The sequence below is a fragment of the Anser brachyrhynchus genome (assembly GCF_964034855.1).
Source record: "Anser brachyrhynchus genome assembly, chromosome: 2".
In the NCBI taxonomy this organism is placed as follows: Eukaryota; Metazoa; Chordata; class Aves; order Anseriformes; family Anatidae; genus Anser; species Anser brachyrhynchus.
Genome location: NC_137695.1, coordinates 100,133,917 through 100,278,095, shown reverse-complemented (window position 1 = coordinate 100,278,095; position 144,179 = coordinate 100,133,917). Strand labels below are relative to the sequence as shown.

Genomic DNA, 144,179 nt, shown 5'->3' with positions numbered 1-144,179 from the left:
TACTAGACACAGATGACACCATCATAGACAGGATTTATTTTTTTTTTTTCCATCCAAATCAGACTTTCTAAAATCAATTCATCTTACCAAGGCAGTTTCTAACAGCTGAACAGTTCAAAAGTCTGAATGAAGTTGAACTATTTCAAAGCATTTTTCTATTCTGGCCACCCACATTCTAGGGATCTACACATATGCTACACATCTGCAAAATGCCAAAAAGCTCCTGCTTGACAACACCTTTCTGTTTTGGATGGGTGGGGAAGCAATTATTATTATTATTATTTATAACAAAGCTACCCATTTGAAAGATTTAAGGTAACTCAGTGTTTTATGTGAGGTCACCAGAACGTCTTGAAGGCATTGGCATCAGAAGCAATGGAAGGCAGGAAGCATGCACCTACAACAGTGTTGCCACCTGATAGGGTGATCGTAGCTAAGCATTACAGGTGCTTTCCATAACTATGCATGACTATTAGTTTACATTAGATCAGCTTTTATAAAATGATGTCCAGTCATCTCCTGTTTCATCACTCCAGCTGCTTTAATACTTGTACATGTATAACAGAGAACGTTTGAAGCAGATTATGCCGCATAAACACATGATTAAAAGCACCTCCATTAAGTGTAGTAGACAGCAAACTACTTGGGGTCAATCTACTGACTGCAAACATCCATTTGCCATGCTATTGGGCCTCAGCACAAGCTGAATTATCCTTGTCCATCGGGTACTAGAAATATTGTACAGTTGCATCACATTACGGTTGTGACATTTAATCTCAGTGCACACAGACTGGCTCTCACCTACCTTTGGATGCTGCCCATTAGCCCATACTTGTAATTACCTTTTTTAAATCAGGAGGAGGATTGTCCCTTGTAGAACCCTTACAGGTTTACAGCCTTAGGGCTGCATTTTTTTCTTTCTTTTTTTTTCCAAATTTTTTTTTCACAATTTTTGCTGTGCACTGTGCAGAAGCACTCAGAAAAATACCCAAGCTAACAGTGTGCTTCCAGCTGCAGAATCGTATCAGCACAGTCCTACATGCACACATAACCGCATGTTGCTATAGCTATACTGTTCTTTGAAACTGCAGAAGGATCTCTGAATGACTTTGCTCAGTGCAGTCTCACTGCCTATCGGTCATCTATTGCATCCTGAAAGCAGTAGTGCATCACACGACGCTAACATACCTTAAGTCAGTCATCTTTCTCCACTACACAGTTACAGCACAGAAACCATGAATAAAGGATATACCTGTGGTGAAAGATGTAGAAGGGAGATATTTATCTGAATCCTCTCAATATAATTTTCCCAGTGCTTTTATGTAGTCAGTTCTCACAGACAGGAAACAGAACATCTGCAAAAATAGAAATTCTTAACTTGGACTCCAGTATTCCTTGGGATACTGCTCTATCTTGCAAAAGACCTGTCTGGGGTATTTTGTTTTCTTTTACTGGTTAAATAAATGCAGACAAGGCAAGAATATATTGTATTGTGGTTTTGGCGTTTGTTTGTTTCAGTTTCTAAGGCTTTGCACTCCAGTAGCTTTTACCCATTACTTCATCGTAAGCATTAAGAAATGGTGGTAAGTTTTTCTAAGATGCTGTCATTTGTAGCAGCAGCCTTCTGACTCTCAATAGGTAACAGAAATTCCAGGTCAACATTTAGGTATAAGGCAAACAAGATCATCACCTCCAAAATTAAGCAGACAAAAATGACTTTTCAACATTGCTAGCGTAGCATTTCAATAAGGCACAACAGGGTTTGGAAATGAACTGGGAAAAAAAATCACAGAACAAAAATGCAATAGCCACTTTTACCTGGGATCATACATCTGTTTTAGCAGCACTGCTGGTAGTAAGATTTATGACTTTGTTTTGTTGTTACTGGTTTGGGTATATAGATACAATAAAGCAAAAGCCACACTGAATAGCACCCTGCATAAGGTAAAGCAGAGCACAGATCTAACCTTCTTTAACACATTCTGCCTTTGTACTTAGGCTTGATTACCTCCTCCAGATTTTCTCATTACAACTGTGATAAGCCCATTCTCCTGATACTGGAAAGGCTGCTGCCGTTTTTGAAACAGCAATTCTTCACACTTAACAACAGATAACCAGTCCAAAATCTTCTCAAATACACACCATCACTTCGTCCTTCCTCAGGAGATCTCAGGACATGGCGTGCATGTAGACAGGGATGTTGGTTATTTGGAGGGCGCGAGCTGGAAACCCATTCCCTTTGACTGTACGGTCACACTTCAGTAAGGGAAATGACAGCTAGCTTCAAATACAATTTTACCACCCAGGACTGGGCAATTCAGCTTAAAACACCAGCTCAGAGTAACAGTTCCTAAATAATGTATTTCAGACACTTTAATTTTCCAGATTCATAAGTCTTCAAGACTCATTCAAGTCTTACTCTCAGGACCGCTTTCACCAGCAGGCAGCCAGGCATGGCGGGGGTGAGGAAGGGAAGAGCAGAATGGAGCACACAAATCTGTGACACTGGATGCTTTAAGATACCAAAACCACAGCATAGTCAGATGTTACACTGCCAAAGGCATAATACAAACCATCTGATCTTCCAAACCCTGGAATAAAAATATTACTTAGACTTACTCCCCAAGAACTTTGACTACTGAGTTGCTGGTGTTTTTTTTTTATTATTTTGTGGTGTGCATTTTTTTGTGTGTTTTTTTTTTTTTTGGTAAAACAAAACATTTCCTTAATCTATCCAACTTTGTGCTGTGCTAACAACTGAGCAGTTCTAAGGGAGCACCAGACAGAAGTGGAAATGACTGTAAATAGTTATGATATCAAAGTCAAATATACAGTAGTTTGCAGAGCAGGGGCAGTGATGTTTTAAAATCTGTACAAGCTGTTGAGTCTCAGTTCTTTGATCCAAGATCTGCTGGCATAAGAAACACTTCAAAGCAATCTGTTGCTTCAGTTTACATGAATAAGAATGTTTCAAGCATATGGATTAACTAAGAGGAAGTGAAATACAATCCATTTTTAATGCATACCTTAGCAGCAAAGACCAACTCTGATCCCCCTTGGCATTTTACAGTGGAACCTTCCTGGCTTTGCCACCCAAAGAAAGTGACTTTATTATAGAAATTAATGCTGCCAAATACAGAAATGTCAAGATAGACCTAGGCATAATGAAATCAAGGAGCCTGGAACAAAATTCACCAAACACTGGAACTGCTAGATGGCAGCTATAATGCTACTGAAAAGCATTATTTAAAAAAAAAAAAGAGTGCAGAAGCCCAAAGGTCACCAATGAGTACGAACTGGAACTGCATACTCAGTAGCTAACTCTTCAATGCATGACTCTAGGGCAGTGATAAACAAGTGCATATCATCAAATAAATCCTGATCTACAAAGTAAAGATTGACAATCTGTGTAACCACATGGGGAGAGCAGTTACCAGGAAAGGATATTGAAAGAACAAAAGGACATGAACCTCATTATCTGGTGGGTAGGGAGTGCAGAAGGACTCTTTACTTGGGTAGATAATGATAGAACAAGGGTGAATGGTCTTAAACTAAAAGAGGGTAGATTTAGACTAGACATTAGGAGGAAATTCTTCACTCAGAGGGCGGTGAGGCACTGGCACAGGCTGCCCAGAGAAGCTGTGGGTGCCCCATCCCTGGAGGTGTTCAAGGCCAGGCTGGATGGGGCTTTGGCCAGCCTGATGTAGTGGGACGCACCCCTGCCTATGGCAGAGGGGTTGGAGTTAGATGATCTTTAAGGTCCCTTCCAACCCAAGCTGTTCTATGATTCTATGATTTGTTCTGCTCAGAAAGCCTAGCAGCACAGCCACTCTTAATATCCTTTCAACACCCGTAGTGGTTTGCCAACTTTTCCTTCTCAGATTTATTATTTTTTTTCAGAGAGACCTCATAAAAGCACTGTTTTCACAGTAACGTGATTGTGAACTATTTACATTGATTTATATTTTACCATCATATTACATGAGTGCAGGTGCTTCAACACAAGATGCTGGAAAGACATTTTCCAATGAGCATACTAGACAAGAATAAGGCTTCCCATTAAACAGTGAGAAAAACCTGAATATAAAATTCAAATTATGTAGTGACAGAACTGTGGACTTTTCAAATGGATACTCACATGTTTAACCACTGTTAAGTCCACAAGTCCTGCTGGGATCAAACCCTTTCCTACAGATATGTTTCTGCAACAGTCTCACCGCAAATAAACTGGGACTATTAGAGAAATAGGTGGTGATTTCATTTCCAAAAAGATGAAGTAGATGTATGCATTGATGCTTTCAGTGAGATTTTCTATTAGAAGGTAGATTTCAAGTCACCAGTTAAAATCCATTCAAAGAAATTAAACATAGCCTTCTTCCCTTTACAGAAGAGAAATGCTACCTTACAGCTATTTCAAGGCAGCAGGGTATCACCAGCCACATAACTGAAGAGCAGGTAACACAAACATAAACTGCTTGCATGTCAAAGCCTATTTCTCCCCACAGTTATCTGAAGATTGAGACCAAATGGCAGGTTTATGTTACTGCAGGACAGCTTCTGAATGATGATGATGCTAACTTGCTGCATCACCTTTAGTATCTCTAGAGGCAGCAAAGCTGAAAAGACATGACTGCTGAACTACTTGCATATGTCCTGAGGCGACTTTCCCAGGATGAAGTTGCTGACAAATTCTTAATGCCATCCATGCTGCACCATTCTTGATCTACTTAGAACACTTCTCCCTTAAGGAAGCACTTTCCACAGCCTTAAATTCACTTAAAATGCAAACTAGGAAAAACATTGCCTGTAATATCAACAGGAGGTTTTTTTAAATCCAATGAATAAGATTAAACAATTTCAGTGCAAATTACTAAATTATTTTCAGTTTGAACTAACCCATTAAAACCCTCTACATGCTAATACTCTCCATGCTCTGTGATTAGCATGCAATTTCTTCTATTAGATCAGTAAACCATAAGAAAAGTTGAGCTAAATATTTCCACAAAAGCACCCTCTTTTTCCCCCACTCCCTGTTTTACACCCTGAAAATTCTATTGACTGAGACAAATCTCACATTTCTGTGTGACTTCTCTTGCTACATATCACAAAGCTATAAGAGCGTGATGTGAAAGTGCCAGGGAAAAGTGCTGGTTTATGATTTACGTCCTCTACAGAATAGCTAGCTAGAAAGTTCACTAAGTCCCTGTTTCCAGATAACAGCTAACATACATATTAAATTCAAGCTTCAGTTCAAATTTTCCTTACAAATGGCTGAAACCTGCTCTATAATCTGTCCCGGTCTGCCAGTAGAAAGCAGATGCTACCAAAGAAAGATATTCTGTATAAACTTTGCTGTTTTACAAGTTTATATTACAGCTGGATTCTTCTGTCTCTCGGTTGCTTTAGCCGCTGGAGTACAAGACAGTTACTGCTGTGTTCATCAAGGACATCACAAACTGCGCCGCGCTGTTACAAGAGATTCAGTTCCATACCTGTGGAAAGAGATCATACAAGATTTACTGTAATCACTGTGTGGCCAGACCCCTTCCTGACAGTGAGGAAGTCAAGAAAGGTCCTCCCAGCAGCCAGCCTGCCAAATATTCAGCACACAAATAAAAAAGAGGCAGCCCCCTGATCCCCTCAGTGGATACCACTTGTGGTAAGAGAAGACAGAGGCAGTATCTGATGTAAAAAGTGTGGGAATAAACAGGTAAATAATAAAAAGCAATAGGAAAAAAGAAAAAAAAAATAAAAAGCAGAGCTTGAAGCCTGAAGTACAGAAGTACAAACCTTTTTTTTTTTTTCCCCTTGTTCATGTCATCACATACAATGACCTTTTTCTTGCAGTCTCCTGCTGCAGTTTCCAAGGAGGAGCTGCAAAGATTACCCTTTTTTGGCTACATTTGTTGTACCACCTCTACATTGCATTTCCTGAATTCTCAACATCAGTCCAATGCACAGGAGACTGGTATCATCAGTAACAAATCACAGAAGGACTAGTCCAAAACTCCATGAAATTACCAGTCAGTCAGTTCCCCAGCTCATGGGCAAACTTTGCATTCTGAGAGATTTCCTGATTGTGTATGAAATTCACCTCTGCGTAACGTTTACAACAAGCCAAGGAGTTCCACAGGTCACCCAAATCCACTTTCTGCTTCCGCTCACACTCTTACCTCCTTTTTGGCATGGGTCTCATGGCCAGCTCTTTGACAAAGACCCATGTTCCTTGTTGGAGCAAGGAAGTTCATGGACTCAAAGGCCTTGGAGAGGGAGGTAGATGGGGGAAGCAGGGCGAAGTGTTCATTTTCCTCTACGACAGCAGAACTAGCCTGTTCTGAATGAATGTTTAACAGCAGGTGACCGTCCTGCCCACCTAAAGAATAAGAGTGACTTATCATGGGCCATCATTCACTATGGACAAGATTTTGTGCAGAAGTTAGTGCATGATGCTTTGTATATCACACTGAAATGAGAAAAGGAAATTAAAGGAATGAGACTGCTCTACGGATGAGCTGTCTGGAATGCCAAAAGCACAACAAGGTGAGAAGGGGAAAAAAAAAAAAAAAGAGAAGGTGCCCTGGCTGAAATTTGTTGCAATGATGCGACATAGGCCTTTGAAACTAGGCATTCATTGCCCTTAAATCCTCTTCCAAAAACTCAGTCCTTGGTAAAAGATTCAAATTGCGGATTTAATGGAGGCAGCACATTGTGCGTGGCTAGAAAATGTATTATGATTAGATGGAGCTATAACTAAGTTCATACATACAGATAGACACATATTCTCCACCTGGGTAAGTGTGTCTACATTATATTCTCATGAATGTAATGAACCCCCTGCAAAAATCATTAATGAAGGACAAAAGGAGTAAATTGATTGCTGGTATTATCTCTAAAAGAGAAGAAATTGCTGAATTTCAGAGGAACAAGTAGCTGTTAGAGCAGCCAAATCGTACACATTATTTTCAGTCAGATTAAGCAGTCAAATTTGAGACAGTCTGCTAATGTCTAAAAATTTATATGGAAAATAATTCTGGGGAGAAAAAAAAAGAATCAAGACTGCTATTATGCTAATACCCAAGTATTACTTGGAAACTAAGGTTACGTGCTTAAACCAGTTTTTTAAGTCAAGGCAAAGTTATCAACACAAATCAGAAAAATGAAATTATATTCCTCTTACTGAATATAATCCTGCCCAGTTTCACTGCTACATGATTTATTTCAGCAGAGATAGAAGATTATAAGGGACATCTACACTGGAAATTCATAGTGCTGCTTTAGCAGGAATAAACAAAGATCTAAGCTACAGCAGCGACTCCAATTTTAATAAACCCTTGAACTGATGTCCTACGTAACATAAACATGGATGCACAGCCTGACTTGCAGATGGATCTCGTTTGGCTTTGTATTTGTAGATAATTTCCTCTTTGCACTGAAATATTACAATTTGCACCAAAATTACTGTAGGTACAAAATGAGGGACCAAAGCACAGTAGAAGAGTATCAGAGTGTGCTCTGTGACAGTAAATTAAAATTCCACGATTTTATCTATGATATTAGTAACTTGAATGCAAGATACCTAGTACGTTAGAGATTAAGTTGCATGTTTGTGAGCGGTCATTGTGGGGAGATGTGAAGAAAAATAATAAAAAAAAAAAACTCGGTCTCTCCAGAGCAATCAATTTTGTGGCACTGTTTTGTGGTTTGGCTTGGGGTTTTTTTGTTTGTTTGTTTGTTTTGGTGTTTGGTTTTGTTGTTGTTGTTGTTCTTCCCAGTTTTGTTTGCTTGCTTATGGTAATGGGGCAAAAACAAATGTACTCATCAGCAATTAATACATTTTTGCATTCATGTTTTTGAGAATGAACCCACTGTTTGCAGGATGGCTTTTAATGGCGAAGGGCTGAATAAACAAGGCAATTTTTTTCACATACAGTTTAACAAGAAAAGATAAACACTTCTCCACAATTCCAATAGAATTTTAAGCCAACTTGCATGCAGAATTCTCCAGCTGCATAAAACTGAAGTTCAATACGTGAGCTTTGGTCCTCAGGAATGCCAATTAAACTGGGCTGGAGTCCCTCCACAAATTCCTACAGAGATACAAAAATTAGTGAAAACTGAAGTCCAAAATAACTGTCTTTAGCTCATGCTTTATACATATGAAAGTCTGTTTACTTAAATTTACCTGTGGGAAACTAACTACTATTATGTCACTTCCCCCCCTTTCCCGTGCCTTATTACATTTTCTTATACCATCTTAATCTCAAGCCTCACTTCCAGAAGTCCCAGACTGGTAACGTGTTATTTCCAATTAGCCGAACCAATCATTTCACATCAGACGAATCCTTATTTCACAAAGTGTTCCAAATCTTTAATCAGACTTCAAAAGTATGTCTATAATCAGTTTCTTCAAGATAACATGAAGGGAGAGGTGAAACAGAAAATGGATTGTTAACATAGATTTTCACCTGCTTAAGATGCAACAGGAGGTAAAATTCAGACATAAATCTGTTGGTCCTAAAGCAAAACATAGATCATGTTCAGTAACTTAACAGCATGTCCATGTAAGCACTTTTTTTAATGCATATATGATTGCAAACGGAAATGCTGAGATTAGAAAAAGGAGCAGGATGACATTTACTTCTACTACTTACTAAAGATAGTGTGTTTCTAATTCAGTCTTCCCCATATCTCCAACAGCACATGAAAGCTGATGCAAACTTTAAAATAAAAAATTACTAATGCAATTATTCCATTTCTTGTTCATTAAATCTTTTTTTTTTTTTTCAGGATACAACAACATTAGTGTTACATACTAGAAAGCTTTGTCTTTGCTCACACAAAGGTACTCCAGTCTTATAAAACTACTCTACAGTAGAACTCAAACAGAAATTTTAAGATCCTTATACACTTGCAGGAAACTAGACCAAAATAAGGTGGATATACGGTATAATTGCCATGATTATTCTTTTTCATTCTTTTACTTACCACATCATACCAATAGCAAATTTAGAACAGAATAACTTGGTTTCAGAGTACCTTACCTATCTTTTAAGTTTTTTATTAAACGTTTATACTATGTACATGCAAACACTATTTGCACATTTTTAAAGAAGGTAAAGTAAGAAAAAGCAGTAATTCAAGGTGTTATAAAATAAATGAGGTAACAATGAACAAAGAACCACTGATAATCATGAAACACCATACTGACTTCACTCACTATTTCCAGATTTTTCTGAGCATCAAGGTGTTTGGAAACACATTTCTGAAAAGATCTTTTTTTTTTTTTTTTTAATCTTGGTAGGGAAGAAATATTGATGATACCAAACTCTGTAAGTTAAGCATTTGCCTTAGAGCTTGAGGGGTTTGGCAGCAGTGGGGTTTGTAATTAATAGTTAAATACTTTCCAGTCCCTGAGGACTTAGCTGATTTATAGTATTTCAGTGAATAAACAGAACATTACCTAGCTATAGCACATTCTTCCCTACCTTGCATTTTTTTTTTCTATAAGATTTCATCAAAACAGCTGAATCTAACTTTGTGCCTGACTGATTCAGGATAGGAAAAATTATTAACCTGCATTATAAGTGGTCTGTATGCAGAACAAAAGTAATCCCACGCACTAATATGTGATCAATATCTGACTCATCAGTGCATCTCCCTTCAAAAGGTTCAGAGGTCTGGCTCATGCTCTTAGGAGATAAACAACTTAAGCCTACAAAGAATAGCTTTCCCATTTCAGTTTTCTTTCGTTTGTTTAAAAGCCTTACAGTTTTCTACTTTATAATAAACACTTCTACAACCTAAGTAGTGTTAATAGAGTGACATTGCTCCTTTTTTTGCGGACACTTCAAAAGAAGCACAGCATGCAAAAGACTCCTGAGTGGTTTAAACAAAGTTTGAAAGTAAGAACAGAATGAGCGATGTCTTGTCATTCAGTACAATAAATCCGTCCTCACCACATAAATCACTAGTTATCCTTGTTGCCACCATTTTGATTTATGGTTGATGAAAAAGATGGGAAACTGTGGAATTTAACTTTTCACAGTAATGTGTTTCCAATCCACTACATACAAGAGCTTAAAACCCACTGTTTGTTTTCACTATAATCTGTAGAAACACTTTAATCTGTGCAGTTTCTAACACAGGTATATTTAAGCTCAGATTCAGTTGCCATATCTCTGAGATTCACTACATGTCAACTGAGCTGTACTAATATGCCAGGCAGCCAGAGGATCAAATGTTTTCACCTAAATCTAATTGTCTGAATGTGTTGGAATATCTGTATATGCAATGTGAACTACTGCATGGCTTGCTGGATGGTAACTCAATAAGATATAGTAGCTTGATTACGTGTCTAAATCCCTAATTTAAAACAATATTAATCCAGTTCAACTCATCCTCATTACACTATTCTATGTTGTTATTTTGTTGTTGTTTTTTTTGCTAAGTATTCGATTACTAGCATCAGACAGCCATGTAACTGCATACAAAGAAAACAGCCCTTGTCTCAAAAAGCAAGCATATGACAACAGGAACAGTCTCAATGAAATCAAGACCATACCTAAATATCTAATGGATAAATTCTCGAGACCCCACCTGCAGTACTGCGTTCAGCTCTGGGGCCCCCAACACAAGAAGGACATGGAGTTATTAGAATGAGTCCAGAGGAGGTCCACAGGGATGATCAAAGGGCTGGAGCACCTCTGCTATGAAGACAGGCTGAGGGAGTTGGGGTTGTTCAGCCTGGAGAAGAGAAGGCTCCAGGGAGACCTTATGGCAGCCTTCCAGTACCTGAAGGGGACTACAGGAAAGCTGGGGAGGGACTCCTTGTCAGGGAGTGTAGGGATAGGACAAGTAACTGCTTTAAACCAAAAGAGGGTAGGTTTATACTAAAAGTGAGGAAGACATTCTTCACTCAGAGTGGTGAGGCCCTGGCACAGGCTGCCCAGAGAAGCTGTGGATGCCCCATCCCTGGAGGTGTTCAAGGCCAGGCTGGATGGGGCTTTGGGCAGCCTGGTCTGGTGGGAGGTGTCCCTGCCCATGGCAGGGGGGCTGGAACTGGGTGGTCTTTATGGTCCCTTCCAAGCCAAACCATTCTGTGATTCTGTGAACGCAAATCAAAATCTGTCCGCTAAACAAGAAGAGAGAGAAAAAGAAATCTGGAGGCTATCCAACATACAATTGCTCCACGTATTAAACCACACTTACCAAAAGCACATGTGTAACAGGAATGTACTACGAAAGCAGAGCTGGTTCTCTAAAAGCAATTGCAAAAAGATAGGAAGAAAAAGCAAAACAACTGCAAGGCCAGTTTGAAGAAAAATACTGTGATTACGACCCTACATTACAAAAACTTCAGAAATATATAGCTCCTATTAGTTCCCAACTAAAAGAAAATGACTGCAGTAAAGAGCGACAACTCCACAGTGACAGTGTTACAGTTCAGAACAATTCTTCAGATTATATTAACCAACACAGCTCCAGCTTATATCAGTGGAAGATCATACAAAGTGCCCAAGAATATTAATGAATTGTTCACTGAAAACATACTCTATTACAAGTAACTCCTTCAATTATTAGTTGTTGCTTTTTTTAAAGAACACGGAACACAGAAGCATTTAGGTACACAGCAGACATATGACAAAACAATGATGAATGGCAGGAATAACATTTTGATGTAGTTCTATTAAAAAGACAACTCCTCCACTCTTGGAATAATCTCATAAAAACCCTTTCATTAAATCACTCTTTCATACTAACCAATTCCTTTTCAATGCAATTTAAGCTCATTAACTTAAACGAGCACTATTACGTGTGCAATAAAATAAACATAAGTACTGCTTTTATGCTTCCCTACCAGGTAAATCACCCCTTTAAAGATATTATAGTTCTATCTGTTGCAGAGTAGTTAAACAGACACATTTAAAAGTTGATGCTGGTTACTTTCTTTTTACTTGGATGAGTTGGTCTCTGAAGCACAAAAAAAAAAGTAGTCTTCAACTCTTTTTTTTTTTCCCCACTTACAAGGGCTTATACTTTCTCTCACAGAAATTGTCACAGAAATTGGATAAATGACACAAAAACAACAAAGATGTCCTGTTTTCAGCATGGGACACTAATGAAATCATTAAAAGCAGCTGCAAGAAATCCTGAAGCATTAGACCAAACTGTGACCTAGGGCATAGCATCACAATCAGATGTGTATTTTCATGATCAGATTTCAACTGGTGCCTATTATTTCTCCTGGTTGTCCAAACAATTATCTTTTATAAGCAAGAATGTTTTATCAGAGTGCGATATGCAATCTATTCTGCCTTCTCTTGCACCATATATAAAAAGGGACTCAGACAGCTGAAGATTAGCTAGTAAAGACATTTGATCAAAACATGGATTTTTTTTGGAATTGATATTTTCTTTTATGAAAAGAGCCAGCGCAGTTACCTAATATCATCCCTTTCTTTGTGGAAAGTAATATAAAAAGAAAGGTAGATAGGAGTTGAAGAAATGGAAGTTTGAGTGAAGCCACATGCAATAGTCCATGTTTCTGGTTACACGGATAATAACTACTGAATTTGTTTCTGTTATGAAATTTATAAGCAACCATCAGATGAAATTAAAACATAGCTTAATGCTACAGCAGGTTTAGTTATATCTCTGGTCTATCTGAAGAGGTGAAAATGTATTTTTAATCTTAATATGTTCAGAAGCGGTCAGATCATGATCCCACTACCTCAGTGAAGATGCATAGCAACAGCTCTGCAACATTTAATGTCAGTTTCTGAAGATCTCAGAACCACCATTTCCTTCGGTCTGCTGTATATGCACATTCTTGTTTATACACAGTGGAAATGAGAAATTAGGAATATCCTGAGGATACTCTGCTATGCCTTGTATCACATCTTAGGTTGACAATGCTGCTAAAGACTTACACTCTTCCTCATCGAGACATCAACTCTCAGGCTACCAGGTTTGAGCGTTGGGAGAAGTGACAGCACACTGTCCTAGTTCATTTCTAATAGTGACAAGAGAATTTTCTATGATACAGTTAAATGTACAAAATGGTCAAATGCTTTAAAAAGTGAAAGTGTTTTGTTGGTGGTGGTGCTTTGTTTGTTTTTTAAAGAAAATGAGGTACTTTGCTTTAAGAAAAATTTTGAAATATAACCAAAATTCAGCTAGAATGAGCAGTAGCAGAAAACTTACCATCTTATGGATGTTGAATGCCCGTCAACTTCGGTGGTTTTACAGCAGGTCAGAGAACATAACTGCACATTTGAAAAAGTCATTGCAACTGGAGTAATTCTGCATCTTGGTAGGGAAGCCAAAGACTGAGAGTACTTCAGGACTGAGCTACTGTTTCCTTGCTAAAGATGGCGTCTCAAAGTTTCACTCCAGTCAAAAGAAAATCTTGACTGGTCGTTTTTCTGTGCAGCAAGAATTTCGGTTCTGGCACTCATTACACCCAGTACACTTGTTAAAACATTTACATTATTTCAAGAAATGCCAGTCACTGTCAGCAGTCAATAAGAAATGAGATGGAATGCAGCTAGTAATGCTTTTTACATCAGCTAAACCACCGAACACAAATGTTTCCCTTTTTCATTAGGCAAGGTGACAGAAGTCAGACTAGAACTGAATCAGCTTTAACTTCATTATCTTTGAAAGTTATATTAAGAAACAACACTATCACTGTAGTACAGATCTCCTATAGTCTCTGTGGTACAGATTACAAGGGCTTACACATAAACATTGCTTGCATGAACTGATTAATCTGCTTAAATCACAGAAAAAAAGGAGGAATTATTTTGAAGGAAATCACTATTATGATAAAGTCACAGAAACCAACAATATAGTAGTGTTTTTTTTCCTTAACAGAGCACTTCTAAACTACACAAATATGTTGTAGTTTGTAACACGCTATGTAATTGCATCGGAGTCCCAATATTGTGTCTTTTTTTTCCTTTTTTTTTTTTTAAATAAATACAGGGAGTAGAAGATTTTGTCCTAAACTTACTTCAAGGAACCCAAAAGATCATGCACAGAACTCCAATTTTCCATGAATAGTTCCTGTTAGATAGACTACATCAGATATGCATTGATTCTGAAGCAACCGAATGCCACCTATGCTCAGTAAGAGCGGCTGTCAGCTCAGCTGTTCTGATGATTGGGACTCTAATTCATAGGCCAATAAGAGAGGCAAGTGGCTAGGTTCAAATCAGACAGAAGGTCAGAACACACAAAAAGAAACAGAACAAATGGGAATTTGAAGAGATCTCCTAATATATTAGATAGGTGATTTTATTGACAAATGCATTACTGTCGCATTGTTCATGACTTCCTGTCTACCTTTTAAATCCTCTACTAGAACATATTTAAGTAATTTTTTTTCTGGAAAAAAAAAAAATTAACAAAACCTGTCAGAACATGTTATTTACCAATAACACTAATGAATCGGAAGGGAACAGTATACATGCTGTTTTACTAGTAGGTTGTATTGGGTTTATGTGGCAGGGTTTTGGTAGCAGAGGAGCTGCAGTGATGACCCCTGTGAAGAACCCAGCGACTGCCCTCCATGTCAGCTCAGTGCCAGCTTCAGCCAGCTCCAAAAGGGATCTGGTGCTGGCCAGAGCCAAGCTACTGAGCAACACTGTTTGGGCCTCTGGGAGAGCGTGTTTAAGAAAAGGGAAAAAAAATGCTGTGCAATAGCAGCTGGGAGAGAGAGGAGTGAGAAGCAGCCCTGCAGACCCCAAGGTCAGCACAGAAGGAGGACAGGAGGTGCACCAAGCACAGAGCTGAAGTTCCCCTGCAGCCTGTGGAGAGGCCCCCGGTGGAGCAGGCTGTCCCCCTGCAGCCCATGGGTCCCACACGGAGCAGATCTCCACGCTGCAGCCCATGGAGGAGCCCCCGGTGGAGCAGGTGGATGTAGCCTGGAGGAGGCTGCGGCCCATGGAGAGCCCCCGCAGGAGCAGGCCCCGGGCCGGAGCTGCAGCCCGTGGAGAGGAGCCCACGCAGGAGCAGGAGAGCTGGGGGGAGCTGCCGCCCGTGGGGGACCCGTGCTGGAGCAGTTTGCTCCTGGGGGATGGACCCCGTGGTACGGAGCCGTGTGGGAGCAGTTCTTGAAGAGCTGCTGCCTGTGGGGAGCCCCTGCAGGCTCAGTTCCCGTGGGAGGGACCCCACGTGGAGCAGGGGCAGAGTGTGACCATGAAGGATCTGCAGAGACAAAGTGTTAGGGACTGACCACAGCTGCCATTCCCCCCTCCCCTACACCGCTCAGGGGGAGGAGGTGGAAGAGGGTGGATGGGGGGAAGGTGTTTGTAGTTTGCTTTTAGTTACTCCCTGCTCTAGTCTGCTAGTGATAGGGAATAAATTATATTAATCTCCCTATGTTGAGTCTGTTTTGCCCATGAGGGTAACTTATGAGTGATCTCCCTGACTTTATCTCAGCCCATGAGCTTTTTTTCATCATATTTTCTCACCCTGTTCTGATAAGGAAGGGGAGTGAGAGAGTGGTTGTGCAGAGCTTAGGTAGCCATAAGTGTGAAACCACCGCACAGACATAAACGTGAATGCTCTCACAAAAGCTTCTTCACAGTATGGCTCTCACAAGAAGAAATTTATTACCATATTAAAATGTGCCAATAAAATAATTATTCCTAAAAATAATTTCCATATGCCCAGTACCAGGAACAGACTAACCATGGGATGTTCAACAGAGAAAAAAAAAACAACATTAATTTATATCAACATCTCTCTTCAATCTCATCTATGCCAATTAAAAAAATGCAATTGCACTTGTTACTGAAAAACTGAAAGATACAAAACTTGCAGGAACACAATTTACTTCACTCGCATTAAATCTTAAAACATGAAAAAAATATTTTTTTTTTCCTTTATTAATGCAAGGAAATTAACACCCCAATTACATCAGTAGTTTGTTCCATACCAGTTATTAACCTTTTCAGTGCTCACGTAAAGCACCAGACTGACTATGAAATACTCTTTGGTTTCTTCCAGCCATACCAACTCAACACAGACTTTACCCTCTGAATCTGCATAGTCTGTGGTATAGACGCAACCCATGTAGTCATAAAGGCTGGACGCCTTGGAAGACAGTTCCATGCAGACTGGGGCACTGAAACACCAGAAGGGCTTTCGAGTTTCATCCAAGAGAGTAACATCCATCACGTAACAGTCCTACAAACACAAACAGAGGAGATTACTTTCCTATGCCATGGCACAGTAAATTCTGTCCCTGAGTTTAGGGAGAAATACTAAAAGTTCGATAGACAGCAAATTTTGGTATGAAGGCTAAAAATGCAAAATATAATTGATAGTGTTCTGACTATTGCAAGTCAACAGATACTTAGAGGTTTCTTACAGAAATCAAAAGTGCATCCTATCGGCATTAAAAACTGTCCTGCCAAACAGAAAGTTGCACTGTCAGCCTAAATCAGACATTTTTTCTTGCAGATTTTTTAAGCCTTTAAAATCTGTGGTTCAAAATAATTACTTACCTTCCCATTCAAATAATGATAGTCCTTTCAATCTGAGAAACTTAGGTTTAAACTAAGGTACTAACTTCTGTGAATGCAGCAATGTTTGCAAAAACATTCAAAGAGACAAGCCCTAAGGCAGCCAAAAAAACACAATTACTCCTATACGCCAGCTATAAATGAAAGGCCACTCTCTGAATGGCTGCAAGCGTCAACTCCCAAAAAGGTATTATTAATACATTGTCTTCTCCTCCAAATAATTCTTCCTGTTAAAAAATGTTGCAAATAAACATTCTCAACACTACACAACTACATCGCTTTCTAAGGCTAAAATCAAGGTGGCAATTCTTGGCCACTTACAAAGTGAAGTTTTCACATATGTGCCTTAAAAGCATACAGGCTGTATATCACTGTTAATAGCAGTTATTATCTATTCTCACCTGTTCTGAATCAACAGTCAATCAGATGATATAATTACATTATATATATATATATGTATTATTCCTCAGAGCATAATTTGTTCCAAAAGCATAAACAAAGCAACATCACAAATTCCATGCCAAGAAAGAAATTTGGAATGCTTTATTTCACAGTATTATATAGCTGTGTTTATGTAGCTTTAACAATTATTTCACTACAACTGAAGTTTAATCAAACAATACCAAGCAGATGGCAAAACCTTACAAAGTAGTGTGACCTATAAAGTTTTCCTAAGTTTGTTATTATAGCCTATGCTGCAAATATACAATTCAAACCAAATCTGATGATCATTTAATAATTTATATGACCTATAAATATACTTGAAACAAAGTAGTCTTCAGTGAATTCTGTGGAAGAATATGTACTGTAAAGGATCCATCGCCCTACTGAGATGGTGTTACCTGTGTTCTAGTCACTGCCAGCAGGCAGAGTCCTTGTTCCTCACTGTGTAAAATTTGGTGGGTATCTTACACAGTGGGTCCGTGTTTACAAGTGTTACTGAGTTCAAGAGGCTCAGAAGATACAGTGTCTTCTGGGAATATCCTTTAGCAATGGGACTGGGTAGGTCAGGTTGGTGGTTGGACCTCATTATCTTGAAGATCTTTTCCCACTTAGAAGGTTCTATAATTCTGTGGTTCTAAGAGCTACTATTTTTTGGTCTGATATCTTGCATTTCAAAGGCCAATTGTGAACAGTAAAGCAGGGTGGCCTTAAGCATTTGGTGAATCTTTTTTTTCTCTACATATTCCAAACTCTCAGTACTTCAATTTCCATAAAATACCCAGAAGTGCCAGAAAAAAAGGCTTCTTTTCCTGGAAGTACCAGAGAAAATTCAAATAAATTCAAAATAGTGTCATATTCTGTTCCTGTCACTGATTTTATTTGGCCTTCACATGTTTTAAGAGCTTTAGAGATTTATGTCAAAAGCTAAATTGAATTCTACCCACAGCTGTGCGTTGACATGGGCAAGCGCTCACCATAAAATGAGGGGTTTAACAAAGATTGATATGATTTATTTTTTTTCCTAAAAGCAAATATTCAGTAGAACTTATGCTGCAAACACACAGGACAGAGCTAAACTAGACTGCAGGCTTAGCTCTCTGTTTCCTCTGACAGTTAATTTCCCAGACTTTTATGTGATACTTACGATTATTTTTGTGGAAGAAAAAAAATCCTGCCTAGCAGCTGTAAATTACCTAATTTCCAGATATCTGCCCAGCAGAGCAACAAGAATTCCTATATCTCATCATACACTTTTCAGGCAAATGAAGCACATTATATGCCAAGATCCCACTAAATTTAAGCATGTGTATAGGTCAAATAAACTTAATGGGATATAAAATAAAAACAGTTCAAGCGAAACTTTTTCAGAAGCCTAAGAAAGAAAAGCATGTATTCTGCATTATGGTTCTCACTGAACATTCATAGCCATTAAAGAAAGATGTCAAACAATTATTTTTAAAAGCATTTTCTTGTTAGCTTGAATTCCTTCTACTTGCCAATATACAATAGTCTTATTAACATACACAGGGAAAGGATTTGTTGTTCTTTGAAAACAAACACCTACCACGAAACAGCCTGGTACAAACTGAGACGGAAAAAATGCAAGTGAACTAGCTTGTCAACAAGGAATGTGAGGAAAAAAGTGCTACAACTAATTAAAGAGGGAAAACCGAATGGAAACTGATTCAAACTCAACAGCAAGCAGTTGATGCTCCCAACAGATACACGTAGGTTACTAAGTTTTAATGATAAATTTTATATTCCTTGTTGCACAGGACAGCTGGTTGACGCTGTAAACTATAAAACAAGTATGTTAATGCCTATGAGCAAAATATTATCAGACAGTATTTCATTTCACCCTAATGCAGCATTAGAAGAAGGGTAACTTTCTTAATTGTTTTACTCTTTTCAAGTAGATGCCAGAATCAACAAAATATTGAACAAAAGTTGAACAAAATCTTTTTTTTTTTCAGTAGCACTTAAATTACTTTTATTAGTATTTTTGGTACTTCTGAAATATCCATGCAGCTGAAGTACATTTAAAAATATGTGCCTTCACTATTGCAAAATCTACAGAACTACTCTTAATCTTTCTTAAAAATCATTCTTTTAGGAATTTTATAAAGGAGGACAAGTAAAAAACTCCTCTATAATACCAACTTTTAACCCAGGCGACCCCATTTGTATGAGTCAAGAGCTAGGTTCTGACTGTGGGAATGTGGGCTGCAATCTCTGCCTGTGTCCACTGCCATTTTAATATTCTTCAACAGTTTCTAACTTTCCTTGCACATACACACAACAACAGAACTGCACAGTATTTCCCTGGGGGTCACGATGTATTGCCTGCAAGGAAAAAAGAAAAGGCACATCTGCAGCACATTTTTTGTCCAGTGCCTCCAGGCAATGCTGGTCAAACACAACATTTTCAGCAAGTCAAAAGCACTGCAGTCATCATCACACACGCACACTGGATCTATCATGCAACAGATCCTCCAGAACAGAAATAATTGAACTATTTTTCTCAACATTCACATGATTTTTACAATACTTAAATTACTTTTTATTTTTTTCTAGGAGACATAACCTTCCACAAATAAAACATTTTAAAAAACAGCATATTCAGGATGCATAAACATCACTCTATTTTGAGATGAACATTTCCAGAAACAACAAGTATTTCTGACTGACCTTTACATTGCCTTTAAAGGCATCTGTTTCCCAGGATAAGCCAACTGTCCCAATAAGAGGCACATGCTTCGCATTATCCTTTAAGCTTACAACTGTGAGCCTTAAATATCCATTTTCAATGTCACCTGAAAATATTAACAATATATAATATTATACATCTGCAAATCAAACCCAGTCAAATACACTTTAAATATTCTCTCTCTTTACTTTACTTGCCACCTGCTCACCTGTGAGGAACTCTGACGTACACCAACAGCTAGCTATCCAGTACATTATGGAGAACTTAAGTCAAAATTCAGGGCTTTGATTTTGTGATCCACAGTAGAAGCAGCAGCTAAAATAATTTTGATTTGCGTATAAAAATCTGAAGGCCACCAAAGGGCTTACACACGGATGTAAGGACTACATTCCGTATTTAATACTTCAGTCATATGCCACCAGCGCCTCCATCGCTACCTGCCCCCAAAAAGTTAAACTCAACATATAAAACATGAAGTAAATGCTGAAATACCTTCCTCCTGCCTCCCCCCCCCTTTATTTTTTAATTTCTCTGCTCTGTCTGGTTCTTCAAATAACCCTACAAAATAGGAAACAAGGACAACAATCGGTCCTTCCTGGAAAGCATATTGGGTTATTTAAACTGACAAGCAGTAAACCCTGATTTGAATATCGTTTTTAAATAATGATTTTTTTTAAGCTTCCTTTCTCTTCTTTCACAGAATTATTAAAATCACTTTATTATTATTATTATTAAACATAACTATTTCTTTGCTATGTCCTCCTCTCCTCCCAGAGAGAGACTGACTTTTTTTTTATTCTTTTTTTTTCTCCTGCTATTGGAAGAAAAATAAACAGGCAATCCAAAGGTGTAGCACTTATAGTTTCGGGTATATCTAAACAAGCAAGATCTCTGATTACAAAAAATGCACCCCATCATGACAGAAGCAAGTTTCTTAGCAGAACTTCCCTTCAACAAACTTATTTGAACAACAGATACTAACTCTATTTAAATAAAGATGGAAGGCACTAGGGACATGAAAGTGGAAAAAATGGGGGGGGGGGGGGGTCAGGGAACAGAACCAAAAAATAACTAATACTCGCATGAGGCAGGTAGAAAGGAAACAAGGAATTCCCACAAAAAAAAAAAAAAAAAAAAAAAAAAAAAAAAAAACACAGCTTGTTACAATCTAGTAGCAGAATCCAGATGATAACTGAAGGAACTGGTTTAAGATACAAGTGGCAAAAAAGCATAAAAGAGAGAAGTTGTTTGCCCATGGTTCTCCATCAATAAAGCCTAGTAGCAGCAAGAGGCTGAAGACAGAAGCAACATCATAAAGGCAAAAAGCCTTTGCCTGGTGGCTGCTGAAGGCAGACTGCTAGAGGCAAAGTGACAGAAAAAGGCTGAGCCCATAGTTTACCACAAAAGCCAGAAATTTCTCTGAATTGGTACTGTGGGACCAAGCAACACCCATGAGATGCCTGACCACAGATCAATGCTGGAAAAGACATCACGCAAGTAGGGAGACCAAAGAATACTTACTGTGTGGGGAAAGCAGCTCAACACATGACAGAAGCAGCAGATAGCTCAGTACCGACACTGTCTAGAACAGGAGTGTGAATACAGTCGAACCATCTTGACTATGACCAGAATATATGTGGTGTGGTTGAAGGAAAATCACGGAATTGTTGAGGTTAGAGGGGACCCCTGAAGTCATCTTGTACGACCCCCCTGCTCAAGCAGCGCCACCTACAGCAGGTTGCCCAGAATCTTGTCCAGCCAGCTTTTGCATGTCTGCAGGTAGGGAGACTCCAAAACCTCTCTGGGCAACCTGTGCCAGTGCTCAGTCACTGCAAAGCAGTGCTTTCTGATGTTAAAATGGAGCCTCCTGTAACACAGTTTGTGCCCATCACAGGGCACCGTGGAAAAGAGCCTGGCCACATCCTCTTTGCACCCCTTCGGGTATTTATAAAGATCGATAGCATTCCCCTGGAGCCTTTTCTCCCACTGGCTGAACAGTCCCATCTCTCTCAGCCTTTCCCCATACTGGAGATGCTCCAGTCCCACCATTATCTTTGTCAGACACTCTCTAGTAGCTCCATGACTCTCTTGTACTGAGGAGCGCAGAACTGGCCACAGCACTCCAGGTGTGGCCTCACCAGCAGAAGGGGAGGAAAGAACAAGCAGAATTCACTTCCAGGATCCAGCTCAATGTGCAAAAAAGAGGCGTTAAGTATGGGTGATACCTACCCATATGGTTCAGCTCCAAACTTCAGTAAATCAAATCCAATGACAAGATTTCATTCAAGATGAATATTCAAGCTTTACAAAGAGAACATTAAGAGCCTGAACTTAAAGATGAGCTTTTACACAAGAGATTTTAAATGACATCAGGCAACAAGCATTTTTTTCCAAAGAGCTATTCAGTTATCTGCAATTCAGATTTGAATGGATGCAGCTAATCTTCTCACTTACTCAAAACAAATGAAAGTTTTAATGGAATAAGGACAGATTGAAAAAAAAAACAACAACTCATACTACTAATAAATTAATGAAGCTAAGCACAACACTGTTATTGCACAATATTAGTAACATGAACTACCGCATTGCTAGAGGGACCACCTGGCTACAATGTACGTTGGAAATTGCCTGTTGCAAATATTTCTCAACTCCAAACCAGAATGGAAAGAGGCAATGCGGAACAGCAATCTGACAGCTAATTACACATGGGTTAGTTAACCCCATCTTTGTAACTTTTTCTGTTTTAATATAAAAGCTAGTCCTCGTATCCATAAGAAAGAAAATGTACTACTAGAAGTTAGCAAGAATCAAAGTGCTAATTACGTACATGTCCCCTTCCTCATCCCAGTCAGATAAGAAAGAAAATGAAATTAAAGGGCAAATCAAGCTATATTAAACATGGAGGAGGCAAATCGGACAGGGTTCTCTTCAACCTGATCTGTAATTTGTTTCATTGGTACCCTTATAATATTTACAGTTCAGAGTTTATGTGAGACAGGTAGAGCAGCAAATCAACAGCAAATCAACTTCAGTCAACACAGCTTAAAGGGAACAGGTACTTCCAAATAAAGGGAATACCAATATAGAGAACGTACAACATGTACTCAAACTTCAGGGAAAGAAATAACCCAATAGTTCACAGGGACTTATTTTTGCTAAAAGCCAAGCAAGGTTGATTTGCTAACCAAGCCTTGTTGTAAGTTATAGTTTGATTGTTATTGTCACAGATAAGGCTGTGTTTAATGCTAATTCTGGTGGCAACAACAAGACTTACCATGCTGAAATGGTCATTTAACTTTCCAAATCAATCTTCAAGGTCAAGCAAAAACATTCCAAATACGTAATGGGATATTTTGCAAACTAATCTTACAAGTGCTCTAAACACACAAAAATCACTCCATTATGTTTTGCAGGCACAGCACAACTGACATCAAACAGGAATAACACTGAGAAGCCGAAGCTTAAAGTACCATATAGTACCAACAAAGCTATACTTAAACAGATGAAGAACTAGGTAAATACATTGCAGAGTGTTTAGTGATAGTATTCATGATTTCTGGATGAGTCATATGAAAAGCTTGTCACAGCTTCCTGAAAACAAGAGAAGTTTTCTAATACATTCAATTTGAAAGCTTTTAGCATATTCACCCTACAGTATCTGTCAACAAGACCATATTAGCAATTCAGTTTAAATGGAAGGAAGCATAAAATGCTAAAAAACAGCCAAAACAGGGTTCCAAAACAGCTAGCTACTGCAGTGCAAGTATTAAGAACAAAAAAAGATCTGAAGTCATACACAGTCCATCTACTTGGTTCAATGAAGTGTGATATAACTTTTTTAATTTAATGCTCTGAATCTTGCAGAAAGAATTGAAAACAGAGCAGCGAGAATGAACACAGCAGTAATGGGCACTAACGAAAAGCAAACAAAAATAAAACTGAACTTGCACAAATAAATCAGTAGCTCTGTGGAATAACAAATGGGCTTTCCCTGGTAACCTAGCACTGTCTATAGCTTCAAAATGTAAACAAATAAATAAGTAAAACCTCAGTATAATAACTCACAGTTGATCTGTGTCTTAGACTGTGAAAACTGCCATTGGCACATCACATTCATAATTTAAAATAAATGTGGATTGGGTAGAGAATTTTAAGAAATAGCAAGACTTCTCACTATGTCTGAAACCTCCACACTCCAGGGTCATCCGAGGGAATGAGACAAAGTGTGTCATTAAATGGAGCCTAAAAACAAAGTGTAAACCATCAAATACAAGAAGATGGTTATTAATGTACAAGTATATGGAAGAAAAAAGACAACAGATGAGCTTGTTGCCTGCAGAACCGTGGCTTCAGCTGGCTGATGTCCTCTGAGAGCAGAATGCAGTGACTACTTCACAGAGTTAGAGGACACAAAATCAAAACAGCCCAGAAAAAAACAGTGATCATAAAACAGATTCTCTAACTATCAAAGTGAGATGGCATCACAACCTTAGGTCCCGGACATTTGCTACAAAAACTTGCCTAAAGATCAGCTTAATCTTTAACAGAAATAATTCCTAAGTGGGGAAAAAAAAATGATACCAACAAAGCAGATGTCTCACATTTTGCTCTCTTGTGCAGCTGTACTGCTAGGAGCCTAAAATTTTCAATTTTATAGAACAAAATGTAACATTCACCTCAAAAACACAAAGAAACAAACAAAAAAAAATCCACCCACACCCCCTGGCCAGTTTACAGAAGAAATTATTCTTTTTCTGAGGGCATAAAGAGGACTCCTGTAATAACAACGTCTCAGGAGAGATTTCTGTTGCTTCACGGCTAGAAATTCACTGAAGTTTTATCCTTATAAGTGTTCTCGTATTTCAAGCTTGGAGCTTCAGGGAATCTGAAAACATGCATGTTTCAAATTCAAAGGATTACAATGCTGCATACCAGCCTACGGTCCAAATGACAGTTCTATTTGTTACAGCACTGCGAAGCAGTCAAGCCTGGTAGCAGTGCCCTCTACTGTCCTCTTTAAAAACAGTATTTTCTGAAACCAGAAGGCTCATTAGTACTGTTGTTAGAAGAATAGTGGGAAGCAATAATTAATTTACGGTGTTTCATTTTTTAAGATCTAAGAGTTGTGAAGAATATTTAAGCTTGAATAAGTAATTATTTTCTGTATTCTGTATCAGTACTTTCACTATCGGGGATAGGGAAAGGACCAGATTTGCTGGGACCTGCTATTTTAAAAAAATTCACTGAAAAACTGAATCTTATGCAATAAACGAGTAAGATTTATGTTTTCTACAGTTTTGCCATTCATGTAGTTGTCATTGGGGCACTCAGTTGTTCAGCAGGCATATTATATCATTAAAGCTCAGCTTTAACAAGCTACGGTATTTACTTATGAGCACACGTAAAGACTTTGCATTAATTGCCACCAAGAAAAACGCATCCCTAGCCAGCTTCACAGAATTTGTTGGCATAGCTGTATCTGCATAAGCTACAGGATGAAGAAATAAACAGAAAGCCCTCTGTCATCACATGAAGTTCTACTGTGAATTTAAGACGCCAGCAGAAGAGATCTTTGCTGATAAAGCTTATTCAGGATTGTAACAGCTACCCCGGGAGGACTTTTATTCTTAGAGCAACACTCGTACCCTGGGACTCTGCTGATAGTAAGACAGCTGTAGCGTAGCTGCAGGCAGGGCTGTGTTAAAGTCAAGTCAAAGAAAGATCATCCATATTTTTGGCGAAACCCTAGTGAATTATTAAGTTGGGTTGTACATGAACAATAAGGATGGCTAATGGTGTCTTATTAAAACAAAGAGGAACTGAAAAATGTCAGAAAGGGCAAGCTTAAACTTGAACTAAATAAAAGCTATAAATCTTAAAGTCCACACAATCTCCTACAGACATATTTAAATATTCGACCTGATAATGTACGTAAAGTATACTTGAGAAAAATTCTACAAAAACATGTCCCCGGAATGTGTAGGGACAAATTCACTCTCCTTTACAGTAAATAAGTAGGTACGAACATCTGCCCGCATGAAAAGCTGTGCCGCTGCATTATTATCTCAACACTGAACCAAACAAAAATATCCTGACAATTTGCAGATGTTATAGCTCAGGTCTGACATTATGTTAATGTAATACTGGACAGACTTCACACAGAGCAAGCTTACAACACCTCACCACACACCATGCAGATATAAAGAAATAACGAAACAACAACAAAAAAACCAACATAGCTTACTCTAAAAATCCATTTCAATTTCTTCCCTTAGAAGAGAGAAACTGAATCTGAGTGGGGCAGCATAGCAGCAGGGATCATTTTAAAAACAGACATTACTGTTCTGTCAGCTCTACCTTTTCTGCAAAAGAGGCTCTTGAATGTTCCACACAGGTAAGTACAGCTTCCACTGTGCATATCGAGATGTAGGTCGTAGTCATGCAGTCCATATTCTGGGTCAACATCATCCAGTATAGGTTTGTTAGGTGGAAGGACATATTGACTTTAAGTAAAAAACCACATGGAATTAAGAAACAGGGAATGACTTAAAAGAAAGGGATACAGTATGTAGCCTGCACTGATAGGATCATTTTATGAGAGGTCATAGGAGGGGGGAAAAAAACATTACAAAATACAAATTTTCATCTTTGCTAATGCTTTTGAAAGTCAAACATCTCTAGTTCATCATACTTGTTTAATAGTTTACTAATAAGCTCTCCAGTCTAGCCAAAGGCAGTAAATATGACAGTCAAATTTAAAAGGTAAATCTGTAAAACTCCAAAATATGGACTTGTTTACACAAATAGAAAAAATGCATCATCTTAACTACAAATCTAAAAGCCAACTAACTAAAAGCTTCTCTAGAACATCAGTTATTCAATAAGTTTGTCTGTACGAAGCCTAATAAACTACTGCACACAAATGATCAGAAGAGCCCAAAGGCCAGAGGCAACCGAGCAACAAAACTCAACCTTTTTGTTACTGAGACTGCATTAAGTCTTACCTTCTGTGTGAAAAGAGTCATACTAAGTTATAGAAGGCGCATAAAACTACCACTAGCACATACAACTGAGCAGAAAGTTGAGGGGGTGGGATAAGCGGTAATTAAAACCCCCAAATCATTCTCTATGCTAAAAAAAAAAAAAAAAACCCTCTCATATTTTCAAACCATTTATAGTGTGTAAACAGGTATTATACACTGGAAAACAAATAGCATAACAATGCCTAATAACATAACAATGACAACATTTTAGTATAAAAATATTTCTACATCTTTGTATACAGTTGCCCTAACTTGTTAATATTGAACAAGAATGGTCAATTACTGCCTAAATACAAACCTCTTATCAGCAACCAATTCTCATTTTAAAACCCAAAGTTTTACTCAAAAGGTTATCTTTATTACCCACAGAGGAGGAAAAAAAACTTACACAGTAGCAGACCCCAAAGTGCTTCTCTCAAGAAGTTGATGATAATGAAGACTTGCCATAACCAAAGCAATTTCATTTTTTCCCTGAAAAGTTAATTAAAGTAGATGTATTTTCATCTAGAAATACTCTTTTTCACAAGGTCTTCCTGAGCATTAAAATTCATAGATAAATGCTGCTTATTACTCTGCTAGTTATTGTAATAATGGCAGGATGATTTAACACGTGGGCAAATACTCCTATAACTGCAACTCTTTTCATGGGAGTACAGAATGTAGGTAAAAAATCACAGCATTTCTGCATTCTGGGGAACAGCAGGGAAACGCCGTGGCAAAAAGTTATCAGCAAAAATCAATGAGTTTTACTTCTCCAGGTTCTACTTATCACCTCAAAAGGGATAACTAAAAATAAGCAAACAGACCTTATTCCCAGCTGCTAAATACCTGAGCAGCAAACGTAAGGAACTATTTGTAAAGCGGGCTAACAGTGAGGAATATAGAGTTATTTAATAGAAATACTGAATTTCAAAGCAAAACCCTAGATGTCTTCACCAGATTATGTACTCCTGGGAAAAGGGTGAGACGTGCCTTCCATAAGCCTAAATGGTTCAAAGAAAACTTGAAAGCTCATTGTGAGAACTAAATAGAGCCAAAGGTATCTATCTACTTCAAGATCACAGAGTGCTATAATTTCAGCTCTTTTTTTTTTTTTTAAGAAAAAATACATTTGTAAGTCCTACATTTGCAAATCCACAGACCAATGGTAAAAGTGTTCACTGTCACCAGTCTATTAGACCCCTGAAAAGCAGGCAACTATTGTTTCATCTCTCTGTGATACCCACGCACAAAATTTTTTTAGCTACTCCCATACTTTTGTAATGCAAAATTAATGCTATAAAAGATATGAAATAGGTTTATCAGTCACAGCGTCTCTCAGCCTTTCTCCATCCAAATAAAAGAAAGCCCACATAACCTGTCCTTGGTTGTCAAAACTGCCAGCATCAACCATTTCTGTTACACTGCTAAGCTATGTGCAAAAACCAAGATGTCTGGCATTTATGATTATTACACCCATCCACAGTTAAATGCCTAATGTTACTCTGCCCACATGGAGAGTACGAACAGCTGTGAAGAAAATTAAGCAGGAAAAATATACTAGAGAGAAACACTCGGTAGGTTAACAATTTAGTGGAACTTTTTTCTGAACTATTTCCAGGTGCTGAAAGAGTTCTTTTTCCAAGGACAGGAAGAGGTAACACACTAACAAAACCATAGGGACAGCAACACAGGGACGCCAATCTACTAAATAACATCTGAATATCCAAAGGAAATGGTTGTTCAGTTATTGGAGCCCTTCAGAGATTGAGACAGTCAACAATAGGCTTGCACAGGTCAGCCAGCCCCAAGATTTCTAGGAAATGGACACGTTTAAGTAAGGGTGAAACATATATTCCTTCTGTGGTTTTAAACAATCCCTCTGGTAACTAGGTACATTTGAGGTAGCAAGAGTTTCCAGTTGAAAATAAGAACAGTTTCGAGCAACTTTCACAGGCTCCCTGAGAGAAGTTCCTTGCCAGTGGCAAATAACGTCATTAAACCTACCTCATTGCCACAGCTTGGGCAGCAAGGAAGGGCTGCCACCCCAGAATTCAACCCAAGAGCAGAAAGTTTGAGACAAACTTCCACAGAGCCTAACCACACACAACTCCAGGCCCAGTGTATCCAGTGCACAGATGCAGATTCCTTCAGAGCCGGATGCTGCTCTAGATGTTCTATGCTGCTCTCTAAAGATGCCCATCTCTACATACAGCTTACAGACTGACCCCGAACATAGACACTTCACTTAGGCACTTACTACCAAGAACCGCATGTCCCCACAAGGGCACTATTTACAGCATTCCTTCTGCAGGCACGGTATACGATTACCTGGTGATATAGACTGAAGGAAGCAACTAGCTTCCACGTTGCTTTGTGGGAATTTATCACTTTGAGTAAAAGGGACAAGGCAAGCAATGACAACGGGGGGTAAGAAGCACCAACCTCCTCAAACTGTTCTACTTAGAATGTCCTTGGGATATCAAACTTTGACATGTGAAGACTGCAAAATAAATACAACCCATCACAGAAATAAAATCATTATAGTATCTAATATACTGATACATAACTGTTCTTTCACTTAGAAGATATTTTGTTTGGAAAGTATGGATATGCCTGTGAAAGCTCTTTAAAATACAAAAAATCATCAATTTGCTGCCCCTACCTGTATTTTCCTGCTTTTAATTTAGACAAGAACTTTTAAATCCAAAGAGAAAAGAAAGATGAAAAAAAGGGGGGGGGGGGGGGCGGAGGAACAAAAAAAATATCAAGTCACAATAAAGTACAGAAATAAAAATGTTACCCTACCTTCCAAAGTCCTACTAAGAGTCCAGGATTCAGACTGAAGAGCTGGACAAGCTTATTGGCCCCAAGTGCGACATTACTTTCAGTCAGGTTAGAAAGATCATATTCAGCAATTAGGGAGCGTCGACGGGGTCTTTGAAAAGAACGTACAGCATATAGCAACAAGATTATGGCTCTTTATTTATGTAAAAGTTGAGTCAAATTTCATTTTTAATTCTGAAGTTCTGACTAACAGCACTTGAGGAAACGTCTTTTCAAAGCATTCAGCATGCACAGCAATAAACTACTTCTAAACAAACACAACATACTGGCAGGATCTCAACAGCTAAGAGGAAGAGAAATAATGCCACCATAGGATTGCTTAATACACTACTTTAAAAATATATATAAAAAAGAGAGGATAAACAGATATGCTTGCCTATTTTTTCAATATATCCACAGATTTTTTTATCGCTTGGTTAAAATAGTATGCTGGTACCAGATGGAGTCACGAAATATTTCAAAGTATGAAGCAAGCTACTTAGAAGGCAAATTTAAGTCCCTCCACAGAAGCAAAATTCCAAGGAAAATCAAACTGCCTATATAATAAATCACAAGCTTCTAATAGAGGAAATTTTCCTTTGAGAAAATTATTTATAGATTTTTCATTGTAATTAAAGCAATTTTGCTCCTTAACAGCATTTTATTGAAGTTCATACTTTGCAGGCATTCTTATTGGCTAATGAGGCATAAAAAGAAAGAAAGTAGAGTCTGTGTCACCTGCTCAGAATGGGGAAAAACTCTTTTTACAACTCTTCACAGACTTAAGCTCCTAACATATTCAGAACTGTTCCTAGATTTCCCAATAGTATCACAGCATTACCATGTACATCCTGTACAATTGCACACTGCTAGGAAGACAGAAACAGACAGGAACTTCCTTACATTGGCTGGAACTGTAGGACTTGCAGCAGGGAAGGGACACTAACTCTTTCTATCTTTAACTCAATCAGGCTGGTGGCAAATACTTTCCCAAAATCTTTGCATGAGTTTCTTTGTCTTAACATTCTGAAATACCATTCTAATAATATTTGGGAAATCATCATCTTCATGCATACTCACAATCTCTAACAACTCATGATTATGGAAATAAAACAACTGACTGAAAGTTTTCTTTTACTACTTTCTACGTATGAATCATCATCTTGGTAGAAACAAGTACATTCTTCAGATAATTTGGCTGGTAGACTTCTACCTTTCTCACCTTCTTACGCAAGCACTTTGCTTCTTCCTAAAGAACCATGACTTTGTGTTTTTCTTTTGTTTTTCTTTTTTTTTTTTTTGCAGGTGATCAACAAAACTATTTTCACAGATCTACTGCTAGGGATATGTTGTGTTTTTTTTTTATTTTGGTTTGTTGGGTGGTTGGTTTGGTTGCTTTTCTTCTGAAATCTAATGTGTAAGAAGCGTGTATCTGATACCGCATATACTAAAACCCCACATAAGACACAGACGTGGAAAATTCCTTTCCAGCAACCAAACAGATACATACTTCAAATATACACTTTAAAATTAGCCATCTTTTCTCATGAAATAACACCAGAAAAATCTCATACATACTTAAGTTATAAAAATAACAGCCAAATCCTTCCTTTTCTATACTGAGCATTTCTAACACCTATCCCGCATTGTGCTGTGGACTATTTTTCTTCATATGCACCTATTCCTATCTACACACATACACAACCAATCGCTAAGTTCCCTAAATTCACATAGACACCTGTCAGATTCAAAAAATAAAATGTTAATAACATAGATTACATGACTGTAGCCATATAAATGCTGACAAACCAGTCTAATCTACATGTCCCATGTTAAATTCTCCTGGATTTACAACTTTGTTTCATTCTCATTTGTATCTCTGCTTCAAATTTAGCTTTCCAAGGCAAGACCTGTCTACTAGTTCGTATGGCAGTAGCTTGTATTGGCAGTAGCTGCATTAACCTATGAATTAACGTCTCAGAGTACTGGATTATATCTATTTTTTGCTAAAAATCTGTACCAGTGGATGAGCAGGACATAGGATTTGGAAGATCAGAGAGCTCTTCTAGCAAAGAATTAATTTGTTAAGTCAAAAAAAGTTTAGATAGCTCCTATAGACTCTTTATCAACCAGTTACAACAACAACAACAACGACAAAATCCTCTGTAAAAACTCACCCATTCTTGCTAGGAGCTTTGCTTTGGTCAAGAAGCAATGGAGTCACTCCAAATAATTTTAGGGTTGACAGGATGTCTAAGCATGGCCAACTTGCGCTATACCAAAATATAGTAACAGATGTGTCCTTAAATGACAGGTCTGCCTGCTCCATTACATGTTCCTTTCCATTTCTGTCCTTTAGAACAATCATCCAACTCAAGCCAGAGGCTCTGATATTCAGGAATACAGAGGGAACGGGGGTGTTTAGAAAAAAATATTAATATTTTAAAAGATTCTCAAAATGACGATGCTTAAACTATGCTTCTAACAGTGTTTTTAAATTTCTTTTAACTGTTATTTAGGTCATTAGTCGGCTACAGTTATATTTTCACCTCATGATGTGCAAATTTTAGCTCTATTTCTCATTCCCCCCAGCTTTACAAATGCATTAATATTGTGTACATTGTTCTAGAGTAAATGCCTTCTGTGACAAGGCATTGCTTACTTTATAGCTTTTTTGATTCTACTTGGAAGACCTGTATACGGATCTACAGGTTTAACAAGTTGCATTACTCTAGTTGTGATAGCAGCTATTTGTTTCAAGACGTATTCTTTCTTCCAGTATCCAGGCTTTCTATCCTGTATAGGAGCACAGCTCAAGGAAACAGTTTCTGTCTGCACAGACTTCGTTTTCCAAATTGTCCGTTTTGGTGGAAAACAACCGGAATAGATTTTCAGCCAGATTACACTGATAAAACATAATACAAAGGAGAATAACATAAATGTCAAGAGTTACTTAATTATAAGGACAAACCATCAAATCAATTCAGCCATACAAGTACATCTCATACGCAGCTCTCAGGTACCACTAAGCATAACGTTGTCAGAAAAAAATAAAGTCCTAGTTTATCAGCAAACTGGGCTTAATCTAAATCTGAATTTATGGAAGACCAGAATGTGTAGCCTCGTAGGTACTAGTCAAGAAAATGCAAAGGCACAGTTTGTGCAGTTTTGCCTATGATGATCTTCAAACAGCTCATATCAGGTCAGCTTCCCTGGTGCAAACCTGAAAGCTCAGGAAACGAAAGATGCTAGATGTCAGCGTGTCTCATGAGCTTATGAGGCTATCTCAAAGGACACAGACTCTCTGAACACATTTCTTCTTCTAAAGTATACATACCAAGTAAGATCCACTTGTGAATTTCTGTTCTACCAAAGAAAAAAAAAAAAAAAGGAGGGGGGTTAGTTACCCAATTAATTCTTAGAATATGCCAGCAAGGTTGATAAATATCACAATTACATACAAAGAAAATGTTTGGCTAGTACTGCAGAAAGTAGGATCATTTTATCTTGGGAACTTCCCACTCTTTCGTGCTTCTCAATAGCACACCAGATCATGTTTTTCAAAAACTTTCCCTAAACTTACGCTGCTACTTCCTTCATAGACTCTCCCTTACACTCATTGAAGAAGATTTAAAAAAAAAAAAAGTAAAAGTACGGATTTGAAAGAAAGCTATCAACAGGAAAAAAGAAAAGGTAAGTCTTGTCTGTCTTCCTGAAAACGCAGAGTCCAGGATGAAGCTCAGAGACAACACAGACACACTGTGACTTGAATGAAAACTGATTAAGCTCAAGCAGTTGCTTTCGAAAATTCCATCCCAAAATAATGATGCATCCTCATCATACAAAATTAACTTAGGAAACAAGTGTTTTAATACCTCTTACTCAACAAAAGCAATCTGGACCCCTCACGTCTCTCACACAGACCCAGACAAAAGAGGGTGGAGGAGGGCAGTTAGAATCACTGATGTTTGACAGAGGTATCATTGTCATGCCAACCCCTTCCGCACTCTTTTGAAGAGTTCTGGATACAAAGATCAAAGAAACATCCAACAGGAACGACGGATTCATCTCTTTACTGTTAGAAAAAATGTGGGGTCACATTTCTCTCCTAACCCGCAATGATCTCTAGGACAGTACAGAGATATTGAGTACAAGACATTAAAAGAATACAAACAATAATGCTTACTTAACGTTTTCGAATTAGATTTCTATTTCTGAAGTCACACAGTCAACAAAACCGTGCTAAAAGAAACTAATAGCAAAAGAAATCAAATTCTCAAGAGAAATCCTCTGCAATTTATCAGCAAGATTACCTTTACCAGTCCTCACTTATCCCCAGGCAAGCTTACGCTAATGTGCTTTGTAATGCATTTCTTCTCCCTCCTTACAGCATTAAAGCATTCAAGGACTAAATGCATCCATCCCACTACCTCCTGTCCAGGAAAACCATTCTCATTTCATCAGCTACTGAGAATAAGCCCCCACATGCCCATAACCAGACTCTTTGTTACTGATGCAGAAGTACTCAAGGAATTTTGCAGAGACCTCTCAGCCTGCTGCTGCCATTTTGGGGGTCAAAGCTGTTTAAAAACACGCAGACCCATAAGCTTCTATGACTGGTAAAGGAGGGTTCACATTCAACACAAGCTTCTACCTTTCCCAGAATCCACAAGAGGGGGCAGAGGAAGGAGGAATCAGTATGGAGAACAATCTCATAATAAAACAAAGATTGAAAATATTTCACTTCTAAGATCAGAAAAGATGAGACAACCCAATTATCAGATAATATTAAATAGTTCTGATAAAGGAAACAATTTTTTATCTAAACTCCAAAGAAACCAAGAATTGCTCGATGATGAAAACAGAGCAGAGATGTCCTTGACACATTGTCATCAGGGGAAGCTAAGCTGTGTATCATCCATTTGGTCTTATTCAGCCTAAAAAGTCCAGTAAGGTATCACCCTATCAACCTTTGCTGTTAACTAGAAAGCACATCCCAAGACAGACATCCTCTCTTTAATGGGATATTCGTCATCTGGCTTCATGATGCTGAAAAGACAGGAGTTAGTAGTAGGTATTTCCTGCATTTTGAAGATCCAGTTCTCTGGCAATGTAAGTTGAATGAAATCAGATTTGCGATCCATCAATTCCTGCCACCCTTCTCCTCACTAGTTATATATTGCTTCTTACTTTCCCATAACATAATTGTGCAAGCAGAAGAGAAATCAGTTCAAAAAGCTCAAAAATCCAGTCAGGGCAGGGAGGGAGAGGAGAAGAGGGCGACTTGGAATCACAAGTGTTCATGGATGTATCACTGCCCCTTCTATCCTCAACTTCTGAAGAATGCAGAGTACACAAATCAAAAAGGCATCCAGCAGGGAAGCATGAATTTGCCTCTGACAGCAGAATACGTGCCACTTTTGCCTCACGGTGTTAAGGTCAATATTCATCTCAGGATCTTTACTGGACACTCCTACAACAAGCCAAACCAACCTCTTCCTGATAACTCAAGTGCCAGAACCAGACACGCACCACTGTCAGCCTTGACCACAAGGGCAAAAAGGTCTGGGCAAGGCTAAAAGACCTTCCTTTGTGCTCTGGCTCCTTGGTTCCTGTTGTACATGTGCCTTCTGCTGGTGATCAAAACCCTCAGGCTTTCAGACAGACCACCTATGTGAGCTTTCCACACTGCATGACAGGAAGACTGGAACACTACTACATGCTGGGAGGGGGGAGAGTGCAGGAAAAGGGGGGACAGAAATATTTCCCTGTTACACTGGTTACACTGTAGACATTAGTACCAAGTCTTAATTAAAGTGCAGACGTTATTTGAAGAGCCCAAAGACAAAGCACAGCATTAGACATCACAGATGCGCCATGCTGAAAGACCGACAGTCCTGTTGCATCAAGAGCCATTGAACCTGCTTGACAGTAAGTACATCCGGGACGGCAGAACTATCCTCAGAAAGACACTCTGTCCACAAACAAGACCAGATTTGTCACAGAGATGCGCAGGGACTTCAAATTAAACTTCTGTTAATGCACCAAAAGATTCAGGGAGTCAAGAAGATCCACAGAAATCCAACAGGAAGAAGTGACCTGATCTTACAGAACCAGCCAGTCTCCTAGATAAAGGAAAGCATCTTCTTCTTGAATCACATTTTTTCCTATATAATAATCTCTGTTGAGATTAAAAAATGGAAACGGACATTGCTGAGATGGAAGCAGATTAATCAGTTCCCCTTGAACAGACACAAAGAGTTTACCTTACCTTACTACCCTGAAGTTGAAAAAGCATATTAAGATATATAATTTGCAACAACTATACAATTTTTACCTACATGCATGTGCTGACAGCCTCAAAAAAAAAAAATCTGGTTTATGGCCTTCCCTTGAAATTCATCAGTTCTAAAGGTGACAACATTAACTGACTCACTGTTAAAATTTTAGCAAATAAGTGAGATCCAGTTGCAGTAACTTACTATTTAGGAAGAGATTTTCTCATTTAACCAACACGAATGCAGCAGAATCCTGGGAAAAAACGATACCCAGGAATGCTAGTTACTTCATACAAACCAAGCTCTGTCTTCTTGATCGTTTCACAAAGCAATGGTGATATTGGCTCTTTTTAAGCTCTGTATAAACAATCACTAAGAAGAAGGTTGTCAATATTTACTTTTGCCCTTTTTGGTTTCATTTAGAAGTCACCAAAATCTGACAGAGAGGGCAACAGATAAAACCCACTAATCCATCACTTGACTAAGTCAAATCCTCTGGAAAAAAAAAATGATAAAGAGCTGAAGAAGTTGGACTTCAGAAGTTATGAAAGCTGTAATTCTACAAAGCTACTGGCTACACACCACTAAGGGCTGCCTGAATCAATGACCCAGCACAGGTGCACATGAATACAAACAGAAATATATGCAAATTTTATAACAGCATAAATGCTAATAGCAACATTTCAAAGCACTGTATTTAGTTTTCGCCTCATAACTCCCATTAAAGCTAATAGGGCTTGCACAGCTAGAATTCCATGCAACACATTGTACTGTGAGCTACGCAGTACATTTTCAGCAGAGTAATTGCTGGTAGGTACATGCACCAGTGCTCTGGCATCGGTGAAACTAAATTAGAAAGACTCGTAACTCAGGTAAACTCAGCTGCTGTGCAAGAAAGACTAACACGCTTTCCTTACTTGTCATTGGCCAGATGATAGAAGCGCTTGTTCACGCAAGCGACGCACAGCAGGGATACAGCATCCAGATAGGAAAATATCTTCATCAGCATTTCTGATGGCATGCTGGAAAACGAGAAATGCTGTTAGACTCGCCTGCAAATTCCAGAAATGACAATGGCAAAGAATTTTAACCCCGAAACTGAGCAAAAAGAAAAAGAGATAAAAAACTACCAGTTTGAGTCCCAAGATGAAACCTCAACCTCAAGAGTTAATTCACAACGTCTGGGTTCTAATTTGTCTCTCTGATCTAAAACGTGTGCTTGAAACAATTCATCACAACCTATTCAAGTGGCACAGGACATTACCTGAAAAGTTATGGGTCTGCATTTTCGTTACACTTCAACCCAGCCTGACAAGAAAGTACCTCACTCAACTCCAGCCTCTCGCTGTTTGTACCATGATTTCACCACGCAGTCCATCAGCATTTTCCAGAACTGCAGATACTCACTCACCTCCTGACTGTGCTGTCAGCTCTCAGGATGCATCAGCACAGAAATGTCCCAGCCAAACAGTGGGATCATGCTATACCTCATCAAAATCTTCAAGCCACATGTGCTCAGAGGTCTCACACAGCTTTAATTTACGTCAACAGAAAGATGTGAACTTCAAAGTAAGAGTTGTGTGACACCTTAAAAACATTAATGCTTCTGTGTGTCTCCCAGGCTGCCTGATGAACTGCAGGTGCCAGCCGCAAAATCCCACTTGTGGTGTTTCTTTGCAGCCTAAGTAGAAGTGCAACAGAGCCTTCAGATAAGACACCATATTTTTTTTGTATTAACTGACAAACCCATCCAGTAGTACCTGGTAACAGCACAGAGTTTAAAAAAGAATAAAAGTATTTTATACTCTAACTTTTTTAGAGCACGGTAAAATGATCAAATCAAAATCACCACTGAAAATACAAACCGCTGTGAAAGTCAACGCCTCAGCCATGCCTCTTTTTCCAACTGTATCATTTAAAACATTTGCTGATTTATAATACTTTATTCCAGAACTATATAGATTTCAAGCACAGAATGATAATAATGTCAATACTCCAGGGTTTGTATTAAAACTCAGAAATTTAGTTGCACTAACAGAGAGGCAAGCATGCCAAAACTTGTATAGTTATTTACGTGAAAGGATTCAAACAGCGTAAGCCCAAAGCAGTTACTGCATTTATTCCACAGAAAATTTAGCAATGATCCCTTTAAAAGCTACAAATTGGTTAAAATAATATACTTGATCTCGAATTCTCAGCAGTAGTTTTCACACCCACATTATTTTTCTTTTGAAGGAAACTTTTTTCTCATCTTTCACACAAACCTAACAACATAAGGAATGGAACTGGCTATACAATGGGAAACAGAAAAATGACTAACACAGAAAGCTGCAAATGCGTAAAACAAGGGAATTAATCTTCCCTATAAAATACTCTTAGGTGCTTTTTGTAGAAATGTAAAAGATCTTCAAAAAGAAAACAACTCACAACTATTTTAAAAAGTGACCTTTCAATGTCAAATGGAGAGAAACATTCCCTCTGCAGCATGTTTGCAGCAGCCTCTTTCCTCCCCCTTATCTCACTCCACCATTCTAAGACTACCTATAAAAACCAAGAAGCATCAAGAGAAACATCAAGAGTTTAATTCCAAACTGGGTTTTCTTTACAAAATACAACAAGAATTTTTATTTTAAGGATCATCACATCCCATGACTTGCAGAGGAGTTGCTGAAGGCTTCACATGACTTGGGTCCTGAGGTCAACTCAGGATCCCAAAGTAGGTCAGGAAAGCAAATCTCCTTTTCAACTCGGAACATCTGACATGGAAATGTCCAATGCATGAACTTAATAACTGTACACAGTGAAAAAATTGCTTATACTCTGTGAGGGCTCTTATGCTCTTACATTGAAGACATACTCACCTCTCAATGCACATATTAGGTTTTGGTTTTATGGGAGGTCTCCGATATAGACTTTTAATTTCTGCATTTACAGTTTCAGAACATTCCCCAGGCCTGGCAGCAAAGCTCCTCGATGTATTTCTAGAAAGTAAAAACTGTTAGGAGTCACATCATTATAAAATGAAGAAACATGCATATCATGTGCATCTAGACACCACATCTCAACTGAGACAGGATTGAGGGAACACATCACATGGTAACTCATTATTATCGGTTCACAGCTTTGAACAATTATCACCTAAAATATCAGGTAAAATACCTAAAATACCTGACATCGGGAAGATGTCAGATTTAAACTCACAGGCCTCTCTCCTGTGATAAATCTCTCACAGAAGTCAGAAGGGAATGACGCTGCACCACCAGGTCAGTTTGAATCCGGTAGAGATCTATTACACACCTGCACCATTGCGGGCACCATAATCAAGCTCCAGATAGACCCCCCAAAAAAATCAGCCTCCCTGTATTAATCTTCTGTTTTGCAACATTACTCCAGAGGCATTTTTGAGCCATCCAACTTTGCTAAGCTATTAGAAGATACCAAATAGAGCAATACCTTGATAGTCTCTCAAAAGCTGCCATGGCTCAAAAAGAATTCCATTGACCGTCCAACAGAATCTCATTTGAAACGAGGCTCTATTCTCACTTCAGACGTTCCCCAGCTAAAATCCTAGCAGCTCGACAGGTAACTGTTAGTTCAACAGGAAAAATGGGTATCAAAGCTTTTATTGCTCCTTTACACAATAATTTGGATACAAATTACTTTCTCTAAATAAAAAGTAACCTTGCATACTCCTAACAAAAAGTCTTAGAATCCAGCGGGCTACATGTTTTCCCACTTTTCTGATAGGAAGAACTATATTATTTCTCGAACTATATAAAGAACTTCAAAGTTGTAATCACAAACACCATCTTCAAACCGCACGCTTATATTCAGATGGAGTTTCCATCTTCCTCAAATCCTTACACTTAATACCCACTGATACCCCGTGATTCCACACAGCAGGCACAACTCCCCACGTACTCTGTTAGTGCTCCATGGTTTGTAACGCCAGCTGGCTTTCTAACATCTGGTCAACCCTGCCATGGCTATCAGCAACCAATTAATGTCGGAGAGAAAAAATCTAATTTTGAAGCAAATGGGCACCACGTACATTTAATGCATACTGTTCTTGATTTAGAATCAGTTTATGCTCAATGAAAAAATCTAAAAAAAAAAAAAGAACAACTGTATCCTATGTTGTTGACTGTGCCCTATAAAAAAATCCCTGAAGTTTTTCTGGGAGCTGTTATAAACGTAACAGAAAGACATACACATTTCAGTTTGGATGCCAAAATGCAATAGACTAACAAAATTAACAGCAACAAAAAAAGTAACTATATGTCAAATACACCCTGAAGGTCAAGCAAATGTTTTACTGATGGGTGTTCTTAACAAGCACATTTAGAAAATGAGATGAAGAACCAACTTGAATGAGTCCATAACAAACAGCATTTTTCAAAAGCCGTTAAAGGGATTTAGAAAAAAGTCCAGTTCAACAGCAGCAGAACTACCTCTATAGCAACAAAGATGCTCTAGCTTGGAGGCACAACAACCTCAATTGCTATTTCATTACCTTTCAATTTGTAGGACTCAGTTTTGTACCAGTATTTTGACTTTCATACCCTGCGGTACTTGCAATGTGAACATGTTTTTGTGGTTGCTGCTGTTGTTGTTTTGGGTTGGGGTTTTTTTGCGTGCTGGTCAGGGAACAAAACTATTTCAAAGAATGTCTAGCTGTAATTAGTGACAAAACCTGTCTGCTTCTCCAGATGTAGTGGTATACCCGTGGGTAAATACAATTGACAGCAATGTTTTCCTGTATATTATATATATATATAATATATAAATATTATATATTATAATATATATTATATATTATAATTATTAATATTCTATTATTTATTTTATTATATTATTATAATTATATAATATATATTATATTATAATATTATATATTATTATATATATAAATATATAAATATTCCTCTGCTACCAATTCCAAAGTCTTTTTAAAAGGTGGGTATAACCTATTTTGGTTACAGGTTAAAAAAAACTGGGGAGGAATGAAACAGCTATTACAATGAAGATTATAGAAAAGGGTTGGTAAAAAAATCTCCTTTCTCGATTTTGCTTCTGAACTTGGTGCTTTGAATTTTTGGAAGCTGAGCCTGCACTGGAAGGATTAAGGAATCGCACTTTCCCCAAAGAAGCCGTCCTGTTTCTTACACAGGCCTGACTACCTCGGACATGTAGCCCTTCTCTTGGCAGACTTGTGCAGGTTACACTACTCCCCTCAGCTCAAGCACCTAGCCCAGGTTTAAGCCGCACTCCTGAGGGCAGCAACCGCAGAAAACTGCACGTTAAACCGTGGTTGTCTGCTACACCCGGGAAGGCCTGTGCAGCGCATCTCGGGGAGCATCGCGCCCACTGAGCCATCCCAAAAACCCTCTTCGTGGCCGGGCAGGGCAGAGCACCCAGGCCGTGAGGGAAGAGGCCAGAGCTTGGTGGTGAGCTCAGGGCTGGAAACGGGAGCCGTGAGGCTGGCGATGGGGGGCAATGGCAGGAAAGGGAGAACACCCCTCAGGACGGGCAGGGACACCACTTATTACCTGAGCCCTGCGGCGGCGGCAAAAGGGGCAAACAACCTCGGCGGAGCGAGTCCGACGGCACCGAGAGGAGCCGCCGCCGCCATGCCGCCACCCCGCCGCCGCTGCGCCCTGCCGGGGACAGCCGCCATGCCCGGCTCGGCCACCTCAGGGCGGCCGTAGGGGCGGCGCTGGGCATGGCGGTCGCTGTAGTTGCTTTGCCCGGCGCCACGTCCAGCAGCGGGCGCAGGAGGGAGCTCGCTCAAACTACCGCTCCCAGGGCCCGCCGCCGCCACCGCCTCCTCCTCTCGCAACCCGCTGAAAGATTTCCGCAGCGGCTATGGCGGGGCGCAGCTGGGAGGGCACCGGGGGCTCCTGAAGGGCTGGCGCCCGCCCTCAGCCGCCTCTGAAGGGTCTTCGCCCGCCGCGGAGCAGCCCCCGGGGAGAAAGTTTTCCCTCGGCTCCTCCGCCAGGCCTCGGGGGGAGCAGCGTGAAGCCGCCCGGGGTGCCTCGGCATGCTGCTCCCCACCGCCCTGGTGCGGGGCGGCGGGCAGCTGCGGGCCCCCCTGGGGAGGTGGCCGCCGGCGCCGTGCCTGAGATGGCGGCGGCAGCCCCCCCTCAGCCCCTGTGCGCTGCTCCGGGGTGCCCAGGCGAGTGTATGGACGCAGGCGGGGGGGCTGGGAGCTGAAAAGTCTGGCCGTGACAGCAAGCATGTGTCGGTGCGAAGGGATCAGAAGGATGAGGCTCTGCTGTCGGCGGCTCGGAAAGGTAAGAGCTGTGCTCAGAGGTGAGGGGGTGCCCCGCAGCGCTTCCAGAGGCAGGCGCAGGGAGCATTGCCGCTGCCCCTTTGGTTGTACAGCCCCCATACACGCCCACAGCTCGGAAACTGAAAAAAACACAACTCTCAGAAAACCGACAGACTCCTTTTCCATCGTGTTGGTTGCATACACTTCGGTGTAGGCACTGCTGAAGCAGAACTGAAATTCTGTGGCTCCTTCCAAACAGCTTGTTGACTGAGTGTATAAGTCAAATCCACACAAGCAGTAAGTTCTAGTAATTCCCCTTTTTAAAAGGAAAACCTTTTGCACACAGCCTGTTTTGATGCTGTTAAGCCAAGTCTACTTCCAGCACTTTGCCAAAGCGCTGTATCTGCTGCTGGTTTCTTTACAGAGGGCCCGGCACTTTGGTTCTTTTCATTCATTTCAGTGAAAGGTGACTCCTGCCCTGTCTCGGAAATTCCAGATTGAAAAAGTTTGTGGAAAGCATCTTCAGCTGATGATAATGTTTCAGGAAAAAAATGGTTTTTAATGTTTCCTCAGTAATTTGCGCTTTGCTGCAAGGCGTACTTTATCACTTAAACAAATGAGTAGTTTCTTCCTCCTTCTCGAAGAGTACTTTGTGAATCTCGTTACTTTTTTCACAGTTTATACTGACCCATTTACTGGTGCATTAAATCAAGTTACATTATAAATTGCAGTTGACAGTTTCAATAAGTACATATTTTGGTCTAATATCCCTCCTTTTTATTGTTCATTTGACTGCAAGAAAATAAGAATACATAGTATAGAAATATAAACCTGTCTTTGATAACATCAGGACATTCCACGATCTCTTAGTATGAGGCATTATAGAAGCTGTGGTTGGGATTTTTTTCTTCTGACAAAATGTTACCTGAGTAGTTTGAACTAATAGAAGAGCATAAAGGTATGCAAGTTTTACTTCCCAATGATCTAACTCTCACATTGTTTTATGTCTTATTTCAGTGAAAGAAGCTGGAAGAGACTTTACCTATTTTATTGTGGTGCTTGTTGGAATTGGTGTTACAGGTTATTTTTTAAATTACTATTCTTTATCAGAAGATATTTTTCACTAATTCCAGATTAATTCTCATTCCATTTTTTCTTGTTTCTATTACAGGTGGTTTGTTCTATGTGATCTTTAAAGAGTTATTCTCTTCTTCTAGTCCGAGTAAGATCTATGGAGATGCCTTGGAGAAATGCAGATCTCATCCTGAGGTTGGTTTTTGAACATTAGTCGTAAGTTTATGTTTCTCATTAATTATGGCCTCTCTTCAAGTCAAAAGTTTGCTTCTCACAAGCAAACCTACAGGAACATCCACACGGATGTTCAAAAACCAGCAAGATCTGCCTATGCTTCTAGCTGGACAGAGCTGGGTCAGCTCTAAATCTGAACCTGTTCTAGATTAATGCAAGCTCTGAATCTGAATGAATTAGCGTGCTAAAAGACAAGAGAGTGTAGCACAGCCCTACAGTGTCTGCCACTTCAAAGCATGTGTATCTGTAGGCACTTGCAGTGTTCTGCAGATCAGAGAGGCAACTGGTCTCAATTAAGATTTATGGATCTGTGTTGCTGACTTTCCTCAACACAGTTATTCTGCTGCAGCTTCGGTAGGGTTCTGTCATGTGAAACACTGCATAAATATCAAGGAATTCAAACTCTTCATTTGAAACAGGGCTAACATTACTGTGGCTAATAGGAAAGGAGAAAGGGGACAGTCATACGGTCAGTCTCATAAGATAGCTAAATATAAACAAAAGTCAGTCCAAAACTAGACTACAAAAGTCAGTGCTTCAAACAAAACAAGAAAGGTGGGGAATAGCTTTGAAAAATTACCACAGGTGCCGCTGAGATGCCTGAAGTGACAAGTTCTTACTAGGAAAGAAATTAAGATTGCTTTAGAAAAAGTTTGTAGAATTAAAACTCCTCTCCAGTAGTTACACCATGAAAGTACCCTTCCTTTCTAAGCAACTTTAAAGTAATTTTAAAACTAGGTTAATTTGGTCTGTCTTTATAGATCTGAAGAAAAAAATGCTTGAATTTCATAAACGGTGTTTCTTAGATAAGGTGAAGGGCAGTTATTTGCATTTTAAGATTAAGCTTCAGTCAGATAGTCTCTTGGAAAAGACATGAGCAAATATGCTTTTTTCCCCTTTTTATACAAAATGTCAGTAAAGTATAAAATACACAGTAAGAAAAGAGATTAAAATGTCTTAATGCCAGAGGATGGTACAAATGGAACATATTACTGGGATTTATTGTAGGCATTTTGCATGTGATTGTAAAGGAAAAACACTGAAATAGAGTAATTTTTCCTGTGGTGTTTTCTTTCATAAACTATTGCATTCTTCTTGACGTATCAGACGCACAAGAGACAATTTGTTGAAATAATTGAAAGAAGATGCATTCACAGAAGGGACAAGAGCTGATGCTAGAATATCTGTTTGAATGTGATACCTTCTGACAACTCGAACCTCTTTTCTCTTGTAGATAATTGGTGTCTTTGGTGAACCCATTAAAGGTTACGGGGAGGCAACGCGAAGAGGAAGACGACAGCTTGTCAGGTGTTTGCCCCATACAGACAATAGTTTTTGCACAGCAGAGGCATTCTGGGACACATCACAAAGTCAGATCTAGATTACTGAACTGTGTGACATACCCTGTCAATTCTGAGTGAAAATGAAAGGAATTGTTTGCAGTACGTCTTATGTGGTACACACCACTAAATACGGTGCACATGCAATATAAAATGCCAATTCCATGTGCCTCAGAACAAGTAATGGCCAGCATGGTAAACATGGAGCACCTCGCTACAAAAAAAAGAGGATGAGTCTGAAGAGAGTAGTGCAGAGGCACAGGCATGCATCTGGGGAGCAGGGGTGAGACCAAAGTGTAGTGTGAAGTCCTCGAGTAGAGTAAAATCACTCTTTGAAAAACGATAGAGAGTTTTTCTTATGAAATAGCAGCTCTTAACAGGCCAGAAAGAGCAGGAGAGGTTCCAACTTGAGCAAGCTATATTCTTAAAAGTCCAATTTAAAGTTAGGCTGTGTCTAGGTGAGCAGGTGTAGTCATTGCAGTGAGTCTATTGTCCTGAGTTGACATGTAGCACTGACTGCCTGTTACTTATATTACTTTCTGGTACTTGAGGCCACATTTCTACTGCATATTTAACATAACAGTTCTCACCTAAACGTTTATGAGTGTATCAGTTATTCTCCAGTTGAGGTAAACAACAGAACTAATTCTTATAAAACAAATCCTCCCTGCAGTATAACCCAGCAGAGGCTTAGTCTTTATTATGTTCTTTGACTTGAATTTATTCAATGAGTTTTCATACAGTGTGGGACACACAAGCCCAGCTATAAAATTTGAACGATGAAATTGAGATTATTTTTAGGAGGAGGATTACTTTGAACTGAAAATTTATCTTTTCACTAGACTGTGAAAAAGTGTTTAAAGTGGAGCTGCTACATGAAAAGAATATCAATGAAAATTTGTACTATCATCTTTCCTAGTGTTTCATTTCCACTTTCCATTTGAAAGTTTCGTATTCTAAAGAACTTTTTGAGCTGAAAACTTGATCAGATTGTAGAGCTTAAGTCTGTGATAAAAGGATGACCTTAAATGTCTCAAAAATACAGTTTTTCTGTGCATGGCCATCTTGAATGTGAATTTACTGCAATGAGACTTCATTCATCTTTGTCCTTTGTAACCCACCATGTCACCTTAAACCATATTCAAAGTCATCATTAATTCACAGTGTGTTATCTGGATTTGATTGATGGAAAAAGCTTGGAACTGTGCAGCAGTTAGTAATTTCAGTAGGAAACCTAAACTGGCAGCGTAATTCTAGTTTGACCATTAGTTTCTGGAGGTGGTCACTTGGAAAGTGATTTGACCTTTCTGTTTATCTATTATTTGACTGTAACCTGACTGTAACTGAAATATCAGCACTTAGGCTGGAGGTCTGAAATGAATGTCAAAGTTATGCAACTTCTGTAGAATGAAATTATTGCCAGAATATGTGAAGTATATAGTAAACTATTTTGTGGTGAATTAACAAACCTAGTATCTGAGTTGACAAAGCATTCTTTGCATGTTTTGCATGAGTTTTGAGGGGAGGACTGCAGTGAGAACATTTAAGCACGTCAACTGTTAACCATCAGCTGCTAACTAGTTCTCTCTTCTAACTCTCCACTACTCCTTATATGCCCACAGTAAAGCTTGGGAAGAGAAGTCAAGAAGGAACCCATGGTAGCATAAGGACTGCACTGGAATACACTTTCTCACAAAAGTAGTTAAGCAGCTCCTCTCTAAATAAGAAGCTGAAATTTGAAGTTTAACTAGCTATCCTGTCTGGGTGGGTTGTTTTTTTTGTTTTGTTTTGCTGTTTTTAGTCACGTTGAATACGTAAAGGATGGACTGAAACATATGCGTTTGAAGTTCTATATTGAGGGCTCTGAACCAGGAAAGCGGGGAACAGTCCATGTGGAAGTCAAAGAGGTATGTACAATTGCTTGATATAGCTGACAACCCTAATCTTGGATTTAAACTACCAAAGAGAAAAAAAAAACAGAGCCTGAAAGTGTTTTCCTCATTACAGAATCCTGAGGGAGGAAAACCTGAAGTCCGTTACATATTTGTGGATGTTGACACCTATCCTAGAAGAACCATTATCATTGAAGACAACAGATAGCCGGTGATCAAAGTTGCTGCTTCATCTTACTCACTGTTGAATGATATCGGCGTAAGCAGTCTACACAGGAATTGTTTGGTGTTCTTGATCATATCTTGCAGATTTGGAGTTAAATATAGGAAGTAACCTCTCAGGGCCTCCGTTAAAGTCTCTCATAACAACAGATCCAGAATTTGTGGTGAAGCCAATGAAAAATAGTAGAGCCATCACTTACGGCAAGTACTTTTGAAATAGGAAAATAATGGCTCATAATAAACTGTTTAATGCTGGATAATTCTTCTTAACACCTAAAATCTGAGTCTTTCAAGGTTTCAGGTTTAGGTGGAGAGTTTCTTGTCTTCCTTTGCTTGGATTTCCCACTAGCACTGCAATAAAGAAAGTGGTATTTGAAATGCAGACAAATACTGTTTTCATTCTGGATGCGTTTGTAGATAATTTATGTTAGTGTGTAAAGGAGATCTAGTCCAAATGCATCTAAGAATATGAATTTTGGAGACCCACACCCATGACAAATGACTAAACATAAAGACTCCAATATTGGTATCTTTTAAATAAGTTATCAGCACCTGTACTGTCTGCTCCTTTCAAGGTCTGCCACCCTGCTCCACTGAGTAATGACAAGAGGTGCTCCACACTGCCAACACTTTTTTCATTAACATAACTAATCTACATCTTCCAGGAATTAGATTCATATAATTTTACCCAAAATCAAAAGCTCAACTCATGACCAAATTTATCTCTTGGGTTTCTTCATTAGTGCCACATGGCAGTTATTAAGCATAATTCTATGTATTAATGAGCCTCAGTTGTGTCTGTCACACGGCACCATCTGAAAACTTTCAAGCTTTAGTGTCTTACATTTAACCATTTTCTTAAACACCAACTAATGCATTTTTCTGTGGTTATCTGTATATAATACAAGCTTTTCAGTTCACTAGTTGTTTATCCCTAAATTAATATACACTGATGTTTAGCTTCATTCAGTGGCACATTTGGGTTGTTCTAAAGTTCAGACAGTATTCCCTCATACAAATACCATAGAGAGACATTTAGTAATACTTTACTGCCCTCCCATTCAGTTTCCAGTAATCTCATCTGCATAGCCCTAATAACTACACATAATACTTTTTTAGACCTGGATAGTTTTACTTTATATTAAGCGTTGCAACTTTAGCTTCAGTCAAATCCTCATATTGTTTGAAAGTATTCAATGAAAAGGAATCCCCAATTTATTCCAACTCTCTGAGTGTGGTAGAGAAGAAAAGCACATGTTATTGCAAAGCAGCTACCAATGTCAATCTATGATAAAGTGCAAGGTATTTTGGAGTTTCTACATTGTACAGAATATAACTGACTTCTGCTGTGCCAGCCAAAGGGAATTTTACAAAACTAACATCTGTTCAGACTGATCAAAGTGATTCCATATCTGTCAGTTTCAGCAGAGTGATAAAGTTGTCTGATTTTTTATCTATTAATGGATAATTGTCAAAACCAAAAAGTCTTTTACTCATAGTCAAAAGCTACAGAAGTCACTGTGGTTCCCTACTGAAAGTATGAGAAACCATTCTGGTACTTGTTAAGAAGTAACTCCAATGAACTTTTAATTTTCACCCGCAGTTATTGACATCATTAATGTCAATCTGGAAAGGTTTCTTTAAACAATGAAAGCAACTATTGCCCCCTTCATGTTATTTTTGTGAAAGTAATAGTTATTAATACATTCTAGTGTTGCTTATGACTCTTCCTAATTCTTAGCATTGCACTTTACCAAAACCGATAACCAAGTACAAAGAAAAAAAAATCAGAAGCCCTCTGTTTCATTGCATACTGCTGCAGTAGTGACTGATAGCATTGCATGCCACGTTTAAGTCCAGTTGCTGTAAACATGTGTCACACATGGCAGTTACTGAAAACTACTTGTGCAAGAGTTTTGTCATAAATACAAGACAGAGCAGTTAAGAGCATATCAGAAATACTGCAAGCTATATAATTGTATAACTTAATATTAAGCTTACTAGCCGTAAGCCTGTGCTACACCTTGATAAAAATGTACTCATTTTTCAACTTTTATGAAACAAGACTATATCAAAATACACAGTTTAGGCTAGAAAACTTGATGTTGTTTTTGCCCCTCCTTTATGAATTTCTTCCATCTCAAACTGCCTGAAAGCCGTTGTAAATTTCCATGTCAACAACAGAATTGACAGGCTAGATTTTTTTCCTATATCTCCACATTCCAGCTTTGCTCTCCCATTAATCTGAATGTGGCTTGTTTTCAGTGGGCTTCGCTACTGGGGAAAGTAGTATTTCCTAAAGCAAGATGTAAACAACTTTTTAGAGTAAATGGTATGGTAAAAACAATGTGTCAAATCCAGTCCTTGAGGAAAAAAATAAATCAAGTGTCACGCCTCAAAAGAAAGACATTAAAATAAAAACAGTGAAGAAAAACCAGCTGTTTAGGTTTACTTTTGTCTTGTTTTAGAGCCTTGTTTGCAGTGAAGAAAGAAACTGTCAGGACTAGAAGCTTGCTGGGAAGGAAAAGATTCTGATCTTGCATAATGATTTTCCAACAGTGGAATTACAAGAAATACTTTATTAGACTTGTGGTAGAACAGCAAGAGTTGGCCGTTGGGTTAATGTCTACATTTGGCTTCAGCTCTAGAGAAAACAGAGTTTGATTATTTACAAACAAGTTTCCATATATTTTTTTCAGTAGTAAGGAATTCCTAGCTTACATAAAAATACAACAGTTTTCAAGGCTTGTGTGAAAGAGCTATTTGAGAATCTGCGTTGCCTGGTCACTGTGAGACATCAGAATGGAAGTTGTGAGAGTTGTCTTAAAAGGACTTGGTACCCTTGTCATATGTTGGCATTTGTGTCAGACATCAATATTGTGTGCTGTAGCTGGGAATAAATGCTACAGTTCCAGGTGTCAGAAAAAGTCTTTGCAAAGTCAAAATAATGAATCTGTCTGGTACTTTGGCAACCAGTCTAGACCTATACAAGAAAAATGGAGACAGAACATAACTGGCAATGAGGAAGAGACAGACGCACAAGTATAATTTAAAAGGCACAGGTGGACGTAGAATGTCTAAAAGCAAAGTGCCAACCTCTGGTTTACGCACCACATTTCAAGAAACGAGAATCCAGAAAATCAAGTCAGGTGATTACTTTCAAACTAATTTTTGTTTAGGTTATCCCCAATATGACGGGGTTATAAATAAAACGTTTCTTATCCTGTACTTACATGGAGTGTGCTGTTGTCATTTCCAGAACTCATCTCACTCCTGTGAAGTTGCAGGGAAGCAGGTGTGTGAGTGCATTTGCTCAAAACAGCAGGATACACAGCTATGGTGGCACCCACGAACAAAATTATAGCAAGTGCCAGTTACTTTCTGATGTGAAACTGTCATGCTATTGTGGAAAAAATAACTGCCAGGAAGTCAGAGCCAAAACAGTAACATTTTCATGGAAATTAAACACATTAAATTTTGACTGTTGCAGAGTTAATAAAAATGTATATGCACAAAACCCCGTTCTCCTTTAGGAAGAAAAAAGCACTTCACCCACGAGTGAAATGCTGTTTTTCCAGAAACACCGTATAACAGATTATTCAAAATTTGAGGTAGGTATGCAACTGGGTCTTTACCATCTCATCCCTTATTTTTGTGAAATCATTTTGTGATATCCCTCATTTTTGTGATGCCCAACGTTGTGTATGTAGAGAACAGGCAGCCAACAGCCTTAGAACCGGTTTGTGGGAATAACAAAGCCACGCTGTTACTTGGGGGCTTTTGTTTGAGTCTAGGTTCCATGTTTGTGTACGTGTTGTATTGAGACAGAAAAAAAAAATACACTTTCAGATAATTAAGTTTGTTAAAATTTTAAAATATCAAAAACTGACTACCTGGCTACTCTTTAGTTAAGCTTCAGTAAACAGAAGTTCAGACTGATGGAAATAACATGTACGGAAGCTTATAATTACCTACAAAAGGAGATGACAGTACCTCTAACAGAAAATATCAGGTGTTTAATAGAAAATGCCAGTTTTATTTTTTTCCGGCCCTTCTTACTCACCCTTTCCCTGAGGTGCCCACCCGTGGCTGCGAGTCCCGGCCCTGCCCTGTGGTGGGGCCCTTGGAGCCGGCTGCATCTGCCATGGGGCAGCCCAGGCCTCACCTCATGGAGCCCTGCTTTACCAAATCTGAGGGCTCATTTTCACCTCTCTGTTAGCTTAAGACGTGAATGTCTCCCCTAACTTACCATCCCACCACACACACAAGTACCTAGCTGAAATTTAACGGGACTTTAAACTTGAGCCCCCTGGGGACCTCACTGCCACGCGCTGCTAAGACCAGCATTGTTCAGGGTTCACAGCCATTCCTTCCCAGCAGTGGTATGGTACCCACCTGGCCCGTTACGATGTCTTCTCTTAACTCCAAATCACATACACGTCTCTGCCACCACATCTTAAAACCTCCTGGTACTGCGCAGGGAAACCTTGGCAGAATAATCATGTTTATCCAACCTCCATTTAATTACAATTCCTCTTTATCTGAATCACAATTAGGTTCTCTAACATGAATTACCTTCTTGTATTACTCGCCACAATTAACTCTATTAACTTTCACTCATCCAAGTGCATTTTCACTTTTTATAGGAACAGATTTTTTTACAATTTCGATCCTAATTCTTTTTTTTCTCTAAAATCGTAACAATTTCAGCCATAGCAATGTCTTATTACGGCTGTTTTATACACATACTAAGTATGTGGCTATATTCCCCAAAATCTGATTTGCTTCATTAATGTTACAAGTCATATTGGAGCTAGAAGTGAATTGGTATTTTGTATGCTGTCTGGGACTGTCTGTTATCCTGTATGTATTAACACTGACCCAAAGTCCAATGGAGAAGCACAGATTTTCAGAATGCCACTAGTCACTTTCTGGCATGATATTTAGCAAGTTGTGTGCACCATAGTCAAGTGTGCGACACTGAAAAGGATAAATATGGGAGGGAAAAATACCAGAGACATCTCAAGAATTAAACCAGAAAGCAGCCTTCTATCAGCCATCTTGGGCATAAAAGCCCCATAACGAGCCACAACTGTTTTTCCCTGAAAACAGCCATGAAAGATGTTCTACTTTACTATTTTTTGTATTCTTCCCACTTCTTTTCCCTGAATTTCTCTTTTAACACATGTTCAGGAGTCCTGCCAGCCTCTACATTTATTTATCTTTTTATTCAAAATATTATGCCTTGCTTCTATGTCTGCATGTCTCTTCTTTACCTATATTTAAGTTAGCAAAATGAAAGATGAGGAAGAAATATTACACCTTTGGTTTCCAAGGTATCTAGAGCTGACAGCTTTTCTCCTGGGCTTTTATCCAACTTTTCCATCACGCTGACTCATTTAAAAGGTGGTATGAAATCTTATGTCCAACAGCCCATCCAAATCTCCAACCACTAACATCTAGAAAAGCTGCAGATGTGCCTCAGTAGAAAACACTTCAAGGGGAATCAAAAAGGAGAAATCAAATAAGCGCTACAAGTATGTGATTCATGCTAAGATCAGAGCCAGTCAACTCTGGGTCTTTTCTCCTGTGTTGAGTGAATCGGCAGTTTGTCCTTGATAATCCCTCGCTCCATCCTGCATTGTAATGATAAAGGCTGGAAAAATACTGCTGCATTTGGTGATGTCTTCAGCCTTTGGGACCGAATAACAACATGGAAGTATTTAGTTTTGTATTTTTGTAAAAACATACGTTTCACATTGAAAATACTAACTCTAAACCAACTGCTAATTACAGTCAGCCCAGTTTACCTACAGGCTAGCCATCGTGTTATGCCACACACAAGTGACATGACAATGACTTTCTTTTCATGAACAACTGGCCTTGCAATTCCTAAATTCTGTTTCCAAAGGAAAACTAATATTCTTAAAAATGAAGTCATCAGAATGTCAAGAATATTAATATGTGCTCCACAGAGTGAAGTCTAGATATTTACATTTAACACACATTGTCAGGCGGTGCTGTAATCACTGAGCAATCTTCCTGTGCCTGAGCATTAAATACTTGTGCTATATGCCCAATCTTGTAGTCTCATTAATGTACTTTGTCATAAAGATCAGGAGAAACCAGCACAAACAGATCCATGCTGAGGTCATTACAATGAGTTATAAATGGTTTTGCTCTGTGTCTACTGACATCATACCCGTGGGAGTTTCTACCTTTGAAACAGCAGACATTAGGTGGCTTCTAAAACCCATGTTTTATTCAGTCTCGGAACCTTGGTGAAGTTTCCCGTCTCTAATTCAAGGGTCATTCATCTCTTCTCTGGTAATAAGAGTTAGTTTGCTGGAGGCCAGTTGCAGGCTGCTCTTTCACATCTCTGTGCACCGCTCAGGTTCCTCAGGTCATGCTTTCTGCAGCCATGCACTATGTGACTCCATGCAGCTCACGCTGGGATTTTAAAGACAAGAAATAGCACGGATATTTTTGGAACTGCCTATAAATCACTGCTGCAACACACAGGGTTACTCTTGCACACCGAAATAATTTACTTCATAGAAATAAGGACTTGTGAGTAATGATACAGACATTTTCAGCATCCCAGAAAACAGTAACAAGCACAGCACTGGGACTCAGGAAACACTGATTCTAAGCTAAGTTCTGTCAGTCATCCATTCTGGGGGCCTAGAATAAGTGTTTTTCTCTTCCTCTGCTACAATAATCATCTGCCTCAAATGAGTACTGTAAGAAGCCGTTAATGAATTCAGGCTTCACAAAACCTGAATAAGCTCATACACCCCTGCTCAGAAACCCAGGGAGGCCAGTTTTCAGAAACCCCTGAGCCCCCTTTTTTAGACACACTTCAAGTCAGGTACTCCAAAGCATTTTTCCAGAATGAAAGTATCATCACTTCTGGCTATTAAAGTGATAAGTTGTGAAGTGATAACAAAATATGTCATGACAGAGTAAAAAATAAATTAAAAAAATCACAATATCAATCTTTTTTCTTTTGCCACACCTCACAAACTACATGATTATACAGGAAATTTTCATAGGAAACCAATAGTATTAGCTCTGATAACAAAGAACTGAATGGTTCAGTGCCCCAATCTTGTTTTATCCTGGATATCCTGTGTCTCTGCACTGCAGTTAATCTCCATTTTTAGTAACAACCTCCTCACACTTGAAAAGATTGTGACAAGAAGAAGAAGCTCACTTTTAAGCCCAGGCTAAAAAAAATAAATATAAAAATACAACAACAAGAAAACAACAACAAACAAACACACAAAGCAGAACAACAACAACAACAAAGTTTTATGCATAACAGAGCTAAAGCCATCGCTCTAGGAAAGTACAGATTTCTTTATGCATATAAAGACTAAAATAAATTTATTTAGGCTGAATTCAGCTTTCTTCTGATACAAAGGGGAGCCCTAGTATTGCATACCATGAGTAGTAGCACACACATCACAATACAATAGGCTGCACAAATAATAGCAATTAAAAGTAATTGAACCGCCACCTACTGTAAGTGATAACACTGTGATTTACAAAATGTGATCTGAAATACTATTTTAGGTCTAACCACCATGCATTTTAAACTCTTTTTAAGTTTAACATCTCATAAAGATCTCTTTCACTAATCCAATGGGCCTGGGGAGCAGGTAAGGGCTGGAGCACAGCTCCTAGCCTCCATCTGCAGGAACAGAGCATGGTGATGGTGAACGGGAGTCCCTTATGGACAGAACTACCCTCAGCGTGAAGCAGGGAGCAAATCAGGTCTGGAAACGTGGCCAGCTGAAGGCATGCATATTACCTTTCACTGCAAGTGGTCTAACAAGCAGACTGTGGGGGATTTTGCTCCCTCATCTGAACTTAGTGGATGTTGTGAAGCACTTGCAAACAGAAATTTGCAGGTTCATGTCTTGGACATGCATCTCATAGACCTTAATCTACAGCTGGTTCAGCCCCAGAAGGATTACACAGATGGTCCCTGTGGTCTGTGCACCCAAACTAACCAGCACCTTGCAGCAAATGCTGGGGAACAATCCACAAACTCAAGTGTGTTGGCAGTGAGCAATTTATTTGTAAGAATGAGCAAGCGTCTGGGACCAATAAAACAAAAATCTGCTCACCTGTACTTCACAAGCAAAAAGGACAGTAGTAATTGATGAATATCTCTTCACTGGCAGGTCCAGCCCCATCACACCTGGCTCTCATTTAACGTTTGCTTACAAGTTAATGGAAATAAGTTGGAACACATAAGACTTCAAAGAATTTGTAGTCAATACTTAAAAATTTTATGTGATTTCATGTCCATATGTGTTAATTAAACTTCCTAAGAGTTTTCATAATAGGGTCTCACAAGTCATGGAAAAAAGCCACCAAGTTGACAGCAGATCTGAATTCTGAGATTGATTCTGTTCATGTGACAAAAATAGCAGATGTAGCAGATTTCCTAATTATTTCCTAATACTGAACTTTATTAAGAAAACATAAATAATATCTATTTCCCATTTCTAAGCCCATTCACTTTTCTCGTGGCCCACTAGAACATTCCATCTACAGTCTCTCCGGATTTCAAGGAACAGCAATCACACAGTGAGTCTGTGTGTAACTGCGGAGAATACACACTCCCTCAGCCTCTGCCATCATTTGTAGTTTAGCACCACCTTCCTATACACCAAAGAATGACAACTTTGCACTGCAAGATCTTTTCGCACGAAGCCCTTGTACAAAAGCAAATAAGCAAAATTCCAAAAAAAAAGTGGTGGTTGTGTCCCTGTCTGTTTTAATTACTAGACATGTTTAATAATGAGATGGTGTTTTCCACCCTCAGCAATTTTTAGACTCTATCCCACAGACCAGTACTCACAGACCAGCATGTCAGTTATGACAGCCCTATAGATAGCTGTCGATCTGTGTTGTCGTGGTGTAGGGCCGATGGCTTAGGTTTCCAAGTCACGAAAACTGAAGTTTCTAATGCAAAATATAGGTGAAGTTTATGCTGAGTTTTAGCATATATTAGTATTGAGAAAGAGATTGTGGGTGCCTAATCTGAACATAATACATTTGTTCGACATTCAAGGTAACAGGTTTCAACCTGTTTTCTACATTTCATCATAAACAACTGTTAAGGAAAGTTTCAGTGAGTCCTTTAAAAACAGACAGGATTGGTAACTATAGTTCACAGCAGAAATACTTTCATAATCCAAGGAGGTGTTATGAAAAACAGTAGGGCAGTAGGGGTGACAGATATAGGGGCAACTGACCTGCATTAGAGTCAAAGGCAAGCCCATACCTCAAAGAAAATTCAAGACAAGCTTCCAGATTTTTATTTTATTTTATTTTATTTATTTTTTTTTTACAATGTGTTCTTCAGTATTCCCTTTGGCATGTTCCCCAGCTTGCCCTCACTTGCATGGGGCATGTCTAGGATCAACTAGCCAAGAATAAGCTTAATCACAAAATTACCCTACAGTCACCCTCCACAAAACCTACTTTTAGGCTGAGCTCCTTATCTTGTCACCCAGAAGCTGCACATACCCCCATGACATGACCTCTTTTACAGAAGTCTCACAAGCTGATACTTCAAAAAATAAGAGGTTTGTAGTCCTTCACTTCCTTTATAACAGTGAGCTATGACGTGAATCTGCATTTACATCTGCTTACTCTGGGCAGCAACTTCTGATCAATGATAAGAAAGGTGACAGATGATAAACGATAAATAGGCGTCAGCCTTTAAAATCTTTCCCGAACGCCACATGTGAATCAGTGTGTCCTTTTTGGAGGCACTCTCAAGAAAATACATGAAAATGAGTCTTGCAATGTGGGTTAGTTTAATTTCTTTACACTTTTGTGTAGGTATTCTCATTAAGAATTCAAAAGTTAAAGTGGCTTTAATTTAATTTACTTCATTTCTAAGGAGAAATAAAGCAGATCAAATTAAAGATGCTGTAATTCTAACAGCATCTACGTAATACTGTGTAGTGGAGTTTAATTCATCCCTTTTCAATTCTCATTTTAGTTTGGATTGCATTTTCAGTGCGTCCCTGAGAAAGCAAATGACAAATGCATTACTGTTTGAAGAGTGTCTTGATAGCATGCAGTGTTAAACAGATAGGTATTATTTTCTTGTCCCAATTAATGGAGCGTGGAAATATTTCCATAGACATTGCTACTCAATAGAGACAACTACATAAACAGATCTCTGTTTTTATCTGACATGTATATTTCATAGTTTTGTTAAAATTTGAATTTGATTTTTATTTCATCCAGACTTTGCATAGAAAATGTATTATATCAGAAGGTTCTTTTAACTCTCTATGATATTTACACTCGCAGAAATAATGTATATGAAAAGCAGTAAACAAATTTACTCCTACTTACAAGGAAAAACATTTTTAGGTGCCTGTACTTCCCTTGTCTCTCCAGACCTCCTCAGACACCAAGCCTTATCTCTCAGATAATCTCTCTCAGATGCCTCAGCGTCAGATCAAAAGCAGCCGTATGTGGGATAGGTAGCTCAAAGCCATGGGGAGGACTAAGCACCATGATGTTTTCCAGTTATAATGTTAATATAACCCGTTCATTAAATTGATTGGGGCAGGCTTTGCAAAGCGTTAGCACTGTAGATGAGCCAGTGGGTATCTCAGGGGTGTTATCACTGAATAGCAAGCCCTTCACAGCCCTTCAAAAAGGCCCATCAAAAGCCACAGGCCCAGAAAGCCTGGTCCACAAGGCAGGCTGGCTTACCTGGCAGGCAGTGATTCTCCATCTTCCTCCATCTTGAGATGTTTCCACAGCCAGTGTGTGCGCAACAGTCGGCATTGCTGGCAGAGCCATGGCCTGGCTGTCCACACAAAGGGGGAAAGAAGCACCTGCGGACTTGGAGGCCTCATGGAAGGGGCATGGATTGGGGTCTGTGGGCCACCCAGGAGAAATCAAGTCCAGGCTGAAGCAGAAAAGAGAGAAAAATGGGAGCTTTGGACTCAATCACTTCAATTTATTTATTTGTTTGTTTATTTATTTATTTTTCCGTGTAATCCATCTTCCCTCATGAATTCTACCTCAAATGTGCTAGCCTGATGAAAACATTTGTTCACCGAGCAGTTTTCCATCTTTCAGGCAACCAAATTTCACAGTTAGCTCCCTGAACATAGCATTTGTGTGAAAACTGTGCCACTAAAGAAGTTCTCTTTGTGTTTTAGCTCCTGCACTTCAAATTCAATGTTATAGCTGCATGGGAAATCTGAACAGAATGAAAAGCATACAGAGAGAACAGAAGGTGCAAGGTATTAGCAATTATTGTTTGATGACACAAAGTGACAGTGCCAACTATAAAAGCTAGAAAATCATGTTTACAGTTGTTTAACAACTTGGAATTAAATTTTACACAATGAGCATCTGCTCTCAGCCAATTTTCCCCCACACTCATTCACCAAAAGCTTCCGCCAAGATAGCTTGCCTGTTTCTAGGGCCACGGAGGAACAAACACCTCCAAATGTCTCCGTTTCTCCTCTGCCTAATCCAAAATACCAAGACCCTCTTCTGGCAGCTCTAGCAACCTCCAATTTGAAGCAGGGTTTTTGAATTTGCCTGCAGACAGCTTCTGCCGTAGAGACATGGCCTTTTATCCCCACAAAAATGTAGGCAAATGTTGCCAATATACAAAAAAAAATGATGGTAATCCTTGATCACTTCCTACAGGCCAACACCATACCCTCTGTCCCTGGTTATCGCACATTAACCAGGCCTGGGCAGCCACCTCTGGTCGTGGCACCATCAAAAACCTGGGACGCCCAAGTCCAGGCACCCCAAGGTCAGCATTCTGCCGCAGCTGCTGGATCACGTCCCTGTGGATGTCCCATGGGGCAGCCTCGGAGCCTGGCATATGGCCTCTCCCCCAGCCATCTCACCCTTTCCTCCGGGCTTGATCGCAAGCAACAGGGAATAGCTTTCTCGGAAAACTTTTCCATCGTGCTTTTCGAATCTAACATCTGACTTCTTATCCTTGACTAAGACTTCTCCACATGCTGACAGATCTTCATGTCCTCTGTGCTTGGGATGGTGAAGTGAGATGAGCAACTTGCCACTGAATCTGTGGTGGGGCTAACTGCAGTTGTGTGGCCACAAAGTCCAGTGGCCAGACCCGAGGTGGACACCATGGGGAGCCTGGGTCCAGGGCTCAGCCCCACCACTCAGGTACCCAGGAGATGGCTCCTGAATTAACGCAGAGCTGTGAGATCATGATACAGAGAGGAATATCAATAACTAAAAAGAGTTCTAGAAATGTATTGAATGTAGAGTTGCTCTTTTCTATCCTCCTATACATTGATAGCACTGGCCACTTGACCTCAATAACTGCAGCAGCACCAGCAGATATCTCTGGTAGGGCTGGCAGATCTGATTTAATTCACACATCCCAGCTTCTTCTGGGGATGTCCTTCAGCCACTGTCACTCAGTTACACCCAGTCATGTCCATAAACCCTTAGATCTTTCCTATCACCTTGGGAACAGTGATAAGCACGGGCTGGAGCAGAGGTCTGTAGCAACGGCAAAGGATGTTTTTCCTAAGGTGTTTAGCAGCAGCTCTTCTCTAATGTTGGCAAAGCCCCATACAGTGGTAGCAGTTGAAAAATAGAAAGGAAAAAAAAAAAGGCTTAGGTCACCCAAGGTATTTAACTCATGTGGACTGTGTTTCTGCAGCTATGCTGGGGAGGAGGCTGCCAGCAGAGAGTGGTGGGGACCCACGGGGACCATCACCTCATCCTCTGATACACTTGGGTCAGGAGGGGATTTATTTCCACGGCCTAACAACTGAAACTCCTTAGTTTTAAGCCCAGCTCAGACTCACTAAATCCACTCTGATGCCTTTAAGAAGCCTCTTCTTCTGTTTCAGAGTTCCCACTGTAGTAACTAGATTAATCGATGTTTACACAGAGCTTTGTGATGGAAAGGCTTGCCAAAATGCATTCTGTAGATTTAGCACTGTTAGGAGTAACAGATTGGAGAAAGGAGATATTTATGGTTCCTCATTTAGCAAAATACTTGATAGCATGTTTAAATTAAAGGCTTAGGATAAGAACTCCACTAATTTCAAGCCTAACTTTATTGAGTTCATATGCAAGACAAGCCATTTTCCAAGTTGGTATGCATGCCAGTTTTCAAAAATAAAAAATAAAAAAATTAAATGTGTAAGCAATGTACTCTTTATTTTTTAGTCATCTGTATATCATACTGAAAATATATCTGAGTTACTTTGCATAAATAATTAGTAGAAGTATATTGGGAAATTTTAAGTGTTTGGAGGCAGATGCCTCTTCTACATCCCTGAAGAAAAATTGAGAATAAAAGCATCTTTAACAATTTAGAACAGATGGTAGGGCAATAAAAGTGATGAACAGCCAGAAAGCAAGCATCAGAAAATGACATCCATCAGAAAAGAGCCTATAGAAGTGAGATAACAAACACATATATGCGAGAGAAGTGACCTAAGACTCCCAGTCTTTTTGGTCTATCTGATGCCAGTCTGCAACTGAGCGATGAACAAAACATACTGGAAGCTGCATTCCTGGAAAGACGACCAGTCATAATCAGCAATTATCCCTCATTAGCAGCAGCAGCTGCATGCACTACTGATTTCTTCACTTACCAATGCTGAGAAAAGTGAGCATTTTTCACTGCAAATTCAAAATATCCCACTACACACCCTGAAGAACTGGTTTCCCTGCTCTCTGCCGTTTTCTGCTCTGACTTGCCCCATTAACACTTCCCTGGAGAAGGGGAAGGGGCCAGGCTTCCTGGTGTGCGCAGTCACTGGCAATATTCAGCACCTGGTGCTCTCACCTGTGCTCCGCAGTGACTTCGGGATACAATTGTCTGCCTCCAGGCTACCGCCTGACCTTCTGTGACATATGGCAACTTATGTGCAGGCTTCTGTAAATGATATCTTAATAGTAATTATAATCATTAATTATTGCTTTTACAGTTATTATCTTTATCACTCCAGAGCTCAGCGAAGATCTATAAAGCATAACACTCCTGAACTTTACTTTGGAATACCAATAACTCAGTAGCCTGTACAAAAAGGAGAATGGTTTCAGGATCTCTCAGTTAGCTGCTACCTTCAGACTTTGAAAGTATCAGTAGAATGCTTAGGTTCAGCCTCAGCTATTCCCCAGATCCTTGTGTTTCTGTAGGACTTTCCTACCTGGGGCCTTGATGTCTCTTTGGGTGCCTTGTGAGCCACTCACTGTCTTCAGTTGTGTCGCTGAAAACTCCAGGGAAGAAGAACCAACATAAGGATTAAGTATTATGTCTCAGGGGATATTTCTAGATTTGGTAAGCCAAGAATTTAAGACTTTGAAAAACTAATAACCCTTTAAAAATTATCTTTTATCAAGCCTAATATGAGCTGTGGCCTGAAGTTGCATTTAACAGCGTGGAGCTGGGACAGGGGAGGGTCAGGCTGGGTGTTAGGGAAAGGGTCTGCTCCCAGAGGGTGGTCGGGCACTGGGACAGGCTCCCCAGGGCAGTGGTTGTGGCACCAAGCCTGCCAGAGTTCAAGAAGCACTTGGAGAATGCTCTCAGACACATGGTCTGATTTTTGGGTGGTCCTGTGTGAAGCCAGGAGTTGGACTCAGTGATCGTTGTGGGTCCCTTCCAGCTCAGGATATTCTGGTTCTGTAAACTGATTTTTTAGAAGTGGTTATTTTCATATGTCATAATCAAACTATGATGTCAACACCACCTATTCACAAATCATGAATCAAACCTATTGGAAAACATTTATCTTTTCATTTACCTTGTTTATCTATTTACATTTTGAATTAAATTTAAATATGTTCTGATTTTCCTTACACTCAGCGTAATAAAAACTGATAAATCACTTGGCTCCAGGAACAGATTTATGCATATCTCTTCAAAAAGAGTAGTGCTGCTCTAAACCCACAAGAATGAAAATTAACCGTAAAGGAAAAGTCTATAAACAAAATGGAAAGAAAAGTTCAAATAACCAATTTTAATAGAATTCAAGGAGTAGAGAAGCAAATAAAGTAGGAAAAATAGGTTAGATACCTTGAGATTTTCATTTTGATAGCTCTTTGGTAGCCAAGATAATGATTATGTAGATCTGAAAGTATAATTTAATTGTTAATCTTCATTGTTTTTGTTCCACTGAGAGTGCTGAACCGCATGTGTTGGCCATAGAGCACGGGTGTTTCTGAGGCTGCACAGAGCAATGAACGCCACGTGGCAATTTCTGAAGAAGCAGAGCCAGGCTTTCTTCTTTCTTATAGAAGTATTGAATATTCCCAAGCTCACTTCTTCCCTAAAATGGAAAATTCTCTTCCTTTTGGTCATTTCTTTAGAATTCAAGACATGCAGAAGAAGGCTTGAAGTCTACTGACAGCAGGAGGGTTCATAACAACTGACTGCACGCTGACACCTGCTGCCTCAGATCCGCTGATGCTCCATTTTCTTTGGGATCCATCACCACATAAAATTTCAGACCTGTGAATTATGTCTTTGCTTTGAAACTGTTTCCTGGTTATCTAATGCTTCACACTACATGGCAGCACTGCAGTGACAGGCACTTTATCCCGAATGAAAAATAGATGAAAGGTAGCTGGAAATGCAATACCTCTGTGGTGGTTGGTTGTTTTTTCTTTGTTTGTTTGTTTGTCTGTTAGTTTTTTGCTGAACCAGCAATATTTTGTTGCTATTCATAACCTATCTTGTTCAACTGATCTTTACAGAAAGCAGATAGAGCATTTCATAGTGCCTTCAGCCACATCATGCATCACTTTTTACATAATTGCAGTTGCAAACTACAATAGGGAAAACAGCTTCCAAGCAAGGCTGACAAGTGTACAAACTTTTCCCAATGACCACCAGACTTGGTTAGACTTTCAGTATTTTTCTTTTCATGCTGAATGTCAGCGAACTATGACTCACACCAAATTCACATAGCCCCCAGGAGGCTGTATTAACTCTGGCTACAGCCAAATATCTGTCTAAGTTTCTGTGTGTGAACAGGAAACAGATTCAGCACAAATCTTCATTTATAACTGAGATTAATGGCAAAGGGGCTATGGCTGGCAAAGGAATGAGCTGTTTAACTGGATACACCCAAGCGTTTTCGAGAACTTAAGAAATGTCTTTCAAAGTTCACGGGTTGTCGGTAAGTGAACGGCAAAACTCCTGATGGCTTCGCTGCCTCTGACTGATGGGATCTTTCCAGATATGTAACTGCAGGCTTGCCTAGATTTCGTTCTGGTGAGTCAGCCTGCAGGCACTAGTCCTAAATAACAAAGGAAAAAAGAATTTAAAATAGCTGTGTTAGCATAACTGCAAACATCCTAATTAAAATGTGTTGTATCACACCTTAACCATCAGGAGTGTACCTTTGAAAATACAGCAAATATTGAGAGCTAATACTTTTTATTTCTTTTCCATTAAAGCAGAAGTAGTCTATTAGTTCAAAACAAGTACCTTTTTTCTACTGTAGATGCAAAATATGTTAGCATATCATGGCAAAATGCAAGAGAAAGTGCATACTCATTTACGTGACTCTATCGCAAATATACAATATATGCAATATTTCTTAATGCAATTTTCGGTCTGTTAGGAGAAGATATTAAGACTATAGATGAATTGTAGTACTTGTATAGTTCTCAGCAAGTTTCCTAAAAGGTACCCACATTTACTTACCCATTTTCAACTAGTAAATAACTTTTTAAATCTAGAATATTTTCACCTATACGATTCTATTTTTCATCCAGTTTTTATTTTTGTTTCTCTCAATTAAGCCGCATTAGCAGCAGTCCCTTGCCCTTACTTGTGATGCTGTACATCTCTGCAGGGAGGAGGGAGTCCGCACACAGGCAGGTGAAAGGCTTGGTCTCCTGCTGCTGTTCATACAGCCCCTGGCACAGATATCGTCCTGTGCCACTGACCTGCAAGCGGCTCCATGCTCGTCCTTCTTTCACAGAGAAGAACAAAGGAAAAGGATTAAATTCAAGCTCCTCTTGTGCTTTGAGTCTTTAGGTATATGAATTGCAGAGATTGAAAGTTGTTAGGTGGCAGCCTTATAAAAAAGAATGTTTTTAGTTTGGGTTTTGGTTTTAATGAGGATTCATTACTAAGAGGCTCAAATTAAAACTTTTTCTCAGCTCTTGCCTGGTTGCCATAACAAACAAAATCTTGACACTACCCCTTACTGCACAGCCATCTGATTCCTTTTTCACCATAAGGTTCAATGTTTTTTTTTACAGTTGTGGCAGATGTGTTATGCTTATACTCCAAAGCAGTAGCTGGGAGTACCGTGTTCTTTTATGATTAAACACGTACAAGAATTGCTTTGCTTTGCTACTGGAACATGGGAACGGAGGGCTTGGCAAATCCGAATTGGTGTTTCCCTGAATTGCAGCTGTGTGGAAGGCTGCAACAAGCAACTACTGAAACCAGCCAGCTCCTTTTCTGTACACTGAAAAGGGGTTAAAAAGAACAGTATGGTCAGCCCATCTGTGCTGAAGGCACATACCTCTAGAAGGGCAGAGACAGCATGCAAGACTGAGGATTTCTTCACTGTACAAGACAGTACTGGGGAAACATCTGCAATATCTGAGACAGCTAAAGCAGCATGGATGAGTTAGCATCCTGCCAGGCTTGTGCTGGATCACACACTGGCTCAGGCTTTCATACTTTCTCAGCTGGGTACAAATGCTTTGTACCATATAGACAAAAGCTCAGATAAAATCAAGATGGACTTCATTTTAAGAGGTCATCAGCACCTGCAGAAACTAGCCAACAGCTTTCCCCCAGCTTTACCCAAAAGTCTCTGTGGACATTGCATGACATCTCTCCCTTTTGCAGGAGGCAGAGAGGAGACCCTGCAACACTTTCTGGATCCAGACCACTGCCAAGAATTTAAAATCCAAAGACCTCTCACTCTGTTTGCACAACAGAGTGTGTGTTACAGAGAGCCGCTGCACGCACAGGTAAGGTTGCAGCTTCAGTTGTGTCACGAAACTGCAAGCTGTGCTTTTAGACCTCAGAAGTCACAGGAGAGAGAGAGACGGACTCTTACGAAAGAAATCTGAAGCTAGCACATCCCAGACCACAGCCAACACTACCAATATCCAAACAAATGATGTAGGGAAACAAATGAAACAGGAACCAAGTAGAAAATATTTTGTGATTAAAATATCTGAAGCATGTTTATTAACAACAGCTAGGGACTTTCCAGAAACTTAAAACAAGGAACATCTTTTCCCTGGAGAAACCACTAAATAAGGGCAAATAAAAGTTAGGGGATTTTTATAGGCAACACACACTAGAAGGTCACAAGAAGATATTTAATTGGAATTTAAAGAAAAATTATTTTTCTTAATCAGTGGGAAAATTCTTCAACAACAACTTCATACAGCTCAGGGCAGACTGGGTTGCTCAGGGCTTTGTCTACCTCATCCGCTTCTTACAGCGATGGATTTTTTCCCCTTCAAAATAACAGAAAGGGAAAAAGTCAAGCAGAAGCCATACTGATTCAAACCAAAGAGCCACTTTAGGCCAGGATCTCGTCTCTAGTGGTGCTCGGCCAGCTGATGCTCAGCTCACACTGATCACAGCTTATAGCTGGACTGCTTGTGAGGCTGAACGGATGCTGTCTCCTCAAAGAGAGCATGACAAAATCTCTCTCTCGGCTGCGTCCCTCGGAGGTGATGGGTTGCCCTGGTTCACTCCTAACTCCTGCCAAGGCCTGGGATGGCAGCTAGCTATCTGCAAATAATGGAAGAGATTGAATCCCGAAGAGAAAGAATTGCTGGCCTCTTTTTATACGTGATTGATTTGGTCGTTCTGGGCACAGAAAAGTATTATCCCTCCCAACCTCACTACGAGAAAGTTAATAGCTCCTTTCTTGTGCTACAAGGGCAACAGTGATAGCTACTTGCCTGGTGGAGTATCTCACATTTCTCAGCTTATTTAACAGGAACAAGTTTAGATGAGGAGCATTTGGGATCTTAATCTTCAGTTGAATGTCATGATTAGTTTTGGGGGAGACATTTCAGTGCTGTTTTGTTTCACACCCTTTGCTAAAACATACGCAGTGACAAGCGACTCATCCGTAGGAGCTGTTTATTTTTACAATCAGCTTTATATGTCCTATAGTGCTCAGACGCACGTAAATGTCCACTGAAATGCATTTAACAGCTTTCTTCTTGTATTTATCTAAAGCTTTTGTGGTCTGTTCTTCTTGTCTTCCCCCAGTGTGGGAATTATCGCCTTGCCAAGCAAAGCTGCTTCGGCACCTTGCTGCTAAAATGGAAAGCTGTAAAGCATCCAGAAGTCTGCCTAGGTTTCCTGATTTAAGAGATGCTACTGTGTGCCTTAAGTCAAAATGGTTGTAAGAGAACAATTTAAGAAAAAGAAATCAAAATCTTCTCAAATATAACTTCTGAAACAGTTTTTAATTAAGGTTTATATATTCCTGAAACCACAAGTTTGTTTTGAACAGACAGCTTTTAAGCAAGCATGGCAATGAGGTTGGGTACCTAAACTTCTCTCAAATGCATTTTAAAAGTGCTTAATGTACAAGGTCAAGAAGATCTTACATCTTGAGCCCTGCAAAGCCTGCCTGATAATGGTCAAATTAGGTAAAATTTTTGGCCATTTTTTTTTCTTCCTTCTTTTGCATCTCCAGGCCACACAGGACAGAGGATTTTCCATGTTTCCATGTCCTTCAGTTCTATCCTGCTCTTCATTAATCTGTTTTAACTGGATTGAAAACTGTGAAGTGCCTTGAGAGTTTTTTGACTGGCTTCCTGATTGCAAAGTAACATCGATTCTGACCCCAGGTGCATCCACAGGAAAGAAAATGTTTTGTTCTTGGCTCTTAGCTTACAGTTCTTGCCTACATTAGGGATTTTTTACACAAAAATCCCCGGTTACTGTAAGTAAAGCTGAGAAGAGATGCATTTTATGTGCTGTTCTAAATATATATATATATAAATAAATAAAAATTCAAAGAGCCTGAAGTTTTGTACGGTAATATATCTAAAATTAACCTTTGAGGATGTGATCTTATCAAAGGGAATGGAGATGATTTAGTTAAATGGGGATTATTTTAAGCAGTGTTGTGATGCTAACAACTCTAAAAGACAGAAGTCATTTATTTTAATTTTTAAAATATGCAGAATTGATGTCACATACAGCCTAGATGCAAATTTATTGACACAGAAGATACCATTCTTGTTGTCATGTATAAGAGAAGAATTGCTCTTTAAATGTAATTAAAATTCTCAGAGAGACTGGCTTAAATATTTAATGATTTTTAGGCCTTGCTAAAGTAACATTGATTATTTCTCAGATTCTGCAACCTTTCTGGCTTTGGGAGATGTTTATGCTGTGAGTGTTACGTGTTCACCAAGCATGAAGTTTAGGAAAAAAAATATATAATTTTAATTGTAATTCGATGTAGAGGATGTACGTGGTATCTGGCAACCATAAGTTGCTCCTTCTCTCACCTCCCCCTACCAAGGATGGCCGAAAACACTGCTTTTCAATATGCATAATGAGATCAGTGGATGCTCTTCAAATATTTGTTAAGCTTGTCTTTCTGCGCACACAAGTATTCTGTGGATAAGATCACATTAAATAAGAGTACGATGTGCGTGGAGAGAGATGGGGGCTCGGGGAGAGGCAGGCCATTGCGGGAGTGAAGCGGAAGGAAGAAACGGGATGATGTGCCAGGGCTGCAGGCGGACAGCTGGTCCCTGCCCTACACTGACGTGAAGTCAGCAGGACGTGGAGAAAGTGCCAGACGTGACGTGAGGAATGGCTGGAGGTGCCAGGTGACAGCAAGAGGAACCGGCAAAAATTCGGGGGGAGCCGGGGGAGGGATGGCTGGATTTCATGGGTTGTTAAGGGGAGGTCGTGTGAGAAAAGGCCAAACGTGGCAGGCAGCTGAAGGGAGCACGGGGGATGTGGGGGCACACTGCGCCTCGCATGGCTAAACCTTCAAGGATCACCACAGCCAAGGCCAGGATGCCTAAACCACACCAACTGTCCTGCCCACCTCACACCATGCACTTCGAACCCTCCGTTGCAGCCAGGGGACTGGAGACAAGAAAGCATTTCTAATAAGCCATCATCACAAGCCGTTGATGCCAACCCGGCTGCCTTTCCACCGTTCTAAAGTTTAGTTACTTGGTGTCTTATTCTTACCTCATTACAAATTCTGGTCTCTAACCCATCTTTTAACCACTCTAGTCTCAGTTCTCTGCAGTCGTCAAATTAACCAGGAGCAGAGATGCTCCATTTCCTTACATTTCGTTTTTGATTGACTCTTTACATGAATCAGTCTAGGACAGCAATGCAAGCACCTCTTCCTTGGGCATTAGATGTTATATAATATATAACCACAGGAAACATCGTTCATGTGGCATAAGGCCACAAGTTAAAGACCACAAGAGGTCAGTTAGTCTAGGCTCTACTTCAATGTCAGGGAAAATTACGCCTAAGAATAGGCATTCATCTAAACCTGCAGACCTTTTGGCTACAGCAGCTCCATAGCCACCCACGCAACCTCTTGCATTGCTTCCTATCCTTGCTGTTGTGTTACTGCACTGTTTGACCTGCAGTCCCCAGATGTCCTCTGATCTTTTCCTGCAGAAGACAAAGGGCTGTTCCCTGTGCACTGATGGTAGTCCGTGGTTGCTGCCCAGCCATACCAGCTTTCTTTTATCTCCACGATAAAAGTGAACCGTATCTCCAGAAAATGTTTATTTCTAACCTTGTTCCTCTTATTACATCCAAAAAAAAATCCACTCAAGAGACTTCCCCAAGCAAGGTGTAAATTATGTGCTTTCTAATAAGGCATGACCCACTAGTGAAGGTGTGGCTGCCCTCCCCAGCCAGCTACCCACGGGCACGCTGTGTCCACACAGACACTGCTCATACACTGCTACCCATCAGGACATCCATTAATGGCTTTTCCTTTGTAGCTGGCTGCCTCTTTTTACAAGTGATGTCAAAATCTAATATCTCCAAAACCTTTTTCCTACCGCTGAGTTTGTTTGAAAACAATCAATACATTCAAAATTATTTAGGGGAAATAACACACACTTTTGATTTCAAAAGTGACAGTTCCATAGAAAATAATAACAGCAACAGATAGGTTATTGCATTTTGCACTCAGGTAAAGTAAATATTTTCTTCATTGGCTGAGCAAAATTAGATGAATCCACACTGAATCTACCATTCAGGTTTTGAGCCCCGGAGCATCTATTTCTGATACAATTTTTTAATCCTGCTACAGAATGAAAAGTCTTAAAATTGTGTCAGTCTCAGGCCTGGAGAAGATGAGAAATTTTCTAAACACCAAGAGAAGAAATGATTAAAAAGTTATCTGTTCCACCAGAAAACAAGTTATGACAGAGATAGTAATTTTTCTCCAGAATAATAAACCTGCTGCGAGTGTGTATTTAATGCACAACTCTGTCTTTAATTTGAAAAGGTTTCTTTTTGTTTGTTTTGTTTTTATCGTAAAGGGTCTTGTTTGTGCTTTAACTGCATAGCATCCCACATCCAATAAACTTCTGATTTTCTTTTCCTTCTCTCCCAAAGTGCCTGTTTTTGTGCAAGGGAGAAACACCTGCTCTCAATACTAGGACTGCAGATATATAGACTAATCTGTAGTTGACATATTTCATCACTAGAGGGAAATCCATTACAGTGCTCTTCTCAGTAACACAGGCAGGCAGACTATTCTCCAGAGCTGCAAAATGCGCAACAGACTTGAGTTTGGATGCAAAAGTTGTAGCAGCTGAGTACAACGTAGGTAAGGCTGTTTTTTCCTTTCTCAGAAGGGTGCCCAGAGGAATTGTCCCCAGTCCCATCAGGTCACACCAGGTAATGCAGAGGAAGTTGCTGGAACACAAGTGTTCCCAGGAAAAAGAAAGCTCCAAACTGGGCTGACCTTAGCAGTGCAATTGCCCTGCATCAGTGCCTCCAAATCAAAACTGGGGCAGAAAGCTCTCTCAGCTAGGGTAACGCAGGAAAGGAGATAGTAAAGCCTGTGTGCACCACCAGCCCTCAAAACACAGACGTGGAAGAAACAGCAGCATTTTGAGACATTGGTAAACAACCATTTCCAGTTGGTTTTCCCCCAGCTAGTCTCCCCCTTGCACCAGCATTCACTTGGCTGCTGACCATCCTTCAAAATATTGAAGACACCTGGTTCTGTCCACTTTTAAAGTATGCGTCCCTGGGAACAAAAAAATGGTTTGCAAATTAATGCTCATAAATGAAAAAGCATCACAAGCAGAGAGCTGGGATGATGCAAAGACAAATGTATTGTGCTCTGCCGTACAACCTCGATGCCCCCTCATGTGTTCCCATGCCTGCTTGCTGCCTGCTGGGGGGGACATGAACGTGCCAGGCACATGAGGATGCTCCCCAGGCTTGGCTGCATCACTGAGAGAAAGAAAGAAATGAAGGAGAGGGATCATCTAACGAGGGAGCCAACTTGATTTTCTTAGGGATACCATAGTATATTTTTTTTTTATCTCATTGACAGAAAAGTCAAGGCAAGCCACTAAAAGAATAGAAGAGGATTGTATGAGCCACTCTGTTTTATTGTTTTGTATGGCTGTTTGTCCATTTCTGGTCTCAATGTTCCTTTTCAGGATAAATTGAACTCGTCTCCAGAAACACCATTTCATGCTGTTTTTACAGTGACCTTCTGTGGTGAATCACTGTGGAAATCAGTATTGTGTGTGTAGCTGGCATTAATTATGCTCCTCTTAATCAAAAGCTCATTTGTAATGAAGCAGAATTGCCACAACTTAATTGTTGCCTTTTCTTTTCTTTTCTTTTTTCTTTTTTCTTTTTTCTTTTTTCTTTTCTTTTCTTTTCTTTTCTTTTCTTTTCTTTTCTTTTCTTTTCTTTTCTTTTCTTTTCTTTTCTTTTCTTTTCTTTTCTTTTCTTTTCTTTTCTTTTCTTTTCTTTTCTTTTCTTCTCTTTTCTTCTCTTTTCTTCTCTTTTCTTCTCTTTTCTTCTCTTTTCTTCTCTTTTCTTCTCTTTTCTTCTCTTTTCTTCTCTTTTCTTTTCTTTTCTTTTCTTTTCTTTTCTTTTCTTTTCTTTTCTTTTCTTTTCTTTTCTTTTCTTTTCTTTTTCTTTTCTTTTCTTTTCTTCTTCTTTCTTCTCTTTTCTTCTCTTTTCTTTTCTTCTCTTCTCTTTTCTTCTCTCTTTTCTTTTCTCTTTCTCTTTTCTCTTCTTTCTCTCTTCTCTTCTCTTCTCTTCTCTTCTCTTCTCTTCTCTCTTCTCTTCTCTTCTCTTCTCTTCTCTTCTTCTCTTCTCTTCTCTTCTCTTCTCTTCTCTTCTCTTCTCTTCTCTTCTCTTCTCTTCTCTTCTCTTCTCTTCTCTTCTCTTCTCTTCTCTTCTCTCTTTCTCTCTCTCTTTATTTTCTCTTCTCTTTTCTCTTTTCTCTTCTTTTCTCTTCTTTTCTCTTCTCTTCTTCTCTTCTCTTCTCTTCTCTTCTCTTCTCTTCTCTTCTCTTCTCTTCTCTTCTCTTCTCTTCTCTTCTCTTCTCTTCTCTTCTCTTCTCTTCTCTTCTCTTCTCTTCTCTTCTCTTTCTCTTCTCTTCTCTTCTCTTCTCTTCTCTTCTCTTCTCTTCTCTTCTCTTCTCTTCTCTTCTTTTCTCTTTCTTTCTCTTTTCTTCTTTTCTCTTCTTTTCTCTTCTTTCTCTTCTTTTCTCTTCTTTTCTCTTCTTTCTCTTCTCTCTTCTCTTCTCTTCTCTTCTCTTCTCTCTTCTCTTCTCTTCTTCTCTCTCTTCTCTTCTCTTCTCTTCTCTTCTCTTCTCTTCTCTTCTCTTCTCTTCTCTTCTTTTCTTTTTTCTCTTCTCTTTTAACTTTTTTCTCTTCTCTTTTAACTTTATGCTCCTTACCATTCAAATATTGCACCTAAATATTAGAATATTTTAACCCCTGAACTGTATGTTATGAGTGAAGGAAAAAATGAAGATATTTTAGTCAGTACAGCAGATCCTGAGCAATTTCTTGGCAAACAGATCCTCATTTTGCCATCCTTGCTTTCTGTATTTCCTTTCATCTCCAGCAGTATAACTATTTACTGCCTCACTGCTCTGTTGTCCCATGCCCAGATGCTGAAAGATGGTGTAAATCTTTAGATTGGCACAGGTTTATGCTGTTTTATGCCAGAAACACCCTAACTTCTGATCTCTATATAGTTCATTTCCCAATTACATTATTCCTTTAACTCATTGCAAAGTGATTTCCATCTTCTTGCACAACCTTTTCTGCATGCAGTTGAGCATTAGATTAAAAAATTTCCAGGCTTCACAGATGAATGCCTGAATCTAAGAATCATCAAACCCTCAGAGATCAGACTGAAGAAATAATAGCTATAATTTCAGTTTTCAACTACTGTCAAAATCCACTTAAATTTTAAAGCATCTTATTCCGTTCCAACAACTGGAGTAGCTCTGTGATTACATACTGAGCAGGTGAAAAAACAAGATGCAGTAGTATATCATGTCTCCCAGGAGGCTTTTTCTCCTAACAGTAGTTTCTTTGATGAACAGGCATTTCAGCCATGAAAACACAGAGCATATATTCTGGCCATTGAAAAAAAGGACTTTTATGGAATTTAAGTGCCATTCCTAGATAATAGCAACTAGCAGAGAAATGAGGAGATGAAGGAGAGCAGGCACAGAGGGAGGAAAAGAAAAACTAGGGAAATCACAAAGGGGTTATCAGCAACAGCTGGAGGAGACACCTACAACCTGCCTCCACCCTCTCTTAGACCACCACCTCTGCCCAGCTGCTGCAGGTCACTTCTTGCTGTGCAGTCAGGCAGGGCTTTGAGTTTTTTTCTAGTTTTTTCCCTCCAAGACACAAATATGTCCAGGAAAATTAAATTAACTTGCAGAAATCCAGACAAGTAGCCCTTTACTCTCACAAGTTGGTTGCTATATGGCTTCTTTTCCATACTTATCTGCTTTGGAAGGGCACGGTAACAGACTGTCATATTTCACTCACTGATTTAGCCAGAGTGCCTTATAACAAGCTTCATACTGCTATTGTCAGTGAAAATGAAATGCTTACACTGGAGCTGAGGGGTAACCTTCTTTCTGTACTTGTCTGCGTATGCATATATGCACACATACAGAGAAATTCATAGAAAAACCCTGGTTGGAAGGATCCTCCTGATGTCACCTAGTCTGATCCTGATTCAAAGCAGGGCCAACCTTGAAGTTAGACTGAACTCCAAAATTAGATCAGATAGCTCAGGGTCATGTCTAGTCAAGTTGTGAATATCTCCAAGGATGGAGATGTACGCTCTTTCCATAACAAACAAGTGTCTTAGATCCAGAGCACATGCAGCTCAAGGACTTTTGGAGTTTATCTACAAAATAAATTAAGAACGCTAACTGAAGAGATTATGTAAAAGCAAAAACTTCATCCCATTCATCTGAATCAGATCTGGGCTTGGATTATAATCTACTTTGATTCATTTCTTCTCCATTGCCAATGTTTTACTTTCACCCTAATATCACAAAAAATATGCATTTTTCCTTTAAGGGAAAAATAATAATAATTGCGTTATAGTAAGTTACGCAATTCAGGGGCTAACATTAAAATTGTATCAGGATGTTTTCTTTCGGGTTGTCTCCTACACACAGAGTTTGAAAAACTTCCTTTACTGATTAATAGACATTTGGTAATCAAACAGTCCAAAGTTTTACCGGAAGGACTGAACTCTTTTGCACTTTATCAATGGTGAACCTTTTCAAAAAGCTGTAAAAGTCATCTTTTTTTTTTTTTTAAATAAATTACCTGGGGAAGAAATTCCTTTTCAGCAGCTCAGTGGTGTCAGTAAGCAGAAAAAGAAAATGAATTGGAAAAAAAAAACATATGCCCATTTCAAGATAAGTTTCAAAATGTTGCAGTATTTGATGTGTTCCATGTTCATTTTGAAAGACAGTGCAAAATGTTGATATTTTGCATCATAAAATATAGTTGTCCAAAAATATGAATTGTTTCAGAAAACGCTAACACAGTCAATGTTTTAAATACACAGAGCATTGAACAGCAACGTGAAATTTCTCAGCTAGGTGGGACCCAGGTGAAATACAGGACCAGACTGGAAAACAAGGGTTGCCGTAGCTTAAGCCAAAGTCATTTCAAATGTTCTTGACCCTGCTGAAGGCCTCTCTTTGCCGCTGAAGTTTGCTGAGCCCACCCCATTTCCATTCTTACATAACAGCCATGGCCACTGCAACCATCTCACTCACGAAGATGGATTTGCACTAATATCTGATCTGTAAACTGGGATATACACCAGCTCCCAGCTGCAGCTGGTACGGAGCTGCAACCTCCAGCTGAACGGGACTAAATCCACCCGTACATGTTTGTCAGAGCTATTAGACTCAGCAGCGCACACCATTAAAGCATTTGTCCCCAAATGAGGAACAGACTCCAGGTTCCTCCTCCCTTTACCTACCCCTCATCTCTTAGAAGAGTTTAGCCCCACCTGTGCAGTGTGCTGAGCCTCAGCCTGTACATGTGCTCACACGATACTGAAGCCATCCCTCCCACCTCAAGCCCACAGGGACTTGAGGGACTTTAAACAGAAGGAAATCTATGTTACGGTTCATATGATAAAGGCACCAATTTGCTCAGCCTGTTTAGCACTGGGACATCTAAGTCAGACAAAGAGTTTTCTCTGGATACTAAGACACTCCAGGGTGAAACAATACCCAAGCATGATTTTCAGGGTCTTCAGGTTTGGACGTGGTGTGATATTTTCATCTAGCTTCCAACACCATCACTCCTGCAGCAGTAGGAAATAAAACATGACCAGGACACAGGTCACCACAGCTTAGACCTAGCCCAGGCAGCCCTCCACAGCTAAGGGGCTGTGGGTGGTACATCGCAGACAGCAACAGGCAGACTACGCACACAGGATGAGGGTGTTGGATCAGGATGGTCTCTGTTTGTGTGGCACCATTCCTTCACGGAGCAGTAGCTAAGAGAGACATCACCGTGCAGAGATGACCACAAACCAGGCCTTCCTGCAGCGCCAGCTGACTTCCCTCTGTTAGCCTGGGCCTCTCATAAATTGGGAATGACACCAGTTCCTCTTGTCCTCGTTCTCCTGGCAGAGTATCCAACACATCAACATGTCAGTAGGTTGACAAGCATGATCCTAAAGATCCATCCTTTAACAAGGCCCTATTTCTCATTACCTGAACAAGGGCAGCCCTTACTCCAAGCCTAGCCCAAGCCCTCGTACAGCCTGTGCCTTCCTGCCGCCATCCTGTTCCCAAGTTGTTTGCATGCCATTTCCCTGTTTGGGCATCGGAAAGATGCCAGCACCCAAAAGCTAAAGCCACCATTGCACCCATAATCTTACACCATCAGCTGTAGGACAGAACATGGCAAGAAGTCCTACACTTAATCCCTTGGGGATTCTTCTAACTGAGGCTTAATTCCTGTTCAATGAACTCAGGCATGCACCTTTTACACACACAAAATTGTCCTATGCTGATTTCTAAATCAGCTCGCTGTCTGTCCCAGCCCTTATTCCAATCCCACCAATGCAGCCCAAAATGCACAAATGCTAACCTGAGCCCTGGACAAAGGACTTCCTGAAGGTGAAGACTTTAAAAAAATTTGCTCTCAGATCATGCTCATGCACACCTATAGACTGGTGTAGCTGTCCTTTACAACAACCTGCTCCCCTGGAGAAAGGGATAATATTTCCAGAAGAGACTCAGAGTTAGCCTGAACTCATGGTAGCCCAGGATAGTCATTTTTGTGAAAGCAATCAATGTGAATTGGAAGCACTCCATCAAACCACATTTCAGAAAACCTGGAGTCTAAAACATACAGCAATAAATTTAAAATTTTCTCAAACCTCAACCCACAGCTCTAACATAAAAACTGTTTTTACCCACATAATCCTCCTCTTTTTAAAAATTTTCAAATTGCAATACAAATCCCCAGACAAGTCCTATTTACTCTAAACAGCTCCGAAATATCCCCCACTTAAAAATCAGGCTGATCAAGGAATGAGAATAGGGATAAAGTTAGGAGTACCAGTTACTGAAACAACAACTAAGAGCTTTACATCTTAATTGTGAAACAAATGCATTTACCCAACAGGATTAAAAATTAGAATCTGAAAAAACTTGGCCACCACAGCCAAAAGTTGATGTGGCAAGGGGATCCCAGCACACGACCCATGTAAGTCAAAATTGAGAGAAAAGGTCCTCCTCTGTTATGGCCCAGCCAAAATTCCCTTTGATACCTCCGACCAAGCCCAGCATTTTCCCACCAATTTCATCTCCCTTTGAGGCCACCATGAGCTGGTGGCTCCAGGCCCAGGACAGCCTGAGGACTCGGGGCTTCCCCCATGGGCCTCAGGCTGAGGCAAAGGCCTGGCTTCAGGCAGGGTCCCCAGCACCACGGGCGGTCCCTGCACTACTGCCAAGGATGGGGCTGTGAGTGATGGCACAGGGCCAAAACCCACAGGGGCTGAGAAGACAATGTTGGTCAACCCACAGGCTGACCTGCACTGGTCTCTGGAGAAGCCTGAGCTTGCTTCCTCACAGGTGTCCCCACCAGCACCCCCACGGGGCATGGTCACGGTGGGTCACAGGCTCATCCCTAGAGAAAGGAAGAGGCCCAGAATGAATTTTAGGGCATGTACATGTGGGGCCATGGCTCAAGGTAAGGTTTCAGACCTGCCAAACCCAAAGCAAGAAGGTGACTGAGCTGGCAAGGGCTTGCCAGGCTGAACCAAGTGCTTCTGTCCTTGTGCAACACCACTGCATATCATCATTTCAGTCTACACAGTATGCCCAGGATAGGATTAGGTTTGGGGTAACTTTTCACGATGGCGTGAGTACCCGTGTTCAAAAAATGCATGGTCTGGGGCACTCCGTGGGCTACGTCCCCGTGAAGATGATATGGCTGTTGCAGGTTACTGGGCACAGGCTCCATGTTGACTTTGCAGAGCCTCAGCTCTGTGGTTTTTCAGGCTTGCTTTGCCTGACTTTGCCTAGACCTGCCTGGAGCTTTCCTTTTATTACTTTTATTTGCTGCTGTAACAGCAATTTTTTCTAAGGAGCGGGTAGCTACGCCTAACTTGCTTTGTTTACCTTCACATGACATAACCATAGCTTTTATAGAGAGAGCAGTAGCATGCAGCTTCTCTGTCTGTGTAGGATGAAATATTTATGACCTTAGCGTAATGATGCAATGCAGAGAAACATAGGCCTGGTGAGAGAGCAGGGGCCTGGGGAGAGCCCGCAAGGCACAGTACAGGGGAGCACAGGACAGGAGACAGGGCATGGGCTAGTGCTGAGGGCTGCAGGACCACAGCCAACATAGCAGCAGTCAGCTAGCAAAACATAGCCCTTGCAGCTCAACAAGACCTGTTATCAGTAACAAAAAGAATAAAGAAGAAGCATCTAACATAGATAAAATGCACCATATATAGTAAATTCAGTTGTAACAGAATTGCAGACCTGTGAGGAAAGCGCAAGTAGCGTTAAGAAACATGAAAATCACCCTCAGAGGATCCTACAGAAAGAGGAAGAAACCAGAAGCAACTGTACTCCTCCCAGCAAGGAACTTGGGATGCTGACACCTTGCCATCCCCACTCTTCCCAGACTGGAGCCATTGACCCAGAGGAGCAGTGGAAGGGTGAGCAGGACACCAGAGCAAAGGGATAGTTCCTAGACACTGCATGCATAACAATTTTAACTGTATTGTTCTTATTGAGGCTTTTCCCATATATAGCTATATTCCTATTTTTTTCATCCTTCCTTTTTTTTTTGTTTAAAAAAAAAAATCTGCATAACTCCTCCTTCTGCCAAAACTTAATTTATGCTAACAAAAAATCTCAGCTTTCCCTGCCCTCCCCCTGTAACGGGATTTTGAGTGTGACAGGGCTTGCACAAGCGTGGACACACTTAAGCAAAGGATGAAATGGGAGAGAGGCTGCATGAGGGGAGCTCAAATCAATTCACTGTCCCCAGGGCAGCCTCACTTTTCCCTGGGGCTCCTGCTCTCTGGTGTCTCTCGGCTTGGCTTAGGCCTTAAGGCATGCAGTGGTTTGAATGCTTTCCCTTGCAGTTGGACACTGGACCATGACAATGGCTCTCAGGCAACAGAAATAGTTAATTAAGCAGTGAGCCTCCGAGTGGAGCTGTCATGCAACAGGGTCAATTTAACTCTTTTGCCTTGGACTCTTGTCCCAGGACCACTGCCTCCACGCAGTCCAGAAGGACAGCCGAAGTTCAAGTAAACAAGAGGTTATTGGATGGCTCAGGCAAGAGGAGGAACGATAAAGTAAACTGCTCGGATAACCACGTACAGATTGATTGGTGGTACTATTGTAGGGCAATGGTAGAGGTTGAAAGGTTCATTCAAGTTTTGCAGTGACAGAGGAAGAAAAAAAATCAAGAACAAAGCCTTATACCCACTTATACGAAAAATCATTCCACACAGACTCTGAAAAACTATACTGAATAGGTAAGGGAAAAAAAGATTTTTATCACACACACACCCTCCACACAGCTTTTAAAAAGGATCAAAACCAAATGTTTAGAAAACCTTGTTTACTTAAAACAATACTTTCCTGTTTATACACTTCATATTTACAAATAGCTTACTAAGACCAAGAAAGATTTTGACCTGTAGTTACCCTGAAAAAAAAAACAACCACTATATCCAAAGTTTTTTTCCTCCCTAACTTCTTTCAGGTTTGGATGTTTTAGTAAATGGTAATTTTTTCAGGAAAAATAAAGACACCATTGCACTCGTTCAAGATATCAGCTTCATTATGTCTCTCCAGTTAAGCCCACATCCTGGCGTAACTATATTCCTCATTACTGTAGAAAACATTTTTTTTTTTTTTGTTATTCAGCTTCAGAGGATCACAGCAAACACTGTCCCCTTAGTCAACTTCATAAAGACACATGTCTAAGGTCACTGGAGTTTTTTTCATGAACATGCCCTTGCGTGACACAGCTGATCCCAACACACCATCAAAAGAAACTCTCATAACCTATACAGAAGCACGTGCTCTGAGAGATTAGCAGTTTTCAGGGGTGCCTATGAAAGCAGTCTTGCAAATAAACACATATTTACAGAAACGATAGAAACACAATAAACAGCCCTGAAACTTCACCTTCATAACCCAACTCCTCTACAGCTGGACATTTGTTTAAAAATCTTCAGCTGTAGTTAATTACACACTTGGCCACAGAGTGAGTCAGCAATTGCCTTGAGCTAACACGCCACTGGCAAGCATTCACTCAATGCACATAAACACAAAATCTCCTTTTCTGAAGTGGGTGTGCAGTACTTCTTCCTCCTCTGAACCTTGAATGCTTTAAAAAAACAACAACAAAAAACCACTAGCAACTGGGGAATCGTGTAAAAACTCCACTAGGAACAGACCAAGCCCCCCTCTAGGACTCAGAGCCAAGCCATTTCAGTAAGGCCAGAGTGTGTTAGTTTAAACTTACAGTCAAGAAATACTTGGCCCCAAAATTTTTTAGAGGTATTGAGTTTTCATCGGCCTCTGCCTAAAGTTGAACTAAAGGTGTAGTAAATCTGAGGGAGCAGGGCTGCGTGCAGTACCTATGCTGATCCCCAGCCACCCCTAGCTGTGGCATGCTCTGTCTGCATCACCCATGGGTGGGTGAGCTTTGAAGGAAGAAAACATAGCAGCAGAGCTGACAAAAGCCAGGTAACCCCACACAGCACATATTTCTGTAATTTTATCTTGATGAAGAAAAAAAATAAATAGATCACCTCAACCTCTTAGAAAACCTTTTGTTCCTTGCTGGTTGTGTTGTCTGACAACAGAGCAGCTCTGTGGGCTGAGACCTTGGCTGGGCTGAATGCTATGCTTTTGCGTGGCTACAAAATCCAGACACAGGTTTTGCCCCACCGAAGAAGATATTAAGAACTTGAGAGAAAAGGCAGAAGAGAGGTATTCATTCTTAGGTAAAAATCTGAACAGAAATTTTCAAAAAGAAATTTTTTTCACTGCTACTTTCTCATGGGTGAGCAGACAAGCTCGAGAATTGTTTTTTTATGAGAGCTTTCCCTGTTTCAATTATTAACATACATCTATATATGTGCAGCTAGGTAAACAATTAGGAGGATTATGTGGGTCCTTTCAACAGCACAGGTCAATAGTCCAATTCGTTTTTTTGCATTAAGCAACCTTAAGACCTTTCTACCTTAGTTCAGTAAATCTGTTTACTTTGCTCAAGCATTTCTAATAAATACTGCATCTCCTTCATGACTGTGCCTCTGGGGCGCAGCTGCCTCTGCGCTGTGTTGCAAGAGGCGTGCTAATCTCGCACTTACTTCCATTATTCTTTTCTATTGCCAATACTTTAATGACTTCTGATGAGTCCCTTACACTAACTCTATTTTACTATGACACAATCTCTAAGCTGCTTGGTGACATGGTATTGTACAATATTTTTAGAAACTGGAGGAACGTCTGGATGTCAGCATCAGTATTTGGAGTACTAGTCTGAAAAATACCATATAACATGTAAGCGAACTTTTCAGTTGCCTTTCAGAGTAGATATCTGAACTTGTCAAGTCCCTGAATGTACCCTGTGAAGTTTTTATTATCAGGGCAGAGATATGAAATGCCCGCACCCTAGTTTGGACATGTTGGTTGTAATAGTAAGACTCAAACTACTTCATGAAATGGAGAAATCAGGAGGAAGATGATAGCCAGGGTATACAGGATATCTTTGGTTAATGTCTTTGCCACTTGAAAGCCAGTAAAACTTTTGATAACGTTTTCTGTTTACATTGCTTATATTGCAACACACTGATTAAGATAATCCCTATATTGTTATAGGAGAGAAATTCTGTCATGTGCTGAGTGGCTACTGAATAGATTTGGAATCTACATACGGCTGATCTATGAAACAAATCGCTAAATAATATGCTTGCCTAAGCAGACATGTTTCTGGAATAAGGCTATCCTTATTCCAGAACGTTGTGGCATGGCAGTAATTTATTGCATCGACTGTGTTGACCCATCTAAAATAGACACCGTTGTCTCAGTTTAAAGAATATTTAAATTTTTAAATTAAAAACAAACAAACAAACAGAGTTTTATTATGTAGCAACCAAATTTCTTTGACAATCCTGTTTTCTTCATGACATTCCTGGACACTGGTCTCCCAAAGTAACCAGGCCAGGACATGATCAGAGAATACTGGAACTCATAACATTTATATGACACTTTAAAATTTTTGAAGTCCTTTTCTATTGTATTAATAAATCTAACATGAAAACAAATTTAACCTTCTTTTAACAGCATTGTATGAGTGGATTCAAAATTAGATTATTAAGGAAGTTTTACCCCAGGGACAGAATGACAGGAATACAGTATGCCAGGAGAAATGCTGTGCCAAGTGACATGCATACTCCCTGTGTTTACTTTAAAATAACACTCCGAAGCAGAGCACGCACCCGCAGTTCGTCACAACACTCACACTGCTTGGTCACTCATTTTGTTCTCAATTTCAAGACAAAGTCTGTAGTCTTAATCAATTCCACACTTTAGATTTTTATTGCTCTGGTAGTTTACAAAACAAAAAAAGTCTAACACTGACATGTAGAAATTTCTATTTAAAAGGGAATTTAGACTCATCAGCTTGCCTGCTGGCCCCATTACTGACACCCTTTCTAGCAGTGTTATTAGAGCTGTTCAGCTCCAAGCAGGATCACAGGGTTTTTGTATTCAGTGTTTTATGCCAAAGCATAGTCCTTGCAATGATGAGTTTAAAATATGTGTATTTTTAGAGGACAAAAGTAATGCAGTTTGGTGATTTGTTATTAGTGCTAACCCTATGAGTGTGTGTTTTAAATTCAGATTAGCAGTTGGAAGTAAGAAGGTCATCTATTTTTAAGGGGTTCATAATGAGCTCGTGCTGATTCGAAGAACGAACTGAAACGTCCCCACTTGGAAGCCTGCAACAAGCCTGGAGCTGCATTCCTGTGCCTCGTGCAACCCAGCAAGTCACACCTACGGGAACGGTGCAGGAACATCCACGCTCACACTAAACTAGGTCAGAGTTTGCTCAAGCTGTAACACTTTGTCCAAGAACCAGGGTAAATATTCAGGTAGTTTGTCTGTTCCAGTGAGAGAAAAAACAATGCTGGATTCACGGCAGAGAGAAGAGAGTAAGATACTCTGCAGCTTAGCAGTTAGAGCTCAGAAAGAAAATCCTGGTAGGTCGTCCTTGCTTCAAAGTCTGTTTCCATTTTCTCCAGTGACTGTTGTCTCACCTACTGACACTTATTTGCCAACACCAACTTAGTGTATGAAAAAGTATAGTTAGTTGTGAAGAGTCTGATCCTGTTGATGTGCTTGTTATCCGTGGTCTGAGACACCAGCCTCCCATCGGACCTCGAGGCAGCCAAGCCTTATTGGTCAGACTTGTGCATCTACTAGATGTTGAGCTTCTCAAGCATAAGATCATACATCCCTCAGCGAAGGTGGAGTAAATTATCTTGCATATTCAGCTAAGACTAAGAGCAGCCCACCCCCAGGTGCTGCCAAGAAGCTAGTTAGCTTTAAATCTACACACCCTAGCTCGTTTTCTAGTAATTTGTTCATCCATATCCTCAGGTCTGACAGCAGATCTCACCAAGACAACATAATAACTGTACATAATAAGCTGTATTACTCAAGTATTTTTGTTACTTCATTAGGGTCAAAAAGAATCACCTAAAGATAAAACAAGATTTTTCCCATTCTAAACCCATAAGCTGTGACTGCTCAAATACCATATTCCTTTTATTATTCATGAAGCGCTTGTACTCCTTAGACCCGTGCAGAGACTGTTACTCACTGCAGCCCTACTCTGAAAATAGAGCCAAATAAACACAGGTTGGGAATCCATTCAGTTTACAAATGAAAGGCCAGTTTTGCTTGCTTCCAGTTACCAGCCCACCAACCTGTGGGTTTCTATGTTGTAAGCTAAGCTCTTTTTTCATGTCCACCCTCAGCACCTACATAGAAATCATACCTATCATGCCCTTAAGGACATTCCTGCAAGCCTTGTTAATATATGATGAGTGATGCTAAAAGCATCAACTGGCCTCAGAAATCTGACAGCTGAATATGACAGGAGAATGATCCTTCCCTATTTTCAAAATGTCATTAAGGAAAATACTCCGCTTTCTTGGCTTACCGTTTTCCATTCTAACTACCTCCTCCTAGTCCTCAAAGCAGTTTCCAAAATATATTCTATTTAAAGTCAATTATTTACCCACAGCTGATGGATAGTAACCTCGTAATTTCAAACAATACGAGGCCACATTTATCCAGGACCTAAGCGGGTGGAATTCCAGAGCTCCTGTGGAGCACTCTTACCCTGTAATGGGATCGGTTGTTCAGCTTTATTCAAGGACCAGAGTCTACAGAAAAAGGAGAGATTTCCGCAATAACTATGCTACTGGATACTGTTCATAGACACTGGGAATCCACAGGATTTTTGCGGTATTCCACCCAGGAATACCAAAACCCTTTCCTACGGTTTTCTTGTGCCTAACTCCTCTTGCCTGACAGCGCTACTTTTCTCTCAGTGAACAGAATCAACTGCTCTTGGCATTATGTGGGATACCTTATTGCTCTCTACAGCTACCTGACAGGAAGCTGTGGGGAGCTGGGGGTCGGCCTCTTCTCATGGGTAACTAGTGATAGGACTAGAGGGAATGGCCTCAAGTTGTGCCAGGGGAGGTTCAGGTTGGAAATGAGGAGACATTTCTTCTCAGAAAGAGCAGTCAGGCACTGGGACGGGTTGCCCAGGGAGGTGGTGGAGTCACCGTCCCTGGGGGTGTTCAAGGAAAGGTTGGACCTGGCACGTAGGGACATGGTTTAGTGGGTGATATTGGTAGTAGGGTGATGGTTGGACCAGATGATCTCGGAGGTCTCTTCCAACCTTAATGATTCTCTGATTCTATAAGTTATACTACACAGGACAGAAGTCAAAATCTATTCCTTATACATGAGACTCTACAGTGCAATCTAATCTATTCTGAGCTCTGTTAGCAGCCACCAAGAGCGACCAGTAGCTGCATTGTGTGTCCCCAGTTTTAGAAAGTTGGCAAAGAAAATTTCAAGAATTGTTTTATGCACACTCTGGCATGTAAGAAGATCAAGAACAAGTCTAACTACTTTACAGAAAGAAGAGAAAATCCAGCATTAATCCTCTACCAAGATGCAATGTGCCAGTATTTCTCATCAATTCGTGCGCTTGTTTGACCTCCTACTTATAAGCCAAGTCGTTCACTAAGTGAGCTATTTCAATACATAATGAATTCACCATGAGAATGAATGTAATGTAACATAAAAGGAAAGCTAAATCAGGAAAGTAGAACTCAAATTTGCAATCAGTTACTAACTTCACACCAGATCTGGTCAGTCATTAGAGCTAAGGAGACAGTATAGCTTCCTCCCCCTCCTTGTTTCTTCTGTACTATTTCTGAAATCCTTTTCTGTGTTCAGCTCATTCATTCTGACTGAGTTTAAGATGATAATTTTCACCGCCAGCCTTGCAAAAAACATTGCAACAGTTTTGTCAACACAACCATGAAATTCATAAGCACCCATTTACCCTTAGGAGTCAAACATTCAGGAAACAAAACCAACAGTGACTTCCTTTTTTCTTTTTTTGCCTCTGCAGAGAGATGTACTGAGTTACAGACTTGTGATCAGGCTCCATTTTCTAGTTTTACTCCCTGGCCAGTCCCTCTCTGGCATTCTGGAAACCCCTGACTGCAGCACAGTGCTGGATGCAAGAGAAAGGCATTAGACCGCTGTGCCAAAGCCAGTGAGCAAAAGAGACAGCATTTTCTTTTCCCCATCTTAGCAGATGAAACAAATGAACGAGTGTACTGGCTTTACTCTGCACAAACCAAGAGGAAGACGATATTGTCTCCACTGAAGGGAGCCCACTTGCCACTCTGCACTCTTTTGAACAAGAGAGGATAGTCAAATTAAGGTCAAAACCGCAGGGCCCAAAGAAATTACTTCAGGATACAAAGGCAGTATAAATAGTGCTGTTGTAGAAGTAAGCAACATAGGAAGACATCTGGTTTAAAGCATCGACCACCAAAACCAGCTTCTCCAAACAAAAATTAGCATGAAAGGAAATTGCCAGATCATTAGAGCAACTAACTTGGATGGGATTTTGGGACTAAGGGCTTTGTTCTGAGAATAAATCAGTCTCTGCTCATTCTTTTCTTTTTGCTGTCACACCATGAAAACATTGACTCTCCTTAATTCACTTGACTGGTTTTTTTTTGTGTTTTTTTTTTTTTAATAGCACAGTAATTCCTCACCACACCCATCTTTCTTCTTCCTCTCTTATTAGCAATTAAAAGCTGAAGTCTCATAAAAATTCCTCTATGACCCCTTATGGAATGCAGGTCTAGCCTTACCATAATAAAAAAAGCAATTTAATACTTTTTTTTTTTTATCATTTCACATTTAAAAACCTGCGACAGTAATGCTCACCTCTCAGGAACAGCTTACACCAGCACCCATGGAAGGGAATACAAACAGACCAACTATAGGGAACAAGCTGCATGCATCTACAGTAGCTTTTTAACATGCATCAGTTTCTAAGTATCCCCTATTGTCTCCACTCATGGCATTTTTGGTTCACATTGTGGACATTCTCTGAGCGTGCCAGCTAGACTGCTTTGAGATGGAACTGAGCTTGAAAAGATACTCCAGGGGATTGCATGATGTGATCCAGCCCCCAGTAAGCACCCAGAATATTGGGACACGAACAGAGCTATACCATATTAAAGTTCCCAAAGCATGCATAACACAGAGAGAAAAAAAAAAACAACCCACATCTCTCACAACAAGTATGTTGCTTTTTGCTTTATGGATGCACTTTGACTGCATTACCCTATCTGTTGATGTGAACATAATTATCCCATTCTGAAATTCTTGCAAAATTATTTGAAAGGTTAAGCTTTTTTTTTTTTTTTTTTTATCTTTTTGGTTTTTGTCTTGCCCAGACATGTGAACTTAAATGTTATTTTAAAAACTAACAGAAACTTCAGTATTTCAAACTTGGTTTACAAGTCTAAATATCAACTTGGAGTTAATACATCCTTTTAAAAAGTCATCTGTAACAAGTGGATAAAGCCTGAACTTTTAGCTCAGCCACACCACATCCGGAAGAAAAGTTAGGGCAAGAACAGGACAGAGTAAGAAATTAGCGCTGGACAGAATCCCAACTACTGTCATTTATACTGCAAGTTCAATTTCTAAAGCAAAGAAGGTGATGGGGTGTACTCTAAGCATACATCCCTGTATCTCTGTATCAAGACCGACAGAAGAGAACAAAGTTGTAAGATACTACATGCCTTCACCACTGAAGCTGTGCGAGATGTTTACTGCAAGAACCCGAGTTTTATTAGATCCTTGGCTGCTTTAACAGTAAAGGAATTACCACTTCAGGAATCCCACAACAAAGAATACTTAAAAGACTAACACATTGCCTGGTGCATATGTAGGAATCTGCTTATTGTCTGAAGTCACAAAACTTCCCTTCCCCCCTTCTCCCTACTAAAATATGTATATATTAAAAAGCTGTTGTTTACAGCGTACCATTTTTCAGTTTGGTTTGGCTTGATGCAGGGCTTACACTGAATGCACCTTCCCCAGTGCTGCCAAGGGTCAGTGCTGACGTTACAAGTCCTGGCCACTGTCAGGCAGGCAAAGCTTACAGGGCCAAACCACTGCTAACGGTGGCTACTCGGTGCTGAGTGCTCCACAGTACGCCGTCCCACCTCTCAAATATAACTTCCCTGCATAAGGGAAGCATCCAGCTTTCACTGTGAAACAGGTTCATCTGAAAAGTGTCCCAATATGCAAGAGGATCCCTTCTGAGGCCTTTAATAAAACGCTGAAATTAAAAGTATTTGAGCCAGGCAAGAGTAAGCAATTAAACTTTTATTCATGATCATTTACATATGCCTCAAAACATTCACCACAAAATGCAGACTTTCAGTTATCTTGTATTTAGCATAGAAAATGGTCATCTCTGTAGTAAAGCACCAAGGAACACACACCAGAACAGTCAGAAACAGATTCCACGTATCAGTTTTTTCCCTTCACAATGTACCACGACAAAGTTGGAGATTACATAAAAGTCTAAAAGTTCCAGAACAAATTCTAGAGTCACCTGAGTGGTTGGCAGGAACAGTATTACTTAGTAGCAGTTACATTACCTGTAGTGGAATTACACGCAGCACTTATTTTCTGCCTTTGTATTTTGCTCAGAAGAGTTACTTTTCACAGAACTGAGACAAACATTATTGGGCCAAACACTGGGTTTCATATTTGGCCTGAATTTTCCAATGGCAACCAAACAGAACAGTTTGCGGGTAGGAGTACCTACAACAACTGTAAGAGCAGATGTCAAGAGGGAAGGAAAGAATCACCTAATTATAGCCTATCATCTCATTACATACGGCCCAACCACTTACAGGCCCTTACATACTCACTACTCTACTCAGCTTTTTCCCCAGTATGCTTATTTTAATTAGCATTTCAAATTTACTTCTTAGAAGACAACATGATTTTTGAATTAAGTGGCGTACATGGACAAATACATGTACAAAGTTTTGGTAGTAATTTAAAGCTGTAAAATTGATATGCAAAGAAAGTCCTACAGACCCCATCACAGGTTAAAAAGAAATAACCAGAATCAGGGTGTTACATATAAAGCTACTTTAACAAAGAAACTAATACAGTTATCAAATAATTCATTAGAGAATAAATTGTTATACAAAAAGAAATGCTGCCTTTTTATCACTTCAGTACAGCAAATAAGAAGGCAACATTAAGAAAAGTGCACAGCAGAGAAGAACTGTTCAGCTTTCTGAAAAAGTTGAATTTTTCTTCAGACACCAGGCTTTCGTCAGGAAACTTCTTGGGCTAGGATTACTTATATTCTCTCCCCGATCAGTCTCTTCTTGCATTAGTTCTTGGTAAGGCGCCTACTCTGACATGTAGGAACGATACATCAGGGCCACGATAATTGCTGCTATTGCCGGGATCACCCAGTTGGACCATGAACTAGAAAGAAGTTTTTGAAACAGCAGTTTAAGAAGTGACAACCACCAAGTTAAAAAAGTCGCTGGTTAAAGAAAGTCCTTCCCTCCCAACATATACTTCAAGGTTAGGGCAAGAGCAGAACACCTGGACTGGCCCAGTAATGCTCTAGCCAAGCAAAAAACCTTGTCCTGTTCAGACTTTGTACTAGAGCTTACAAGTTTGTTTACTAGAAGAGTTAAGACTCTAGACATGCTTAAAGTCATGGCATGCTGCCCAGAATATCATTCATTCAAAAGCCATATAAGACATAATATATGACACTTTCAAGTACCCAAACTCCCCACTCAAAAGAGTATGGAATGGTGCTCTGAGGTTTCAGCAACAGGCAGCAGGACATAACTTTACAAAGTTATTCAGGCAATTTCAAACATACTCTCCACATCACCCCATTCTGACAGATTTTTCCTTTAATTGTAGCAAATTTTAAAAGTGAGCGAATCCATGTCAGAAGTAGTCAGCAATGGAAGCAAGTGTCTTCTATTTCCTTGCTAGCCTCCAGAAATGAAGGCCTGTACAGCATAAACAATTTGATAGAGACTGGTACGCATCAGTGTGGGAAAAAATTTAGATATTAACATGCTTGTAAAATGGTACATAGATGCCAAACTGGACTTTACACAGAACAGAGATGTCAAAGGATTTAGCGTGCACATTTATGTTTCTGTAGATAAATGCTATTCAGCTTTCTGAGTGTCAGAAACATCATCATGAGGAGCTTCAGGTTTGATACCAGATATCATACTGTACCTGGAATTAGACTGCACAGTGGTAATAAGAGGTTCCTGGAAAGCAAAACAAAAAGATATTTACATCAGTCAGACATCCTTCGCCATACTTAATTGCCCTTCAATTTCTCAAAAATTAAGGGAAACTAATTTTGAAAACAACTTTGTGCATTGCCTTTGGAAAACATTTTATTGGATTTGCTGTAACAGAACTGTTGTATAAGCCAGATAGCAGCAGTTTCTGCAGTCAACACTGCATCGAAAGCAATTTCACAAAACAAGAAAGTTCACTGCAAGTTTTCCATGAAGTTAACGTCAACCTCAGGTTACAGTCTGAAAAGTTATAGTTGCCTAAAAGACAAAGATCCATTGCTTGTCTAAAATCTAATCAAAGAGACTCCAAATGAATACAAGAGAATTTCTTACACAGAAGCAAGGTGCTGATTTACATGCACACAAGGCTTATTAAACTCAGCTTGTTAGCGTGGTGTTTCAGATTGCTTAAGAACTGCTGTCAAATTATTACAGCTTTTGATACTGACTTGTATTTCTTGTTCAGCTTCCATAGAAAAAGAACCACTACAAGACCAAATCCTAGGTGGGTATTTATGCAGTTTATAAGAGGACTTAATCATTTGAGTATTACTAACTGCACGTGGCCTAATTGCATTTAAAAGATCCAAGCATTAACAAAAATGTACTTTAATAGTACAAGATCCATCACTGAAAAATGAACTGACTGAGCTATAAATATTCTGATACCAAGGCAAAGAGTGAAAAAGATCCCTCACAGGGATCCTGTGTAGGTTTAAACAGGCTACTTTTTCAAAAGCCCAAATTATCATAGGCTGATGCACAACAAATTATATTTTAAAGTAATACAGCTCAGTAATTACATCCATATTGTTTTTTGTGAACATCTCCACGAAGAACTAACCCCAAAGCCAAACCATGTGGAGCAGCTCTTGCCCACACCATTAAGGCTAGCACCTTCTACAACAGATTTGCCACATTCAGGGCCAGGGAATGGTTCCCCCCAACACTAAGGCAGCAGGAAGAATGCAAACCAAAATACCAAAATATTATTAAAATATTAATAAAGTCACCAAAAATACGTTTTTCAAACATCATGACACAGGAAATTGTGTGCTCATGGTGCTTTAAACTGTGCAAAGATGAAAATGACGTTTGTAAGCACAAGGCCTGCTGAAGGCTCCTAGAGGGCCAGCGCATAGGTTTGTCACACATCCAGAGGGCAGTTCTAAGTGAAACTGTCTTATCAGCTATGCCCACACGTCCTGTTAGAGCAAAGTGTTCTGTCTTTCCAGAAAGAAGCTGGAAAACACTCATTACTGTAAATAACCATGACCACCAGCACTAAAACAAGGGAACAAGCCAAACAGGAGCGTAGTAAGATGTCATTTAGATCTCTCTTAACTCCAACTGACTGTACTTGGGCCAAACTACAATCCTAAGTACTTCAATTTACTAAGTTTCTGTGAGTTTACTGTAGTCAAGAGATAGTATTACTACAACTTGCACTAGGCAATCTGTTTCTCAGTTGCACTTACGGTTGCTGCTCGTACAGCTTAAGTGTAAATTATTCTGAATTTCAAAAGAAGTCTGAATGACAGATCTTTTTCTTGGTGGGAAGAAGCTCTGAATTCCAGTCACCACTCGATTTGTTAATTTTATTAGTACACTAGTTCAATTAGTTATGATGCCAGATCAATGAGCTTAAGAGATTTATTATCTGAAACACTACACTTATTTTTGCATCTGAGTATACCGTTTACTCAGAGATACACCATCCACAATGCCCAAAAGAAATAATGTGACATTTCAAGAAACAACACTTACTGTTGGTTTCTGAAGCTTCGCTCTATCATCCTGCGTGAGAATAAGGAGAGAAAAAAAAACACATTTAGATAAACACCCAAAACATGAAAAAAGTCACAAAGAATCATCCAATTCAGTTCACAGTTCTATTCTGTTAGTGTACACCTATTCTTCCCTAAGAAACAGACTTACAAAAGAGGTATCAGTAGATGTTGTTCAACTACCATAAACAAGATCACCTCCTTGAATAATACTTCCCAAGATACAATGAAGTGAAACTTGAGTCTTAAACATTTTTTTTGTGCACGTTTTTGCATTTCTTTTGTCTCTCAACAGTACATGTTTCCTTAGCTTACACATGGATTACAGTAATACTAGCTTACTTCTACCTAGTCTGCTCATATTTATCAAGCAAAATTATCTAACTAGCTTTGGGACGTTTGTATTGGATGTTAGGCCAAATTCTATGGATGTCTCAGAAACCCATGAAGCTTTACTTGAGACAGTCACATTCATTTCAAAAGAAACAGTGTACCTTCTTGACAGTGTTTTATTTATCACAACTATCAAACTACGTGTTTCATATTCAGTGAAAACGGGCATTTATCAAACAAGGATGAACTGGACTGGTGGCAGGTTATGAACAATTTTACTGTTATCAGTTGCTGCCTGAAAGAGATGACAAGTCTGGGGCATTACAAGTATGCACCAGACCCGAACTACTTCGTACTAGGAAAGGCTACACTAGCAATATTCATCGGGAAAGGACCTAAGACAGGAAGAGGATCAGGACTCTTACTCTTAAAATGTAATTCTCAAGACAGTGATATTCACCTGAAATGACAGACAAAACAGAAAAGACAGACAGCTGAGGACAAGAGAAGAGGCAGGAATGGGCAGGTAGAGTCTCTGCACACTAGCTGCCTGGGTCTTCCAACAAGTAGATTTCAACTACCACCACGTAGGAGAGCTTAGAAGAGGCAGCCATGGCAACTACAGCAGCTCTGTACCTAGAAATATACCCTCCAAAGACTGAGGAAGCAAACAGGTGCTTGGTAAAAGTACAGGAGATATGGAGATTACAGAAAAAAAGGAAGTGACAGATGGAACTGTCAGTGACAGTGGGAACAAATCATAAACCTGACAACTAGGTAACATCAATACAGCACAAAATGAGGGCAGCCAAAGACAGGGATGATATACAAAGCATCAAACTAGATTATGTTTGCATTTTCCTATCTGAACACCAGGAAGCACTTTTTTACTGTGGAGGGTGACGGAGCACTGGCACAGGCTGCCCAGAGAGGCTGCAGAATCTCCTCCTTGGAGATCTCCAAGAGCCACCGGAATGTGACCCTGAGCAGCCTGCTCTGGGTGTCCCTGCTGGAGCAGGGGGTTGGAGTGGGTGACCTCAAGATGGTCCCTTCTAACATTATTCATTCTACAATTCTGCAGCAGCAATCTTCCAAATATACGCGCAAAGATCCAGATTGTGCTTGCAGATCAAAATGGAAGCCTGGCACATATGTGTACAATGATGAAAGCAGGGAAGTTGCTGAGTAATCACTTCACATGTTGACTTAAGAAGAGGTCTAGACATTCCAACATTCCACCGTCAGGAATTATAGTCTTATTATAAAGCTCACAGGGTACAACAGGAACAGCACATTTCCACATTCAGTTTACTCAAGAACTAAGCTGTAAAATATTTTTAAGAAGCAAAGTTTTAGACATGACCATCCTCACATTATACTAGTCAGATCACTTTGCACTGGTGCAACCGTCTTCAGAGTAAGTCTATCCACAAACATCTGCAGAGCTGGCATCCAACCCAAACAGCAGCTCTCTTTATCTTGATGACAATTGTCAGATAAATAACTAGACACAAAGACACTATAGTAGACATTACGTACTGGTACACTTGCATACTCACCGGATGTAGCTCCCCAACAATAAATGATTCTGACAGCGTCCTTGCATCTGTGGAGTGGCCAACGTCTTCAAAGTTCTCAGTAGCATCTCCCCCAGCTTGTTCCCTGAGGACCTCTTCACCACCTGGGTGCTGCAATTTTAAATCAATGCAAATTTGATATTAAAAACCATTCCACATTCTGAAAATGGAAGTTCATTTCCATATTTTTAAAAAAGAGTCCTTGCAAAAAAGAGTCCCTAGACCTGTTAAAGCAAATGTAAGCCCCTCTAAATAACTAGAGAGCTTTGTGCAATCTCAGAAGCCAAAACCAAAGAAGCTAGGTCTCTACTCCAGTGACAGATCAGTAATAGGTGCTACCCCAGCAGCAGCTAAGGATGGATTTAAAATATTACTGGTATCAGTGTTTTAGCAGCCAAACTGTTATCTAAAGTTACACAGTGCTCATATTTCAACAGGAAACATTTTTATCTAAACAGTGCTTTATACAGCAGAAGGATAAAAGCCAAAAGGTGTAAGTTGCAGAAAGGAACGTTCCAGGTAGGTATAACAAAAAAAGATATTCACAACAAAGGTAATCAAGCAAGTTGTGCATGTTCCCTGGCCAATCCCCATCCTTTCAGCCTGCCTAGCCAAGGCCCTGAGGAACCTGACCTAGTTAATCATAGCTCAAGCTTGGGGCAGGACCAGATAACCTCCAGGAATCCTTTCCAGAAGAAATTATTGCATGATTATCTAGTAAGCCAGCTACTTTGGAGCTGCTTAAGCACCACTGAAAGCTCATGCAAGACACCAGAATAGCATTTTTGTTTTAGCAGACCACAGAATCCCCAAACCACACTGCTGGTAAAACCACTGAGATGGAGAGAAGTCACTCCCCCATACCTCTTGATGCCTCAACCCACCACCATTCCCTTAACCAAATACCTGCTATCCGTTGACTTTTATTCTTCCCCAGGATACACTTTTGGGATTGCAAGCAGTTCCACATTTCTGTCCATTAAATAACTCCATATATATATAGCAAGTTACAGTGTATCTTCTGGTTACTTGAGGTTGACAAAACTCACTGCAGTTACTCTGTTGTTAGGTAACTAAGGTACCAAAAAATTCACCACTCAACTTGTAGGTGGAAAGCTATGAAACTGTTCTATACAAACAGGAGTTGTTAGATGAGCAATTTGAGACTATATAAGTACTGCCTTGGATTAAGGCAACCATATAATAAATTCTAACGCCTCACAAGGGACATGGAAAATTAAGTCTCCAAAGCCTTATTTCATTTTTAACACTCCTCACTGCAGAATCTAAAGTGATGAAAGTAGGCAAAACTTCTGTTAGAGTTAGGCTTAGAATCAACTGAACAGAAAAGCCACATTTACAAAGGAGATAAAAGAAATGGCATAAACATTTCTACCAGGCTAAGGAATTCAAGTTCGCATTTAATTCAGATCTACCATATTAACCTCCTACCAATCCTTTTCTTCTAAGGGGGAAAAAAAAAGAAGTAAGGTTTGTTCATATAGATTAGGAAGACAGTATAATTACCAGTTTCCAGCTGTGCCGGAACTCCAAAACTTGAGTTAATGTTTGCAAAGGCACAAGTTTATTATTAAAGACTGAGAAAGTTGCTTAAAAAAAAAAAAGGCCAAAACATCACAGCTAGAAGCACAAGAGATGCCTACCATGACTAAGCAAAACCAAGATTAAGCAATTGATACAGAGATTAGGCATAGAAGCTGGGCAAAAAAAAAAAAAGAGTGCATGTAGAGTAAAGATTACGCAAACAGGCCTACAAACATGGCACGCTCATCAAATCCTGCCCTTGAATCCGTTCTGATAAGTATTAGGGAAAGGACTAGAGAGAAGTTGAGAGATCATTCAAGTTCAGTGCCTTGAAATCCAGAGTACGCTTAAGAAGCTGAACTTGGATCTAACAGGCTCTCCCAGATACTATCGTAACTAAGTCTTCATAAAATTCACTCCATGGTTTTAATACCATGCTAAAGTACTGTGCACCCCAAAATAAACCTTTCTCAGAGGAATGAGTCATGCTATATAAACTGTGAAATGCCACATTAAAAGTATTATGAAATATATGTGAAATCTTGAGCAGAAGGCAGAACTCCTCGGAAAAAAACATGCTTATCTAACAAGACAACAACAACCAGCAAAAGGAACAAACGTCCGACTACCCATAAAGCACTATCAGCGTGCACGTTCACATTTGTACGTTGTGGTGAACCTGAGCCCTGCTCCAACAAGTCGATACAACATCGATTACTGCAGCAAGCTGTCAGACAAGAGGGTCCCTAGCAGTACAACTGCATCTACGTTAAAGCCATTTCACTGGGTACTTTAACAGACTACCTGCAGGCTGCTGACCACAGCATGGCCATCCACTACATTCCCAAATCCTTCCCATGTGCTGCTACAAAGCAACCAAGTAGCTACAGGAGCAGCCTCACTGAGGCACTCCAACTTTTCTCTGAAGGTTTTGTTTTCAGTCTGACCAGCAGCTGATCCCTCCAATGCCACAGTTTTGCAGAGAGCGTCACCACAGAGGAAGTATGGCAATGACCAACTCATCACACGTGTCAGCTGAAGGGGTGAAACCCGCCCTGACCTCTGCCACCATAACTGGACAGATGTTACTTTTCCCCTTGCATCAGCAAGACTACAGCAAAGATAAATGCACAGTGTTTCCAACTTAAGCCAACTAGCAGAAGGTAATCCTAAAAACCTACTAGACATACTTAAAAGTATTTTGAAACTTCACACTTTTTGATAGCATCTGCTTTAAAAATGCAAACTTACAACCTCTGTGCAAACAACCAGCATGCAAAACATGCAATTAGTGAAAAGACCTGGCCTTCCCCAATGAAAGGGAGTAACTGAAAAGCCTTACAAATGCCAAGAAATTAGTTTTGTATCAAAAGCTTGGCATTTTCTGTAGTTCAATGAGTCTCTCAAAGGTTGTCTACACAAGGCCTTTGTTTACACTTTGTATGACAAAGCTTGCTACCAGAATTTCCATTTTCATAAAAAGCCTCTTGCTAGGCTCTGGAACTGGAAGCCCAGACTGCACCAATTATGACTCCTAAACTGAAATCCTGTGATATAAATAAGTATTTTTGCAGGCAGAATTGTGGTTCAAGGGAAATGAAAAAGCTTTTGCTAGCCTAGTTCATTCCTAGGACAATCCCAATACAGCATATTTAAGTTACATGTGGAACAGAAGTCTGTACAAAGCTAGCAAAAGTACCTAGCATGGGCTAATTCCTAACAGCAGCACGTTAAGAAGATTTAGATGAAGCAACTAAGCAGTTAAATTCGCTGTTATCATCTGGGTCAAGAGTCTAATTACTTCATCCTGAACACCTATCAGATCTCCCTCTTGCTACAGTCATGCAACTTTCTCAGTGTCATAGTTCAAGACTATTAAAGTATAACTACCTGGATTCACAACTCTTATCACCCCTTCCCCCCCAAACTGGGGGAATCAAGTCTTTTGGGTCCAATTCAAGTCCCAGGCGAGATAACTGAAAGCCTCCACCAGTGGCAGCCTTAGGAATTCAAGTTTTGCACTCTACTAGAAGCAGAAAGGTGCAGAGACAGAACTAGAGGTGCTCTATCAATTTTAGCTTTATTGTATAAAAAAGACTAATGCTTGCTTTAAGGGCACTTCCATGTAGTCCTCCAAAATATTTCTGTAAGCTATTCAAGTTACAGGACAGAAATTTTGCACTTATAAAATTTAAGGAGCAGAGGAGAGTACTTCTCTTTATGAGTCTGCAGTTTTGAAAACCATCATTAGGGTTTTAGATGAAGTGCCCAATAGCTGAGTGCCCGTTTTCCCACTTAAAAAACAATTACAGCTCGCAGTGTGCGTTTTGCAAAGAACACTTAGAACTGCTATTTTTCAGAGCACTTTCAAGTCCTCCTTCAAGTTTCACCACAGCTTTAGGAAGTGATAGCACCAGTTTTTATCCTTAGACTGCAAGGTTCTGCAGTAAAAACTCACACAGTATTTTGTCAGACTTAAGAACGTGCCGCTACTGGCACCCTTTGATGTAAACTGTTCATTAACTTATACCACTCCTCCCCAGCATCACATGAACGTAATCCATCTCCACATGGTGGAGAGACCATTTTTCACTGTGATGCAGTAAGACAGTATTAGTTTTTCCGCACTTTATTCGACCAGCATTCCAGAAGACGTTTTTTGAGAGCTGTCCATTCTGTTTAGAAACAGTGCTATATAAGCACAAGCTTTCAGATTATGAAAAAAAATACATTGGCCATGCACATTTTCACTATATAAACTGTATATCCAAGTTTTGAGACCACCAAAAGGACTATATTAGATGAATATTAAATATGTATCTAGTTTGTTTCCAGAACACAGCATTTCTCTGAGGCTGAGGTGTTCCTGTTCATGTTGGTTTCTCTGCCTCTCTTTAGGAATTCACTTAAGATCCCAGCAAAGCAATTGGGAAGACTCTCACCACAACAGGAAGCCAAGATCAGGGCACTGATCATTTCATTCCTGTTTTAAATAGGCCCAACTACTCATTTAGCTCCTGAGATCAATGTCAGTCAGTCAGTCCTGAACAGTGGAATTCCTTTCTTAAACTACAGAAAAACACTATCAGGCAATACCACCATACTTACTCCATTACTTGACATTTCTTATTACACATGTATGGAATTATCTCCAATACAGACAGATACAGCCATAAGATCCTGCTGTCAGTATGCATTCACTTCGAACAGCTGTTTTTCCTTAAAGGATGTATGACCTGAAACTATGAAGAGGTTTCTCAAGTTTTCTGTAATACAGGTCCAACAGCTTTTGAATGAAAAATATGATACACGAGTTCCCAGTCCCAAGAATACTCTTTCATGTCAAGAGCATTCAGATAGCGCACCCTAAAAGCTAAGGTCTCTGGATTTCCTGCCTTAAGGGATAAACGTGGATAATCAAAGAACACTCAGAGATACATACTTGTGTTATAGGTTGAGAGATCCTACATTTGGAGATAAAAAACAGTTGCTGGAGTCTTCATCTCCAGTAATCTCTAAGATAAAGTGCCAAAGTACATAATCCTTTTCTTCTCCAGCACTTCATCCCTATTTCAAAGTATCTTTTTAAGCCTTGGCCTTAGAAAACCAAGCCAATGTGGTCACCCTGTGTGATGTCTCCACACAGCCTTACCACTCCCAATGCGCATGCACTGCTCCCAGTCCACTTACTAATTTCAATCAAGTGTTGACAAAGGCTGATAGCTCCCCCCCACACCCAAAAAAAAAAAAAAAAAGAGTTCCCCTAAACATCTGCAAGCTTTATGCAGAGACAGCAGCTGTACAGAGAAAATACAGCCTTTAAGTACTGTAATGAAGTGAAAAGCAACAGCATACATTCAATTATTAAGCAAGAAAACACCCAGTGTATCTGTAACAGTGAGCTACTGTAAAGTTTCCAACTTCATAAGCAGAAAGAAAATAATTCCAAAGGTTAATGCAATAGTTGGAGAGATTTTTTTGTTGAATTAAGAAATGGAACTGGTAAACTCAGCTTCTGTTCACAGTTCTTCACTCTCCAGTAAACTGACACTCTTAGATATTTCCTAGTAGGGAAGAGGATTGAATCGATGCTTTAACAGTGCTCTCTGGAAGACTATTAGGCTTATTTTAATAGCCTATAATTAATTCTTGAAATATTTTAAGCTTTTCTACTTCCTGCAAGAAAACCAATAGGTAAAGCTGAATTTGACTAGTAATGCTATAGAAACTGCTCATGTAATCCCTGCTTCCCTGAGAAGTGTTTATCATAGTCCAGAATGCACTAGCAAGTGGCTCGCTTCAATTTCTCCTTATCTGTCATGTGTAAATCCCTCAAAGTGCCTGACAGACCAGAATGAATTAGTACATCACTTTATAAGTTAACCACTTATCAAAAGCATTCAAAAAAGGCAAAAACCAAAGTACCCTATGAAATGTTTTAATCCAAGGGTTCCACCCTCAAAAAAAAAAAAATCAATACAATGAACACTAGGATATTCAAGAATTTTCCTTGGGAGTGCAGCCGCACTTAGATAGCCATTTTCAACAAAGCAATCTTATCTCACTCCTTTATTATCTTAGCATATCATCCAGGAAGTTCAGCTCCAAAGCCAGCCGTATCACAGCAAAAACTGTTTAGTGTGAGGCTAAAGCCTGAGCCAGTATACCACGGCACATCAGACATCCTACAGCTGTCCAAGAAAAAAACTACTTAACTGCTTACAAACTGAATTCTTTTGGTTTGATAGTGAATTTGCCAAGTTCTCCTGAGGGCTGAAATCAAGTCTATCTTGCAAAACTTGAAACTAATACTTATCAATTTCATCACGTGTTCCGAACGACGAAAGGGACTGTCAGCTTGACTGTGCAGCTACTTAAATCATAAGCTCACTAGTTCTTGGAATTTTTGTCAAACTTTTTCTATTTTGTTTCTCTTTTAAATCTGGAAGACCTCACAGAACTGTGTACCAACCAAAACCAATCCAGTCTTCAAGAACAGCGCTCAGTTTCAGAGGCTCCACGAAAAACTGTTCTTCCCCAAGGCTTCTAGAGTTAAATCAGCCTTGCCTGTGTAACTAAACATTTCCATACCTAGGTAATGCACCAGACCAGGGCTATGGCTAGATGAAAACCAATTCAGAAAGAATTGGTAGATCTGGCTCACAACCCAACTGCGCCGGCACACAGCCTAAGCGTCGGCAAACTCCTATTTGCAGAATACCCCACTTTAAAGCTCAAGTGTCTAGAATCATGAAAACCAAGACAGGACCACTCCACAGCAGAGGCTCACATAGTGCCGTGTCACTACAAGTTAATAATGTAAGACTGCAAGAACTCTTTTAAATCGGGTGCCAGATCTTTGCAGAGTGGGAAGAAGGGACTGAGAGAAAAGCGTCAAAACATCACGGATAAATCCTAGCCACGCTTAATTGTGAAATCAGTTTAATCACTAGTTACGTTTGTAAGCGTACACAGAAGAACATTTCGGTTGTTTCGGTCCAGTAACTACAGCGCTTCTTCATTAACCCTGACCACCAATGATTACACGAACCGGCCACCATCAGGCGAGCGGGAACGCCAACTGTTAGCGAGGACAGACAAAACCAGAGGGGCCCAAGTTTACCTCAGAAAGCTGGAACTCGCGCGGCTGGGCTCTGCCCGGGACCTGCGTACGGGGGCAGGAACAAGAGCACGAAACCTCGGGGGGAACTCAGGGGAAGGCAGCGAGAAAAGCCAAGGAGGAGGAGGAAAGGGGAGGCGGCAGCCGCGCTACCGGACGGCTCCCGGTCACCCCAACGGTCGCCCCCAGCGGCCGTTTAACGTTCGCCCACCTCGTCGAGGAACTTGGTGACGTCGTAGATGCGGTGGTGCAGGATGATCCAGGTGCTCTGGCTGGTGTTGTGCCGCTGCACCTCCTCCAGCCGGTAGTAGCGGCCCCGCCACGCCTCGCCGCCAGCCTCCCCCGAGCCACCCATGGCCGGCCGCTGCTGCCCAGGCTCGGCGCCGCGCACACGGCCCCCGCGGCTGCCCGCAGCACGCCTAGAGCCCGGCCGCCGGGCCTCCCACCGCCCCGCCCGCCTGGCCCGCTCATTGGCGGAGAGGCACGCCTATCAAGCGAGGCGGCGGGATGCCGCGCGGGGGTTGGAGGACGCCGCGGGGAGGGGCGGGGCTTAGCGAGGTGGCGGCGGCGGTGTTCACAGGGTCCTCCTACCCCGGCCCCAGGAGCGGTCGGCGCCCTCCCCTCCACACCACGTGACTCGGTCACGTGCATCGCAACCGCAGGCGGTGGCGGTTGGCGCCGCCCGTCACGCCCCGCCCCGTCACGCGCCCCGCTTCAGGCGGCCGGCGGCGCCATCTTCCTGCCCTCTGGGCGCTCCTCCCCGCACGGCGGCGCCGCGCCGTGGCGCTGAGGGAGAGCGGTGTGGTACGGTGTGGTGTGGTGGTACTGCTCAGGTGGGCAGCTGGGCTCCGCCACAGCCGCCCTGACACTACCCCTCCTCAAAGGGAAAGGGGGAGAAAATGCGATGGGAAGGGCTCAAGGGTTGAGATAAAAACGGGGAGATCGCTCAATAATTACCATGACAGGCAAAACAGACTCAGCAAAGGGAGATCATATAAATTTATTGCCAATTACTAACAAGGTAGAGAAGTGTGAAACAAAAAAATTCTAAAAACGTCTTCCACCCATCACTCTTCCACCTCCTCCCCCTGAGCAGTGCAGGGGAACAGGGAATGGGGGCTGTGGTCAGGCTACAGCACTTCGTCTCCACCGCTCCTTCAGGGTCCCTCTCTGCCCCTGCTCCACGTGGGGTCCCTCCCACGGGATGCCGTCCTTCCCAAACTGATCCGGCATGGACTTCCCACAGGCAGTAGCTCTTCAAGGACTGCTCCAGATATGGGTCCTTACCACGGGGTCCATCCATCCCCCAGGAGCAAACTGCTCCAGCACGGGTCCCCCACGGGCAGCAGCTCCCCCCAGACCCCCTGCTCCTGCGTGGGCTCCTCTCCACGGGCTGCAGCTCCGGCCCGGGGCCTGCTCCTGCGGGGGCTCTCCATGGGCCGCAGCCTCCTCCAGGCCACATCCACCTGCTCCACCGGGGGCTCCTCCACGGGCTGCAGCGTGGAGATCTGCTCCGTGTGGGACCCATGGGCTGCAGGGGGACAGCCTGCTCCACCAGGGGCCTCTCCACAGGCTGCAGGGGAACTTCTGGAGCACCTCTTCCCTTCCATCTTTACTGGTTTTGGTGTCTGCAGGGTTGTTTCTCTCACGTTTTCTCACTCTTCTCTCCCAGCTTCTGTTGTGCAGCAGTTTTTTCCCTTTTCTTAAGCCTGCTCTCACAGAGGCCCAAACAACAGCCCTTACTGGCTCAGCTCTGGTCAGCAGCAGGTCCCTTTTGGAGCTGGCTGAAACTGGCCCTTATCTAACACGGGGCAGTTTCTGGATTCTTCTCACAGAAGGCACCCCTGCAGCTTCTCACTACCAATACCTTGCCACATAAACCCACTACAAGCAGTAGGGTTGCCCCTGGAGCCTGGCCCAGCCTCCAACTGCAGGTGCTTCCTCATGGCACTGCTCGATGCCTGCTGGCCCCCGTTCTGTGGTGCCGAGGGCACAGAGAGCAGCTCCTTCACCTCATGACAACTTTCTTTAGCATGCCTCTCCCTGTTTTCCTTCAGTGTTATTTAAGCCAAAACCTCAGCCCCTTTGCTGTGGTCACAAATGTTTTTGGTGACTTTGCTTTCTTTTCGGCCCAGGGCAGCTCCCCACGGTGTTACCACCACTGAGGAATGTCATTCAGCAACTTCAGGTCAGCAATACCCCAATTTACACTTTCCAGTATGAATACAGACTGTTTTTTGTTTGTTTGTTTGTTTTTAAGGAGCTTGTTTCCAGTGTTACTTAAGTGACATAAAGTTTACAGAATGTGACCTCAAGATCCATTTCCTGAAAGCTGAGGCTTAGCTAGTGGATTTGCGCTTGCGCTGGTGCTGTTGGTTATTTGTGTGCAGGACAAAGTCATACTTCCTTGCTGAATACCAACTGATTTTCAGGTCCTGTCTCCAGTTTATTACAGTGAACTAAATGGGAAGAGTAACTGCAGTTCTCCACAGCTTTGTGTCATTTTCAGTTTTAATAAGGAGGCTCTTTATTCCATCATCCACGTCGATAATGAAAATAATAAATACTGCTTACAAATTCGGTGATTTGTCCTTCTGTTTTGAATAAAAAACAGTGATAAACATTATCTGACTGAAGTTCATTTTAGCACGAGCTCAGTGTTGGTTTCAACATCGTGTGCTATGATTACTAGCATCTAGAGATGTAATTTCTCCTACGCACCTAAGACCTGCTACTTGAAAAGAAGGCAGTTGGGTTTATTTGATATGATTTCTATTTAATACATCTGTATTAAGTGGTACTACTCTCTCTCTTTTACCTCTCCCCTGAAGGGACAAACCATTTATCAGCTCTCTGTCCCATTAGCTTTTATGATCAGTGGGAAGGCTTAACTTATGCTGAATACAGTGAGTCATTCCCACAGGGGAGTTGTCCTCTAACAGCAAGCAAATCACTGGAGCACTGCAGCATGTGTTTTTACAGCATCTTTGCCACAAAAATCCCCAGATGGCCATTTAGAATTCTTTTAAGCATTAATGAAAGTTGAGGACCCAGCCTTTCTTTTCTATGTTTGCAATCTGAGAAGATTTTTTTTTTCACGTTCGTTTGAAAGGGTCCTTTGCCTTTAGCTACGGCTTTTAGAATTATCCAATGAAGTCGTAATCTTGACTGGCATTTTACGGAACCATAGAATATCCCGAGTTGGAGGGAACCCACAAGGATGACTGAGTCCAACTCCTGGCCCCACACAGGACCACCGAAAAATCAGACCCAATGTCTGAGAGCATCGTCCAAATGCTCCTTGAACTCCGTCAGGCTCAGTGCCGTGACCACTGCCCGGGGAGCCTGTCCCAGTGCCCAACCACCCTCTGGGAGCAGAACCTTTCCCTAACCCCCAGCCTGACCCTCCCCTGTCCCAGCTCCATGCCGTTCCCTCGGGTCCTGTCGCTGTCCCCAGAGAGCAGAGCTCAGCGCCTGCCCCTCCGCTCCCCTCGTGAGGGAGCTGCAGGCCGCCATGAGGCCTCCCCTCAGCCTGCTCTGCTCTGGGCTGAGCAAACTCAGGGACCTTCAGTTGCTCCTCACATGCCTTGTGCTCCAGACCCCTCATCATCTTTATAGCCCTCCTTTGGACACTACGTTAGTTTTATGTCCTTCTCATACTGTGGCTCCCAAACTGCACACAGCACTCATGGTGAGGCCACACCAGCGCAGAGCAGAGCAGGGCAATCCCTTCCCCTGACCAGCTAGCAATGCCATGCCTGATGCACCCCAGGGTATGGCTGGCTGTTTTGTCTGCCAGGGCACACTTCTGGCTCATATTCAACTCGCTATTGACCAGAACCCACAGATCCCTTTCCATGAGAAAAGATCTCTCGAGCCTCTCATCCCCATTAAAAAAATATAGTTTTCATGATTGAAGGAAGAAACTTGAAAAGCATTTTCCTTTAAGGGGGAAAAAATCTTTAAAATTATGGTCACAAAGAACTAATCTTTTGATTTTTCTAGAGTGTGACAGAGATAAAGCTCTTTAATGTGTTACACTGTAAGCAATGCAAAGCAAAATCAGAACAGCAAAGTTACCTTTGACATAGTTCCTCAAAAAGCTTCCAGTTCATCATTTTTTAGTCATGATTTACAAAATTGCTTTTCAGGTGAATACCTGGTGACTTCATAAAATTTGGGCAACAAAATTGCTTTATTCCTATCTTCACTGCTCTGGTAAGTCCATTTCCAAAAAGAGTTTTCAGGTTTGGAAGTTGGTGGGAGATCTGTTAATCTGTTTTTGGTGTGAATTGCTTGTGCTGACTTTGGGTAACAACCGGATTTTCAACCTGCCTGTTTTTCTTTGCAACACTTTGATTGAGAATGCTGCTATAGTAAAGGGGTATATTTTCTTTGAATAATGAAATGTTAGTTGTTATTTTTTTGGCATAAATATTCTAGTTCCTTTACACGGAGCCTTGCCTGCTCCACAGTACTTAGGGTTGCGCAGCAGGCATGCAACAACCAGGTAACAGCCATGACTTCGTGTTACTCCTACTGACATGAAATTTGTTAGTGCTGCTGCATCCCACTCACAAGGTGTGGCCCACCAAAGGTGTTTGAAAGAACAAATCTATGGCAAGGAGGAAACTCCTGTCTCTGCTCAGTGTATAATCCTGAAATAGTCATTGCTCAGTTAAGGTGGTGTGAATCATTATGAAATGATAACAGTTTACACTGTCTGGTCCCTTAGTCTGCTTGAAGGAGAAATAGCAAGAAGGACTTAAAGGATCACATTCTCAGTCTGAACTTCTGGTTCTTCTGGTTCTCCTTTCCGGTGCTTTTAAGAAAATCCCCAAAATTACAGAGTTGTGGCATGTCTTTTCAGTGGCAAGGCAATCAACATACATGCACTCTGTATTCTAACTTCTCATAAAATATCCAGTCACATTCATTTCAGGATAATGATTGTAGCTGAGCCCAAAACCGCCTCATACTCTTGCACAAATAATATAGTCAATAATTTCTATTACAATGTAAAGCTTAAGATGTGAGAGACAGCTTTGTCAGAACCACCATCTGTCTAATCACATTCCACTCCAAATACCAGGTATGTTGTCTTGATCTTTTGATAAATGTTAGAGTGTAACTAAAATTTTGACCAAGACAAATGTGGTTCTGCATACATTCCTCCTTTGAGGGCAAGAGTAGGAGAACAGGTTGTGTGTGATCATTGTTAACCATGTAATGTGATTCTGGATTAGTACAGATTTCAGTATGATGTAAGGAGGTAATGCGTTCTACATAGACAAGAACATGGTGTTCACCTGACACTTGAGAAGAAAGGTGGTTTTAAGCAGAAAGTACACAAATTTCCTGTAACCCCAAGAAGGGGGCCTGGTGTGGGAAGAAAGAAAAGATTTCCAGTGTGGATCCCTGTTCCCATTGTTTTCATTCTCTCTACCAGACTGGCCACTGTCTTTGTGTGGCTTGAGGAGGATATCTCTGTTGAGTTCCTAATAATTAAAATTTCTTTTTGGGCAGGAAGGGATGAGTTTCACACGGTTCCTCAGCTCTTGGATCCCTGATAGATCCCAGCTCAAACATAGACTCAGAAGAAGATGGAAAGGATGCTTTCATCATTATCTTTACTCTGAATATTTTTTTATATATATATATATATTTAAAATATAATACATTGTTTATAACAAAAAAAGTCTGTTTCAGTCAACCAAATTATCTTATACTGCCTACCTAATCTTAATCAGAAGATAATTAACAGATTATTGGTTTACCTGATATCATATAAAGTTCTTTAAATAAATATCTGCCTTATGAGAATGAATTACATTTTTTATTTCAAGACCCAGGTGCTGTTCTGGGGAAATCAACAATATAACATGAATGACACAAGGCATCAGTCTCTATTCTTTGTCAGTCTGCCGGAGCTACAAAAACTCTGTGCCACTACAATAACACTGAGTTCCCAGTTACCAGAAAGTGAGACAAGGAGCACACAGATAAAAATGTGCAGGTGAAGAACGCTGAGGATTATTATTTTCAGAAGCTGCTAGTGGTTGCTATTCAAAGATTTTATTAGTACTACTAGAGTTAACTGTAATATAATTAGTAGTAAATAGTAAACACTATAAAATTGTTCAGAGTAATTTAAGTCGTTGGTGGGGGACTTGCTGGCTATTGGGAAAAGAAACAACCCTTTCTATTATGTTTTTAAATGTCATCATCTCAAACTAACAAGACCACCTGCTTGGAACTGATAAACAGTTAAAATTGTTTTCTGTTAACATGCAAATCTGGATTGCTTTACAGCATCCAAATTTTTGCTATTGAGCCAAATCAGTAGCATCTTTTGAGCTATCGTAAACGCTTTATGTAGGTTGAGAGTGAGTGAACAGAATACTCAAAAAGAGTATGTACTCTACTCAGTGCTCACAAAGCATTATGTCATTCCCTGTAATAGTAAGGGGAAGAAATGAGAAATTCTGCCAAATTGAATGCTTTTGGGCCGATCTGCTAGTTTGCCTAAGGCCTGTAGATTACGTCTTAGACCCGTTGTGAGTGGGTTAAGAGCAAGTGACTTGGACTAGTCTAACATAGTATACTGAACCACCAAAAACTGATCAAAAATGGAATGTATTTTGTTTGAAAGACTAAGGAAAAGAAATGTAGGCTGAGAGAATCAAGTATGGAAGTTTATTGTTGATTTTTTTCTGCCTTCTTTGTAGACAGTTATTATTCCTGTATCAAGACATCCTTTCTGCACCAGTTATTGGAACACTGAACCAAATTTCCGTTGTAATGGCGGTCAGTAATCACTCTGCAAATAAGCATATGGTTACATGTAATGTATGCTTCTTTTAAAAAAGCGTGCTTTTTTTGAGGACAAAGGATAAGTAAAATTACATAATTTGAAGCAAACTTTTACTCGTATGCCTTAGTGATGTAGATGACAGCTTAGGTCATTTTTTCTTCTGACAAATTGACCTTTTCAGGTGGTGAACCTTTTGTGGAACAGAACGGATTCAGTAAGATGCCACTCAGTTCACAATGAGATCAGCACGGGCAGCTTCTGCCACTTTGATTTGGGCAGTCTTTTGCTTGCTTGGTAATATATCTTTACCTGGAAAAGAGATTACATTATGACAAATGCCTTGAACTTATTTTACCTATCATTCTCCTTTAAAATAACAGGATTTGATATTTTCTTTAAGTATTCCTCAGTATGTTTTTCTAAAGTAGAGACACTGATGGTCCAAAATTTACTTTATGATTTGATAAAACACCCCTTAATTTCAGACACTTGGATTCTATTTATTTTTTTAGATACCATTTTACAAATCAGGAATATGTCAAGCCTATATAGAGAGACAAGGAGCTACCGTAAGTGCTGAAAGATGTCACATTTCTTCAGATTGTTACACATTTCTGATTGTTGTACCAGAGATGAGTACTTTTCATAGGGCTTGCAATTTGCTCTGCAACTTTCAGGGTGAAAAAAAAATCTGTCCCACAGACAAAATGTCTCCTCTGAATCTGGGTATAGGAAGTATACTTCATCAGAGTCAAAAGTTTAATAAAAATCTTCCTGCTATATCTCATTAGTTTCCTCTGCTGCATTGGAGTCCTGATCCTGTTCAGGAGCATTAATATTTGACCTCGAGGCAAAGACAGACCTGCCAAAGAGAGACCAAAGAGCTCCCTGGCGGGTGTAATCCCATTTTTCTGTGTCCTATAGGTCCCATGGGTGAGGGTGTTCAGAGTGCTGAACTATCTCCCCATTCACATTTTGTTTCTGTCCAACCCATATAGAATTGTTTCAGAGAAACAAAACAAAACAAAACAAACAAAAAAAAAAAAAAAAGAGAGAAGAAATGGAACCAAAGAGCTTAACAACTTTTGGTTTTAGACCATTATTCATATGCTTTACTATCCTGTATGCAGTGTTTGAGGGGTTGATGAATGTATGGATGGGTGTACTAAAACTGCTAAGCCAAAAAAAAACACAACTGATTGCAATCAAGGCCAGTAGCTCTGGTGATTTATTTGCACAACCATTTGGATGTTTTCTCGTGGCTTCCAGAAGTGTGAATGCATCTCTGCTTTTTTAAGATGTACTGTTCAAATATGGTTGCCTCACAGAACTGTTTTATATTCATTTGTGTAACTGACCTGTCATGATTAGATTTTCCAACATCACCATATGTGTAGTAATGCCTATATTTAATAGCCATAAGCTGCAAGAGCAGATCCTTGCAGAATCTCACTAGAAACCTCTTGAATGTGTACTATTTAGATCTTTTTAACCCCCTTCCCTCCCCCCCCCTTTTTTTTTTTTAATTTTGCTAAATATCAACAGCGGGCTATACAGGACAGAGTCAAATAGACAAGTAGTACTGCTAGATGAACAAAGCTACATTCACATGTTATTCCTGTGATTGCCAGTGAATGTCTCTGGTCTCGAGTTTGACAGTTGAGTTAATGTATGTACATTTGGGAAGCTGTGGCTATTATCTGGAAAGAGATGCATACCTAGTAGAGTATTTTGTACACTTCAGCTAGTCTTTACCCCAGATCTTTTATCAGCCCTATGAAACATCAAATTAATTGTAGCACACCTTACTCTGATGACCCATGAAATCTAAATGCCTACATTGAATATTGTGCTAACTGTCCTTTGTAGCTGTGTAGATGAAAAGTAAAGATGTGTAACACTGGGATTTGGCTCCACGATACAGTAGCAGTATCTTTGGTAAAACTTCCACTAAAGCCTTTACAAAAATGTCTTGAATGATAAATGTTTTATTTTTCCTTTCTCACTGATGTTAGCTGGAAGAACCACAAAGAGTTAGTCCAACTATTCTCCAAAGCTGCCTCTCCTACACGCTTACAGCCAGACTTGCACCCATGTGGAACAAGGCTGGTCATCTCTTGGTGCAAGGTATTTGATTCACCTGGGCCAGGGATCAAGCATTTAATTTTCAGTTCTTTATTATCGCATTTATTTTCCTAATTTAATTTCCATATTAATAATTTCCATAATTATTTCATTATTCTATTTTTTATTTGATTGCATTTTTATTGTTTCTTTATCCAAGTTAACAGTCTGAAAGGACGTATCATTCACTTTTGCACTTCCTTATCCTGTTATTTGTAATAGACAAAATATTTATTTCAACTGAATGCAACATACCAGACTGATCATTTCCAAACCAAATATTGTTGGACAGTAAATGTCTTCTAAAAACTCGGCCTGTTTTTCAAATTCATGCTTTCATCAGTGGCACTTCTGTACTTGGTTTTCATGCTTTTCCAACACAGAAGTGTTTTTCTGTCAGACCATCTCCTTTTACCAAGCTCTGTCTTTTTATTTAGAAGTTCCTTTGCCTAATATCTCTACACTAACTCCTATCTAGGGTAATTGTGAATTGCGGAAGTATGGAAAAATATGCCTTTCAGATACTGTGATGTGCTCTTACTAAGCCAAGCAATTGTGTAGATCATTCAAAATATACACTGAGAAAAGTGCATGTTGACTTATTTCCAGTCACAATATTAGCAGTGTCTTTGTTTTCAGTGTCTTCAAAATCTATAGTTTTTTCAATGAAATCAACTTATTCACGAATAACAGCTAGAAGTAGAAGGCTAGATGGTTGCTGATATAAAACTGGCTTCAGGGAAACACTGACTAACAGCAATGTGTGCCTGGTGCATACAGCTTGTCTAATCATATCTATGCTAAATCTGGGCAAAACTCATGATAGATGGTAAAATATGCAGTAATACTATACAAGTTTGCTTTTGAGCTTGAGAAAGGTATTAATTCTTAGTCAATTAAAAATAATTCTATATATAAATCCATTTTGGGGGAGAAAAAATTATGTATAAATTTTTGTCCATTAATATACTTTCATATATCTTTATTTTATTTAAGATGCAAATGAGTCAGTGAAAATTTAATTGACGTGGAGGGTTTCTCTCTCTTTAAAGGGACAAACTTTTCATCACTCTCGACCCAAATGAAATTATGTGATTTCTCCATTTTTTGCATGAGGACATTAAGCATACATATAATTCAGAAAATAATGTTTATCTATTTTATTTATTAAGGTAAAGATTTTTTGTCTCGTACAGGAAGGCAAAATGCAGTGGGTAAGTACAGTTTTCTGTTAGTGGTAAGCCTGTGTAAACAAGGTGTAATTATATGAACTCATGATAGAAATACTGTCGTGATCTTCATGTTATCAACACAATGCCTTTTGGTTTTCATTCTGAAATAATCTCAGTCAAGTTAGACTTGATGGCAGATGATTCTTTGTATGTAATAGTTGTCGGCTCACCTGCACCCTTGAAAAATTACCCCCCCCCCAAAAAAAAAGTAATCTTCCTACTGTTAATCTATGGCCACAGATTGAAACTTAACATTAAAACATTATGGTTATTACAATTAAATGCACTTGCCTAAAATTACAGGTCTTGCAAGTGATGTGGAATCCCGATGATAATAGATAGGAAAATGAACTAAACTGACTGTACAATGTTTCTTGTTTGCAAAATTAAAGTCACAAAGCACGCTGCTTAGCTATTGCAGAAAATACAAAATTAAATTTATATTTATACTTTCAGTATAAAAATCAAAGATTACATTTTGGGATATTGAAGTCTACATTTGCAACAGGACTACATATTCAGGAATTTAATGCATTCAGTCCCCATGTTACAGCTTACTCAACACTGGGTGAATATTCTGGAGAAGCATCAATAAGTGCTTGCCTTTCTCATAGATACTGACCATTTTTGGATGTGTAATACTGGGTTTGATGACTGAATACAGCTGATGGTTATTTTTATATTAACTACATTTGCTTTGAAAATGGGTATTTTTTATCAAGTGTATAGGTTTCAAGCATCCAGTTGCATGGACAGCCATGTGATCCATACACCTCACCTTCATGTGTAGGTGTAGGGATTGTAACTGATTATTTTTATTTTTTCCACAGTTAAAATACAATTAATTTTTATTTTCATGCTTAGGAAGTCTTGAGTTTTGATTTTCAAACTCAGCATTTTGACTAGCAGTTATTTTAAATAAACATTTGGTTTAGCTTTCTAACAGATGTATTATAGTTCAAAACAAGTCTTTGGACTTCTTTTTTATTTTAGTTCTAGACCTCAATGTATCAGAGACACAGCTTTGCATCAGTGTGGAGGCTTGCTCAATTCGGTTACCACCCCCTGAGGTATAAAACAGTTGCATTTTCTGTGACCGTATTTGTTATACTAAACTTTATTTTCTTTTCTGTAAGGTGGCATTCTACTAGTGTGATGGGGAGAAAAGTGCTTATTTCTGATTGTGTTAAGACGGTAATCACAGTCTGATTTTTGGGTGGTCCTTTGGGGACCCAGGAGTTGGACTCGATGATCCTTGTGGGCCCCTTCCAACTTGGGATATTCTATGATTCTATTGACCATATACACCTGTTCTAAGTGCATAACATCTGTATTCTACCTTTATTGATGCATTCTAGGAAGCACACCAAACGTCTTTGTAAAACAGATTCTGTACTACTTAAAATACCTCTTGAAAAATCCTGGCAGATTATAGAAGTGAGCTGTATTTATGCTTCTAGAGTTCCTTCTAGCAGTGTTTTCTAGAAGGCATTCACAGTCTCACTGTAATACACAACCAGTTTTGAGTAACTTCTTAAAAGTGAAGCTGCAGGTAAGTTGTCAGCACTGTGTGTAAGGCCTCTGGGTATACTTTTTTCTGGAATTTCCTTCATTTTCTCTGCAGCTACCAAAATACAGGAGCAGCCTGTACCATGCAGCTAGTGAACATAATTAATAAATTAATAAATCATAGTTGAGGTTGAAAAATGGCCGTCCTTTCTGACAGCCACGTCACCTTTGTTGATAAGTTTATGCATACAGGGGCATATTTGTCAGGCTTGTTGGTTTCTTTCCAAAATTAGTATCTGAAATCCTAACTCTTCTTTTTTAGAACAGAAAAATAAGATTTATTTTGTGAGCTAGTTGGACAGCATAAGTATTAAAGCTGTCTTTATGAATCCAATTCCAAAATGACACAAAGTAATAATAGAAGTGATCACGGTGTGACTTCATTATCAGTTTGACCATTTACATACTTTTCTAAAACAGAAATGGCTAGATATTCTTGTCAAGGAATAAATGCAAGCCTTGATAGACCATAGAAAGAGAAATCTCTGTTCAATTGGCTCTGATTTTTTTCCTTTGTGAAAAAGTATGGTGTTTTGTGACTTCTCACAGGGTGAAGCTACATGTCTCATTAATTCTGTTGCTGGGATCCTTGCACTTGATTAGGAAGGGTGGCCTACGCAGTTACTAGACTGTCAAACATGAGTTTCTGGATTGAATTTAAAAAAAATGCATAAAAGTGGGACAGTTCTAGTTTGGGAAATTTGTTCTGTACTGTTATTTATTAAAGCACTTAAATTTTAAATCTCACTCATTTAAGTTAAGGCCTTTAAACCTTGTACTTACATAACTTTGGGCAGTGTAGGCTCTAGCATAAGATAGCGTGCAATTTGATAATGAGATATCTTACGAAATAAGCAGGCTGTGAGTCCTGATAGTAGAATAATAATGTATAAGCTTCACTGTATTGTGATATACAATTCTTTTTGAAATTTTAACTTTTGTACTGCTATGGCGATATTTGCAAATACTTTTTTTTTTCTGTTTTAAGCTGGAAGATTTTGATATTTCAGCAAACATCATAAAGCTGTTTGACAGCAATGAAAATACAGTTATTCACAGACACTCCATATTAACTAACTGGTGCTACGTTTTGCCAAGGTAGGCATCTGTTTAAATTCCAGCAGAAGTAAACATTTCCTGGAATATATGACATGCAAATTGCAAATTTAGTGCTAGTGATAAGAACACAGCTGTTTTATAGACCATTTTACGTTCAGGAAGTTTTCTTTTACTTTTAGGTTTCAATGTTACAGAAAACGTGAAAGAAAAGTTAGTGAATCATAAATTACGCACCTAAGTATCATTTCAGTTTTAGTAAGTTCTTTGCTAATGTGACACGTAAGAATGTTACTTGTCCTCAAGTATAATTATAGCAGAAAGAGTCAATTTAAAGAAAAAAATAATCATCTTTGCCATGAACTCTCTCTGTTTTCACCTGTGATTTTCATCACAACTATATCAGATGTAATGATATATTTTCTTTTGTTCTGTACTCACTGGTGGTGAGCATTACAGATAAGACAAATCAGACTGGTAGGTTCCAAGCTCTTTTCCATACTTCAGCAAACATCACTATTGTTTTGTCATAAACAGTGTGAGCTAAAGATGTTAGCTCTCCTAACCTAATAATAACACATACTTTCAATGCCAAAAATAAGATTTATTTTTTTGAGAAGTCCAGTGTATTTTCAGCTGAGTTTTAAGACATCCTATGTAAACATCTCTTCTTTACCTGTGCACAGCATGAAAATGGGTCAGATCATAAACATCAGCCATGTAATTCCTCCAGAATCTCCTTTCCATTCATATAAGGAATTTCAGATGCATTGGAAGAATCTGGTAAAAACAACATACACTGTTAATGTATTTTCCCTCCCTTCTTTGTGTATATTGAATTTATATTTGTAATACCCATTTCTGAGTGTTCTTTAGTGTTTGTTTGTTTTTTAGTATGGATATATTCTTCCAGAGGATCTTGAAGAGAGAAAAATATACTTGAGTGTTTACTTCAAGCCGATAGGGGAAAGGTTCTTTACGTATCCTTTGCAAATATTTTTGTTATATGTCCTCTACTACTATCTAAGACCTAACTTCTCATTTTTGAATACATCACATTTTCTCCTTCCATAATTTCATAGATGTCAGTGGAATTGTTTCATTAGACAAATTGGAACAAAGTATTTATTCAGGTCTGTCTGTCGTAGTGTTGAGTAATAGTAAGATGATACCACTATAAATGGTGGCATAAAAGGAACAGTTAAATTAATACTGTGCATGGTTCCTGTAAAAATATGTGCAACAAAGATTCATTTTAAAGATAATTTTCCTGGTAGGAAATACTTGACTGAAGATTACCTATACTGAGTAATCTTTATTGCAGTAGATCAGTATGGTATAAACATATTCTGTGATTCTGTGATAGTGAAGTCCTGTGACTTTATAAGTTTCAGTCCCTTAAGAAAGTAAATGATTTTGGTCACCTTTTTGAAAAATCTTTAGACACATCTATAGTTCCCAAGGAAGAAGATTCGTAATTGTAGAAATGTAAAGAACTGTGTTATGTATCCCTGAACACTATTCAGCTACCCTCTAAGTTGCATTCGAAGTCAACCAGTGCAGTATTTTGCTAGAATGGATTCAGAAAGTGTGTTGAACTCTTTTATTTCTGATCTGAAGTGTAAGTTTTCACATCTATGTGGATTTCCAGTAAAGATGACAAGCAAAGCACTTTATGCTACACAGGAACTCTCCAGGGCTCCAGTGCGTGTAAGGTTTTTTTTTAATAAACATACTAATGACAGGTAGTTTGTTCATGGTATGAAGTAGTCTTTATCATAGTCAGAACCCAGTAATAGCATGGAGGTATACTTTTCACAATTACAAATTCTCTTCTTCTTAGTAAATGCATAATCTCGTATATATTTCTGTTTGACACTGTTATATTGTTGTTCACATGATAAACGCATTTTTTTAAAAGTTGGAGTTAGCACTATAGTATTAATTAGTTGCTGTCAGTTTGTGCTATTCTGTTGTCCTTATTTTGCAGTTGGGTTTCCAGAGCTTTCTCGCACCTCTTCCATAAAAATGATACTTAAAAAACGGTTTGTAATTTATTTTTAAAAAGCAAACTGAGAAAGGGATAAAATTGCATGGATTTAGGCATTTAAAAGCACTAAAACTGTAAGATTTATTCTGTGGAGTAAAGGAAAGGAGGCAAGCAATCACAATGCCTGTAATTTGAGGTTTTAGCAAAGGCTGAGACTCAAATTTCTTTGGTAGTAGTGTGTAAATGGAGAAGTAAAGTAATTAATTCTGAACAAAGAATACTGACAGAAATTGCAGAGATTCTGAAATGGTATAATCCTCTTTGAAAACACAGTTCCTGTTTATGGCTCTTCTGTGATCAAAGCTAAAATGGCTCCTCCTTGTCTTCTGCAGTTTTTATAGATATCCAGACTCTCTTTTGCTTGGAATGTCCTTAGAAGGCTTAAAAGACAAGGAGCACTGTCAGAAAAACTCTCTTTGCAGAGCCCCCCTTAAAAGGGCATTACCCAGCTGGAAAGCACTAAACCAAGATAATGGCTGTAATTTAAGTCTTTCCTTCTGAGAAATACGATACTCCAGCATAGTTTATAAACAAACAGCTGGGGGAGGAGAAAACAAATCTTCACTTATAATGACAACAAAATACTGTTTAAAATACAGATTGCTCTAACTCAAAATGGGAATGTATACACTAATATATTGTCGTGTGTATCAGGTATATATCATAAAGTGATGCATTAGGTGTCACTATCAGATTTTTAAATCCAGTTCATTCGATTTAACAACTCTTGTTGTATTGCAGGAAGTAAAATCTAAGCATATGAAATTGGCTGATGAGATGGTTTGTGTAGTATCTCTAACCCAGGCTCCTCCAAAGAAACAGACTTTGCATAGCATTTCTTCACCACGCAGTACAGAAAATAGCCACTGGATGGAGCGTTTGATCAAAGAGCCAAAACCACATATTTTTTCGAGCAGCAGAAGTATGGAAAAGGTTAGCGTTGAAGTAAAAGAGCAATCAATGAATCAGAGGCAAATATCAGGAGTATCAAATTCACCAGTTCTGAAATCCTTAGGAATGCCTGTAAGTTCAGCCTTTGAATTCCCCCCCAAAAAAGTCAACAAAATTATACCAATTTTCAAAGGAAAGTTAATGCAAATGAATGGAAAGACTACAAATCAAATTGATGGGAAGAAAAGAAAAAATGCTGAAAGACATTCACCAGTAAAAAATATGGGTGCTTCCTCTTCTGTGTTGACTGTTTGCAGGTCCAGCATAACTCAAGTTTACAAACCTGTTCAAAATATGCCAGGCAAAATTCCTACCCACAGCAGCTTTATTCAGATAACGACTGAGAAAGCATACGTAAAACAAGGTGTATCTGTATTTCAGTGGAAAAGAGAGTCTGGTGGACAAATGACTACTTCTGTTTATTCTGATAACTCAGCTGCAGGTCACACTTCAAGTGAAGCGAGTCACAATAAGGCAAACTCTCCTTCCTGTCTGAAGAACGTTGGGCCAGTGCTTTCGAAATCTAACATCAGTGCGAGCCTGAATACATATGCATCTATTACTTCTAGTTCAAGAAGGGGAAAAATGTTAGCAAGCCAAAATACCACACAAGTTCTAGAGAAACAACACCAGTCAAAGAAAATACATTTGCAGATTTGTAAATTAGATGATGGAATGACAAATTGCAATTTATCACAGCAACAAACAAATGAAGGACCAGGGTTAAATATTCACGAATCCATCTTAAATGATAAAGTGAGCATCGCCAAAAATGATGAAAGTAAAGCATCTTGCAATTCTAAGGACTGTATTGCTAAAACAACCTGTCTTCCTTCCAGACCTAACTCTGAACAGGTACAGTAAATAACGCTCACACTCACTGGTTCTCACAAATTCCGTATATTCTAAAAACAACAATAAGCAACAAAGAGTGTGACTTTCATGATGCTCTACCAACATTCTCAATATAGTTTTCTAAAATTTGTACCATATATATTAATGTTTTCAGCCACTGCTGTTTTTTTTTTTGTTTTGTTTTGTTTTATTTTTTCCTGAAAGGGATGATTTACTTTGTCCTCTGAGATACACACTTTTTTATTTGGGACTTTTAAAGTGGAATAATTAGTTTTAATTTCTTTAAAAGAAAGAAATTAAGCTTATCAAGATTAAACTATCAGCTTGTCAAGATTTGTGTAAGGGTAGTATGGTAAATTTTTTTGTGTTCATTCTGTCTTCATACAAAACCTGATTGCAGTGCATATAGACAAACATGGAAGATTTTGCAAATACAAGTTTAATCAAAGTTTAACTAAAATGAGAAGTTGCAACAGGAAGATTTCCTACTGGGCATAGTAGATGATTATTAAAGGTCCCTTCCAATCCCTAACATTCTGTGATTCTTTGGGCATAAGGAAAAGAATTGTTACCCATTCAGATTCTCAGAATGTGACTGGGTGAGAGCCAAAGCAATGTGATCTAACTTTGAAATTATCTCTGTTTTGAGTAAAAGTTACAACTAGATGACCTCCAGGCATCCTTTATAGCCTAATTTTTCTATGATTCTGACTGCATTTTAATAAAATTAGTAGCTGAGCTGATTTCAGTGCAATTTTTATGAGGATGATGTCCCACAGATTCAGCACGTGGGTGCAAATGTGTTGTGCTTATCACTGTCTTCACCTATAAAGTGTAATTTTATTTATTTATGTAATTCATCTCAACTTTGTGTTACTAGCACATCTTTTGCCATTCCATGAGTGCAGCCCTTCAGTTGTGTTAGTTCCTAAATGCCAAATGATCAGGAATTAGACAGCATAAGATTATTACCATCTGACAGTCACAGATTAGCTTTTAGAGTGTGAAAACATGCAGCAGTTGCTACATGGGATAAATAAGGTTATCAAGATGATGCCTGGGTTGAGGAGCAATGAGGTTATCTGTATAAATCATGTTGGTGTTAGTGGTGATAGAAATTACAGATCGGGATGTGTTGTGTTGATAAGATCTGATAGACAAGATACTGTGTTTTTTTTACTCATAAAGGTACAAATGTCTCTATTTTAAGATGTTTACAGGAAAAGAGAATCTGAGATGTGATGAAACACTGGCTTCAAAACTGACTTGCTCAATGAAGGAGAGCAACATGGAAGCATCAGTAAAGAAAGGTTGTGCCAGAAGGAGACAGGTAAAAAAAAAAAAACACCACACGTACACCCCTTAGCCCAGGCTACGAGGACTTGAATTAAAAGATAAAAAGGAAAATGTAAGTTTTATTGTTTTATCATGTTCCACTTAAAGTAGGAAAATCAAGAAATATTTTTGAGCCCACTCTGGGTGAAATTAACCTTAACCATCAGTTATGTTAATATTACTTCAAACATGCATCTAAAATGTTTGTCTCCTGCAAAAGGTAATACTAAAATGAAAGCATTCAATGATGGTATGTAAAGTAAATATGCTTCTGAAGCAGATTTTCTGATTCTACAGAAAACAGTTTGATTCTCTCTAATTGAATTATGGGCATTCTCATTGGCTATGTAAATATCTCATCTTCAGAACTTGAATTCAGCATTATTCGGTAGAAATGAGCTCTTAAAGGCTATTTGTAATTCAGTGTGGGATTTTAATTTTTTTAATTAAAAAACAAAATCTTAATTTTTAAATATATTTCAGTTGTTATCGTATTACTAACAAGAGCCAACAGCAGCAATTGAATAGGTTCTTAATACCAACTGGATGTTTTTTATGCCTTTTCCCCTGGATTCTGCTCTAATGTTGTGTGATGTAGTGCGTACTTTTAAATTCCTCCTCAAAATATTTTTTCTGTGATTCTTAAGTATTGCTTTTACCTATCTCTAGGCTTCATTTCTGTTTCTCAATATCACGTCTTTAAAACTCAGTTGTATCATCAGTCATCTCTTCCTCCTTACAACCACATTCTTAATGTTTTTACTACCTAGAAATGAGGCAGATTAGTAAAGAAAGGGTCCTACATCTCCAAAGCTCAGTAGAGTTGTATTTTCTTATACAGATATGTAGATATTATTTGTGCTAATAGCCAACTGAACATACTGTGCAATTACTTTACAAAATAAGGCAGAAGTAGGAAAAGTTACATTTTACTCCCTTTCCACCCAGATTCCCTTGCCTTTTATGTTTTATCTCAAGCAATCCCATGACCGTTTGAGGTCTCGTTACCCATGCTCAATATGAATTGCTGGTGCCTAATCACATGGTACAATATATAAACTTGTCAAACCTATTCCTAAACTGGGCACATACTTAAGAGTATGTGCCCATCATCAGATTATTCCACTTAATTTGCATTTGTTAACATTAGATTTGATTTGCCATCTTTTTGTTTTGTTACATTTTCCAAGCCAAATGGGACAATTCTGGGGGATTTTAATGGTGATTAAAAAAGCACAGTCCATGCTGTGAGTGCAGTTCAAATGGCCAGTGGAGCAGCCCCAAGGGCCCGCAGCAGGAACAGGGAAGCACCCTAGAGCTCAGGCTGCAGCAGGGACAAGAAGAGGTGGTTTGGGGGACACCGCCCAGCTGCTCTGAGCTGGCCCAGGCCAACTGCAGCTGGGAAAAGCCCTTTCACAGAGCCACAGCTCAGTCACTGCGGATGCTACAGCAGCCAGGAGTCATTCTCTCTCTCTCATACACACACGCACACAGAAAAGCCAACTAAAAATCAACCATCACGTAAAAATAGCTGTGGATATAAGAATCACAACCCCACGTGTCTGACTACTAAAGAGGGACTTAGACCATAATACGAATGAAGTTCTGGAGGCCTTTGCCTGCAACTGCGGGTGACCAACCTCAGCCCCACCAGGGGGTGTAAGCACAGGGCTAGCTCAGCCCAGGCAGGCTGGACAAGCACAGAGCTTGTAGCAGCCCTGCTGAGATGGGGAAGGGGCACTGTCCTGTCCTAGTCATGAGTCACAAGGGCCCAGCGCTGTTCCTCCCTCTCCAAGCAGGCTGCGAGTAGCGCAGGTACCAACCTGAGCCCTGCCAGCTGCTATAGGGAAGTGGCAGGAGGTGACAAGTCCTCGCTGGCTGCCTGCCACACCGCCAGTGCAGCACTGCTGCTGCTGGCACCATGTGAGGTGGATGCACAGCTCTAGGGAAGCCTCAGCTGGAGCCTCAGGAGCAGGAAAAGAACTTGACTGGGCAGGGATGGACTCTTCCGTGCTCATTAGTCTGATCCCTCCTCTGTCCAGAGGAAAATGTAAGTGTTAAAGGGGATAGTAATAGTGTAGTGGGGACACTGCTGAACACTGCATTCAGCTGAAGCTTTCACTCAGAAGCTACTTTTTAGTTGAGCTGCTAGCTTAGTATTACTACTTTGCTTTCCTGTTGTTTTGTTGTTGTTGTTGTTCGTTTGTTTTGTTAACAGAAAGAAGAAGGTCCCTCAAAACTAAAGAAAGTCAAAAGAAGTAAGCCTTCTATTTAGGATGTAATGGAGTACTGAAAGAAAACTCTCGGTATGCTCATTACAAAGTTAAAGGAGTTTTCTCTTTGTTAAAGTAACTGCACGTCTATAATAGCTCCTTGTATTCATATGGCTTCTGATAATGATATCAAATGTCTCCAGAGGAATCGCTTTACTAAACAAACAACTTCTAGAGCAAAATAAGAAGGTAACAGAAACCAGGATTCTTGGTTTCTTTGGACACTAGCAGATAAAGCTTTGCTTTTTTTGTGAAACAAGCCATGTTAAATACGAAGGCATCTTGTACTTAGTGGTACTGAGAACTTGGCTTCAACTTGTATTTTGATTGGCTCATTTTCTTTTAGACTAAAATTAATCTTTTTTCCTTTTTTTTTCTGCTGATTTTCATTTGAACCCGAGCTAAAGTTAAAACCATAAACCATTAAAGTGAAGCTTTGTATATTATTTAATATCATTATATGCAATAGTGTGGCTGGATGCTTTTGTGGTGCCAAGATCTAATCCAAGGACGAAATGGCCCATTGTGCAAAATGAATGAAAATTAGTTTTGTGGCCAGATATTTGAACCCACAGCCTAGATGGTTGTTGATAACTGTCTTGCAGGATAGAACAAGCTTTTGCATTGAATATTCCTTTGAATATTAAGGATATATATAGCATATGAAAACCGCTACTTCTGTTGATCTCTTTGCCTATTGCACATTACCAGGAGTAAAATATGCTGGAAGCAGTAGCTTTTGCAGTTAACTGTTTCAGAAATAATTAGAAGTGTATTTCCTCAGAATAAAATACTGGTGTAAACACAAGGATCACACAGACAGAACAGCATGAAAATATACATTATACAAAACAAATAGAAAAATACAACTATAAAGAAGTAAAATATAAAATGCATGTCTTTTAGCTGGCTTTTGGCTTCAGCAGAAGTGATAACGTGCCCAGTAGCTTAGCATGCATTTTTGTCTCAGAACTGTACTTTATGTCCCTCCATTCTTTGCATAGATAAATTTCCTCAGAGGAACATATATATCCATTGTATATCAGTTGTTCCCCCAGTCTCTGGGGAAGGACATATTCAAAATAGCAGAGCTGAAGTTCCCAAGACAATCGTCTACAGAACTCTTCCTGTAGCTCTACCCTTGTGTTGTCAAATGATACAGACCTTTGGTTTTAGTTGACAAATTCCATTTAGCAAATGAGAAGCTAAAAATTCATCAGCTATAGTAACAATAATATTATTTTACATGAAAGTAATTGCTGCTTTTGCTGTAAGGATACTATATGAACACAAGAGGAAGGCAGGGGATCCGCACAACTGGAGTTATGTAAAATACTCAGTAGTTTTTTCTATAAGGGCTAGAGCTCTATTAGACTGTTTCTTCTAAAATGTGGATTGTCCCAAGCCAATATTTAGGAATTTCTCTTGTGATTAGAAGGATATGGTACAGAAATTTCAACAAAGCCATCTTTCAAGTGCTTTCTTGATGTGAAATATCAAGTTAAAATAATACTTTTTTTGTATAAATGTTACATGATCTGGTTTTATGAAGAAACACTTTCAACTTAAATTTGAAAACATTTACGTGGAAACTATATGTGGTGAAAATATTTGTGTTTTCATTTTATAAAAAAGATTCTGAAAGATTTTAATCTTTCAATGAACAAGCAATTTCTTCTTTTATGATGAAGGAATATTTATTTCCAAATCAGATCTAGTATCAGAAATGGACTACGTGCATTAGTAAGTTTTTGGTACCTAGATACTTGAGCCATGCTCCAAAAAGTAGATGCTACCATAACGTTGTTGCTATTATCCCCTCCATTTTTCATTGCTGCAGGTTTGTTCCAGGTTAGGGTTAATCCAATTTACTTCATGGTCAACCATTTTAAAATGCTGAAGAACGATTTCTTCAGATTCTGTCACTTACTTTTCTGTAGAGCTAAGAATGTGACTGGGTTACCTGATCTCAGCTAGTTAAGAAGGTGTGAATACACTTCTGCAATGGAAATTGCTCCTTCCAGCATGGCAGGAACAGTATGTTGAAGGATTTAAACGTAAAGACCCAAACATAAGAGGAAAGATAAAGCTGAGTATAGTTTGTATTTACCATAGCTTTATCAAGAACAGATTTTTTACTTTTGCTGTGTAAAACTGTGAAAACAGCGAACTTGAATGCTTTAGATACAAACTTTGTAAAGAAAATTAACATACAGATTCAGAAATACAACATTTGTTTGTGTATTAGCCATACAGCTCTGAGTTGCCTTTTGATTTCTTTTGTGATTTAAGTTTTTTCTGTGTTTTCCTCCATTCAGGCTTCCAGGAGTGCATTAACAGACTTGAGGATCTCTGAGCTTCGTGAACTTTGCTCTGTTTATTTTGTGTCATTGGTACCTGTTTCTGGATGAAAAATGGAGAGTTAAATACATGCAGTCAAGTGAATCCATATATCAGCTTCATCTCCAGACAGTTCAGGTTAATAGTCCTCGAATGGATTTGTAAATTCAGCTAATTGCTTAGAGTCCTTGAATCACATTATGTCTGTCCTAGTACTTGCTTACATACTTAATCACTGTTCCAAGTTATTTTGAAGTTTCAAGTCTATCTTTTTATGAAACAATTATATCTAATTCTTTACTACAATATCTACATCTCTTTGTTTCCACAGTAAAACATTCCAAAATAACTTCTCCTTGACAAATGGTTAGAAGCTAAACTGCAGTTTTTCTTAGGGGAATGATCTTAAAGCTGGATTTGATTCCAGCTTCTTTAGCTCTTGTTATAATTTTTAATGAATTTCCATTCTCAAAGATAAAACTACTGTATGAAAGATTTTTTAAGCCTAATTCATAACACCATTCTTTAGCAATTCATGCAGAATATGTGTAGCTGTCGCTTGAGTAATTTTATCAAAATAAATGTATCTTCAAAGACCTACTTGAAGATGTAGTTATAAATATATATATATGATTGTTGTTCTGTAATTGTTGTTTTTAAGTGAATATTATTGTGTTACATGGAAATTAAGAAGCAAATGTCACAACACTAGCTCGTAAACTCAGATATTATACAACTGCAGTATAACGTTTGCTTTGGATATACATCTGCAAAACCTTTTTTCTAAAGGAATTGGTACAGTGAAATTTTATGTGCTTTATGAAAACTTTATATTGTCATAGTTGTGTTTTTATTTACCTCATGTTTCAAATTAGGATTTTTCCCTACTACAACAACAAGATTTTTTAATGATTATTATTTTCAAATGTTAACTCTTAGCTTAGCTGTAATTTAATGGTGCCAGTGTTTAAAAGAAAGTGGTCACTTCAATATATAAATTTCTTGTATAGAATACAAAAAAAAATACAAAATAATACAAATAATACAAAAAGAGCAATATATATTCAGCAAGACATTAAATAATATTTATTTTTTTTCTGGAAATTGGTACACAAAGCTACTTGTCAAATGCTGTGGATTAGTTATTCCTACATAGGTTTGACTACATGTAATTGTTCTTTTTCTTTCTGACAATATGGAAAAGCTGGTAGAGCAATTGCATTTCTGCTATGCCATGTAAATTAGTGCTTCATCTGATCTGTTTCCTGTTGTTGCTTTTTAAATGCTGCCTGTTGCCAACATTTGCCTCGTGTCTTGTTATTAGTGGAAGCCATTCTTCATTATTCTTGTATTTTAAAATGTTTGCATCATTTTGTGTTATCTATTATAATACTCTAAATAGAGAAAACACAATTATTGTAGATGCAATTTGTTCCACTTAAAATAAACTACTGAATAATTCATATGTGCTGAATTGCCAAATCCTTTCTAGTCTATGGTGTGGGAGGGAACCTGTTTCTTTGACCCACCTGCCTCCCACTCCTCATAAAAGCGTGGTAAGGTGTTGATATGGAGTGGAAACACACGGGGTGTGGGAGTGCTGGTGGAAATGCTGCTGATGGTGAGGGAGGAACAGTGCTGTGGCTGCCTTCTGAGGATTTATCGATGCTGAAGGGACCTTTGCTGCTGCCTTACCTTTCACTGTTTACATGGAGGGGTGGCAAGAACCTGTCTCAGTTTCCTCGTATAATCCATTCTCACTAACTGGGCAGATGTCCTTGCTTCTGGCAGGCACGCCTGGCTGTCAAAGCACAGAAACCCTCGCTACCTAGGATCAGCTGGAGCCTCCACATGAGATGTCTGCAGGTTGGATTTCTCAAGGTTAAAGGAACAGACAGACCCACCTGCCCCACAATATCCAAATGTACATCACAGCAAATAGAAATGTAAAAGGATAAAGAAATCCTGAGGTGTGAAAAACTTGTAAGAGGTTAAATGGCAGAAGATATCACCTGCCCTTTGATGGTTATTGGGTTTTATAGTTTTTTATAGCTCTCTTACCAGTTTTCAAATGATCTGGTTCTATGTCTGAGTCAATTCAGATTTACGTTTGAGAAATCTCTGGCCACAATACTAGAGGATTCAGAAAACTACAGTTGAGGTATTTGTAATGAATTTACATTATTTAGTAGACATAAACTTCTACAGAGTGATCTTGTTTATCTTGGATATTTTCATATGTTGGAGTCATTCTTTTCCTCCATAGTCTTCGCAGATGTAAGCCGAAGGGACTTCTTGCATTCTTTAAATTGGCATGTGCTCAAGCTCCATGTCAAACCTAGACTTAGAAGGTTACGAGTTATTTTACAAGTGGTTGTAACAGCTGCTCTTCGGTTCCTTTGGTGCAGGTTTTGTACCAGCTTGTGGTTAATAGTTGTTTCAGTGACAGTCAGGTTAAAGCCTCTGCAAGTGCCACGGCACTGTACCACAAAGTACTTTACTGCGCAGAGCACTTTAAGGGCTTTGGGCTGCGTGCTGACCTGCATCAACACGCTTGTCCTAGCTTCGTAGAGAACCATGAAGAATTTCGTGGCGTCACTCCTACTCGTTGCGGAAAATGATGTGTTGCAGCTGTGATCAAGATACATTGTTCTGCCTTCGTGCAGAACTATAGTTTTGATAGCCCACAGGCAACGCAGAGCAGTGGCTCAACCTCTCACCTAAAAATTTGCAGCCAGGATGAGCAAATATGTTTTCCCTGGGATCTGTGCAGAACTGGATGCAAACTCTGAACAGCTTAATCCCCCCAGGGTAGCATTAGATTCTGGGACAAAGCAGTCTTACTTTGCTAGAAAATATGTGAAAATTGTTCCCAAAGAGCTTGCAATTCTGTCAGGAACACACATAGCTTCTTGCAACGATTGTATTGTTATTCAAAACAGCGACAAGAAATTTCTTTTTAGACTCTACGTAAAAAAGATCTAAGCTTGCACCTGTGAGAGAAATCAAACGTGTTAGCAGCTGATATGTCTGATCTTGCCGGGTGGATCTCCTTGTCAGACAATCCCTTCTAGGAGTTTTGTTGCAGTGTGAGCGCAGCCCAACATGTGTGTACACACAAATTATATACTGTGTGTGTGGATGTGTGTGTCAGAGCACGTGTGAATACACACACTATACTTCATTACTGATGTTCAAAAACATGCTGGTAAGAAAAAAACATTCCTTAGTGCAGAGTTCACACTGGCCAGCAGCACTTGGTCCTTCCCTGTTGTTGGGTCCCTTGGGCTGATGCAGGAGGGATAATCTTCGTTTTGCCATCAGGATCCACGACACAAAGCTCCATTTCCATCAGATGGGAACTGGCTGCCAGCGCTTAGCTGGCTTTAGCTGCATATCAGCGTATGGTTTTGCTGAAAGTGATACTGTGTGCTTCTTATCTTCAAAAGAAAAAAAAAATCAGAAAATGAATTTATTTTTCTCTGCCATTCATAAAATTGAAAATAATATATATGTTAAAAAAAAAAAAAAAAAAAAGAAAGAAAAAAGAACAGACCCTCTGTAAAACAGATATTCTCCCAGAGCTTTTGGTGTATCTTGTCGCAGATATGACTGGTATTGTAAAGAACTAAAATTTGTGTAAATTCAAACACTTGTTAACCAGATACCTTATGTAGTGCTCTTTATATTGAAAGAAAGACTCAGGTAAGACTCTGTTGCATTAAGTTTTATTTCCCGGGAGATCAGACTCTCTGAAGGCTGACAAAGGCATTTCAGCTTATATCAAGTCTCACAGCTCCTTTAGGAACGTCCTCGCTAAAATGCCACCCAGAGAAAGCGGGCACTTGGTCCTGTGGACCGAACTTGGGTTATTATTTTCCAGGCTTCTAGTACTAATTGGCCATTCTGCCTCTGCAGCTTATCTAATTTGGAAAGAATAACAATAGAATCAGGATTCTGGACATCGGTGGAAGCGAGTGCATTCCAGTAATGGAAAGCGCATGGCTCCCGAGCCCTGGGCACCAGGCCAGCCCAGCTTGGTATAAACATACATCTTCATTAATTCTCATTTAGAGAGGGATCGACTGATGTTAGTAGCGTAAACCCAAGCAGTGTAAAGCACCATTCAGATGTAAAGGAGAAAAAAAGCCCTCGGTTTCAGGATTTCGGCCTTACTGGGAATACTGGGTGTGCCTACGTCCACTGGCTATTGAAACGCCTGGCTCTGGTGAAATGTGAGGCCGCAGCTGGGCGAGGGCCGCAGGACTGCAGTCCCTCACGTCCTGCACTCCTCCGGCAGAGCCAAATCTGCCGACCCCCGGGTCAGAGCGCGGTTCTCACCTCCTTTCCCAGGCTCTTTCTGGGCTGGAGGGGTGTGGGAGTGGGCAAGAAGTTGTCTTAAATCACAGGGACAGTCCTTTAGAAAGCTGGCTTACATCTTTGACGTGTGACTACAGAGATTAATTAATTTTAAATGAATCTAAATTAAAAGCTACTTACTTTCTGCATTGTGAGTCGGTGACATTAACGCAGTGGGTGTTTATTTTATCATGACAATTACGCTGGGAGTTTCAACACTGACTGGTGTATACATTTGCGTCTTTATAAAGAAAAGTTGTCATCTGATCAGTTTTTTTCAAATATTACACTTGCTGTCTAAACTGGAAAGTTTAAAAGGTGCTTTCTGCCTTGTAGCTTAATGTATTTGTTTTTTTTTTCAAACTTCATCGAAAAAGATCTATTTTTGTAGCATCATATGCAATTTTTGACCCAAGATCAAGATTTAAAGCAGTCGTGTTGGCAACCGAACAGGAGAACACAAACTGGAAGATCTCACAAAAGGTCTCTGTAGATTGAGCAGAAAAATGAAAATGCAGAAGGAAAGCTTTTTGCAGAACTGAGCCCACCCTGCAGCACATCGGGGACGCGCCCGTCAGCGTGCCCAGCTAGCACCTCATCCAAGCTTACTTAGCTATGCATCAGTAATGGGATAACGCTGGAAAAATGCATCACTAATTTTTAAGACGGCTACTCTTAGAAGAAAGCTATCAGACTTTGTGAAGAGCCTATAGACCTGTCAGGGCTACGTTTTATCAGCACAACATTTTTATTTTCACATCTCTGAAGAGCTGGGATCTGTTTAAGTTACTGCAATGCTCACTTATTGTGCAGTTTCACACAGTACCCGAGGGATATTTGACGCAAGTTTAGCTCCTTGACTTCGGCTGTAAATGCCTCTTGCTGCATGATCAGCGAGAGGGATGCAGAATAATAATGCAGCAGTCTTTTAATATGATTCATTACCCAAAAAGATTTAGCACCAACTATTTTTTTGCTTCATTTTTGTGAACATAGGGTAAGATATTTATGCAGTAACTCTCTATTCCTTCTAGATACAATATGTTTTATTGCCAGTTTTGGCAATAGCAGTCACGTAAGCTCAGAAGGTCTGTAAAAAGCTGAAGGCAACATGGCATCGCGGGTGTGCTGCTTGCAGTTCTGCTTTGCTTGCGCTCAGGCAGGCAGGAGGGACGCAAGGTTGGAGGCCTCGGCTTCTGATAAGAGCAGAGGGAGGGTAAGCATCAAGATTTATAACTGCATCTGGGTCACCTGGTTTCCACTGAGTTCTTTGTACATGAAATCATGTCTCCCTTTATGATTGTGACGGCGCTTCTATTAAAGCCAGTTAATCAATCATATTGAGTTCTGTGTTATATCCGCCCCTCCTCTCCCACAAGTTTGTGCACGCTCAGGCCAAACACATAGCTCTGTGCCTGCCGTCCAGGGAAGGCCTCCCCACCTCTGCCTCAGAAACTACAACGCGTTTAGGACTCCAGTGTGAATAATGCACTTTTGGGAACGTGCTACATAAAGTAGTTAATGAGGCTGGCTTTCATTCCTGGTGTGTCAAGTTTGGGCCAGCAGTGATTTTTGTACAGCTTAGGTCGTTCGTTCTGCTGCTTAATAGGAGAGATGTGACTGAATGCATTCGCCGTGGCAGAGCCAGGTGTCCTCTGAAAGAGAATCTGACAAGAATTGAGGTAACCTTCCTTTTCCCCATTTTGATCTTGTGAGATCAAGGTATTTCACTCACAGTCATAAACGTTAGATTTCCTTCACTTTCTCCTTATAACTCCTCCCTGCTGTGCCCCTCCTGGGCCAGGCACCAGCTAGCTCTGCCCGTAAGTACGTGCCGGAAACGCCTTCCCGAGCAGCCTGACATGCCCAGGGACACCAGCCTGCACCAGCCTCTCCCACCGGGCTCGCTCCCTCCCTCGCTCCCACCCCGGTCTGACACGTTTTCTTAGTTCCACTGCCAGAAATCTCTGTCGCTAGTCAGCGTTTTCACACCCCGCCTTGGCTTCCACACATGCGTCAGCCCAAGCAATGACCCATGGAGGATCCAGGTGTTCACCAATTCTCTGTCCTTGCAGGATTTGCTTTGAAGGGTCTTTGAAAGAGGGACCCTGGGACTTGTCCTCTAGAGCAGTGGCTTTTCCAGGGTGAAAGGTGAAAGTGCTGCTGATTTCGGATGGGTGATGCAGTTCCTCTGGCTGCACAACCATCTTTCTTCTGGCTCCTGCATCCTTTTATGCCCAAATTTCAGTGGTCACTGCTGAGAAGTGGATTCCTCCAGCTGTGTACATGGACATTTGGGAAAGTGATCCTGTAGCACCCCATGAGGGGGAGATGGAGGAAACGTGGGTACCAGCAGGTCTGAGCAATGTGTGGGAATGAGGGAAGAAAAGCACATCCTAACCTAGACAAGACCATTGGATTTGGGGCTTTGCCAGGGAGTAACATATATGCAGGGCTGGTGGCTAGTCCAGACCACTCAGGACTCGTTTTCTCCCCCTTCTCTTTTTGTGCTAAGTGGCAGTGGTAAGTAGTAATGTAAACCAAGCAGAGCAATTAATGGGGGGCCAAATAGTTAAAGCCCTGGCTGTGTGTAATACAAACAAGCTGAGAGAGAGCTGCAAGGGTCTGGGGGCAGACCCCATGCTCGGGGTCGGCCAGAGTGCCCTGAAGAGCTGTGATATGGATACAGGAATGCTCTGGCCTCAGGAATAACCTAATAAAGGGGTACAGAGGTGGCCTGAGAGACCAACCCTACAGTTCTTGACTCTGCTAATTAAAAGTCATGGGAATTTCCATATGTAAGATTTGGCCCAAAACTATTCTTAGTACTTGGGGAGTACATTTTATGGCTTGGAGTTTGTGATTAAATGGGGAAATAAGTTCTCATGCCCCTTCATCTCCCATTTATCAGCATGGCTGCATTGAAACCAAAATAAATGACCTTAGAAAGGAGAAATTTATGTTACAAAAATATTCATATAGTCTGTACGGGAAGCATGTGAATATTCCTGAAATATGATCAAAACAAAACCCAGATGACTTGAAGAGATTGAAGTAACATTATCTTCCCTTTATTCAACCCAAGCAGAATTTAAATCTGCTGCAGGCAGTCTCTAGAAATAGCACTTAATGGGATGCCAGAACACCCTGCAGAAAAGGTACAGCACTAATGTATGTGGATTGTCTCTGATTTCATTCAGTTGTGTGAAAGGGCACAGTCAGATAACCATACTAATGGTAATTGTGGAATCGACCCATTCGGGACGACCGGTTACATGCAGCGGGGCTCTTGCATGGTGGAGAGCAGCAAAAAGAAGTCAGATCAATGTCTCAGTTACTAAAATACATCTTCATTGGCATGTTTTATAGGGGTCTACTCTGACACTTATATCAGAAAGTTAACGGTAACTTCCTAAAGTAGTACTTTAGGAACTTAGTACTTTAGTACTTTTAGTACTTTTTAGTACTAAAGTAGAATCTGAGGTCTCAATTTTTCTGTCCATCTTGATTTTAAGGTAGAGTTGGCAAGAAGAAACAGACACAGAGAAGAAAACAGAGCTATTGAATACCGCAGCTAGGTCTTTGAGGTATTTTCCCTGTGAATTTTGTTAGAGACAGGTGAAGTTTTGAGTTTCATTTCGTTCTCTTTAGTCAGTCAGATGGTCAGCTGATAATGTCTTTTGAGTTTCCCTTGCTGTTCTGACCTACCCCTCAGACAGCGAATTTCTCTAACTTCATAAAGAGAAAAGAATGCAGATGTTCATTATACAAAGCAGAGGGACAAATACACATTTTTTTTTTTTTGTATTTTGCCAATTCGTGATAATGCCTGCCTAGAGAAATATTAAAATAAAACCATATGTTCATATAGCACTCAGTGCCTTTTGAAATGCCGCAACTTAAATTTACTGTTTTTTTTTTCTTTTAAGTTTGGGGTCATTTAAACAACTACATAAAGAGCTTATCATTAAAAATGCTGACATACATTCTTGCAGAGCATTTGCTTGAGTGGACATAGTTTGCCAATGCCTGACCCTGACTTCCTCAAAGCTGTCTTACTTCATGAAGAATAGATATTAAGAATAGATGGCTGGAAGCCAGTGTCAGACAGATTTAATTGAGAAACAAATGAGAGTGATTAGCCATTGGAACACGCTATGAAGAGAAGCAGAGGACTTGCCATGTCTGGATGTCTTCAAATCAACAATCAAATCTCACATGGATGAAACGAGTAATCAAACAAACATTTCTGGGGCCTCAGCAAAGGGCAACTGTATCAATGTCAGTGGCCTGTGATCTGCAAAAGATTGCAGTATTTAATGGCTCCTTCTGGGTTTATGTCTGAGTGCAGGGCAAATTAAAGTACTGATAACGTGAATGTGACTGTCTGAACCCTAAATTCTCTTGCAGATCTTTTTGTCCAAGTCTGCCAAACGTCCAAATATTGAGCGAGGGTGGAAATAATCTTGGAAGAGCCCAGTTTTGAAAAGCTGCCAAGAAAATCATGGGCCCACGTGTCCCAGGAGACATCCGTAGGTGAAAATTTCTCACAGCAGAGGGAAGCCGAGAGGAGCCCCACTGAGGAGGGCTGCCCACCGCCGGGCAGGCCCTACCCTGCAGCCCAGAGCGTCCCTTGGTGACATTGACTAACCCATAAGTCACCGCCGGTTCTCCCCAAACACGTTTTCCATCTAAGCATTGACTTGTGCTAAAACCTTTTAGCACTCGCTAAAACTGAGCTGTCAGTAGGTCAGGTCTAAGAGCAGAAAGCATTGCCAGGCCTCACTGTGAGCGCAGTGAGGCCAGCAGGCAGGTGCTGCCCAGGCGAGCTCTGCAAAGGCTGGCAGCTCCGCTCTGTCACAAGGCAACCACAAAAATGCCGACAGCAAGCACGGCACTCGTAGTCACACGGTTTTTAAAATACCCAGTGTCACAGCTCTCGGCGCTATGTAATGAATGGCAATTAGGGGAAGGCCTCGGTAGCTTTTCTCTTCACACTAGGTTATTGTTGGTGAGATATTCAAGAAGCTACAACTCTTTCAGTCCCTTTTTATAACGTTTCTCTTGTAGAACAAGCAAGCACGTGCTTTGATTTCAGACTAGCACTCTAACCAGGGGTAGTTGCTTCAAAACTAGAAAGACAAATTGGTGCCTTTGCTTCCCGTTCCTTTGCTTCGCGTGTTCTGTGATCTAAAGTCACAGTGAGATATTTCCCCTGTTATCAGTATGCAGCCTCCTGCTTTAAATTGCCAACTTCTGAAACACTTTTCAAGCATGCCTGAAACAGAATATTTAATGTGGAAATAAACGAGTTTGTGAAAGTCTTTTAATTATTTTACTTCAGTAAAAAGATTAAAATCTTAGTCTCTCTGGTTCCACATCCATGCTTTAACTTAAAGGAATATGAAGAAGGTTAATCATTTTCATGTCAAATACAGAACAAAGCATATTTTTCATTTTCCACGCATAATGGCCTGATGAGGTTTTGGAGGGGAGGATGTAATTGTTGCGAGGGGCTGTTTGGGAATCAGGTCACTCACACACTGGACCTCAGAGTCTGGGTCTTTTTGAGTTCATACAGCCTTGCGGTGACATTTGCTGCCAGTGAACACACCAAGCTTCCTGCCCGGCTCCCAGGGAAGCCTATTCATTCGGAATAAATTAAATGAGGACTTCCACATAGCATACCAGCCCCTGGGTTACAGCTGGTGAGCACCACACCACACAGCACGGAGCCGTGGAAATGTTGACTGCAGTTTGGTTTGCTGTAATTTGTGTCTGTGCCATGCATTTTAAATCAGGTGTGCATTAATGCATCAATTATCAAGAATGAACAGCGCAGAATGCTGAGGGTTTTTTATAAGGACTTATTCAAGGCTAACTGATTTTTTAATGTGAGTGTTTAGTTGCAACCGACATTACAGTAATTGAAATAAAATTATATGCAAAATGAAACAGGAAGCTTTTATATAAAGAAGAAGCCAAATGATACAACAAATGCCAGAATCATTGTTAATGCCAATTCAAATAAAATGTTTAAACGAATTAGTTATGCTTTTTTTTTTCAATACTGAAATCCGTGAAGATTTTATTAAAAATTACTTCAAAAGCATTCACACCTCTGTTAATGGAGGGCATACCCATATTTCTAAATAGTATAAAGAGCGGCACTAGAGTTGGGAGTTTGTTTTATGCAGCACAGTGAGCATCTTTCACAGCAGCAGAGCAAGCTTGAATATTATTGGGGATTCTGCACCTCAAAGTCCCCTCTTGCTGCCCAAATACTGAATCTGTTCTCCGAAAGTCATTGCTTGAGCTGGGGCTTCTGCAACACCGGTTTTGCAAAAGGGTCTGGGAACTGAGGGGACACACACATTGAGGCAGGTCACACATTAGGTATGTACTCTAATGTACTCTCTAGTACTACTCCTAGGTATGAAAATGTTGGCATCTGCAGAACAATCCTTTTTGCTGAGCAGACACAAAACAGCAGATCCTAGACATTAAGCCTTATAGGTAATTTGGCCAGAAATGTACACTAGTTCAGTTCTCTTTTTCTGTTTCTGTGGATATTTCTCAAAGCAAATACAGGTGCTGTTTTTGTTTTTATTTTGCCTTTTTTTTTCCCCCCGAAAGGTTTTGCTTTGTTTGATTGGTATGTCTCAGTCTTTACAAAGTCACTAGAAAATCCCCAAGCAGCCAGCTATGGAAACGTTACAAAAGAAATAACACTTAAAGAGCCCTTTAACCCAGTCCTAAGAAGCAGTGCACTTCTTCAGAGCAATTCTAACCTTCCATAACGTCTGGTAGATTGCTGGCTGTTTTCCCTGGCTCTGCTCCATGCCAGTGAGTGATTCGGCTCCCCAGCTCACTCTGTGGCTTCAGCATGAACAGATTTCCTGCTAAGTTTCATTTTTTTTCTTGTGCCCCTCAGGTATTCTGTGTTTCCTGATGGAATCAATTTGAGCCTTCCCTGCTGTGATTTCCACCAATGGTAAGAAGGGTCACTGCTCCCTGGGCGCGTAATTGATGTTTATTCACCTAATTCCTCACCCGTACTCACTGTAGGCATGTGTCAACACATTTCACCACCTACTTTCTCCTGAAACACTGCCAAATGCCACCTCACCTTTATAGCCTGAAAAGGGAAGTAAGTGAACTTGCACCAAACTTGACTTTGGTCACAGGGAGGCTGATTTCAATGTCTGAGCTAACCTTTTTAATCTAATTCGAGTTCCTGCAGCTGTAGCAGAGGCATGGCTGCAGCTCCTCTTCTCCCCCCAAGGCTCTGAAGGAGAGAGGTGTCGGGCACCGTTTCCTTCACAGACATCCCATTTTCTCCCAGTGCTGCAGACCATGACATCCCATCGCCTGATTTTATCCCAGTGCATCAACCATGGAGATGGTTGATGCTTTACAGCCACCAAACTCAACACCAGCTGGAACTTCAGGCTGGGCAGGCAGGATGTCACCCAGGGTGGGAATGCAAGGCATGGACAAGAATTGGAGCCTTTGGGCTAAAAGTGATGGTCTACAACCCCACTGATCGGGGTTTCATTCTTAACTTTCCTCCAAGCATTTTGTGTCCTTCAACAAGTCAGTTCAGATGAGGCTTAGAAGTTCCTTCGGTGCCTGGAGAAGCACATACGTACCTAGCTGGAGCATCAGCCTGTCAACTTTTGTATCAGGATATCCCAGCCCATAATACAACTAACTCCTTGCACAGCCACGACTCAGTTGCGATGGCAGTGGGGACCCCCTGGGCTGGCCCTGGGGTGCAGGAGGTACAGAGACTGCCCATTGCTTAGCCAGAAATGAGCACGTAGAGACACCCCCTAGCCATAGTACTGAGGTTTGCATCACTGAGGCTTGATTAAAGCCAGTATTTTTGTAGGCTACTTTGGTACTGTTTGTTAAGAAAGGCAGACCCTCAAGAAGTTTGGTGTTGGATGTCACCTGCTTGTTTCTCATTATTCAAAATAAATTTCCTTCTCTACAGGAGGGAAAGATAAAGTATTGTCTCCATTCTTGTCTGCCCTGAGGCAACAGGTAATAAGTACAAGAGAGCAGATAACGATGCATATGTGCAAACACAACTTGACTGTGTAAGTCCACTTGCAGCCCTCAGCGAGATGTTGGTCTGTCATCAGAGCCATGACAGACTGCAGCCAGTGGAGATCTGAATGCTAATTCTCCCCTCCCGATGGTTAGTACTGTTTTGAAAAGAAGTTCCTTCTAATGAATATCCCATTAAAATGATTCCCTTACGCTACAGTTAGCTGAGAAAGTTCCGTTGAATTTATTTAAAAAATGGTTTTCCAAACAAACTTATTCTGACAGTTTTTTATTCTGATGATCAGAATCTCTTGAATAATGCTAGAGGAATAAAAATTTGTTACCTTTTTTTTTTTGGTAAGAAAAAAATACTTGTGGCTCCACCAGGACTGCTTTTGTGAGAGCATTTGTAGCTTTCCTGATAGCAAGGGCTGTTGGACAGCTAGTTTGTCTGATGCAGGGGGGGCTCCCTGACATGTCCCATTTCATAAATCAGGAGAAGCCACAGCTTAAAATGTTCTCTGCCAGATTCTCAGACACCGTAATAAACCACAACCCCATTAACTTCACTGGCGATGGGTCTGTTTACAGCAGCTGGCACAGTGTGAAATGCAGCTATTGTCCATGGAGGGAAGAGGATATGAAATGTCGGAGAGGCAGACACTGACAAGCAGATTATATTTAACAACAAAAGAGGAGCAGGATGAAGTCTCTATTACTTTTTTTTTTTAATGCTGCAATTTAATGCTCTTCTACTAACTATTGCCACAAATCTACTGCTCTTCTTTTCCCCCCTACAAGCAGCAGGCTTGTGCTAGTACCGTTCACACTTTACAACATGACAACAATTTCTGAGGACTCTTCTAAGGAAAGTCTTATGGTAACTATCAGACATTTACAGGTTACCAAAAAATTAAACCAAAGATCCTTAAAATATTCATCACAGATGTTCAAAAGTCAAAATGCTCTTGTCAATGGTAACAAAACAGCTCAGCCAATTTCCTTGGAAGCCTGAGACACCAACTGAACAGAGCACGCAGAGAAGTCTGATAGGATTTTGGCTGCGGCATTGCCATGTTCTGGTCAAAGATAACAAAGCCCAGGGCGCACCACAGGTGCAGCAATTCACGCCAGTGATTTCCAACTGCTTGCTCGATAGATGAAAATATCCTAATTCTCTGCAACATGCTTTTTCTTTCTCTTTGAGCTCACTAATTCAGATGAGCCGGTTTTTGTAATTTTCTTTAATTTTCTTTTAATTTTCTTTAATTTTTAATTTTCTTTAATTTTCTTTTCTCTATCTTTAGCGGATTTCTTTTTGCTTCTTCTGCTATGCGGCAAAGAACATAAAATGGAAAATAAAGCTTCTATTGCCTCCTTTCTGCACTCGTAGTAAGGCAACCATAGGACAAGGCGTGCACAACCTTTATGATTTCTGGGATTCAGAGGGGCTGCCTCTCAGTTTTCTGAAGGTAGGAGCTGCCCCTGGCCGATGTGGGAGTAGAAGGCAGGCCAGGAGCACCGCGGCACTGAGCCGAGGAGGAATCCCTGCCAGCCTGAGCCGCCTGCAGACCTGCAGGATGCACTCACTCCCTGCCCTCACCCACCCGGTACGGGCCAGGCTGACAAAGAATTACTCTATCTGCAGCATTGCAAGGAGTCAGCTTCTGGGTATCCAGCCCTGGTTTGTTAGTGAAAACTAAAGGGTTGAAAACTGCGCTAATTAGGAGGTCTTAACAGCCTCTGACTTAATCTTCAGATCTGTTGTAGGTCACGTATGGGGGAATATGGTTTCATACAATTATAAATTAATGAGGAGTAAGTGATTAGTGACAATGAACTCTTTGTGGCTTACGACTTACTGAAGAATATTTGTAAAAGAGGACTTTGTGCTCTCAGGGCAATTTATGTTGGAGCAAGAGTGTCTGTAATCTGCAGGTGTCTCATTAAATTCGGCTGCTGATTAGAAGAAGCAGCCATGTGCGGAGATGTTCATCAGGGGCTCCGTGATTCGTGTTGTCATGCCTGTTTTCTTCCTAATAGCTACACAGTGCTTAGCGTTGATGTTCAGCTCCTATGAGCGTAACTCTGCAAAAATAGTAGGTTTCCATTCAGAAACGAATGGCATTGGGCCAGCTATTGATTTATAGATTGACTTATGCCCCTGCATAACGACCGTGAGAACACTTGGTACTTACCTGTTACCTTTCCTCAAGAGTACATTAAAAATAATTTCCCACTTGATAAATGGACACGTGCAGCATGATATTTTCACTGGTCATTTTCACAGAGAGAGCTGCGGAGTGTGGTTTTACACAATTACACTGGGGAGAAGGAGGTTGAGAAAGTTTGCCCGTATTCCCAGTTCTGGTTAAATGGCTTGGCCTGAAGGCAAGATGGATACATGCCCATCTCTTCCCAGCTCTGACATGTGGCTGAAATCAGAAACTTGGTGTAACACTTTGAAAAACAAGCAAACGAACAAACAAAAAAAGCCAACACTTTTATATCTGCCACATATACTGCTTCTCTGGGGAGAAAATATTGAAGCTTCTAACACGAGTGATACATAATTTAGAATCCTGCTACGTCTTATTCATCTGCACAACTGAAAAACATTTATTATGTTATTTCTACAGAATTTATTTCGTAATTCTCTGCTAGCTACCTGACAGCTACCTTTTAAAATCTTTGTACCTCCAGCGTTTGACTGGTCTCTTTTCATCCTATATCTTCCAATTTCATCTAAGATAGACAAGGAGCAGTGGGATTTTCTCAGCACCGAGGTTCTGTTAGGGAGGATGTATCTAAGTCACACCAAAGGACACCAAACTGTTGGGCTTGATTCTGATTTTTTTCCACACTGAGGTCTTGCAGCGGATATAGATGATATCAATATCCACTTTTGTCCGTGAAGGTCTTTTATAGAGCAGTGTAGAAGGGTCCAAACGCAACTGCAAATTCAGGCATTGTGCATTGCAGACATTGTGCTGGTCCTGCACAGCACCTAGCACTGGGGCTCTTATCCATTTAGCCCAAAAGAAGCAAAAACATGTTTAAAATGTGGCCATATTGTCTTAGAAGTTCAGATGGAGAACTTGCTAGGCAGAGACCAAATATGTGCTTTTGCCCCCCTTGCATAAAAAATATCCACAGTTGCAAGAAACATCTGGGTATTTTGAGTAATAGCAGTTACGAAAGACCATTATGTTTCTCTGATTTTTAACGTGTGTGGCTGACATTTTAGAATAGGATGCGTGCAGGTACTGAGACGTGGAGGTCACCTAGTCCTACCTCTGGCTCAAAGCAGGCTGTTAGACCAGATTTCTTTGGGTCTTGTCCTGGCAAGTTTGAATACCTCCAAAGACAGAGTTCACAACATCTTTAGGACCTTCTTCACAGTATAACACTTGTTCTTAATATTGAGTTGGAATTTCCCATTTTCCTCATTGTGCAGTTACCTCTTGTCCTGCCACCACGTGCTTCTGAGAAGAGTTTGGCTCCATCTCTTTACGTGCTCCCCTCAGTTGTAGACAGAAGCCTCTTAAGGCTAAAGAAGCCTGGTACTCAGCCTCTTCTCATAAAAATCTTCCCTGTCCTTAGGCAAGAGAGAGGCTCTATTTGTTTGGTACAGCTTTCTTCTAATAAAAAGACACCATTATCTTCATTTAATAGCACTTCATAGTCCCAGAACTGTCCACAGAGATGCATACAAACAACCTTTAAAAACCCACACCTATCGGTTCGTCACTGCTCCAGCTCTGCTCTGCGCTCCGGCAGAACTGCAGCCTGAGGACGTATCCTCAGAGTAGCTCGTTTAAATATTTATGGCTGCGTAGTTGCACACTCCAGCTACCAGGCTTTTATCCAGATGCCCTAGCAGGTGTGTGTGCCTCCACTGTAATTCTTCACGCTTCCAGAGACGGCATCTGACCTGGCTGACAGTTTTGTGAACTCCTGGACTACAAATTAGACATAGCCCTACCGTGCTTTGCCGCCTGAAATGTGAAAGGAGGGAGCCCAGCAGATTCTTTCACTTCCTTCACACTTTCCAGAAAAGCTGCCTTATGTCATAGAGAGTATTCAGACGAATCTTATGTCTCCCACATTGGAAAGCAGATGGTGTTAAATTCACCCCTACGATCTTTTTGCAGTGGGTTACATTATGATAGCAGGGTTTTCTCAGCAATGTTTGTGCGAGGCTTTCAAAATCCTGGAGCTGTTGGAACAGGGCAAAATCAATCCACAAGGCACTTCCGTGGCTCTGCATTTGCTTTGTTTTATTTCACTGCCCTTCTTGGCATGAATGCAGCGTTTCTCTGAGACTCCAGTCCTTCGCTGGCTTACAAGGGTGCCGATTTGTGAAAGTTATGAAAGAAGCTTTCCAGGTGGAGACATCACAGGACTGGGAACTGAGCTAGAGGATCACCCTTTAGCAGCCTGTTAAGACCCAGCAGAGAAGAGGCTTTTATTTCCTAGCGAACTTGCCCTCAAGAACTACGAGAGTTAATGCTCACTGTCAGCACTATTGGGACCCTCCAGCCCTGAATCTCAGTTTCTGCTCAAAGATTCGCTGTAAATGCTTTGATTTTGTCTTCTCCATGTTATTTCTTTTACATGTGAGGCTTTTTCAAGATTTATGAGTGCTCTTAGGTGACTCTGTTTGGGAAATTATCCCAAGAAATCTTTGAGTGGAGTCAGCCTGAGAGAAACAGCTCTGCCCCGTGTCCCAGGTACCAGGACACTGCTGCCCTCTCACTTTGCAGACCACCATGCCAAGGACCACCTTCTGTTCACAAGTGGGTGACAAAATGACTGGGTACTCAGTTTGGACAATGCTACGCAGCTGTGAGAGTGACTGAAGAGGAGGAAAGGGGCTGAGTTACCGCCTTGAACCAACAGGTTGGGTTGACCTGGTCTACCTGCTCGTCGTTCCAGGTAGAGAAGAAAAGAAGAGCCTGTGTTCTGGAGCTCCTTGCCCCTTCCTAGAGCTGAGAAGAGGTGGCTGAGGTGTGAACGGAGCTGTAGCACCATTGCCGATGTGCCTGATGCCATTGCTGAGCCAGTGTGTGGCAGTGACGGGGATGGGCTTTGCTGGGGTCCTTGTGTCAGTCACCCTTTCCAGCTCGGGAAAGAAATAAAGCTCTGGAACACTTGGGCTGCAGTGAAACCTCCATATTCTTGCATATATTAAATGGGTATGTAGCTCATATTGCTCCTACCTCTGCCCACTTAAAATGCAAGGGGCTTCTGCTGTCCTGCTGACATGAATCAAGATCAAACACTGACATGACAGTGAATTATGCTGGTGTAAAGGGTGATCCCCTTGAAACATGCCTAATACCACATGTGAGTTCATCTAGGTACATACACAAGGGAAAACAAACTCAAAAAGAATGAGGTGGGACTGAAGGTCTCTCCCTGCTATTTAATATAGAGTCCCATTGCAGGCATTTCTGTGGTGCTTGTCACTTTGCTGGCCGAGTCTTGGCCTTACTTCTTGTTTTAGAGAGGTATCTACTGAAATGACAATGGAAATACTGTATATAATGCAATAGAATTGCATTAACTAATGCCTCTTCAGCAATATTGCTTTGGCTAACATAATACCGTTCATCTGATGTCTTCTAAGAGCTGGAGACATGAGTTTGATCCAAAAATTTAACTCTTTTATCATGTAAAAAAAATCGTAACGAAATCAGTGGGCAAAAATGCAGAATTTGATTAAGCGCTCCGTTATTTTTTCATTATTTCTGAGTAGTGTGTGATGTTCGTTCATATGACTGATTATTCTCACATTTTCCTGATTTACATAGAAAATAGTAGGAAAAATAAAAATACTGGGTGTTTTTGCAATGTTCACTGAACATGTTACATGACACTGCAGTTCATCGAATAGATGCATGAGTGTCGATGTGCATACGTGCTGCCTTTACTACACCAAAATAAATAAATAAATAAATAAAATATGTTGACTGGAGGAAGCATCATAGATGTAAATTTGTCAGGGTTATTTTTTGTTCCTCTGTGTTCCAGTCTGGATACACAGTTTTCCAAGAGCCAGTTGTACCCTTAATCTATTTGAAAGCATATCTGAACTCTGTACCTAGGGTTGGCAAAACATTTATTTGTATGTATGCAATCTAGAATCAGATACTACCAGCATGATCACATTAAAAGCTAAATTTTGAACACTGGAGTAATTACACAGATCTTTACTTACCTGCTATATATCCAGTCTATTAATCAGGTCCTTGTTTCATGTAATTATTATTTAGCCACTGATAACTATCATCTGCAAGGTCAGAATGGTACTTGAACTAGATTAAAAAAAAAAAAAGAAGGAAACTATTTTTCCAGCTATTAACTTTCTTAGCGTAATGGAAAAAATCTGTTTCCTAAGAATATGGATACAGCCTCAAATTTCCTACATAGAAATGGAAAATAAATAATTGGAAAATGTGAAATTTGGAGTAGGAAACACCTTCTCCTTTATTTTCTTTTGAATGGAAAAGATGTATAGTCTTTTAATTATGCAAATACAGATGAATGTTAATTTATGAACGTGCATGGTATATTGGTTGAAACATCTAAGCGTGCATTTTTCAGCTACTTACATTCAGCCAGACTGCCTCTTCTTTAGAAACAGAAATTGACTATTGTTCTTTCCCACAACTTTACATCTCGTACCTTTAAGAGAATGAACCCATCCTGAACTCAATGCAGTTTGGTCTTTTCCTGCTGCAGCTTGAATCTTGGAGAGATTATGGCCAATTTAAGTGGGGTGGGGGCGATTCTGTTTCTAACTAGCTACAAGCAAACCGTTAAGGAACCGGCAAGGGAAAATGAGAGGTATTCGCAATAGTCTCCGGCTTGGATTATGTGTACCTTGAAAGCACTAGCAGCAGATGCTTGTGGAAGTGATTATGCACTGGATCACATGCAGATCCTTCTGGCTGCCGTCACTACTTATGCACATTTGTAGTGTAGGAAAAAGCCCCTGCAGTTTAAAGAACAAGAGGCTCAAAGTATATTTCAGAAGGCCAAAATAATCCCAGAGCTTTCAAGGAGCTCAGCAATCACTCTGCTGTTTAGGAGCCCAAGCCTGCAGGATATTAGTTTATCAAAACTTTAAAGAACCCCACAAGACTGTGGATCATAGCCTTTCTAGAGATTTCAGCATTTAGCCGTGCTGTAACTTATAAACATACAACACTTTTATTGAGAAAAGCCCTTTTTTCTCTTTGTTTTTGTTTTTGTTTTATTTTTGTTTTGGTTTGGTTTGTTTTTGTTTTTGTTTTGTTTTGTTTTGTTTTGTTTTGTTTTGGCTGGTATAGGCTGTTGGTAATTGGGGCAGTTTTCTGCATGTATGTAAATCATACTTCTAAAAGCTTTCACTAAATTATTTTATTCTGACTGCAGACATCATTGTGTTATGTCTGCTGTATAGACCTTTAGACACATACAATGAATTACTTTGGAGATACCACTACTGCACCCCCTATGCTGTTGTTCTTTATATTTTAAAGAAATACAGTCGGAGTGTTTGGGATATTTTATTTTATTTTATTTTCACAACCAATTTCTTGATGTTCTCTGATTTTTCAGGACAGGGTCTCTTATTAGCTTTGGTTCTGAGCTTAGTTGTCCTGGATTTTCATTTTCCAAACAACTCGTTCTTCCATTCCCTACAAGTTTCAGCCTTTTTCTGCCACTGAAAGCCTAATCAAAGTGCAAGCCTTTCTCCTGGTCTCACTGAGGATCTGGAAAGGTGACAGTGCCAGCGGCTCCTGGCGTGTGACTGCTTATTGCTTGAACACACTGCGGATCAGCCCCAACAGATGGATTTCATCATTTGCCTGCTCTAGGCTTCTGACAGCATCTGCCTAGGTCGCTGAGCTGGTTCCATGCTTCCACTGATACCGGTTCTGTTTTTTTTTAGAGTTGGGTGTCCAGATGTTATTAGAAGCACAAGGCTCTGATGTCCCAGCCTGATACTCATTAAAAGCTGCAATTTATCACTGTCCTACCCATTGCATACCTCAGTATGAACTGCTGAGAGACAGGTGGCATGGTATATGGCTTTAATTCCTTTAAAAATGTAATAATTACAAAAGAAATGAAAAGGGCATTTGGGGTCCACACTTTCAACCAAGGAAAAAGAAAAATCCGTGAGGAGTCCCTAAGTCCTTCAACCTCCTGATCCCATTTCTCACCTGTAGCAATTGTCTTTTCAGTATTTCTAATCAAAAGAAAACAAACGCTTCCCTCTCTTCTCCCCCATCCCAAATAACTGTTTTTGTATCTACTGCTGCCTCACGCAATGTATCTGAACACTGTCAGTGGAGGGGGTTCAGTGAACTCACACTAGGGAGTCGGCAGCCTTTATATGAAAAACTGGCTATAGTGATGACCTGCTGTCCTGGGGTAGTCACCCTTATGTCGACCCCAAAAGCACAAGGGAGACCATGGAAACCCTTTGGGGCAAGTGGGCTAGGAAGTGGACTTCCAGCCGTACTCACCTCTTGTAAACTGTGGGAGCAGATAGTGTATTTAGGTTATTGCAGAGCTGAAACACCTGCTGTTAACGGAGATGCAAAGAAGGAATAAACAATGACTTAATGTCATTCCTGTTTCACAGAGAGCCATAAATACGTGAGGAAATTGCTGAGTAAGGCACTAACGCAGCAAGTGGTACAAATGAATTAAGAGGTAGTGCCACTTTTATAGTAAGGAAAGGATTCAGGAACAGACTGACCAGGCAAAGAGGTGGGGCGGAGATCAATTTAAAGGGAACAGACTTGGGCTGAGTGGCCATTTCCAGTACAGCCAAATGCTATTAGTGAGCCTATGTAAGAGGACCTATTTTTTGTATGGAGACGTAGCTGCTTTGGAGACAGTGAGAGAAACCAAGCAGAAACCATTGCAGCCCAAATTAACGTCATAAACCGTATGCAGAAATGAAGTGGGAAGCAAAGGTGACTTAAAAAGCTATTTGTGGACCTCCTCTTTTCCAGACCTGACCACTGGGGATGGGTGAAAAAACCTCCACAAAGAATTTTGAGCTTTCATAAAATTTCTCATCTGAACTCAGATAAAAAGTAAACATGAGAAGACATGGAAGGTACTAAAAAGCTTCGTTGCATAGAGCAGTCAGAACTTATTTTTTTTTAAGTTGTAATTAATCTCTACCTTCATCTTTCTGCTCTGCAACTCTTTTCAGTATGAATTAACGAAAATTGAGAAAATAATTTAGACTCTTCCACTTAAACTGTGAAAACTGAATATATTGGATACCTTCAAAATTGATTTTAAAACATCATTGTTATTTATTAAACTCCTGTAGGGCGTGATATCATTTTTGACAAAGTTTCATTTTCTGCCGGTACCCCAGAAATGTTTCAGCGAAGCGTTTCCCA

The 144,179-nt window shown here is 40.1% G+C and overlaps 4 protein-coding genes and 2 long non-coding RNA genes across 15 annotated transcripts; 3 read left to right on the top strand and 3 right to left on the bottom strand.

Annotated features, from left to right (window-relative positions):
• Nucleotides 1–14,870: 14,870 nt before the first annotated feature.
• On the bottom strand, nucleotides 14,871–41,509 carry FBXO15 (F-box protein 15). 8 transcript variants are annotated; one of them, XM_080580576.1, is made up of 12 exons: nucleotides 41,359–41,498; nucleotides 39,263–39,395; nucleotides 38,671–38,790; nucleotides 36,727–36,831; nucleotides 32,869–32,892; nucleotides 32,194–32,436; nucleotides 31,709–31,918; nucleotides 29,514–29,643; nucleotides 27,115–27,197; nucleotides 26,041–26,186; nucleotides 19,665–19,789; nucleotides 14,873–16,194 (listed from the first exon to the last, which is right to left on the bottom strand). In XM_080580576.1, exons 2-12 carry the CDS (start codon nucleotides 39,286–39,288, stop codon nucleotides 15,925–15,927), a joined length of 1,482 nt encoding a protein of 493 aa, XP_080436702.1. In that variant the 5' UTR covers nucleotides 39,289–39,395; nucleotides 41,359–41,498; the 3' UTR covers nucleotides 14,873–15,924. The 8 variants fall into 8 exon arrangements, with proteins under 8 accessions (XP_080436703.1, XP_080436705.1, XP_080436706.1 ...); XM_080580577.1 differs by lacking the exon at nucleotides 39,263–39,395 and having other exon boundaries at nucleotides 14,871–16,194; nucleotides 31,709–31,804; nucleotides 41,359–41,509; XM_080580574.1 differs by lacking the exon at nucleotides 39,263–39,395 and having other exon boundaries at nucleotides 41,359–41,509.
• Nucleotides 41,510–41,596: 87 nt separating this feature from the next.
• Nucleotides 41,597–47,220, top strand: TIMM21 (translocase of inner mitochondrial membrane 21). 2 transcript variants are annotated; one of them, XM_080580586.1, is made up of 7 exons: nucleotides 41,602–42,102; nucleotides 43,098–43,160; nucleotides 43,252–43,349; nucleotides 44,623–44,696; nucleotides 46,530–46,635; nucleotides 46,736–46,831; nucleotides 46,930–47,220. In XM_080580586.1, the coding sequence occupies exons 1-6, from the start codon at nucleotides 41,850–41,852 to the stop codon at nucleotides 46,826–46,828; spliced, it is 687 nt and encodes a 228-aa protein (XP_080436712.1). In that variant the 5' UTR covers nucleotides 41,602–41,849; the 3' UTR covers nucleotides 46,829–46,831; nucleotides 46,930–47,220. The 2 variants fall into 2 exon arrangements, with proteins under 2 accessions (XP_080436711.1, XP_080436712.1); XM_080580585.1 differs by having other exon boundaries at nucleotides 41,597–42,102; nucleotides 46,736–47,220.
• Nucleotides 47,221–53,065: 5,845 nt separating this feature from the next.
• Nucleotides 53,066–60,613, bottom strand: LOC308189929. 2 transcript variants are annotated; one of them, XR_013946737.1, is made up of 4 exons: nucleotides 60,498–60,613; nucleotides 57,598–57,796; nucleotides 54,978–55,072; nucleotides 53,066–53,292 (listed from the first exon to the last, which is right to left on the bottom strand). It is a non-coding gene; the product is annotated as an uncharacterized lncRNA (long non-coding RNA). The 2 variants fall into 2 exon arrangements; XR_013946738.1 differs by lacking the exon at nucleotides 60,498–60,613 and having other exon boundaries at nucleotides 57,598–58,057.
• Nucleotides 60,614–76,409: 15,796 nt separating this feature from the next.
• LOC308189926 lies at nucleotides 76,410–87,862 on the top strand. Its single transcript, XR_013946734.1, has 3 exons — nucleotides 76,410–79,891; nucleotides 80,385–80,453; nucleotides 81,795–87,862. It is a non-coding gene; the product is annotated as an uncharacterized lncRNA (long non-coding RNA).
• Nucleotides 86,886–100,215, bottom strand: CYB5A (cytochrome b5 type A). Its single transcript, XM_080580587.1, has 5 exons — nucleotides 99,959–100,215; nucleotides 92,565–92,693; nucleotides 90,653–90,682; nucleotides 88,815–88,849; nucleotides 86,886–88,028 (listed from the first exon to the last, which is right to left on the bottom strand). Exons 1-5 carry the CDS (start codon nucleotides 100,100–100,102, stop codon nucleotides 87,950–87,952), a joined length of 417 nt encoding a protein of 138 aa, XP_080436713.1. The 5' UTR covers nucleotides 100,103–100,215; the 3' UTR covers nucleotides 86,886–87,949.
• A 190-nt stretch (nucleotides 100,216–100,405) lies between these two features.
• Nucleotides 100,406–124,388, top strand: LOC308189919 (uncharacterized protein C18orf63). The gene is made up of 17 exons (XM_080580573.1): nucleotides 100,406–101,382; nucleotides 101,883–101,935; nucleotides 103,899–103,965; nucleotides 105,594–105,763; nucleotides 106,476–106,554; nucleotides 107,074–107,130; nucleotides 108,577–108,688; nucleotides 109,858–109,899; nucleotides 110,911–110,987; nucleotides 112,475–112,584; nucleotides 113,229–113,325; nucleotides 113,437–113,522; nucleotides 114,069–114,252; nucleotides 115,334–116,398; nucleotides 117,609–117,728; nucleotides 119,952–120,039; nucleotides 122,325–124,388. Exons 4-16 carry the CDS (start codon nucleotides 105,630–105,632, stop codon nucleotides 120,006–120,008), a joined length of 2,220 nt encoding a protein of 739 aa, XP_080436699.1. The 5' UTR covers nucleotides 100,406–101,382; nucleotides 101,883–101,935; nucleotides 103,899–103,965; nucleotides 105,594–105,629; the 3' UTR covers nucleotides 120,009–120,039; nucleotides 122,325–124,388.
• The last annotated feature ends 19,791 nt before the right edge of the window (nucleotides 124,389–144,179 follow it).

Bases quoted from the DNA above. Each gene is read 5' to 3' on its own strand.
- CYB5A (XM_080580587.1), bottom strand. From the start codon at position 100,102: ATGGGTGGCTCGGGGGAGGCTGGCGGCGAGGCGTGGCGGGGCCGCTAC. The intron at 88,850-90,652 runs GTAAGTGTTGTT...TTTGCTTTCCAG, and splicing joins CGAAGCTTCAGAAACCAACA to GAACCTCTTATTACCACTGT. The intron at 88,029-88,814 runs GTACAGTATGAT...ACTTCTTTCTAG, and splicing joins ACTGTGCAGTCTAATTCCAG to TTCATGGTCCAACTGGGTGA.
- LOC308189919 (XM_080580573.1), top strand. From the start codon at position 105,630: ATGAATGACACAAGGCATCAGTCTCTATTCTTTGTCAGTCTGCCGGAG. The intron at 105,764-106,475 runs GTGAAGAACGCT...CCTTCTTTGTAG, and splicing joins ACACAGATAAAAATGTGCAG to ACAGTTATTATTCCTGTATC. The intron at 109,900-110,910 runs GTAAGTACAGTT...TTTTTATTTTAG, and splicing joins AGGAAGGCAAAATGCAGTGG to TTCTAGACCTCAATGTATCA.
- FBXO15 (XM_080580574.1), bottom strand. From the start codon at position 41,486: ATGGCGGCTGTCCCCGGCAGGGCGCAGCGGCGGCGGGGTGGCGGCATG. The intron at 29,644-31,708 runs GTGAGTTTTTAC...TTCTTTTCAAAG, and splicing joins AAAGCTCCTAGCAAGAATGG to ACCCCGTCGACGCTCCCTAA. The intron at 27,198-29,513 runs GTAGGGTAACAT...TTAACTTTTCAG, and splicing joins TCTTAGTAGGACTTTGGAAG to GGAAAAAATGAAATTGCTTT.
- TIMM21 (XM_080580585.1), top strand. From the start codon at position 41,850: ATGCTGCTCCCCACCGCCCTGGTGCGGGGCGGCGGGCAGCTGCGGGCC. The intron at 43,350-44,622 runs GTTGGTTTTTGA...TTTCTCTTGTAG, and splicing joins AATGCAGATCTCATCCTGAG to ATAATTGGTGTCTTTGGTGA. The intron at 44,697-46,529 runs GTGTTTGCCCCA...TGCTGTTTTTAG, and splicing joins GGAAGACGACAGCTTGTCAG to TCACGTTGAATACGTAAAGG.